General features: G+C 29.8%; 8 protein-coding genes across 12 annotated transcripts; 3 read left to right on the top strand and 5 right to left on the bottom strand.

The window, feature by feature from the left end:
* Positions 1-1,521: 1,521 nt before the first annotated feature.
* On the bottom strand, positions 1,522-4,462 carry LOC130674703 (uncharacterized). Its single transcript, XM_057480114.1, has 2 exons — positions 3,843-4,462; positions 1,522-2,319 (listed from the first exon to the last, which is right to left on the bottom strand). Exons 1-2 carry the CDS (start codon positions 4,428-4,430, stop codon positions 2,062-2,064), a joined length of 846 nt encoding a protein of 281 aa, XP_057336097.1. The 5' UTR covers positions 4,431-4,462; the 3' UTR covers positions 1,522-2,061.
* Positions 4,463-8,102: 3,640 nt separating this feature from the next.
* LOC130674813 (transmembrane protein 41 homolog) lies at positions 8,103-16,026 on the bottom strand. Its single transcript, XM_057480235.1, has 3 exons — positions 15,863-16,026; positions 15,417-15,537; positions 8,103-8,884 (listed from the first exon to the last, which is right to left on the bottom strand). Exons 1-3 carry the CDS (start codon positions 15,894-15,896, stop codon positions 8,248-8,250), a joined length of 792 nt encoding a protein of 263 aa, XP_057336218.1. The 5' UTR covers positions 15,897-16,026; the 3' UTR covers positions 8,103-8,247.
* An 8,358-nt stretch (positions 16,027-24,384) lies between these two features.
* LOC130674278 (hybrid signal transduction histidine kinase E-like) lies at positions 24,385-57,560 on the top strand. Of its 2 annotated transcripts, none has more exons than XM_057479566.1 (5): positions 24,385-24,776; positions 29,857-30,357; positions 30,469-30,658; positions 33,429-33,557; positions 57,281-57,560. In XM_057479566.1, exons 2-5 carry the CDS (start codon positions 29,860-29,862, stop codon positions 57,313-57,315), a joined length of 852 nt encoding a protein of 283 aa, XP_057335549.1. In that variant the 5' UTR covers positions 24,385-24,776; positions 29,857-29,859; the 3' UTR covers positions 57,316-57,560. The 2 variants fall into 2 exon arrangements, with proteins under 2 accessions (XP_057335549.1, XP_057335548.1); XM_057479565.1 differs by lacking the exon at positions 57,281-57,560 and adding an exon at positions 38,657-38,969 and having other exon boundaries at positions 24,386-24,776.
* On the bottom strand, positions 49,314-70,593 carry LOC130674276 (zinc finger protein ztf-16). Of its 2 annotated transcripts, none has more exons than XM_057479560.1 (6): positions 70,035-70,593; positions 69,367-69,596; positions 60,937-61,174; positions 60,607-60,875; positions 56,862-57,185; positions 49,314-54,592 (listed from the first exon to the last, which is right to left on the bottom strand). In XM_057479560.1, exons 2-6 carry the CDS (start codon positions 69,546-69,548, stop codon positions 54,016-54,018), a joined length of 1,590 nt encoding a protein of 529 aa, XP_057335543.1. In that variant the 5' UTR covers positions 69,549-69,596; positions 70,035-70,593; the 3' UTR covers positions 49,314-54,015. The 2 variants fall into 2 exon arrangements, with proteins under 2 accessions (XP_057335543.1, XP_057335544.1); XM_057479561.1 differs by having other exon boundaries at positions 49,314-54,577; positions 70,035-70,589.
* Positions 62,614-65,677, top strand: LOC130674277 (uncharacterized). 2 transcript variants are annotated; one of them, XM_057479563.1, is made up of 3 exons: positions 62,614-64,705; positions 64,788-64,998; positions 65,363-65,677. In XM_057479563.1, exons 1-2 carry the CDS (start codon positions 63,248-63,250, stop codon positions 64,791-64,793), a joined length of 1,464 nt encoding a protein of 487 aa, XP_057335546.1. In that variant the 5' UTR covers positions 62,614-63,247; the 3' UTR covers positions 64,794-64,998; positions 65,363-65,677. The 2 variants fall into 2 exon arrangements, with proteins under 2 accessions (XP_057335546.1, XP_057335545.1); XM_057479562.1 differs by having other exon boundaries at positions 64,806-64,998.
* Positions 70,594-70,640: 47 nt separating the features above from the next.
* LOC130674279 (inactive CLIP domain-containing serine protease A28-like) lies at positions 70,641-81,593 on the top strand. 2 transcript variants are annotated; one of them, XM_057479567.1, is made up of 6 exons: positions 70,641-70,776; positions 76,779-76,876; positions 76,971-77,065; positions 79,017-79,273; positions 80,875-81,298; positions 81,368-81,593. In XM_057479567.1, exons 2-6 carry the CDS (start codon positions 76,804-76,806, stop codon positions 81,530-81,532), a joined length of 1,014 nt encoding a protein of 337 aa, XP_057335550.1. In that variant the 5' UTR covers positions 70,641-70,776; positions 76,779-76,803; the 3' UTR covers positions 81,533-81,593. The 2 variants fall into 2 exon arrangements, with proteins under 2 accessions (XP_057335550.1, XP_057335551.1); XM_057479568.1 differs by lacking the exon at positions 70,641-70,776 and having other exon boundaries at positions 76,753-76,876.
* Positions 81,594-84,354: 2,761 nt separating this feature from the next.
* Positions 84,355-85,400, bottom strand: LOC130675039 (uncharacterized). The gene is made up of 2 exons (XM_057480495.1): positions 84,888-85,400; positions 84,355-84,791 (listed from the first exon to the last, which is right to left on the bottom strand). The coding sequence occupies exons 1-2, from the start codon at positions 85,105-85,107 to the stop codon at positions 84,535-84,537; spliced, it is 477 nt and encodes a 158-aa protein (XP_057336478.1). The 5' UTR covers positions 85,108-85,400; the 3' UTR covers positions 84,355-84,534.
* A 10,257-nt stretch (positions 85,401-95,657) lies between these two features.
* Positions 95,658-100,312, bottom strand: LOC130674755 (tenascin-like). The gene is made up of 6 exons (XM_057480176.1): positions 100,078-100,312; positions 99,764-100,009; positions 99,345-99,491; positions 98,259-98,489; positions 96,232-96,480; positions 95,658-96,135 (listed from the first exon to the last, which is right to left on the bottom strand). The coding sequence occupies exons 1-6, from the start codon at positions 100,223-100,225 to the stop codon at positions 95,879-95,881; spliced, it is 1,278 nt and encodes a 425-aa protein (XP_057336159.1). The 5' UTR covers positions 100,226-100,312; the 3' UTR covers positions 95,658-95,878.
* Positions 100,313-103,555: the final 3,243 nt, after the last annotated feature.

Below are 103,555 nucleotides of genomic sequence, written 5' to 3' on the forward strand. Positions count from 1 at the left end.
TTTTTTTTTTTCTTAATTCGCCAATATTTTCGAGTCTACTTGATCAAATGATCTGAAATTTTCAGGAACGTTGAGGGTCAACAAGCTCTTTTGATTGCCACCTCAACCATCCAAATCGATTCATTAGTTAAAAAGTTAGAAAGAGTTTACACACACACACACACACACACACACACACACACACACACACACACACACACACACACACACACACACACACACACACACACACACACACACACACACACACACACACACACACACACACACACACACACACACACACACACACACACACACACACACACACACACACACATACACACACACACACACACACACACACACACACACACACACACACACACACATACACACACACACACACACACACACACACACACACACACACACACATAGCTTTCTAGGACCTCAAAACGTCGAAATCTGATGAAAACTCGAGTTAGAATTATAATTATAGTAGAAGTGTTAAAAGCAAATGCAGCGGACCTTAATCGTCAGTCTTCACTCTACTGCTATCAAGTGAACTTTGCGTAGCAGAGTGGGAAGTACCTACTGGTAGTGGCGCAGCATACCCTGCACCACGTCCTATATATATATATCTGGTATAGATAATATATTATTTTTGGTATAACCAGTGGTCTTCCCCATGGACAATTCGGGATATCCATCCCAGTTCGGGCTCTCTATATTTTTCTTGAGAATAGTTCTTTATTCTTTTCGATTAATATGAAGAGAATTAAAAAGCATTAAAAATTTCAAAATATGAATTCTCCTCAATTCGATTTAATTCTCTGAAGAGAATTTAAAAGTATTAAAAATTTTAAAATATGAATTCTCCTCAATTCTATTTATTCTCTGAAGAGAATTTAAAAGTATTAAAAATTTCAAAATATGAATTCTCCTCAATTCTATTTAATTCTCTGAAGAGAATTTAAAAGTATTAAAAATTTCAAAATATGAATTCTCCTTAATTCTAGTTAATCCTCTGAAGAGAATTTAAAAATATTAAAAATTTCAAAATATGAATTCTCCTTAATTCTATTTAATTCTCTAAAGAGAATTTAAAAGTACTAAAAATTTCAAAATATGAATTCTCCTTAATTCTATTTAATCCTCTGAAGAGAATTTAAAAATATTAAAAATTTCAAAATATGAATTCTCCTTAATTCTATTTAATTCTCTGAAGAGAATGAAAAAGGATTCAATTCATTTTTAATCCTCTTTAATTCTCTTTTTTAACCAGGGTACATCGATTACTTCTAATTAAATTTCACTTATACAGCTAGGGTTAAATATTTTGATTCTTTGATTAATTGATTGTACCGGAAGAATGAAATAATTTAATATTCTAATAGATAACACACAAATAAAATATTTTTTTGAATCAGTAGTTTTATGATAATGAGACCATTATACAAAATGAATATCGTTATAAAAAAAATTATTCCATACATTCATTACATAAAAATTTAAGACTAAATCATCAAACAGGAATTATTGAAAAAAAAACATTTATTCGCTATATAATCTATTTCATTGTAAAAACGACTAATGTAATAAACTAATTTTGTAATTTTTTTTATATAAACAATTGTTTTTTCATTCGTTAACAACAATACAATTATCCAATCAAAAAACTTGATATGAGAAGGGTTCCTACCTTTGAGCATAAAATATCGAACCAGGAAAGTTCTCTTTTTTCACTCGAGTAAATATCCCTGGCGGATTCGCATTATGGTAGATTACGGTATTTTTTTGCAAATTGCGTTATTTTAGGAAAAGTACGGTATTTCACGTTCCAATACACCATTTTTGCGGTAACTTACGGTAATTCGCGGTAAATTACGGTATTTTTCGGTCGAAGTCTGGTATTTTACCGCAAATTGTTGCAGTTTTCCGTAATTTGCCGCCAATTACCGTAAAATGTGGCAATTATGCAGTGAAATACGGTATTTTGTGGTAATTCACCGTAATTCGGATCCGCTAAGAATGTATATAGAATCCTGTTAAATTTTTTTTTCCAAATATTTTCTTATGTTATTGCGGTGGCAATGCCGGAAGTGGTTCCAATTTAAGATCAATGATAGTCTCATTATGGATTTGGTTGAATATCGTCCCTTTATTTTCGGGACTTATATTGTATAATGTTTGATGTGCGTCGTTCAAATAACTGCTGATCCAGGTTTCCAGTGTTTTGTTGTTATTCTGTACGTAAACTTGACTCATGTAAACAGGACTGTCTTTGCCAGCATCGAGGGGTCTGGTCGATGACTCAGGAACTTCAAAAATCAGAAGCTGTAATAAAAATTCATATTTTAAATTCTAAAAAATCGTGAAAAATAGAGGCAAATTAAATTTATAGCTTCCTTTTTGATGTGTATATTATTTTTCACCTAATTTAGACATGGAAGTTTTAATTAATGCCTTTTTATCTAGAAGAAACGACGCATGGACTAATTTTTCATACATTCATTCTCTCGTAAGAGAAAAGGTCAGACTTCCTTCCCCTAGACTAGGTTGAAATTTAATCCTTTAGCACAGGTATGGCGATAAAATATAATCTTCCATGTTTAAATCTTGTGAAAAGTAGTATACACACCACGGACGAAAGTAGCTACAATTGTGGAGCTAATACAACCACATAGTAGGGTAAAAAAGTTGCAGGTGGCACTGTTACAAAATGAGTATCTACTGAGTCTAAAAATGTTTACCCTCGTTGAATAGTAAATAGAACTGCTACCCCGAGAAAAAAAATTTAGATCTGTTCTGATCAAATTAGGTCAGCTCAGATCAAATTTGATCATAATTTATACTGAATCCAGATCAGAGTAGATCTGATTTGATCTGTTCAAATCAAACTAGATCTGATCAGATATGACATTTTTCTTTGGGGAAAAATAGTCCAGATTTACCCTGATCAAATCTAATCCAGTCAGATCAACCTAGATCAAGTTAGATCAACCTAGATCTAATCAGATCAAAATAGATCAACATTGATTAAACGATCAATTTATGAAGCAAATATAAATAGATCTAGTTGGATCTGTACGGATCAAAGCAGATCTGAGCTGATATAACTTTTTCTCGGAAAAAAAAGTTCAGATCGGCTCTGATCAGATTAGATCTGTGCAGATTATAAAGAAATATATCTTCATATTATATTATAATTATAAGTTTAACTAGCTGAATTTTGACACATTCACCTAAATTTTGATAATTCTAAAAAGTCTATCGTTATTTGAATTGGTATCTTCTTAATTATATGTTGATTTGTATTGTTTGGAGAAGAGTGATCTTGAATATGAATCTTTACTAAGTTAAATTTGAATTGCATCGTTCAAAGGAGAAGATAAAGCAGATCTCATATGGAACATGAAACGTTTACTTTTAATTTAAATGGCTTCAATCTTATATATTTTATATTATTGTGATATATTTAATATATTTTTAATCAGACATATCAATTTTTATTAGGATAAAGATAAAAAACAGATCTATTTAGATCTAGCGAAATAGTTCAAATTTGATCTGAGCAGATTTAAGAATTTTTTTCATTTACCTTGATCTGTTTAGATCCAAGCAGATCTATTCTGATCAGAGTAGATCTAAATTGATCTTAACAGATCTGGCCAAAATGCAGATCTGTTAAGATCTGAAACATCAGATCTAATTTGATCTGAATAGATCTAAATTTTTTTTTCCCGGGACCAGCATTTTTATACGTGCACCTCAAACGTAGGAATTTCATTGTCTCTTATTCAACCTCAAGTTGTCTTATACATAATCCCCGAAACTGATCAAAATTAATAACATCTTACCTGATATAAACAGTAACCTTTCAGAATAGACGAAACGTAGTGCGTTTTCCCCTCTCTTCTCATTTTGAAAACTCCTGTTTCATTAGCTAATTGCTTGACATCTTTCGGTACATTATGTCCGTTCATCAAATTAATCGTAACCGTTTCTCTACCTTTGACACGACAAGTTTTAGTTCTCACGCAGGTATAATTTTGATTAACAGCATAACTTCCATTAATACCCAGTAAATTGTAACTTCGATCAATAATTTTCTGTCTTTCATTAATAACTTTAATTTTCGGGTCGAAATCAGATGCTTTTCTGTGAGAGTATGAGATGCAATAATAAAATACACTATCCCCGTCATCTATCCTCCATGAATTATGTAGCGTATTATTTCTTTCAACATACTTTGACATCATATTGTCATCGAATAGTTTACCGACGACTTCGCAAGTGTCGTTTTTCAAATCGATCCTATTAATAACATCACCAGCAGATAAATTGATTAAAGGAATAATATCGCAGTTTACTTCAGCAGGAATGAATAAAAATGTTATAATAATAATGAATGTTTTTAAAATATTTTTTTTATTACAACGATCCATCGTTGAATAAATTTGAACAAGAACTGGAAGAATCAGCGCCAACATTGACTTTTTATTAAAAAATTTTCGTAGTGCGCTTACGTAATAAATTTAATTTTTTTAATAATGTATGAATGGAAACATTTAAAAAGATGTAATGTCATCGAACGAGAATCATAAAATAATGCTAAGTCACATAATTATTATTATTATTCATTATAAATATATAATTATCGGTATTTTATGCATGGAAGTCAAATTTATTTTTATCCTTGGATATATATTTACCTTAGAGTTATTTTGTTTAATAGCATCCGTTTGTTTGTTTGTTGGATTTTTTCTGTGATTCAGTTCCTGGTGTCATTTGACAAAATTATGACCTCGAAAAAATGAAGGTAATAAGAAATATGACCATGAATAAAAGTTACATGGATAGTATTGTTTTGCTTGGAAAATGTCAATTGAACAGAAGTTTTTCAAAAATATGTTGGGAAAAAATGGTTAACAACAGTTTTGACAGTACTTTGAGTGGAAACAATAATATAAGTACCTCGTCAATTAATGTTTGTAACGATAATTCAAATAATGTTAGTCATTCTATAGTGGATACATTATTTACTTGTTTGTAATAAAGTGAATAATTGAATAGCTACACTGAAAAAAAAGTTTAAGTCCTATTGATATACTCTTTTTTAATGAATTGGTATTGCGGATATAATATAAAAAGTTTAAGTATTATCGCAATACTCTGTTTAAGTGAGTGACTTATATTTTCCGTACGATACTATAGCAAGTCCAGAGAGTATAGTAAGAAAAGTAAGACTCAGCGCGTATGTCGCATCTTTTTTCCCCGTGTTTATATTATACCTTTAACCTGCTTTAACCTATACATCGTTCTTAAGAGCATTCAAAAGATTAATTACATAATTGGAATTAAAAATAATCATTTATGGATTCCTTTCTGATTCTGATTCTGATAAATCATTAATAATTGTACGATCTAACCATTATTAAAATTATTATTTTATCTGTAAATATTTTAAAAACTAATTATATGAGTATTAATATACCTTGTCACATCTAGGGTTAATACTCTGTGACTTATATTACAATTATAATTATTATTAATTATTTATTAATTTTTAAATAAATTTCATTTTTAAATAAATATAGCAATATTTATTTCCATAACCTTTCTTTTCTAATTCTGTCAATTTATAAGTGTAAGGATTTGAGTGTAGTGCTTATATGAGTTTTGCGGTGGCGCTAAAACTCGGTTTAAGCGTATGACTTAAACTCGTTTAAGTCATACGCTTAAAAATATTGCGTTGAGACTTATATTTGGTATAAGTATATTCGCAATACCAAGTATTGCGATATCACTTAAATTTATAAGCGTGGGACTTATACTTTTTTTTCAGTGTATAACTATATTTCATATATTGAGATGATAAATAAAATAATAAACATTAGATATTTGGATATTACACTATGTTCCTCGAAAATCCTTTAGGCTTGGACTAGCTAATACACAAAACATTTACCCAGACGGATTTCTTCTACTGATTATCACGCCTTTTAACCTTCTCTTGATTTTCTTCTAAATATCCCTGAGGACCAGAAGAAAATCGTGACTTTACTGCACAGAAAAAACAGTTAACTTGAATCAAAGAAAATATTCTTGATTCAAGAAATTTTTTTTGATCTATTCGGAAAATAAAAATTTACTTGCCCCAAGTAAACAATTATCTTCAAATTTTTATCTTGAATCAAAATTTTTTTTCTCACGTCAACATATTTTTACGCTTAAATCAAAAAATTTTCACTTGTTTCAAGAGTTTATAGTTCTTAAAGTAAGAGATATTTTTTTTGGAGCAAGAGACATTATTTTTTTGTAGCAATATTGCATTTTTTTGGTTAAAGAAAATAAAATTTCTCGGAACAAGTACTATTTTTTTTACGCAAGTATTTTTGTATTTTCCGACCAAGAAAACAAAAGTTGTTTAAGCCGAGAGAAAAAATTTCTTGGGAGAAAAGGTCGATATGGAGAAGGGGAAAGTCACCGGTGCTAGGCAGCAGCAGCGGGAGTAGTTCGGTGCTCGCCACGAGATCGCGCCTACGACATGTAGTGCCCCTGGTAAGACATTTATTTCAGAAGTCTTATATTCCAAATTTCAATACGATTTTGTTCGAGTACTCTTCTGTCATTTGACAGAATTACAAGTACCCTTTTGAATTGTACTATTGTAAGATGAGCGAATGCTCTGTGGGATTCTGGTGTAGGTGTGGTTAATTCAATAACTAACAATTAACACAAAATACAGATAAAAGAATAGATCTTTATTAAACAATATGTACACTAAAACTATGAGAAAAATAGCGAATGCAACTACAAGATACGCGATAGCGAATGCGACTGTAAATGAATACGCGTATAAATTCGACACGTGGTCGGTAGCGGTTAATGACGCGATAATTAATTTATAATTAATAAGACGCGAGCAACGATTCAATATATACTCAATAATTAGTAGCCTTGATATACTAGCTAATTATTGAGAATATTTAAACAGAGATTTAGCGAAGCGGTTCAGACTTATTTCACACGAGAGATATATTAATTTGAGCGAAGCGGTTGGATGGATAGCTGAGTTTGTACTGATCGATGTAGATTGGAAATAGAGACGTCGTCTTCTTCCTTCTTGGCTGCTCGGTGGTGACGTGGCAGCATGGCTGCAGTAACGAATTTTCCCATTGGCTTAAAAGCGCGCCAACAAGAAATAGTTAGCCGCCAATTTCTCTGATTGGCCGGCCGGTAGCGGGTTCTCATGCCATTTTGACACGGTCATGAGCAAGAAATTGCAGGTGTCGGGCCCAGATAGCGAGTGACCCGGCACTATTCTGACATTCAAGTCAGTAGCGAGTTCGGCTGCTCCCGTACGTAGCGAAAGTACACGAAGCTTTTCAAGATGATTAAGCTCGTGACTGAACAACTATAGTATATCGAATACTACATCATGACTTTAATATTTAATATTGAAGTTTACTTGAAATCCAAGTCTTGAATAATTTTGCTCGGAAATCGTCCCAAAAACGTCATATTAGAGTTTCTATAGGAATATAAGCTGGATTTCCACGTGCATATTTTTGATAGGGAAATTAATTGTATCGTTATTTATATGTACCAATTTTTTGGATTCTAATCTTACGATGTTTTCCTTCTCTTGAATATCGGTGAAATGTAAAAATATTCTAACTGATATACTCGCAGTCACAGAGAGTTGCCACTGTTCAGTTGTTTCATCCGTGTTGTAATCAAATTAAACATGGAAAATTATCAAGTTTTTAATTGCACTCACCTAATTATCACGAAAACGACGGCAATAATTGGTGGGCAATTAGCTGATAACTCGTTATCAAATCGACTTTTTGGTTAACAGTAAGCACTTTTGCGAATGGGTTAACTTTTATAGTCTGAAGTAGAAAATATAAATTAATTTAAAAAATAAAAAAAAACTTATTCTATAGAAATAATGTCACATCACAACAAAAATCTGAAAATCGGTTAAACCTGCAGGCCAACCCCAAAAATTCCCGTTGAAGTTCTCAAGACCTATAATTTAATTTTTTTTTTTATCTATAGAGAAGAATTCTGTATTGGGAGTGAAAAAAAAAATTTTTCTCCAAATCAAATTTCATTCACAGAAATAAATTTATTACAACCAATTATACAAGTCATCATTAACAAAAAAAAGAGTTACAATCTTTGGAAGTATTGTTACAGTTATTTTAATTAATTAAATTAAGATAAATAAATTAACTATGAAAAAAATAATATCTAATTATATTTTTTCTGTAAATTATTTTTAAATAAAACAGGCAATAATGAGAGTAATGCAAAAATAAATAACATTATAATACTATTCCAAGACCAAGCGTCGCTGGAAGAGGTTAATTTGTTTAATGTCTGTCCCGCTTGTATGGCAACAAAAGAGGGCGGGGCAACACCCAAAAATGTCCCTACACAAAAGGGCATTACGGGAACACCCAAAACGGGACTTGCTAAATTGATAAACCAATTTGGTAACAAGGGTGTTATGCGTAGAAATAACATGTAACTTAATAAATTATCTTTATGTTTGCTAACAGTCTTAGACCACGTTTGTACTTTTGTCGGGCAAAAATACAATAAAATTTTTTTACCCAGTAATGATGACAATAAATAACAGAGCGACGCACCGATGGCGCTGCATGTACAGACTAAAATTAGAGCTAGAGTGAAGGGAAACAAAAAACCTGACAAAATCGACAGAAATATCGATCCAGGAATGGCGAAAGTCTGAAGAAATATGTAGGTTATAAACAAACCAGCCAATACTTCTATGTAGTAGAGCTCTTTGTATCTTTCTAATAATCCACCTAGATTTTTAGCGTCTTCTATATTTAATGGTAGTTTTAAATGTTTGCGCTCGTCTCTAGTAACAAATTACGTTAAGTGTTATTTTATTTTGTTGTCATTTTAATAGATAATCATTTATGAGGTAAAATGAACGTATTTTCCCATGTTACAATACGATAAATTTTCGACATTAATACAATAGGAAAATTGGCTTGATAATTTAGTAAAAATGCAGCATTTAGTGAATTGAATCGTTCACTTTCGTGACTGTAGTCATAAGACTGAAAAGTTACTGGAAAAATGTTGAAATTTTGGGGAAATAAAATGGTATTGTTTTCGGAAAAATTTCACAAAAATACTCTTATACCCCTAACGGACCCAAATTACGGTAAATAACGGTAAACCCACCGTAAATTACGGTAATCCACCGTGAAATACCGATTTACCGTAAATTACGGTGGTTTTACCGTAATTTACGGTGAATTTACCGTAAAATACGGAAATACGGTAATCCACCGTAAATTACGGTAATTCGGTAATCCACCCGAATTTTTTTACGGTAGATTTATCGTATTCGACGGTAAATTTACGGTATACTCGCCGTAATTTACGGTAATCGACCGGAAAGTACTGATTTACCATAAATTACGGTGGATTTACCGCAATTTACGGTGGGTTTACCGTAATTTACGGTAAATCTACTCGAATTTTACGGTATTCTACGGTAGATTTACGGTAAAAATACCGTAAATGTACGGTAACTCCGGTCTGCTAGGGACACTAACGCAAAAAATTAAAGGAACAGGAAAATTTGATAAATTTTTTAGTGATCTTTGCAAGGCTGTAACTTTGTGAAAAAAAATCGTATCGAGATTTAAAAAAAAGCATTTCATAGCTTGAAATCTCTAGTTTCGGTGCATTTTAGTTAAATTTTTTTGAGAGCTAAGGCTATTGCGCAACCATGAGAACCATCGCGAGAAAAAAATTTTCGAAACATTTTTTTCATTAAGAGAGTCCACGGGCCGTGGAAAAATTTTTGTCCGCTAAACCAATGCATAGGTCGTTTAGTAAATTTACTCAGCTTTAATTTGTTTTTTTTCAACTTTGTAGGATAATTTGTCGCAGAGAAATCAGCCTACAAACGACAAAGGAAGCTTTTTAGTTTGATTATCGATATCTTAGCTATTAAAAATCACAGGGTAAATTGGAGGGTGGCGTTAAAAACTTGAATAAATTCCCTAGAAGACCCTTTCATCATTTTTTGGAAAAAACTTTGTTTTTATTTTTAGCATCCATTAGAAGTAAGTACAAAAAAATGATTTATTTTTGGTTTTTCAGTAAATCAACCACTACTTCGTAAATATCGATGAAAGGACTAATGTTGTCAGGTAATTTTTTAGCTTCATGTATCCCCAAATACCCTGTGAATTTTTAAATCGACCTATCAAATCGTTTTTTGGGGGCGATAGATTAAAGGAATAAAATGAAAGAATAATTTATTTTTGCATTGGTTACTCAGTAAATGTGAAGGAAAGAGAAAAAAAAAACGAAAAATTTCAAAAAATGTCGAAAGAGTCGAAGAAATAAGAAAAATTGAAATGTGTCTTTAGTGTTCGAAAACTTTTTTTTTTTGTTATGTAACAAATTGTCCTACAAAGCTAAAAAAAAAAAAGCAAATTAATGTTGAATCAATTTACTAACCGACCGATGCATTGGTTTAGCTGAAAAAAATTTTCTACGGCCCGTACACTCTCTTAAAGAAAAAAAAAAATTTCGAAAATTTTTGTTTCGCGATATTTCTCATGTTTGCGCAATAGCCGTAGCTCTTAAAAAAATTCGATGAAAATGAACCGAAACTAGAGATTTCAAGCTATAAAATACTTTTTTTTAAATCTAGATTATTTTTCACGAAGTTACAGCCTTGCAAAAATCACTGAAAAATTTCTAAAATTTTCTTGTTCCTTTAGTTTTTTTGCGTTAGTGTATGACATTATCAATTTAGTAATAAATATTGGTTTAATATTGATAATTATTAACTTAAATTTTGTATAAAAAGTAACCAAAGTTACGATGGCAATGCGATAAAAAAGCTGATTTATACAGTATAAATACCGCATTTTTGTAGCACCGGTAACCGCGAAGGGACCCATGAAAAAGATATCTCTCTTTTCTAATGAATTTAGATCAGAAGTTCATTAGGAAATTTAGATCGTGCCACAAATATGACTTTCATCGTGAATTTGCTCCACCAACTTTAATCACGATAAAATTATGACAGTCGAATTTCTATCCAAGTGATCAATTATTTTTCCAATTGATACTGTCTGGCTAGGCCGAAAGAAGTTATTGACAGTTCTTGAATTTCAAAATTTGACATAAGCGGGATAGCCACTGTGAATAATAAGAAACAACTGTTTTTCATTTTTACTCAGAATTTTTTGATGATTCTAGTTCACTCGATGCTTTTAAGCTTACAAATTAAGATACAGTTTTTTTTTTTCAGTCAAGCCGATGAACCGGAATCGTGAAGGAAGAAAATGAACTATTTTTCGAGGCGGGTGTCTTTAGAGCGGTACAACTTACGTTGTAATTAAGATTTTTATTGGAAATTTGTTTTACATGTTCTTGAAATATTAATAAATAAATGATATCAAAAAACTAAAAGTTCTATCTGTTCATTGGTCGTCAAAAAAAAAATTCCCAAAAAAATCCCGCATGAAAATAACATATATTTTGATTATATATAAAAAAATATACCGTAAATATATAATTTTATAAAATGGCAAAAATGTATGTATAATAAAATATAATATTTATATAAATTCAAAGTTATACTTTGATTTATAATTTAAATTATAAAAAAATATATACATATATTCATAATATGTAATATAATTATAAAATATAATTTTTAACTTATAAAATTCATTATAAATTTACATATATTGGAATGATATATAATAGAATATATTTTTTTATATATTAAATAGTATATTGTTAAATATATTTTTTTATATAATTGACATTGGAGAATCTCAAGATATTGAATTGTATATTGTATTATATAATACATTATATATCTAAAAATATAAAATAAAATATGAAAAATAAAGACTTTCAGTTTGACGATGATTGTGAGTATCAATGAGAATATATTTTATTCGAGTAAATTAAGTATGTAGATCGAACTTGAAAGGAAGTTTGTAGAGAGAGTCGTTATGACTATAAATTTTCATTTATATGATTAATTTTTAATATAAAAAAATAATTACTCAAAATAAAATAAGTTTTAGAGGATACCGAAAGAGCATTCATGGAACTGAAAATTTTTCGAAGCACAAAAGTGTCATGTATATCTTTTAATATATACAAGCTTATATACGAGCATTATATATTATATCATACTGTTAATAATATAATTTGAATTATAAAATCATAATATATATAAACCTATAAATTGATACTATATAATGACATATATTTTTTTTATATAATCTAATATTATATGGAGTTTTTATAATGATAATATATGCCAAAATATAAAATTATATATTATATTGATATACTTTTAAAATATAAAATTTTATATTGAAAACGGCAAAAAAGTAGTTATTTTTAAATATATAATTATTTACATTCTAAATTATACTATAATATAATAAATATTATATTATCTGATATAATTTCAGAGTATAAGTTTTTTTCATGCGGGATGCTTAAAAAACAGATCCTCAGACGGGGAACCCTCCTTAATGATGATAAGTTAAATAATATACCCAAAACATGAGATGACTTGATTATAATCTGAGTATGAATCGGGTTAGGTAAAGGACCCAGTTTCTGACCTTTTTAGAGTATCAGTTGGGATTATACTATAATAATTAAGGTAAGATTTAATCTAATGAGAAAAATAATAACTCTATCGACTAATTTATGATTTGTCAAATAAAGTCATGTGCGTAAAAAAATTATTTGAATTGAATTAATAATTTAAATTGACGTTTTAAAAATTTACATTCAGAGACTTAGTTTCTGACCCTCAGAATTTTTCAGGTCGCAGTTTCTTACCCTCACAGTGGCCTAGTTTCTGACCCTCAAATTACACAAACCATGATTAGATTATGAAATAGTTAGCAAATTTCAATAAACTGAAACTATTAGTTAGATGAACAAATTAAAAATTTTTTGTAACAAAAACATAATTTTTCAATATTTAAAATATAAATGATTGAAGTTACTTTAGCTAGCGCCTGTTCTCATTATTTTTCATCGTAGCTCGTTGTCTTTTTTTTTAAACTCTTAAATAAAAAAACAACAAAAAAATTAATTTTGTCATAATGAAAATATTATTCAATTAAAAGAGTCATAACAGTTTAAACTCTATCAAAATTGACATTATTTTTACAATAATTTTATCATTCCAAGAATATGTACTTTCAAGATCTAATTATGATCCTTTATTTTTAAAAATGAATATTAATTGTTAATTTATCACTGTATCATGAGTAATAGTAGAAAATAATTTAAGAAAATTATAAATATCGCTATTTTTACATTTTACAGACATGTAATTAAACAGACAACCTCGCTCGCAGTAAGTTATAATTTTAGGGTCAACAACTCCACCATACCTTTTAAATTGAGCCTAGTTATGGACCCTCAAATTTCAACAACAAAACTTATTTTAATATGTTTTATAAATGTATTAAAATAAATTTTAATTAACTATTGATTTATCCATCTATTTTTGGTTAAATTTTTTTTACTTACATGATAATTAGTGCACAGATTCAATCGTCGTACCTCCTAACGTAAACTGTTTAGACTCTACTTAAAAAATGGCTTCCTCAGCCACTTATGGCTAAAATATTTGTTTTTATTCAGTTAATATTTTCTATGTTTTTTAAATCGCCACTAATTAGGCTCAGAATAAATTACAATAAATGAAGAAAAAATTGATTTTCTTTTCAAAGTTATAGTTTTTTAAGTAAGTCAGAAAAAAGTTGAATAGGTCAGAAACTGGACCAGGGTCTAATAACTGGGTCTTTTACCTTATAATTCTTAAAACATACCGAAACGTTATTCAATTTCTACTATACCAGAAATGAACCTAAAAGAAACTTAAATTTTCGGTATAAACAAATTCGCTAGGGAATTCATGATGATCGTCATATTTGTGGCACGACCTAAGTTTCGTGATGAAATTCAGATCTGAATTCATTATGAAAAAAAATTTTTTTTACACAGGGAATACTTACCTCATATAATAATAATGCCCCTGATTAAAAAATTTAATTGAAAAGTATGAAAAAGATGAGAATTGAATCTTTTTAAATACTTTCTATACCCCAAGGTTTTTATTTGGACATAAAATTAATACTTTTCAATCCCAAAATAATATATGAATTTCTTAACTTCCGAGGAATTGGAAAAGATTCAAATGAATTGATATTTTTAATCTTTCTGAATACTTTTCAATACCAAAAAAGTTTCAAATTTTAGAGTCACCCAAGCGGCACAAAAAAAAATTGTTGGCTATATGTTAAATTTAAAACGACGATTTGTTATCATGAATTTAAGTTAACTAATTGTTAACTTAAATTCAACAAAAACTCAACAATTTTTTTTTGTGCCACTTGGGCACGTATGGGATTGAGAAGAATTCAAATGAATTGAAATTTTTTAATCTTTCTGAATCCCTCTCAATACCAAAATAATTCCATATTGAAAGGTATTGAAATGATTAAAGATTGAATTCTTTTCAATACTTTTGAATTTCATTTTAAGAATTAGAAAGTATTCAAATGATCGAAATTTCAATTCCATTCAATTCTTTCCAAAACCTCCGTGAGATTGAAAATAATTGAAATAATGTTCAATACTTTTCAATTCACTTTTTTAATCAGGGATTATTACAAATAACCAACGACATGCCCTGATTAAAAAAGTGAATTGAAAAGTATTGAAAATTATTTCAATTCTTTTCAATCCCTCGGCGGTTTTGGAAAGTATTGAATGGAATTGAAATTTCGATCGTTTGAATACTTTCCAATTCCAAAGTGGAATTCGAAAGTATTGAAAAGAATTCAATCTTTCATCATTTCATCATCGGATTATTTAGGTATTGAGATGGATTCAGAAAGATTCAAAAATTTTAATTCATTTCAATCTTTTTCAATCCCACACTTGATCCGAAATGTCGGATTATTTAGGTATTGAGAAGGATTCAGAAAGATTAAAAATATCAATTCATTTGAATCTTTTTCAATTCCTCGGAAGTTCAGAAATTCTTTTATTATTTTGGGATTGAAAAGTATTCATTTTATGTCAAAATGAAAACCTTGGGGTATAGAAAGTATTCGAAAGGATTCATTTCTCATCTTTTTCAATACTTTTCAATTCACTTTTTTAATCAGGGTGATCATTGAAGTATATCATTATTAGTACTCATTTAACGCGTGATTTAACCAGCTGTCTAAATATCGTACTCGCGTTGTCCTAAAAAAAATCTTGCAAAAAATGATTAATTATTCAAAACATAATAATAGTTCATTTTACCTCATAAAAATTAATTTTCCATAAATGAAATAAAATAATAAAGTACTTACTCGTTCAAATCAGGAAAATTTGTGTAAACATACAATAGTGCAGTTAACGAGGTCAAAAATATCAAACCAACAGTTAAAATTGCCCGCCGAGTTGATATTTCATTCTGCGATCCAATGGAGTCTTAAAAAAAAATATAATTAATTGCTATCAAGTCACATGTCTATCGTGATTCGTCCATTCTTTGATAAACAAAAAGTTACTTTCATAAAATTCTCGTGATTGGTCCACGTGATCAGACCATTGTAATTTATTCATATTTATTACATATATATATTATACTTATCAACAAAACAATAATTTTTTTTTTAAGTTATCACTTAATTTTTTTTAATTACTATTTTTATTTGTATTATTTTATAAATAATTTGTTTTTTTTTTTGCTTTAAATGAAAATTTTAACGAATTCTAGGTTAAGATAAAAAAATAATTTTATTAATAGACTTACCTTGATCATTTTTATCTATTGTCTCAGTGCTCATTATTAATGAATATTTATTATTTTAATTTTATGTACAAATGCTGTGTTGTTTGTCAGTGAACATTAAAATATATATGCGATAAACTTTGTCACCCTTTGTGTGTAACCATCAATAATATTTCGATATCAGTTTGTTAATTTGAACGCGAGTTGTCAAATCCGCGGGTAGATGGCAGTAAAATTGTAAGTTTGTCAAAGCGCGGGAATGAAATTTAAATTTGAATTTTAAATCCATTGATATCTAGGATAGTATGGGAATTTATAGAAGAATTTGTATGAGTGTGGATTTTCGTACCCTGATAACTATTTTAGCTGCAAATTGACGTAAACTTGGATACTCAACTTGACCAAAATCTGTAGCAGAAGTTAGAGGAAAAAATTTGAATAAAAGTTTAAAAACTAGCTTTTGCGATGACACTGAGAGAAATGAAATTAAATTCAAGTAATTATTGTTCTTGTTTCCAGTAAAGTAAAAGCCCCTATACTCACTCACTTTTCATTGGAGTGAGATTATTATATCACCCAATATAAATTAATATATGAAATAAAAAATCATATTTTTTTTTTATACACGGAGAAAAAAATTAAGTAATTTTTACTAAATTTGAAAAAAAAATTACAATCCGAGAAGTAATCTTGAAATGTTAAAAACAAAATCAAAACTTCTACAAAACTTAAAGTAAAAATTACAACATATTATTAAGAATAATAATTGCTATTGATTTTAAAAATTACTACATTTAAAATAAAATTTACTAGCGACAAATAAAAATTATTATGTACCAATAATTTGTACTATTGTACTTAGTAGATATTAGTTAACGCGCTTTGTGAAAGATGTATTCCAGATACACTGATAGAAGGATTTCTTAGTATTAAACAAGATTTGTTAATATTTAACAAATGATTTCTTAACGGAGCCTTATTTAAGAAATATTTATTAATATTTAACAAATCATTTCTTAAACATCATTTTTTTGTATTTAATAAATATTTCTTAGCATCTAATAAACGATTTGTTAATATTTAATAAATGATTTCTTTCCATTTAAAAAATGATTTATTAATATTTAATAAATCACTTTTTAACATTTAATGAATCACTTTTTAATGATTAATAAATGAATATTTCATATTTAATATATTTTTTATTATTTGAACAAATTTTTTTTTATATTTAAGAAATTATCTATTAACTTATTTATTAAAATTTAATTCATAAAATCACACAGTTCAAGAATATACATATACATGTATATATGTTTTTACATGCAGCTACACACATTCATTAATATTTATATTTATAAACAAAAATAACTAAAACAACCATCGTATAAAATTTTCTATTCTCCCGGGAAAAAATGATTTTGCCTAATTATATATAATTATATATAAGACCTTATATATAATTAGATCTAAAAATTGGCCAGGTCTAATTATATATAATTTATATATAATTATATATAGGTTATATATGATTATATATAATACGTTATATATAATTAGATCTGAAAATTGGCCAGGTCTAATTATATATAAGTTTTATATACTCATATATAATTAGATATGATTATGTATAACACATATATATCATATTTTATATATAATTAGATCCGAAAATTAGGCGGGTTCAAACATATATATGATTATGTGTAATTTATATACAATTACGTATGTCCATGTACGATTAATATTGAAGTATTCAGAGGGAAGTTTTTTTTGAATTATACGTTTGCAATTATTCATAACAAATTATATTTCCCTCAAAATATAAATACAGAGTATAATTAACGACTGTGCTACTACATTTATTTATTTTTGTTATATAACATTTTATTATGTATTTATAGATAGATAATATAATCATGTCATTAGACTATTAGTACTTACAAACGAAAATTACTAGAGTCATTTTTACTAATATATTAAAGAATATATATTCGTTATTTTTAAAAGTATATTTGGTGAAACTTCTTAACGTTAATTTTATGAGATCTCACTTATTATAATAAGTATTATAATAAGTATAATAATATAATAATTATTACTTCTCAATAATATACACCTAAAACTATAATGCATTTAACGAGTATTGGTTATTAAATATCAATAAAGACCATAGAGCATCTAATATATTAAATAAGAAAAACTAAATATTAAATATATTCTATAAATAAAATATTAACTTATATATATATATATATATATATATATATATATATATATATATATATATATATATATATATAAATAATTAATTTATATTTGATTATATATATAGATCTAAAGATCTAAAATATAATAAAAATTACTATATATGGGTCTATATAGGTCAGGTCTAATCAGATCTAATCATATATAGACCCATGTATAACTATATATGGGTATATACTATTATATATACTATTATATATATTCCATATACAATCATATATAATTAGGCAAAATCATTTTGTCCCGGGATATAATTAGATCTAATTATATATAAGACTATATATACTTATATATAGGTCTATATATAACCATATATATTCTAGATATAATCATATATAATTAGGCAAAATCATTTTTTTCCCGGTATAATTAGGTCTAATTATATATAAGACTATATATACTTATATATAGGTCTATATATAACCATCTATATTCTATATATAATCATATATCATCAGGTAAAATCATTTTTTTCCCGGTATAATTAGGTCTAATTATATATAAGGCTATATATACTTATATATAGGTCTATATATAACCATATATAATTATATATAATACCATATATAATTATATATATTCCATATATAATCATATATAATTATATATAATTAGGCAAAATCATTTTTTCCCGGGCTTTCAATTTAAAAATACAATTTCATAGTAATTAACACTATAACTAGAATAAACAAATTAATATTTTTTATATTAAACTACGCTAAGAAATAACATAAAATCCGTTTGATAGTACATGTGTTTTTAATGGTTAAGTTAATACGTGTACACCACTACAGGCTCGTGTGTAGCCCTCTACCGACAAATTTTCCTCAGAAATATTTATTAAATATTAACAAATCTTGTTTGATGCTAACAAATATTTCTTTCATGTTAATTAGGCTTTGTTAGCATAAAAAATATTTCTTAATAATAAAGAAGTTACTTATTTCATTATAATAAATATTGTTAATAATTACTAAATATTTGTTAAATCCAAAAAAGTCAATTGAGAAAAATTTAATAAATCAATTTATTACTCCTAAACAAATCCTTCTATCAATGCACTAAAAGTTGTGATGTACCATTACTCGATCAACACATGGCCCTATAGTCGCTCAAAGGCAATATCAATTGAACTATGATAAGTTTATTGATTTGGAAAATAATTTATAAATTATACTACTTTATTCTTTCATAATATAAATTTTCATGAATTTTAAAAATATATTTAATAAGATATAGTTATAACAATTCTTAAAAAATTTGACGTAACCTAAATTTAATCCAACGAATGAACGTTAAAGTAAAAAATGCCCGGCTGAGCGCGATTTTGGAAGCAGTCACTTAATTCAAATTTATAATCTATTATAAAATAATTTGATACATCATATTTTGATATATTTAGATTCACAAATAATTATTTATCAATAACAATTTTTCTAGTTGAATTTTTTTTTCTAAAAATAATAAAAAACGCCTTAAACAGTTAACGTAAGCGACTAATGGTACTGAACGGGTATAGGGGCTTTTACCTTACACGGAGAGAAATTTATGGTAACAATTACATTACATTATGGGAATGGTTCCCATTACGTATGGTAACCAGTTTTTTTGAAATGTCGATTATAGGAACGGCACCCATATATATTATAGTAACCATTACCATAATATTATGGTAACTATTACCATAATATATGGTAATAATTCCCATACATTATGGGAATGATTACCAGAATATTATGCGGGAATAGTTACCATAATATTTCGGGTTTATTTCCATATGCACTGAGGAATCGTTACAATGTGATTATAAGATTCCCAGATAGCAAAATGACGTCTTGATGAGTTCTGAATGAGTTCCTATTTATGATTTGGACGTCTTAAAAACATGTTAAAGAAGTCTTTAAGAAGTTCTCAAGATGTCGAATGCGCCACCTAACGAACTCAGTAAGACGTCTTTAAAAAGAGTTCTTTTTTTTGACTCCGCAAATAAGACTTCAGAATGAACTTACTATGACGTCTTAAGGAGTTCCTAATTTTGACTTCATTTTGACTTCAAAAAAGTTAAAAAAAGAATACATTAAGACGTCACAAAACTGACGTCTTATTTATGGAGTCTTCAAGAACTCTTAATTAAGAGTTCTTAAAAATGACACCTTTAAGAAGTCATTATATGACTTCTTGAAGACTCCTTCAAAAATACGTCGTAAAGCAGTCATTCTGACTTGAATGCTGTCTGGGTTGGTTCCTATTTGCTTACACAGAAAAAACAGATATCTTGAGTCAAGAAAATATTTTTGAAGACAAACGTTTTCGGGAACCAAGTCAAGACTTTCTTGAGCCAAGAGAATTCATCTTGGTTGGAGAAGATTTCTACTTTTTCTGAGAAAATTGAGGTCTCCAAAAAATTTTTTTTGAATCAAGAATATTTACCTTCAGTCGATAATTTTTTTTTGTGTGTACGGGAACTATTCCTATGAGTATATGGTAGTCATTTTCATATGCGATATGATGGGAATTGTTTCCATACTTATGGGAACTTTTCCCAGAAAGTATGGGCCTATATCCCATAATTCCAAGTAATCATTACCATAACGGTATGGGATGATGTTTAATAAACGTACTAGGAACGCTTACCATAAATCTTTCCATGTAGTAATTATTTTACTTGATTGGAGAAAGTAATTGCTTAACACTATTTAAGTAACTAAAATACTTCAATCATTTTTTCTTGAAAATATCCATTTCTTTCTCATCGTGTAACTTTCAGTAAACTTTGACTGTATTCCATACCACACAAAAAAATTTGTTGACATTTTATAAAATTTAATGTCTCACTTTGTTCCTTCTTCACCTGACATCAAGACTTAAGTCAACAAAAAAAATTGTGAACACATTTGTTTTTTTTTTTTTGTTATATTTGCTTTATTGTAATAATCCATAGAGGAATCCAGACTACATTCCCATATGCATTTGGCATGGAGTAGATTCCCATGGGAAACCATATAAGAATCTATACAGAAGGTTATGCTGGATTCTTATAGAAAACACCATATGAGAATTCATCCGAAAACACTGTGTAGGAATAATCCACATGGCAGTCTAAGCTGTATTCCCTCATATATTTTTTTGAAAGGGCGTAGATTTAGAATATTAACGTCAAAAAAGATAAATCATGCATTTTAATCATATTAGAGTTCATATTTTAACTATTGTCACTCAAAGCTGAGATCGTTTTGAAAGAGATTTCATAAAAATTTTATTTTTAGAGATCAGTTTTTAGTAAAATCAATTCGATTAATTGATTATTGGTAAATAAACTAAAAAAATTGTATTCGTCATAAGATTTATTAAACTATTTGTAAAACTATAAACCCTTTCAGCGTTCCGGCGCTGGTAATTATACCTCATTAAGTAAAGGAAAAAGCTAATTAGTTATAATTATTATTATAAAGTAATTAGTAAGAAGACATTTTTCTTAATTTAAACGAAAAAGGGAATTCTAACTTTTTAGGTTTCGTTCAAATTGCTCTCAACGCGTAATTATTGATTTGACAAAAAAGTTACAAGGGCCTTTTTTGTAGAACATAAAATCCTATACAAAAAAGATATCATCGAATTTTTCACTAAACTCAATATTTTAAGCTCTGGAAGCTTTAGAACCTGTGGAAGCTTCATAACTATAATTTATATTAAAATGTAAATTTAAAATTAAAATATGTCGTCAAGTGTTATAGATAGAAAAAAATAATTGAAACAATTATTGTAGCTCTTGAAATTTTTTACAAAAAAGTTATTAGTAACTTTTTTCCCCAAATTGATATTCAAAGCTCCAGAGGCCTTTGAAACAGAAATTAGGATAAAAATTTATGCTTCCTAATTTTTTTTAATAGAAAACGAGCGTAAAAATAAAAAATAATTTTTTGTTTTCATTTGAACAGACATTTATCTTGAAAAAAAAATATTGCAAGTGATCTCATCCAACTTTTATTCTCATTCTCAAAATATAATTATTTTGTAAGAGGGTATACTGTAGTGTAAAAAAATGTGTTTGTATCAATTGACGTTAATATAGAAGACTTAAGACAATTTAAAATAAGAGTTTCTTGTTATTTATTACAATTAAATGCTTTCTTTTTCATTAACCTTACACCCTTTAATTAAACGTATCTCTTTTATATATATACATATATATATATAGTATAAAACTGATGATAGAAGTCTGAAAAAACATCATATAAATTTGGAAATTCAACAGCTTTAAAAATTTATGGCTCCGAAATCAGGTCAAAACCGAAGTTGAAATTTTCAGGGCTATTTGGGAATAGAATAATGTGTAATCCCTGAAATTTTTGAATGATTTTGAGTTGATAGAAAAAAGTTGTGGGTATCTAAAAACAGCGATTTTTAAGAAATCGGTCGGCTCTTTGTGACTGCATTTCGAATACAGCAGCAGTTAGCAAAAAATAGAGTGGAAATCATCAGAGCATACTTAAACGAAAAATTTGAGCTTTTGATCAACCCTCCACTCAAAAAATTGTAGATTTGAGAGCACTTTGAAAATTGGAAAAAAATTATTCAAACAGTGGCTCAGTTAGACGGCCAAAGCTTAGCCGGACTCAGGTTCAAATCAATGAGGTATTTTTTTCTTAAAAATATAATGTTGACAGAGAAAAATGCCGCCTTCGTCGAAGCTTTAAGTTATATAGGAGCTGAGGTATGAATTTTTGAAAATGACTAAAAAATAAACTTTTTTCAAATTTCAAAAAATTCTCCAGCGGCTGTCCACGCACGCACACTTTCGTTGAAAAGTAATTTATCTGCCTATATACATATATATTTAATAATTCTAATAATAAAAATAAATTGGGAGTTTAAATTTAAGCTACCATTTGAACTTACAGTAAAATTACCTTTTATTTGCATACCCACATGAAAACATTTGCTTCGAAATAAAAAAAAAATATAATTATTGCAATTGTTAAAAATAAATAGTTTTTTCAAAAAATAACTATATTGCTCTTAAAGTATGCGTCATTGCGAGTAGAATGAGTACCCACATCAATATATTTCGACAAAGTCAATTAAAACCGCGATTCCGCGATTTAAAAATTTTAAATTAACAAATTAATTGAACAATTACCATCTTATGTAAACATTATGTTGTGGGTACTCATTCCACGGGGAATTTTATCAGTAAATTGACAAGTGCATCTATTTTTTAGTGAACAAAAAATAAAAAAAAAAATATTAAATAATAATTGAATAATTATTAATTTATGAGGGTTGGCCATCTATTCTCTGTTTCACACATGTGAAGAAACGGAACGGTCCTTGTTGCACTTACACTAGCAAATGGAAATTTAAAATGAGTCGTTCTCAGATATAAACTGAAATTTCCGAACCAGATGCATTTCATTCGATAAATAATAAGATTTGGGTCTTTATCTATGAAAATGGTTCATATAAAAATCACGTATTTCATTCTCTTGAAGTCAACATATTAATTATGGCAAATAAATTTCTGATGAATAAGATTAATTAGTTGAAGACATAGATGAAATAAAAAAAATATTGACGATGAAAAACGTATGAACTAACGACAGACCAACTCCAGATGCTACGATTTATACTCTCAGTCTGAAAATACTTCAGGATTTCCTGTCTTAAAAATATATTAAGTCTTTCCTTTCATATTTATTTTTTTTTTTTTTAAATAAAAAAATAAGTTATGAAAAATTCTTAACGATTAATTCATTAAAAAAAAATTTTTTTGCAAAATTAATTTTATTTACGCGACATCTACAATAACGGCTAAACTATTAAAGATACGATAAAAATGCACTTGACTATTTTTGTAGTAAATTAAATTCTCTACAAAAAACATCCTTGTGATTTTTCACCTAAACTCATTAATTTGGCCGCAATTTGATTATAAACAAATAACTGTATAAGAATAAAAAAAAATTACTCTTAAATATTTTCGTACCTTTAAATCAAAATAATGGCTAAAGTATTCAAGATACGACAAAAATGCTTTAATACAATTGTACAGCAAATTAAATTCTCTACAAAAAAGGTTTCTGTAACTTTTTACTTAAACGCATTAGTTTTTAAGGAAACAGCGATTAAAAGTCTCAATAATTCTAGATGAATATTTTTTGAGTTTGAATGTTTTTTTATATATATTTATATATATAAAATTTCTATCTCACTCACTTACTATAGCCGTTATACAGTCGTGTAGGCGGAAATTAGTTAGAACCCGTCGAACCACTAGTACATTCACTAGTCACTTATGTGTAGTCTCACCAGCAGCTACTAAACCGCATCGCGGGATCGCGCTAACGCGAGACACTGAGTTGAGAGTACTTAAATATTTATTATTTTAAAATTGTGTATTAATATATATTACTTGTACTCTCAATATAATATCAATTATTTGGTGACTTACAAATATTTAAAATTATGATTAATTATTAAAAAAAAAAAAAAAATTTATCTTACGGTTTTTTTAATTTAAACTCCATTTTGAGTGAAAAATAAAAATTGTGATTTATTTAAAAAAAAAAAAAAATTATACTGTGATTACATTTGAAAAAGTTTTTTTTACTTTATTATTTAAAAATATTGATGGATTTATCATCATGACGCTATCACTTAAGGCATCGTAAGTTTTTTTTTCATTTTACTTTTTTTCAAATTTTTTTTTTATTTTCTAGTTAAAGAAAAAAAAAATTTTTTGTCAATGAATTTGACAGAAAAATAATAATTTATATCACCGGATGTAATTATGTACACATATTTGTAGATGTAATAGAACCGGAAGTTAAACGTCAGTAGAGTAGAAAGTGGGTAAAATGGTCTCGAAAAATTTTTTTTTTTATTTAGTTTGAAATTAATTCATTTTTCAAAATTGTATTTTTCATGGTTTTAAAATTAGGATCAAAAAAGAAAAAAAAATTTTATTCCGTGTGAGTGAAAAAAAATTTTCAAATGCATTGGATATTGTTAAGTAATTACCGGGTTGTGTAAAAAAAATTTTAAATTATTTTTTTTTATTTAAATTTAATAATTTTTGATCCAAAATTTGAGACTGAATTTATTTTCAAGTAAAAAGACGTTTTGAAGCTTCAGAAGCCTGTGGAGCATAAAATATTAATTTTAGAAAAAAAATCAATGAGATAAATTTTGTAGGAATTTTAAAGAGCTACAAAAAATGTTCTATAAGCTTTTTTCTTAAATTTAATATTTAATGGGATAATTACAGTTTGAAAGTATAAAATACTGTGGGAAATTGGAAGCCGGTGGAAAAAAATTCTAAAGCTTTGAATATTAACTTTAAAAATAAAAGTCTGTAGACATTTTTTGTAGAGAATGTAATTCTCTGTAGAAATACTCAAATTTTAATTGTTTACAATTTTATTATCAGATGTTAGTTATAGAAAAAAGTAGATTATTTTTGCGAGCCATTAGATGAAAATCATAATTGAGTTTAGGAAATGTAAAAGAAAAAGCAATTTTTCTGGGTTACAATTTTTTTTTAGTGTACTGTTATTTTACCAGATGACCATTATACCTCAAAATTTTATTATAGTTTGAAAAAAAATTATTGGAAGCTGTTACGCAAACTAATTAGTCATACAAATCAAGTACAGTAACTGTACAAAAATTTTTTAGTGAGTTTATTTTGGATTATTGCAAACTATTTATCGATAGTTAATTTACTAATTGTGCACTGCGAGTATTGTAGTTTTACAAAACAAATTGAAATTAATAAAATTAATGCACTTAGAAAAAAAGGAACTTAATAAAAAAAAAGACAGTTAACGTCGTTTTCATTTCACTCAAAATTTGGCCTCATGAAATTAGAAAATAACTATAGTATTTAATTTTTGGAATCCCAAAAGTTCAAAAAAGTTCAACTTAAGGTCTGATCTGTCTCAAATTCAAAAGTTCTACATGCCAAATTTTTTTGAATCTTTTTGGAACAAATTTTTACACGGGTGAGGTAAGAAGCCCAGTAACTGATCGGGGAACTAGTACGCGATCACTTATGTATTTGTATATTTATATTTATTTAATTTTACTAAATATAGATATATCCCTGGTGGATCTGAATTACTGTCAATTACGGTAATTGCCGCAGTTTGCCGTAACTTACCGCAAAATCCGTAATTTCTCCAGCAAATTTGCCGCAATTAATGGCATTTTACGGCAGATGGCGGTAGAATGCGGCAATTTGCAGTAAGCACTGTGTGATTTTTTAATTTTAAAGTTTTTACAGCCCTAACGGACCCAAATTACGGCTAATTACCGTAAGTTACGGTAACCCGCCGTAAAATACCGAGTTATCGCAAATTACGGTGAATTTGCCGTATCTTTACCGCAATTTACGGCGAAATTACCGTAGAAATGCGTCAATCCGCCGTAAAAATACGGTAAGTCGGTAATCCACCGTAAATTACAACAACCCCACCGTAAATTACGAAATTTACCTAAAATACGCTGGGTTTACCGTAAGTTGTCGTAAAATTACGGTAGATTATGAGGGTTCCCGCTGAATTTATACGGTAGATTTACTGTAAAACACGGTAAATTTACAGTAAATTAGGTCCGCTAGGGAGTGCAGTACTTCATTTTACAGTAAAATACCGCAGGCTTGTCGCAATTCTTCGTTAAATTACCGTTCTCTTACTGCAAATGTGAGGTAGAAATACTACAATGTTGCCGTAAAATACCGTACGTTTTCCGTAAAACACCGCAATCCTTCCAAATGCCGCAAATTACGGCAAATTACGGTAGTTACCATAATTAACCGTAATTCGGATCCGCCAGGGATACAAATACATGGAGTGATCGGGTACTAGTACCCTGATCTGGTACTGGGTTTTTTAGTAATTTTTCGGATTGAGAATTAATTTCTGTTATAAAACTTTTTTTTTATTACAGTAAAATTTAAAAATTGGGTATTGCAATTAAACATAACTTAGTCTCTGTCACCTTCTTAGCATTGTCGTAAACCAATTACTTGACAAAAGTCCTTTAACGAGTCTTTTACGGAAGATTTGAACAAGATTTGTTTCATAAGTATACTTTCTGCAGATTTCATCAAATCTTACTTGAGATTCTCTCTAAAGACTTAAAGAAATTCGTGGAAACAGCCTGCAGCAATTTTTTAACAAGATACTTACTCTGGCGATGTTAGATGAGTTGCTGCAGAATTCCTTAAGATATCAGATTGTTTTTTTTAGAATTGCTTGCCGCTCAACTTCAGTTTCTATAGAAACTCAGTGGTCTCCATTTAAATTTAAAGCGCGGAAAATGTATTTACGAGAACCGATAAGCGGCTGTTCTTCAGATGGCTGTAACTCAAAAAAACTATTCGAGACATGCACTTTAAATTGCAGTATGTCAGTTTCGAAGGTATAGACTCGAAATATGCGAAAAAAAATTGATTTTTTAAAAATTTTACACTAGTGGTCCCCCTTAAACCTTCGTAGGTAGCGTGTCTTTTCCGAACCAAGTCGGTCGCATGGTGAGCGCTCCGCCGCCGTGTTAAAACGTACGCGCTGGTGCCAAATGTAAACTAATAGTATTTCCTTGTGAGACAAAAATATTTTTTCAATGTTTTATTATTAGATATAATTTTATTTTTATATTTTATCATAAATTTAATTGAATAATAAAATTTTTTTTCTGTTATTTTTATTTTTATCACACGTGAAATTATTAAATTTAACATAATTAAATTTAACATCTAGGACCGGATTATAAAATTATAATTAAATTCAATCTTTGATTAAAATTTATCACATGTACACTGTAAAAAATCCGGAGTGAATCCGGAGTGAATTCGGATTGAAATTAAATCCGAATTCACTCCGGTCTGGAGTTTTAATACTTAAATAAATTTATATTAAACTGCTAAACAATGTGTGTGTGTGTGTGTGTGTGTGTGTGTGTGTGCGAGTGTGTGTTTGCGTGCATGCGTGTGTTTGGGTGTGTGCAGGTGTTTGTGTGCGTGTGTGCGAATGTGTGCTTGTGTGTGTTCGGATGTGTGCAAATGTTTGCGTGTGTGCAAATGTGTGCATGTGTGCAAATGTGTGCGTGCGAGTGCGCGCGTGTGTCTAAATATGTGTGTGCGTATGTATGTGCGTATCAGCTGATCAATTATGTAATATGCGAGTTTTTACCTCGATTTTATTGAGTGGAGTTATTTTTTATTAATAATATTTACAAAACTCCGCTCCGAAGTGAATTTCACTCCGGAGGGATTAAATTAATAAAAAATTATCTACTCCGCGAAAACTCTCCAGCGGAGTGAATTACACTCCGAGGGGAGTGAATAATTAAAAATTCATTCACTCCGCATTCACTCCGGATTTAATCCGCATTCACTCCGCGAATTTTTTACAGTGTAATAATTAATTCTTATTAATTAAAATTATTATTATTTTCATATAAATAATATTTAATACGAGTGTAATTATTACATTATTTTAAACAAATCACATAAGTTATAATATAAACCAATATTAACAGTAAAAACTAACCTCAACCATTACTTTATTTTTGTACCTCTCATGCGGTAAAACAGACTGAAATAGTGACGGTAACAACATTTGGCAACAGCGCAGTTAGAAAATCTCCCGGAGGCTCATTCGCACCGGGCGGCATAGCGCCGGAAAATTACTTTGTAAATATATTTGTATGCTTATTGATAACGTCACAATTTTCAGAATGCTAAAAGAATGCACTTAATTTTTATCAAAATTATCAATGAACTCAATTTCGAGAAAAAAAAACGCAAAAAAGGCGGCGCCGCGCTCATTATGCGACCTACGAAGGGTTAATGAAATGAACAGAAGTATTTTTATGGGACATATTCTTCGTCTTGTTTAAACCTTCCGTAATAGACCCACTGAAGAAATTTTGTCAAGTAATTTGCTTAAGAGACTCTTCTACTAGGGAAGTTGATTGCTCGAGCCTTCAGCTCAGTCTGAAATTGTCTTGTTTAATGCCTTGTCACATAATATACTCTTTTAAACAAATTAGTACTTGTGGTCGAGTGGATAACACTCTTGTCTTCGAACTCAAGTACTGGCCAGGCTCAGGTTCGAATCCCACAGAGAGCAAATGAATTATTTTTCACAAATTGATATAATGCATTGACCTGTGAGATTCGTTCCATATAGCCGCCAGACTGCCACCTGTCTGTAATCTTGTCCACTAAAAACACTTCGTGATTGCAAAAAAAAAATATGGAAACAGAAATGGGAATAGATAACTAATGCTGAGGTACATGGAATAGAAAAAGAAAAAAATGGCCAGGAAAAATAGTCCAAAAAAGTTTATAGAGTAGTTTGTTAGAAATATATCGAAAATATTTACTCAAAGAAAATAGGGACTTTAAATTGCTTGTAACGTAACCTAAAGACCATGTAATGTAAAATATGTAAAGAATAAAAACTGTAGAAAACGGAAGGAAGTTATAGTCGTCCCAAAGATAGCTTAGGATTCTTATCCCACTAGTTTCTTCCCCCACCACCATAATATTAGAATGTGCGCATGTGCCAAAGCTACCAAAACCAACATTTGTAGGGTGGGGGAAGAAACCGAGGTGGGAAAAAAATCCCAAGCTTTCGTCGGGACGATTATATAGAGTTAAGATTGCAATAAGTAAGATTTTAAATTAACTATTTTAAACAATGATGATAATGTTATTAAATAAGGTTATATAATTTTAGGTGATGCCAAAAGAAATAAACTCCAGGCTGCTGATAGCATGCCTGTTAAGCAGTCTATTGAATAAATCGGATTCGATAGAAAAAATTTCATCACTCTGTAAATCAGGACATGAGTTTTGGTCAATTAAGAAATCATCATGTATTGAGTGTACTAAATGTGCACCTGAATTTACAATAAGTCCTTGTGCCATTTATAAGGATGCCATTTGTGGTCCACTTTCCGCTCTTGAATTAGACTGGTCATTTCTTAATAATAATAATAATAATAATAATAATAATAATAATAATAATAATAATAATAATAATAATAATAATAATAATAATAATAATAATAATGATAATAGTAATGATAGTCAAGAAATGAATGCACCTAAAATGCTCTGGCCATTTTCGGAAACAGAAAATACTCCAGAAGCTTTAAGACTAATGGAAAATAGTCAAATTGAAAACGAAGAAAATTTAAATAATGATAATAATAAATTAATTACAAAAAAATTATTGGTAATTAACTTTACAATATATATATATAATTATTTCGCTTGGACGCATTACGGTACTTATACTTAATAAATTAAATTTAAAACTAATGAATATATTTACGTTTTGTTGTAGATATCTGATTTAAATGAAATTAATAAATTAAATAATCATAACAATGAAAGTATTAATGTGCCATGGGATTGGCAAACAAGTGCTCTAGTATTAGCTGTTTGTGCTTGTATTATTTTTTTTATCGTCGCTGGATGCTCGGCGTTAATTTATGTTCGACAATGGAGGCGTATGAAACGTAATTTTGAACCAGGTATTTATAATAATTGATAGTTACTAATTAAATTTCAAGAAATTCGTGATGGACAATTTTACTGCGTACTAATAATTGAAATTCGATTTAGTTTTACAGTCTAATGGTCGGGTTAAAAGTATAAATTCAAGAATTTTTTTTGTCGGGAATTAATTGTCATAAAAACTTATTGATAAACTTTTTTGGAATAATTAATGTTTTATAATTTTTGAGAGCTAAAAATTTTAATAATTTAAAAAAAATACAAAATTAAACTACAGAAAGTATGTAATTAAAAATTAATGGTACAGTTAAATTCATGACCAAATATTCTAAAATTTAAGTACCTACAACAATATAATCAAGTCCTAAAGAAAAAAAAATTAATCAATTAATTAACAAATTAACAAATTAATTTTTTTTACGATATAATTAATTTATCTATATTAAGAATGTAATGACAAGTAAAATGAGTACCCACATCACTACATTTATACATTTACAAAATTATCAGAGGAATAAACAATTAATTAATTAAAAAATTAATTAATTACTCATTAATCAAAACCTATCATTGTTGGTACTCATTTAACGTAGAATTCCCTCAACTTTACGAATATCATACTCATTAATCTCAAAATCAAATTTTTAAAAAAAGTTTCTTAAATTAATCAACTAATTAGTTAATTAATTAATTCTTTCTACACTATACCTAATTTATGTTTATATAGATCATAATTACAAGCTAAATAAGTACCCACATCATGATTTTCAAATCTAATAAAAAATGTCTATTTTATAAATAATTAATTAACCATAAAATTAATTAATTAATTACTCATTAGTCAAAACTTATCGTTGTTGGTACTCATTTAACGTAGAATTTCCTCGACTATATAAACATCATACTCATTAATCTCAAAATCAAATTTTTAAAAAAAGTTTCTTTAATTAATCAACTAATTAGTTAATTAATTAATTCTATCTACACTATACCTAATTTATGTTTATATATATCATAATTAAAAGTTAAAAAAGTACTCACATCATGATTTTCAAATCTAATAAAAAATGTCTATTTTATAAATAATTAATTAACCATAAAATTAATTAATTAATTACTCATTAATCAAAACTTATCGTTGTTGGTACTCATTTAACGTAGAATTCCCTCGACTATATAAATATCATACTCATTAATCTCAAAATCAAATTTTTAAAAAAAGTTTTTTTAATTAATCAACTAATTAGTTAATTAATTAATTCGTTCTACACTACACCTAATTTATGTTTATATAGATCATAATTACAAGCAAAATAAGTACCCACATCATGATTTTCAAATCTAATAAAAAATGTCTATCTTATAAATAATTAATTAACCATAAAATTAATTAATTAATTACTCATTAATCAAAACTTATCGTTGTTGGTACTCATTTAACTAGAATTTTCTCGACTATATAAATATCATACTCATTAATCTCAAAATCAAATTTTTAAAAAAAGTTTTTTTAATTAATCAACTAATTAGTTAATTAATTAATTCGTTCTACACTACACCTAATTTATGTTTATATAGATCATAATTACAAGCTAAATAAGTACCCACATCATGATTTTCAAATCTAATAAAAAATGTCTATCTTATAAATAATTAATTAACCATAAAATTAATTAATTAATTACTCATTAATCAAAACTTATCGTTGTTGGTACTCATTTCACGTAGAATTTCCTCGACTATATAAACATCATACTCATTAATCTCAAAATCAAATTTTTAAAAAAAGTTTCTTTAATTAATCAACTAATTAGTTAATTAATTAATTCTATCTACACTATACCTAATTTATGTTTATATATATCATAATTAAAAGTTAAAAAAGTACTCACATCATGATTTTCAAATCTAATAAAAAATGTCTATTTTATAAATAATTAATTAACCATAAAATTAATTAATTAATTACTCATTAATCAAAACTTATCGTTGTTGGTACTCATTTAACGTAGAATTCCCTCGACTATATAAATATCATACTCATTAATCTCAAAATCAAATTTTTAAAAAAAGTTTTTTTAATTAATCAACTAATTAGTTAATTAATTAATTCGTTCTACACTACACCTAATTTATGTTTATATAGATCATAATTACAAGCTAAATAAGTACCCACATCATGATTTTCAAATCTAATAAAAAATGTCTATCTTATAAATAATTAATTAACCATAAAATTAATTAATTACTTTTTAATCAAAACCTATTGTTGTTGGTACTCGTTTAACTCAGAATTCCCTCGACTACACGAGTATCGTACTCATTAATCTAAAAAAAAAGTTATTTTTTTTTTTACCAAAAAAAAAAAAATTATTTTTTGTCAGCCCATTAATTATTCAAACAGTACAATAAAAAAAACATCTACATCAATCGAATCACGTTGATCACACAAAAACGATAAATCGTAAAATTCGTAAATGTAAGCACGAACGAAATTTCATCGTAAATTGCGTGTATAAATGCGACGTGATACTTTTAGCTTATTATTAACACTGTTATAATACTTTACCTCATACTGCCCTCCATATCAAATAAAAAAAAATAGTTTAAATTATTAATTAAAATTTCTATCTAATTTAAATAAATAATTGCATAATATTTTTTTTTTTTTTTAATACATCCTATGAATAATTTAATTCAATATCTAATTTATTTGTATTCATTACACGTTTTTATTATTAATTTAAAATATTAAATGTTTAATGTATAACTATTATTTTTTTTAAGCGGGATTAGAAGAAATATCAGCCCGTTTAAATTTAATGGTAAAAGCGGAATTAGCTGAATTAAATTCTGGCGCACCAATGAATCCTGGCGATCCGGAAATACGCTGTCATTATCTTGAAAAATTACTAGGTAATTATTATTTATATATTTATTTATTTAATTGCTTTAATATAAATATATTTATTTACTATTGTAGAAGAATGTTATGTTGAGGATCAATAGTAATAAATATAAATATATATAAGGCCGAATAAACACTAGGTAGTATTGAATGAAACTTTTGACGTTGAGAAAGAAGAAGAATAAAAAGAATAAACGGTTACGATTGATTCGTGATTTGAATTAATTGCAAATTGCGTTTAACTCAGAGTAATACCAACTAACTTCTATAAAATTTTTCACTTCCCTCTGTATATATGTATATGTATATATGTTTATATATATTTGACAATTAAAAAAAAATGGAATTTTGAAAATATTTTTTTTTTTTTTTTTTTTTAAATAGAAAACTTTTTAGAAACTGATGAAAAAAAATTCTATCAAAGTCTAAGTTTTTGATAGGTAGTGAAAAGTTTTTTTATTGCAACTTTTTCTTCTTTATCTGAATGATACAGGAAATGTCGATTTTGAATTTCGAAATTTTATAACTCAGTAGCGAATCAGTGTACCGGAAAAAATAGAGCGTAGTTATGTTGACAATTGAAGGCTCTATAAAAAAGATCTCTTATTATTTTTGAATAAATATAATTTTTCAAAAGTTATTCAAGATCAAAGTTAATTAATACATAGAAAAAAGGATTTTTTGACGAAAAGTATTTTTACTCGCCTCAAGAAAATTTTTAATCTTCCCAAAAAATTTGTTGCATTATAAAAAGAAAGCAAAGATTTTCTCGGGTCAAGAAAAAATTGTCTTGAGTCGAGAAAAAAGTTTTTGAGTCGAGAAATTTTTTTATTGTTCTAAGAAAATTTTTGTCTTTAATTCATATTGCAAAATATTTCTTGCACGAAGAAATCCTTTTATACGATTCAAGAAACGACACTTAATATAATAATAAAGTGATCAGCGAATACTATCATTCCAAACAGTAATTTTTTAATTTATAATTAAAATGTGAATAATTAAGGTAAAAGACCCAGTTATTGAACCCGGCCCAGTTTCTGACCTATTCAACTTTTTTCTTACTTACTTAAAAAACTATAACTTTGAAAAGAGAATCAATTTTTTCTTAATTTATTGTAATTCATTCTGAGCCTAATTAATGGCGATTTAAAAAACATAGAAAATATTAACTGAATAAAAACAAATATTTTAGCCATAAGCGGCTGAGGAAGCCATTTTTTAAGTAGAGTCTAAACAGTTTACGTTAGGAGGTACGATGATTGAATCTGTGCACTAATTATCATGTAAGTAAAAAAAATTTAACCAAAAATAGATGGATAAATCAATATTTAATTAAAATTTATTTTAATACATTTATAAAACATATTAAAATGAGTTTTGTTGTTGAAATTTGAGGGTCCATAACTAGGCTCAATTTAAAAGGTATGGTGGAGTTGTTGACCCTAAAATTATAACTTACTGCGAGCGAGGTTGTCTGTTTAATTACATGTCTGTAAAATGTAAAAATAGCAATATTTATAATTTTCTTAAATTATTTTCTACTATTACTCATGATACAGTGATAAATTAACAATTAATATTCATTTTTAAAAATAAAGGATCATAACTAGATCTCGAAAGTACATATTCTTTGGACAGATAAAATTATTGTAAAAATAATGTCAATTTTGATAGAGTTTAAACTGTTATGACTCTTTTAGTTGAATAATATTTTTATTACGACAAAATTAATTTTTTTGTTGTTTTTTTATTTAAGAGTTTAAAAAAAAAGACAACGAGCTACGATGAAAAATAATGAGAACAGGCGCTAGCTAAAGTAACTTCAATCATTTATATTTTAAATATTGAAAAATTATGTTTTTGTTACAAAAAATTTTTAATTTGTTCATCTAACTAATAGTTTTAGTTTATTGAAATTTGGTAACTATTTCATAATCTAATGATGGTTTGTGTAATTTGAGGGTCAGAAACTAGGCCACTGTGAGGGTCAGAAACTGCGACCTGAAAAATTCTGAGGGTCAGAAACTAAGTCTCTGAATGTAAATTTTTAAAACGTCAATTTAAATTATTAATTCAATTGAAATAATTATTTTACGCGCATGGCTTTATTCGACAAATCATAAACTAGTCGATAGAATTATTATTTTTCTCATTAAATTAAATCTTACATTAATTATTATAGTATAATCCCAACCGGCACTCTAAAAAAGTCAAACTGGGCCCCTTACCTTATGCCTTTTCTTGTCAAGAATTCAATTTCCTACAACATTGTTTTTATGATTTTTTCCTTTAATCTGCATATTTCATGAGATATTTAAAGAAAACCGCGATTGTATCGAAAAAAGAACTATGATCGTCCTGAGGCACTTTTTCTTTTCATTAAAAAAAAAAAAAACCAAATTCCCTACGTATTTTTTTACTAAAAAATAGATTCTTATAGAGCGTCTGAGAAAATTTAATTTTTAACGACCCTCCTAGTGGTTATACTTAAGGAATTTATGGAATTTCTGTAAGTATCTTATAGGATTTCTGTGAGGATATTATAGGATACCTGTAAGAATTTTATGGGATTTCTGTATGAATAATACAATATTCCTGATGTAAGATTCTGAAAGATCCATATCCTCATACGGTTTCTCACATGATCCATGTAGGAGATTTCCTTACAAGAATTAGCAAGCGGAATCTAAATACTTTCTACAATGTTTTCGAAATTCCAAAATGCTCTTCCGTAATTTTCATTTCAACGTCACTGTGTAAATAAATTCTGTTCTGACCGTTTTCGATTAATTCTAACATGAAAATAGATGAATTTTTAACTACACTGAATAAAAGTATGTGCTCCAACTACTGTGAATTCGCTATAACAAGACATCTTGTACTTAAAATGCAGCTCTGTTGAGCCAATTAACCGCAAGTTTGTAAGAAAACTGAATCTATTTCGCAGCAAATGTAAAATGCTTATTATTAGATAATCTTTAAGTGCCATTTTCTTTAACCGAGTAACTAAAATTGTCAATTATTCGAATTGACCCGGGTCGAAAAATTAGATCTGTTTTAAAATAAATGATAAACTCAAATATTTTTTCTTGAATTTAAGTTTATAAATCGTATTTATTTTATATAAGAATTTAATCTGTTTTTGCCCGTACTATTCCTTAACCAGGCCAATATCAGACTTATTTTTGTATGATATTTAGTCTGTTTCAAGTCGCGTTTAGACTAAAAACAGACTTTTTGATTATCATTCATAGTCTGTGTTCAATTGTTTTTAAGGAAAAAACAGACTTTATTTACTATAATTTTTAGTCTGTTTATAATTGCTTTTAGAACAAAACAGGACTTTTTACAAATATAAATAATAATAATATATAGATTCATAAATTTATTTTAATTTTTTTGATATTTGAAACAAGCTAATGCGCTTCCGTAATAAGATGTCACAAGAATTTTGATGGTTTTTAATGCCAAAATATTTTCGATTTTATTCAGTAAATAAGGAAAATTTCTTGACATTTTAAGAGTTATTTTATTACTTTTATTCAATACTATAAATATTCAGTCAAGACAACTAAAACATAAAGCTGTCAAACTTTCATCAACTGCCGACATTTTTAAACAAAAGATACTAAATAAATAGTAAACAAAACATAATCACCCGCATGAAAAAACTTTATATGTGAAAACATATATGATAGAATATATGAATATTATAATGTGATATATTGTACAATATATAAAATAATATTTATATTTTTGCCGTATTAATATATGATAATATATTGAAAAAAAATATATTGCTAGAATATATTATCAATATATTTATCAATATATGACTTTTTATGTATGTTTTACATATATATTTTAATATATCTTTTTTATATTGATATATTATATTGAAAGTAGTATATTAATTAATATATAGTATTTTTTATATTTTTTATATATGTTTTCCAATATATTGCAAAATATATGGTTTCCAATATATTGTAAAATATATGGCACTTTTTTTACTTTTCTTAGGTTATTGCCAGTAAATATAAGGTCAATGAAAAGAAGGAGAAAAAATAATAAATTTGACTTTTTTTGTGGGATTGTGTAGAAATTGAAAAAGTATATTAAAAAATATAATTTTCAATATATTGCGAAAAATATAAGTTTTGATATACTGGAAAAATATAACTCCAATATACCGCGAACCATATATTTTATCATATAAATTCTTTTATATATAATTAATTATATAGAGACCATATACCACTAATTATATGAGTCAAAATATATGGATATATATATCAAGTTTATTATATTATACTTATAAATTATATGTATACTATCCATATATGATAAGAATATATTGAGCATTATATGAGATAATATATATAGAAAAATACAAAACATTATATACAAGTAAATATATTATGATAAATATATAATCCAATATATGTAAAAAACATATATTTTTCAATATAGATATTTTTGCCGCTATATATTTATCACATATTCACCATATATTTTGTTATATACTTTTAACAATATATAGCTTTTCCATGCGGGCAATTCTATAACTTCATGTATTTTTTATAAATAGTGCCCATAAATAAAAATATTACAAGTCCCTGATTTAATCTAGTTTAGTCCTTGCAAATTTTCAGAACTAAAATTTTTTAAAGTTCAAGAATTAATCTAGTTTTGTCTGCCCGTAATGCATTTGTTTTGTATAACAACAGATCAAAAACAACTTAAAATTTTTATAAAAGATCAAAAACAGATCAAATAGTCCAATTAGACTAAAATCAGATCAAATTTTTAGACCCGGGCGAGTAGAATTTCGGACAATTAAAAAAACGAAAATTTTTCTTCTACACGGCCGAGGTGATCTCTCTGTTTCCTGACAGAGAAAAAATAAAGATAGTTTATGTGCTGCAGTGATTAAAATAAGAACCAAAACTTTTAATAACTCTTTTCCTTCTCTCAAATTACCAACTGATTCCAGACTAATAACTTCCTGGATCATTATCGAAATAATCTTTATTATTAATATAAATATTATAACAACTGACATGATGGATAATTGAGGTGTTAACATGTTAAATATAATCAACAGATCGGAAACGAGACACTCGAGTGGTAATTCCAACCGGATGGCCGGAAATAGGGGGAAACCTTTACATAGAAGAGACTGCCGGAGAATCATCATCATCATTATCATTATCGCCAGCGGAATCATCAATAAATAAATCAAAACAGTTTAAACAAATTCAACGCAACATTCAAAATATTATTGCTCAGAAGTCTCAATTTGATTGTTAATTATAAATTACAATTACGTTTATTATAATAAATGTCTTGGTACTAATGTCAGAAACGGATCTAGAAAATGATATTTTTTTAATAAAGTAACTGTGGGATAGACGGTCGTTACGAAATTTTTTTTTTTACTCTCAGAAAAAAAAACCTTATATAAAACAATCATATATGATGCTTAAATGAAACGGCCAAGAATATTTATTTTTTGTCATATCAACCGCGAAAGTTGAATTTTCGAGCAAAATGCAGAGGGTGCAAACTATTGGCAGGGAGCCTAGTATATGGTGGGGACAACTGAAACGATCGCAGCGCTCGCTGTGGATACAATTTCGTTAAATCATGCTCTCTTTGAATATAAACACGTGAAAATTAAGTTTAAAAATAGTTCATAATAGTTATTGTGTCGTTAATGTTTGCCTTTGCTCATCGTTTGAGGTTAAAACAATATTTTATAATTTATTGATTCAAATCCGGTTTGGATAATGATTTTTATCATTGCCTAAAAATTATTTTTTAACCCTTCGTTACTCGCGCTATACGGTGATTCCCTGTACAACACTACTAAAGCTAATAGAGTTGGCGTGAATATGAGTGAGACACTAGAGAAAGCGCGTGTAACGGAAGGTTAAAAAAACATTATGTTTTCTTAGTTACGATTTACAAGCAAATTATCATGAATTAAAATAAAATTATTTTCTTCAATTTTGTTAAAAAACTCAATTGACTATTCTACTATTTTTTAAACCATTATCATTGTAATTGTCATTTATTATTTGTTTTGATTTTATCGGTTAACCTTATTCTATTCTAAAATAATAGTGTTTATTATGTATTAAAATTTTTTATACTTAATTTTTTTATCGAAATATATTCAATTTAATTTTCTCTATCAAAAATACAATTACACTTTTTTATTTATATCATTATAAATTTTTATATTTTGATTTTATAACGAATTTTGATTTTTTACACTGATTTTATATATCTTTTATAATTCTCGAGCATGATTTTTTGTAGCCATCAGATGTCGTTTTCGTCGCGCTCCCTGCCAATAGATGAGTCGAATTGTCTTTTAATTCGACAAACGTCCGCTAGGTAGCCCTGATTAAAAAAGTGAATTGAAAAGTATTGAAAATTATCTCAATTCTTTTCAATCCCTCGGCGGTTTTGGAAAGTATTGAATGGAATTGAAATTTCGATCGTTTGAATACTTTCCAATTCCAAAGTGGAATTCGAAAGTATTGAAAAGAATTCAATCTTTCATCATTTCAATTTAGGTATTGAGAAGGATTCGGAAAGATTCAAAAATTTCAATTCATTTCAATCTTTTTCAATCCCACTCATGACCCGAAATGTGAAATTATTTAGGTATTGAGAAGGATTTGGAAAGATTCGAAAATTTCAATTCATTTCAATCTTTTTCAATCCCACGCTTGATCCGAAATATCGGACTATTTAGGTATTGAGAAGGATTCAGAAAGATTCAAAAATTCCAATTCATTTCAATCTTTTTCAATCCCACACTTGATCGAAATATCGGATTATTTAGGTATTGAGAAGGATTCGGAAAGATTCAAAAATTTCAATTCATTTCAATCTTTTTCAATTCCACACATGACCCGAAATGTGATATTATTTAGGTATTGAGAAGGATTCAGAAAGATTCAAAAATTTCAATTCATTTCAATCTTTTTCAATCCCACACTTGATCCGAAATGTCGGATTATTTAGGTATTGAGAAGGATTCAGAAAGATTAAAAATATCAATTCATTTGAATCTTTTTCAATTCCTCGGAAGTTCAGAAATTCTTTTATTATTTTGGGATTGAAAAGTATTCATTTTATGTCAAAATGAATACCTTGGGGTATAGAAAGTATTCGAAAGGATTCATTTCTCATCATTTTCAATACTTTTCAATTCACTTTTTTAATCAGGGAGACTAAAAATCTTAGCAACAGTCGAATCTTGTAAACGACTTCAATATATACGTACATTTAATTCATCTCCATTTAATCTCCTGTGACAAGCTTTGTGTTTAACTCAGAAAGTTTTCAATTCTTGTGCTTTTAAATTGAATAAACAGTAATTAAACATTTTTAACTGTTTCTCTCTCAAATCCAACTTCCGCCGTTGATATGACAAAAAATTATGTTCGATACTTTATGCTCAAAGGTAGGAAACCTGACAGACTTGTAGTGAAGGCACGCGTTTGAGGCTAGGGATACATTCTCATCAAGACTTCGTACTATATCCGGTCTTGATAAGAATGTGCCCATAGCCTCAAACTCGTGACGTCACTTCGAGCCGTCAGAATCCCTACCATTGCGCATATGTATCAAAAATAACTATTTTCATATATTTTTATATATGAATTCATATGATCATATATCAGTACATATACTGATATCAGGATCATATATGATGATTAGATAAATTAAACAAGAATATTTATGCTTCATATGTTTTCATATATGATTTCATATGATCATATGTGATTCATATATATTAACATATGAATAATATCAGTTCATATATCATCACTTACATTGATATATGGATTATATATGACGATTAGATAAATCAAACTAGAACATTGATGCCTTATATATTTTCATATAGATAATTTCATGTGATCATATATTTTAATACACTTATCCAAAAAATTAAAGGAACAAGAAAATTTTATAAATTTTTTAGAGATTTTTGGAAGGCTGTATTTTCGTGAAAAATGATCGTATCGAAAAAATTAAAAAAGCAAATTAAAGCTTGAAATCTCTAGTTTTAAGATCTTCCAGCAAAATATTTTTTTGAGATACGGTTTTTGCGGAATCATAAGAAAAAGGTCGAGACAAAATTTTTCAAAATTTTTTGGTTTTGTTTTTTAGATCTACGGGGCCGGGAAAAATTTTTTCAAAAAAACGAATTCATGATTCGTTTAGGACATTTATTCAGCTACAATTTGCTTTTTTATGTTTCTCTGTACGACAATTTGCTGCTGAGATATCAGCCTTCAAATGAAAAAGGATCTTTTTGTCTTTGATTATTGATATCTCAGCAAGTAATGGTCACACAGTAATTTAAAGGGCAGTTTAATAAACTTGAATAAATTCCTTACAAGCTCCATTTTCGATTTTTTCAAAAAAAAATTTTTTTCATCCTTAATATCCATTTGGAAAACCCACAAAAAATGGTAATTTTCTGGTTTTTTAGTCAACTCATCGCTACTCTGCAAATATTGATAAAAAAAATAATGTTGCCAGGTAATTTTACAGCTTAATGTACCCCCAAAAACCCTGGAAATTTTCAGATTGATCCATTGAACCGTTTGTCCAGACCGATTGCTCAAAGTTTTACGAAACAATTAAAGGAACAAGTTTTGTTCCGTAATTTGTGTAATCATTACCAAAATGAAAAAATTAATTTTTTTTGGATTTTCTTTCATTTTTGCGTTAGTTATTCAGTACATGTAAGGTAAAGAGGAAAAAAAAAAATTTTCCAAAAAACGAGACCAAACAAGAATTTTTTTAGATTTTTTTTTTTTACGTTTTATTCGGGGGGTTATTTTTTTTTTCGTTTTTCGGAAAAAAATTTTTTTACAATTTGACATGGATCATATATGTTTGTGTACCATGTTTATATGAATCTGAATAGAAAATTTATTCTCTATATATGATGTCATCCTTGTAAACACCAGCTCTAGGGCTTGGATGATAATATCTAATTTATATACGATCATATATGAGCATATATGTCCATATAGGAGCAGATGTGGGCATACACAAGCACATATGGGTATATATGAGCATGTATCGACATATAAGCTCATATATGATTTTTTCGGATCAACAAAAAGAAATATAATTTAATAATTTTTTCAAGCAATCGAATTTTTATTTTCATGCTCGCCGCAGCCGAGGGCTGAAATCACCCTCAGTCTGAAACCGTATTTTATCCTGAGTCACACACTATATTTTTCATGATTACCTGCATCGGAACTTCAAGATTCAGAGTCAACAGCCAGTAAAGAACAAGTTTATTTCAAGACGATGATGCGCAGTACTGTTAGAGTATGAGAAATCTGTGATTTACAGTCATTTATTGAATAGTAAATAAGACAAAAATATTATTGTCACTCATTTTTTAGAAATTTTATTTGGTTAATTAAAACTGTCACTTGAAAAATGAAATGAGTAAACTGAAGTGACAAGCAAACAAATGAGAGTAATAAAGCTGCAGATGAATATTAAATATAACTCACACCAGGCAGAAACAATTGTGTTTCTTTCCAAGAGAAGAAACACGCATGTTTCTGTCCTCTGTATGAAGGTATTTTTGAATTACGAATTCACCAGCAGTTGTTTGTAGCATCGGCTTGAAATTCGCTTATTTCGACTGGCTGTAGAGACTCTGAAACTTTAAGTTTCGACAATGGTGTGATAATAGTACATTGCATAGCGAGTGGGTTAGGTGAGTCTTTATCCGGGAAGCACAATGTTTTTAACACGAGTCGTAGGTACACACGCACGAGCGCCAGTGAGTGCTTAGTGTGCACCAGAGACGAGTGCTAAGAACATTGTGTTTGACGGATAAAGACTTAACCCATGTGCTATGCACTATTCCTGGCGGTTTTGAATCACCCTGGAAACACGGTGGGCTTTTTTTCATTTTATCACCGTGGAATCAGGGTGGGTACATCATGTAACCACCCTGGATCCACCGTGATTCCACCGTATTTCCACTCCCAGGGTGTTTCCAGGGTGATTCAAAACTGCCAGGGATACTTTATTCAACAATTGTCTGATTTTTGCAAATTATTATGTCAGCAAAGTAAACCCTAAATCAGGTGGGGTATCTCTATGATACTGGTTCTTGACTTCTCTTACCACTCATTTCTTATTTACTTTAATTAATAAAAAATAATCAACGTATTCATACGTCGACTCTGACATCAAAGTTGTTAGATTGATTGTACTACTCATTCTGAATATATTTATTGTCGAGATTATTTGCTTTAGTGATAATAGTAGAGTTTGTTTTTGAGAACGGTCGATAATGACTCTTGAGGAATGTGTTTATGGATTCGAATGCGATTGTTTATGACCCCATAAACACACGCTGTTGAGGAACATGGGGCGCCATTTGCTTTGTGACGAATTATTAACCACCAATCGGTAAATGGTCATTTAGGGTTTGCTTTGCAGATATGATAAGTCATGATAATCAGGCATGCGTTGAATAAAAATAACTTTATTGCTCAAAAAATTTTAATTAAAATTTTTCTAGCAATCAAGAAATTAATCGAAATTTTGAGAGTGGCCATTTTACCTTTTTTTCTACTAATTATCAGAAGAAGAAAAATTTTCAGACTGACATTAGTAACGCGATATCAATAATGATAATAAGACTAATGAAAAATATTTTTATATAAATAAATAAATAATAATGCATTTGTTTAAATAAATTAAGTCGTTTTTATTTAATTATTTATTATTAATTTTTTTTTTATGTATTTGTACCCATTACACCATAATAACATCAACAATATATAGATTATTTATAATATAATTATTTATAATTAAATATTTAATATTTTATGTTTACAATAATCATATATATATATTAATATATAGAATATTTGTTTAAATTTTTTTTTTAATTTGGGTGGTATCGATAAAGTGGGCAGGATATCTAAGGCTTCTTTTTATTATCTAGAATTTTGTCGGGATCCGCAAGTTGAATTTTAATTTTTGGCGCGAATTTTAAATTTTTCAAACAAATTTAATCGAACAAATTTTCTAGGAACATTTAGTTTGGCGCAGATATTAGAAAATGGCCTTAATGATTCAATTGTTTGGTCATATAATCTTTTTTTTTTATTTTTAAGGCGAAGAAGAAGGTCGTAAGCGGCCATTTTGTTTCGTTGATGCCATTTTGTTTTGAATGAAAGTTTTCAATCATAAGATAGAAGTCTTATATTTCACAGTGAAATTTGTTGTTATAATCATTAATTATAAAAAAAAATACCGGATAATTATGAAGTAATTTTAATGAACACAATTCTGAAGACTGGCATTAAAAATTTTTAAAGGTTAAGAAAAAATTTATGCTGCGTAGAATTATAATTTTTACAAAAATATATAATAAACAAATTATGGTTTTAATTTCAGACTAGCGGATCCCGTAGATTAACTTTATGTGTATTCATCATATTTTTTGTGTGATAATTAGTATCTATTTATATTTTTTAAATTATTTTTAGTACGATTGTCGAATAAGCTTTTTAAAATATATTTATCATTTAATTATTGTGGGATAAATTCATCTCTAGATAAATAATTGTGCATCAACACGTGAGGTGATTAATAAATTCGTAATACTTATATACATTTACAATCTTATTAATTTGAATAAAATAAGTAATTTCTGCAGTGACTATATGATACCCAGGATTGTACATTTACTTAGTGACAATTATTAATATTTTAGCTAAGTTGCTAATCAGGCACTTTAGTATTTATTAATTAATAGACAATCCCATTCAATTTTTTTTCTTTATCGCAATAACATCGAAAAATAAACAAAAATATGATGAATACGGTATTTATATATAATTAGAGGTTGTAAGGCAATTGTTTAGTTATTTAATCATCTAGTTAAAGGAGGATTTTTTTAAAAATAATAAAAGTGTACAGATAATAATTTAATAAAATTAGTCTAGATCTAGGATCGGTCGAAGAGCCGATAACTCACAAACAATAGCTCGTAAATACATCAAACATGTCCGTTATTCTCTACAACTTTATTTTTGAAAAAATGTTCTATTACTAATAATACGTAGGCTGTAATTTATTGTAAAATCTTAGACTATCTTAGATAACTAGCGTCATTTAGAACAATACTCGAGTTCGGGGCTTAGAAACATGGGCGCCAACGAGAGTTACCAACCGAACGAGAGTATTATACGCGATGTTACCAGTTGTCTACGATACTTTATATAATTAATGCTCAAATTAAAAACGTCGTTAAATTCTCAAAGACTTCATGAGTCGCAATTATTACAATAATTTGTCTTTATAAAAATCAATGTGTTATTTATTTTGTTCAGTTTATTTATTCGATTATTTATTTAACTATAAAAAGTTGAATTAAATATTTGTTTATTAAGGTAGTTTACTCGCGACCTATAGTGTGTGCTATTGCGTACTCTTCCACTTGTTATAGCTTCCTCTTTTATTTGATGTCGCTTACTCTCTTTTTCTCATTTGAAATTGTGTGACAGATTTCTTTAAATATTCACAACTTTTTCACTAATCGGTAGTATGATTATTTAAAAATTTTTTTAAATTCGAAATTTTGTTTTTCACAATCTGTTAGTTTTTGGAAAGGTTCTTAAGCAAAATAATTTGAAATATACGTAAAAAACTGACTTTTTTTAGGTTAGCCCGAGCTACTACATGTTAATTGTGTGCACTTTAATTATCAACATCTTGCCTCACAAACGATCAAAAATTCTGATTTTTTAAAAATACATGCAGGACCTCTACCTTGATATCATATTTCAATTACATAAAGTTCTTATGAAATTGCGTTTCGGTTTTTTACCCCCACCATCAAGGCGCATGCCTTAGATATTAAAATTAGATGGTGAGAGTAAAAATCCGAAAACATCCAAAACGCAAAGTCTCGTTAATTAAACTATCTAATTTATTGTTTTATTAATCAGTAAACATTAATGCTAACCTAATAAAAAGTCTAATACATATTTTATTTTATTTAAAAATAAGGTTATAAGCTTAACCCTTTAGAGTCAGAGGATCTCGAAGCGTCTCCGTGTGAGATTAGTGGGGAGAGCGCGAATCGTGGAGTTCCGTGAGCATGTATGAATGACATGTGAGGGTAGTAGTGTGCCTGTACCCTTCCACTCGTTTGAATCTCGCGCTGTGTTCATCGATAGTGCCGTAGTTAGTATTGTTGACGTGAGAAAATAGTCTCCGAAAGTAAAGTTCGAAAAATTTAAAAATTTTTACACATTCCTCTGTAATTGCAGTATTACTTAACTATATTTATAATGAAACCAAATGTTGTTTTCATTTTGAATTTAAGTCCTTTGATATTTATTATTTATTAAATTAAAAATAAAAAATAAAATAATTTTTTCTTTCTCGCTTAGGTGAAATTTTTTCTCTTATAATACGGCCCTGTCACATTTGCTTCGCGCTCTTTCTAATTCTATCGGGCTTTGCCAGACCGAAGAATGGGGTTTCAAGGTCAGACTCTAAAGGGTTAAGGTCGCAATATCATGATCTAAAATCGTTTGCCGATAAATTTAAGGCGCACGTGTGATTTAGATAATTTTTTTTGTTCATGATGTACAGCTTTGAGTAGAGGCGAGTTCACTTCAGTAACCTATCTTGTACATTTTGATAACTACAGAGTGGACTACCGAGTGGGGATATGTCACGTCTATTTTTGTAATATTTCGGGTAGAGGGGGTGCACTAGTGCTTTTAGAAAAATTAATTACTGCAACCGACCAATCAAAAATGATCAGTGTTTAATGAAAAAATTTACAGGTCTAAGCTAGGCATTTAATGGCGTTTATTTTGAGCATATATTATACAAAAAAATTGATTATGATAAAAGAAGGAAAAAAAAGACTTTTTGCATAGAAAGTAACTATAACATAGAGACCCTGATTAGCAGAACGATTCAAAACGATTTGCAATGTTAAATGTCCATAAGAAGGGTGATTCAAAAGTATTCAAAAGCATTAAAAAGTATTCAAAATTTTTTTTCTAATCGTAAATTTCAATTTAAATAAAACAAAAATATTATGCACTTTCTCAGTTACGACGTAATTATAATTTATTTGAATATTTCGCTTGTTTTTATTTTAAAATTTTCTATAATGTACTTGTTTCTTACTTTTTAATTTTGTAAATAATAACAGTTATAACGGCTGAAAAAAATGGCGGTGATTGCCGAAAAGATTCGGAACTGTTCGAACTGAGCCGAACCGTATTAATTTTTACGCTTTACTTTACTCGCGTGATGAGAAAAAGTTTCATGGCTTTTTAAAATAAGTCTTTTAAAAATATTTTTTATGTTCAAAATAAATTTGAAAATTTCAAAATCATAAAAAGCATCAAATTTTATTAAGACAAAAAAAATTTCACTAGGTCATTACATTTGAAATAACTTAAAAAAAAATATTTGAAGTCAAGTGTGAGAAAAAAACTCATGGCGCGGGTTGAAGGGTTAATAAGAGTAATTTATAATATTTTTCACTAGATTTTGTGGCAAATCGGTGACGAATAAATGTACTAAGACACAAAATCGATGGTGAGATTTAACGTACCTAACTATATTTCTATTAATAAATAAATTGAGAAATTTTCCATAAAAAATTTCGAGGTTATCAGAAAAAAAAATGAGATTTTTTCAAATATCTCTGTAAATATCGAGTTATCAAATAAAATGCAAGAAAATTTTTTTGTAGCGCTTTCAATTCTCTGTAAAAAAGGTATTTCATACTTTTTCAAAAGTTCAATAGCTATCGAGATATTTAAGATTCAAAATTTTATGCGTCTTTGAGATCCGTTGGGGATTAACTCGAAACAAAGTTGTAGAGAAGAAAAATTTTTATCTAACTTGTTTATCAAAGCATTCATCTAGTATTATTACGTATATATGTGCAATAAAAATCACAAGTAGGAAATTAAAATTTCGAAGCCTTCTATCTATTAATTATAATGACCTATTACACATTTGATGTATTTATTTTTTATATTTTCATATCAGCAATATAACTAACGGATATTTTTTAAAACTTCTCTTTACAAAAATAATAAAAAATAATAATAATAATAATAATAATAACAATCATTTATATTAAACACTTAACAATAATAATAATTACAATAAACTAAATAATTATTTATAAACAAAAAAAAATCTCATTTAATTTATCTCTTATATATTTTCCGGAATGTCTTCTTTTTAACATTAAATAAATTAATATATTCATATAATATATTTTATTTATATTATATATAATTAATTTAATAAAACAAAATTAATTATTTAATAATAAATTAATTAAACATAAAAACATTTAACAAAAAAACTTTTTTTTATAATTCTCTTATTTTATCTCTTCCTCATAATTTATTTAATTAATTAATTATTAATTAATCAATTATTAATAAAACAATACTCTTATCAATTTCTTTGTATTAATTTTTCTTTGTTTGTACAAATATATTTTTATATAAAATATTTAATTAATAATTAATAAAATATTTATTATTATTAATTATTAATTATATTCTTATAATTTATTATTTATAAAATTACTATTAACAATAATAATTTTTCTTTGTTTATCTAACAGGCAATTGTGAATTTTTAGTTAAAAAAACAAAAAAAATTATAAATTCGTTTTTTTCGAAATTTTTTTAATAACTTTTTTTTATATCTCTGTTTTTTTTTTTTATTAACCACGAATATTAATATTAACAATTAATAATTAATTAAATTAATATTTTTATTAATTGTTAATAATTTTAACTATTAAAAAAAATTTTTTTTATTAATTATACAGAAGTTTTAAACCGATTTTTAATTAAAAAAAATAATTTACTTAAGTGAATTAAGATGTTATACATCTTGTTAATATTAGTACTATGCTGAGTGATAATCGACGCATTAGCCGAAGGCTAGTGCTGCCAACACGCGAGAATTTCATTATTGGTACTATATATATTCATAATTATAGGCAACGTCAGCGACACCTGGTGTTAAAATTTCAAAATCTCTAAATGAGGTTATTTGAAAAAATATGGCTGCTTTAGTTATCCAATCTGAGATATTATAACCTCAAATAATAATTTTTTTTAACATCTGTATTAAAACTTGAATTTTCAATGCTTGTGTAGTCACCCCGCGGAAAACAGGATAGTAGAAAAATCACAGTTTCATATATCAGCAGAGTCCCTCTACTTAAAAATTGTAAAAATTACATTTTTTCTGAGACGATCATTACATATAAATTTTTTTTAGTTCATACCCAAACAGATCCGAACTCTGGATTTACTGTAATTTACGGTGTTCGGAATTATGGTAAATTACAGTCTTTTTACCAAGAAGTGTGGTAAAGTATTTTACCGCTAGTTTGCGGTAACGTTGTGATATTTCACCACAAACGTACAGATCTACTGCAAAATTATGTCATTTTACCGTAAAGTAAAGTACTTAATTGTATTACAGTAGAAGTACCACAAATTGCGGTGAATTGCAGTAATTCCACTGGTAATAACCGCCTGTTAACGTAATTTGTCGTAATTTCTAGAAGATGCAGTAAATTTGAAAAAAATACGGTATTTTGCGGTTAAATACGATAATTTACTCTAATTCGGATCCGCTATTATGATAGTAAACAAGTTTTCACCCTACCCTAGCGGATCCGAATTACGGCAAATACAGTGATTTACCGTAATTTACGGTGCCTAGCAGAATTACCGTAAATTAAGGTAATTTACCGTAGATTACGGTAAATTACCGTAAATTACGGTAAATTACCGCAATTTTACGGCGCCTAGCAGAATTACCGTAAATTACGGCAATTTACCGTAATTTGCCGTAGATTACCGTAATTTACGGTAATTCGGCTAGGCACCGTAAATTACGGTAAATCACTGTATTTACCGTAATTCGGATCCGCTAGGGTAGCATATCCGAATTACAATGAATTACGGTAATTTCCGTAATTTACGGTATCCGGCAGAATTACGGGAAAATACAGAAATTTACCGCAGTTTACGGTATTTTGCCGTAGTTTACCTAATTCGCCGCAAATTATAGTAAAATGCCGTAAACTTGGGTAAATTACTGTAAATTATCATAAATTACGACAATTCCGCTGGATACAGTAAATTACGGTAATTTACCGTAATTCGGATCCGCTAGGGCAGCCTTCAAATTTTGTGGTAGAAACTGTAGAATGTTGTATTCCTAGCGGATCCAAATTGCGGTAAATTTCCACAATTTACGGTATCTAGCAGAATTACCGCAATTTACGGCAAAATACGGCAATTTACCGTAATTTACGGTAAATTGCGGTGGTGTACTGCACCTTGCCGCATTTTACGACAGAGTGCAGTAAGTTGCGGTAAAAATACGGCAAGCGCCGAAAACTATGGTAAATTACCGTTTTTTACCTAAATTGCGGTAATTCTGCTGGGCATCGTAAATTGCGGTAATTACCGTAATTTGGATCCGCTAGGGATCTATTATTCTCATTACTTTATTACAACTAGTCTCAATTATTACGGTGCAAACTATAATACTTAAAGTTTTTGGTACGAGGGCCATGTTTTTACACTAAAAACTGTAATTTTTCCACTGTTATTTTTTCCGAGCCGAAATAAGATAATTTCAGAGTAATGCCGCGACTATGACATATGTCTAACTTTTTTACGGCCTGCGTATGCGCACTACTTTGATTTAAAAAATTACTAAGTTGCGAACTAATTTGAGGTTAGCAAAAATTTTGTTTATACTCCGGCGTAAATAGAGACAATGTACGGAAGTAAACGAGTCAAGTCGAATAAACCCGATCCTGAAAATTTCCCTTCACTTCGGGAGTGAGAAAAGTTTCCAGTAGCAGAAAAAATATTAACCAAAAAATGTAATTTATTATTATCTGTAAGAGAAGTAAATTTTGCAATAGAAAAAAAATAGGCGGCCATTTAATTTAAAATTTTACTTATAATTCAATTCAGAAGTGGAGAAAAAAATTCATAGGAAAATTATTGCAGAGTGAAATCGCAAATCCAATAAATTAACGGGATCAGTTTCAAACATTGAAATTTAAAGTTCCATGCAAATGTATTAAAAAACATAATGAGTGACGCAAAATGGAACGTGAATGCAGGCTCGGTTGATGGCAGCACTCGCCTTTGGCTCCGGCAGACAACTTTAACCTGACCTACATTCAAACTGTTTCATTCTTGGCCACTTAATTTTGCTATTTTCTGCATAGATAATGAAAAATAATTTTTTTTTGTTTTTTAAATCAACTATCTAACAATAAAAATATTAAGTAGTACCTAATATCGTAACTTTTATCTCTCAGTAACTCATTATTACATAAAATAAAAAAAAATTGATAAGTAATTATTACTATTTTTCTAGATGAACTAATAACAAATATATTAAATATATCATTAAATAAAACTATAAAAAGCTCTATGGACGGATAATAATTAGCTTAGTGACATCACAACAACTGGACAAAATGTGAATGATTTAATTGGCAATATTTCCATTTCTAATAATCAATATATTTATATATATTTATCTCCCAATTTATTTATAATAAATTTCTTTAAATAAATTCATTTTTTTAGTTAATTCTTAAAAGTCATCATTGATAACAAATAATTTTAAAATAAATGTAACAGTACCAGAATGCGTTCAATTCTTAATTTTTTATTTAATTCATAGACTGTATTACTACCGGGAGAATCTCGTAGTTGAAACTTGGTTGATATTTTTCTGGGACATTAAAAAAATAAATTCAAGTATTTTCGATATGAAAAATTATGCTCTTAACCTCGCAGTTTGTTCGATGGGGTAAAATTCCAACATTAATGCAAATGCAGAAAATTAACCACAATAATTCAGTAAGAATGCAGCATTAATTGAACCGAACTTCCACGTTTTCCTTATAAAAAAGTCATTAATAAAAATATTTATCATGGATGCCTATTGTCCCTATTAGGCGTTAACATGACCAACCATCTCCATAACAACCGTTGACATGACAACATTCTCCGTAGCCACCGTTGCCATGACAGCAGTTTCCTTAGCAACTGTTACTATAGTAACAGTTTTCTTAGCAACCGTTGCTATGGCAACAGTCTCCAAAGCCACCGTTGCCATGACAGCAGTCTCCAGAACAACCATTGCTATGCCAATCGTCTCCATAGCAACCGTTGGCATGATGGATATAAGCGGTGACACAATACTAACTTTTTCAGGTTAGATTTCTTAATGACAAATAAACATATTTGGTACAATTAAATATGACATTTACGTCAAATAATTTTATAATTTTACCGAAATAGATCATTCATTTGTGGTGAAGAAATGATATATTTGTGGTAAAGATACTGAATTTATAACGAATAACAGGAAATTTGATGATAACATAGATTTGAAGCACATGGCCCAACTAACATTTATTTGCAGCGATTGGATTACTTCTTTACGATATCTTTGGCTCAAATAAATCTTAGTCAGCTCAAATAAACCTTTTTTTCAGCGAACTAATTTCTTCCATAGGGGATCCGAAGTACGGTAAATTACCGTATTTTACTGTAACATACCGTATTCTACTGTAACTTTGCTGCATTTTACGGTAATTTGCGACACAATCCGGTGAAATGCGGTAACTTTCGGAAAAATGCCGCAATTTACGGTAAATTACTGCATTTTACGGCAATTTCGGGCATTTTTACCGTAGCAAGGTGAAATCCTTCTCTCTACGATAGAATGCCGTAATTTTGCAGTAAATTTACACATTTACCGTAAAATGCATCAAATTTCTGTAAAATACCGAAATTTACCGCAATGTTTCCGAACACCGTAAATTACGGCAATGGTTATAATTTACCGTGATTTGAATGCACTACGGATTTAATGTCTTTACTTTTTACTTGCCGTAATTTACGGTAATTGCGGTATTTTACGGTAATGTACGATATCTTCGATAAGTTGCAGTAAAAGTGGGATACTCTACCGTAAAGTGAAAGTATTTCACTGCGGTACGGTAATGATGCCACAGACTGTGGTAAATTGCCGTAACTTACCGTAAATTCGCAGTAAAATGCGGTAATTTACCGTAATTCAGATCCGTTAGGGATGCCATGACGTGATAAATTTAGTAATAAATGAGTCAGTTTACGAGCTTTATTTCGGCTTAATATTGATAATTAATTACGACAACAATGTGATAAAATTGCTGCATTTATACAATACAATATTGCATTTCTGCAGCACTGTGGTAACCGCGAGGTTCATAAGAAATTCCAGTACTGTTATATTTATCTTATAATTATTAATCATAAGGTTATGGTTAAGAAGGCACAATTTTTATTGATGACTTTTACTCAGTAAATGCGAATTAAATTGATAAAGATTGCAGCATTGTTCGCCGCATATATTACATTTCCACGGATTGCTGTCGCTGTGGCAGCCTTTGTGTAAAAAATATAAGGTCTGATCGGGAAAAGTAATACGACAATAAGTGCATTGGAGTCCACTGGTCCGAGGATCCGGCCTCGTTGAACTCGGTGGCTCTCTTAGATGCGATAGATTATTTATGTTACTTATATTTAATATATTTTCCCCTGTGTTTAAACTACTGCCGCTATTATTACTACTTGTGTTATTATTGTTATTACTATTATTATTGTTATTACTATTGTTGTTGTTATTGTTGACGCTGGCATTGGTTATAAGACTGCTAGAAGTGTTGGATAACTTACGTCGCAAATCGTCCCGGAGTAATGACTTTAATGGAGATACTTTTATTAACGAGGGAAGTGGAAGATTGCTCGAGGTCGCTCCACTTTCATCCATTCCATTGCTATTTGGTTCTTGTTTTATTGGTATCAATGAGATTGAAGGGGTTATTGAATCCTCAACCATACTCCTATAATTATATATCCTTTTGTATAGATATATATTAGTAAATATACATAATTTTTCAAGTTCGTTTTCGGGAATTAATTAATAGTTTAACCCTTAAATGGTACACGTATGTGCATTGACGTATTCGGTGACATTTTGGCATCAGCGTAAAAAAATTAGCAATGGAAGAGATCAAAATTTATGCTTTTATAAATTATGGATGCATAGGGGAGAGGTGCTGCATTTTGAACAGGGGACACTTGAAACAACAAATAACTAACAACGAGATAAAAATTCATTATTTTTTATCTTGTAAATTGTTCAAAACAATAGGGGAGAGTGGGGTCAATTGAACCAAAGATACTTTAACATTTTTTTTTTAGATGAATAGAAGCAAAATGATAACTTTTTTTTTTACGAAAGTAGACTTTATTATATAGATTATCATTTCTCATAAGCATATAACTTACCCTAGTAGCAATTTGGTAAAAGCCTTGTGCCAGCATGGATCAAGATACTTTAGAAAGATTTTAGATCAAGAACTGTACAAGAATTGGTCCAGATTCTTGACCAAGATTATTGGTCAATACTTAAGCCAGACTGTGGTCAGAATTTGTCAAGAATTTGACCAGAAATCTGGAGCCATCTATTGCTAAACTTTGGGACTATCTTATAGAGTAGAGGTTCTCATTCTACATTAGTTTCATTTACAATACTGTAGTCGAGAAGTGAGTTCTCTGTAGAAAATGAATCTAGTTTTTTTTAAAATATGAGTGTCAGCTTATTGAATTCGTCATTAAATTTGACAAGACATTTTTTTTTACAAATAAATATAGCAATTTTTATAAGTCAAAATCAAATAGAAAAAACGAGAGACTCTGATTACTAGCAATAACTCAAAAATTAATAGAGGAAGCGTAAAATTAAAAAACGATTATTAAAGAAGAAGCAATTTTCTATAAAATTACTTCCGAAATTTTCTAAGTGCTAGAAAATTCTGGAAATCAATTTTTCTAGGCATTACTACAAACTCAATGAAAACCACTGCAATACTATACTTTTCTCATTCAAGTAGAAAGGAGGGAAATAGGTGCGCGCTCGTCGTCTTTTGCGTGTCTCGCACAAATCTATGTCAAGACTCTGGGCCAAGAATCTGGTCACAGACTGGCCCAAGTTTGCCGCCAGTCTTGGTAGAGAATCTTGATCAAGTGTCTTGGTCGAGAATTGTCCAATTCTTTACAAAGTGCTTCTCTAAGTATCTTGCCAAATAATCTTGCCCAATACCATTGCTACTAGGGTAACAAATGATGAAAATTTTTAATAAATACGAAATTGTAAAACTGCATCAAATTGTTCCCTTTGCGGGGGCAATTGAACCACTAGTAGGAGACAATTGAACCAAGAGTATTAGAACCACAAACGAATGACTTTAATGAATAATTTACTATTCACTACAGCTGAAAACTGAAATTACAATACTTCTAATAATATTGATTATTTTATATAACATTATATGTTATAACAATCACTTTTACAACTTCTGTCAATATAATAATTTTTTTTTTTTTTGGTTAGTTTAGCTTTTTTCACATTCAGTCAAGATGCGCGCGCATGTCTGATGCTCACAGTGTGGTTCGTGTGGTTTAACCGTCCCCGAGAGTACTGGTTCAATTGACCCCATATGATTTTATTGAAATAATTAGTTTAAAAAAAATATTCAAGAACTATTTTACTAGATGTAAAGTTAGAAATTTATGACTTATATATGAAAGAAGGTCTTACAAAAAAAATTTTAAGATTACATTTGAAAATTAAAAACTTATTAAACAATTAGTCAAGAGCTGAAAAAAAAGTTCAGATGCCTAAAAACACAAAAACTTGAATTATTTAAAATTAAATTATCATATTGGTTCCAAATTTTGGTCAGACTAAGGTTTAGTGTACTAAAATATAATTCTAAGAGGACAACTCATTTTTATATATTTTAAGATTACTATTTCAATTGCCCCTTGGTTCAATTGACCCCACTCTCCCCTAATTTAATGAGATGGACAAAAATTTCAGCTTTTAATATTCTATTACCAGCGGGAAAATTTAAAAAAAATCACTTAAAAATGGCCTGAGGTCAAAATGTCACCTAGTATCATTCAAGGGTTAACTAAAAAATTGGCGATAGGTCACAGAGGTTAATAATAAATACGGAAAAAAAAGAATGCAATCAAGTATGACAACACTAGATGAAATAATCTTTTTATGTAAATAAATAAATGGGGTATTTGATGTATTAATTATTGATAAATATTTACCGGTGAAGTGGTAACTGATGATGACTACTACTTGGTGCATTGCTGTTACTATCAGCACTCTGTGGACTATTAGGACAGTCACCATTTAAAGGCGCGGGACTTGAATTCCGTTGTCCAGACATCGTTAGTTCCGGATAAGGAATTGAAATCTCAACATGTGGTGTTAAAAAATGCATTGGTGGGGTTGCATTATCAACAGAACGATTACCAGTACTGTCACCACTGTCGGACAGTGGTGCTGATGGCATCGCTTCGTTTGGTGAACCACTATTTAATATTGAACTTGAACTATTTGGTCCTGGATTATCTAAATCTATTCCATGTCTGCAAAAAGTTTTATGACATTAATTGATTCATAAATATCAATAATTACTTTTCTACAGAAGTATGTAATAATAATATTTTTCTTATCATTTCAGACCAGCGGGCCCGTACATCTGACCGTTGTTACTAATCGTCATTTGTAATCAATTCAGTATCATTAGTAAGTCAGCTCGAGATGACGTATCGAATACTTGTCTGTATGAATCGAACGGCAGACCATGAGCATATAAGATCAAATTTACTGAATTGATCACCAATTGAAGGGAAAGTATATAAGTTAACAACTGATAGATGATTAGAATAATGTAATATCTTTAAATTACAATTTTCAATGTAAAATTAAAAAAATTTGGAAAATCCAAAAGTGCACACCTCAATTACTCATTTTATTTTTAATCATTACTTTTATTATACAATATTAATGTATTTTTTTTATTATGAACTTTTATTCAACTTACAAATTATCAATTCGATTTTTTATTTCTTATTTTCAGTTTAATATTTTTTTAATAACATTTTTTTTAAATATTCCGCCTTTTGTCTTAGATGTTACTTTTTTTTCAAACATATTAATACGCTAGTGCTGCCACCAGTAGTTGATAGAGAGAAACAATGAAAAAAATAATAACAACAGTAAAAATAGCAGCTAAATTTTTCACGAATCATCACTTTTACGTCGTTAATTAATTACAATTAAACTAAAAGGATTCAGATAGTAATTTTCATAAGGGTTCTTGTGATAAAAAATACAAAGACAATAAAAAAAAATTTAGGCCGATTAATGGTGTCTATCGAGAGTTATCGTGCTTACGAAGATTTATACGTAACAATTGACAGCACTAGTTTCTTGGATTAAAATAATTAATTTAAAATCAATGAATTAACAAATCGACTCAACGTTGGGTATAAATTATTCCTTAATAAATTATCTGCATGCGAGTACACAATTTAATAATTTTTTGTGCTATGAAAAGGGTGTGGAAATGTTTTTGTATGAGAGAAATTGTCAAGAAGGAAGAACCGTCAGCAAAGCACCCCTAGCGCTTTCGCGCTTGAGGTGTGCAATAATAAAAAAATGGCGGGAAGCCCGAATAAATTTAAAATATATTTGATATCTTGGAATAAACTTCATTGAATTGTTTTTGAAGTAATACCTACATAAAAACCGCAGTAATGCTTACACTTACCCTACATGCAATTTAAATGGCAAAATGAATGAGGTGAATGTCTCAATACTAGAACAAGACCCAACATCGGAACGATTTGATAATCATTATATTATATTTTAACTCGTACGCGATGAAATTAAATAAAACTTTCTTTATTTAAAACCTCAATCTTTTAGTTACAAAATAGAATATAAAATAGATTTTAGAATATATCCGAAACATAAAAAAAAAAATGTTAATTATAGCAATAGTCTCGGATTCATGACTTTTTCATGGCTCTTAATGGTTTTGTTAAGAAATCAATCAATGGTCTTAAGCTTATAGAAAATGTATAGAATTACTTTTCATTAATTTTTTTTTTTTTGTATATGCATCTTGAATGACATAAAATTCAAGAAAACATTTTAACAATATGAAAAAAATAGTATTATTATATTAATTTTACTGTTCGTCTATTGGTACACGAAAATGAACCCGTGCCCAGTACCGGAACAGCCAGTCATATTAATGTTATTAATGTTATCGATAGACATTAACGGTGAGTTTTATTGACTGGCTAAATCAAGTACAATATTAATTATTACTGGAGCCCTAATATTTAATGCAGTATGTATGATTGTTATAAAAAATGCACTAAATATAGATAAACTCTAATTTAAATCATAAAAAATAAATTTTTGTGTTTAGTTTTTTTTTTTAATTATTTTTATAGTATAACCTCAAATGATTTATTTTGTTTCTATTCTTCAGTTCAAAATATTTATTTTCATTGAATATTTAATCATTTAAAAATTTTAAATACATTTTACATTATGAGTGTGACATAGCAGACATCAGAAAAATTTAAAATTATTAATAAATCGAGTAAATAATTAATGGAATAAAATTTCAAAAAATGCGCATTCGAAAAATTTTGAAATTAATAGACCTTTTTTTATAAAAATTATTTTTTTAATTATTTATCTTATTTATTTATAATTTTAAAGTTGTCTGATGTCTGCTACATTCACACTCGTTTTACATTAAAATTATTTAATAATTGTTAATATTTTCACTATGAATGAATACAAAAAATAATTCATTTTATTAACTGCTCCGGTATTAGGACAACCGAATTCCCTGCTCCTGTATTGGGACACGGCTATTTCAGCGTTCCGGTATTGGGTCTTTTAGGTTTCATAGAAAAACATTTTTTTTTTATATTAATTTTAAGAAAAATGACCTAATTTGATTATTTTTGCATAAGTAAATGTCTATTCTACATGAGGTAATAAATTATTTTGGTTTATAATCTATTTGAATATTTTTAAAACGATAAAAATCAGTCGTATACCCTTCGTCGTTCCGGTATTGGGACATTTACCTTAGTCGTTGAGCTCTTAGTAGGATTGAGATTTCGAGCTACTTTTTTGGGAAGATTTTTTTTTTTTGCCTAAAACCAGCTTTTGAGACCATAAGAAAAAAAAAATTTGGAAAATCCAAAAGTGCACGCCTCGAACGCTCATATTAAAATAAAATTAATTATTAATGTTTTTTCTTTATTACAAAATTTTTTAATAAACATCTAGACATTCCTTATTTTTTTTTTTTTTAATTTAGTTAATTGGATAACAGTTGGCAAGTCGATTTGTAACACGGTATAATAAAAAAAAAAAAAAAAAATTATCTGATGGTAAAGTGGAGCCTTCCAATATCAGCAAAGTTTCATGATAATCATGCCTACTTATATTTGTGGGGGAAAAATGGCGGATTAAGCATTAGTAAACATAATCAGTTTTCAGTTTTTAATTGATAATAAATGAACGAGAAGGACTACAGTAGTAATATTTAAAAGGCTTCTATTCTACTAAAATCTGAAGCTATTGAAAAAAAAATTGGACTGATTAATTGAGTTTTTCGAGAGATATCTTGCTCACACACGGACATCCCAATTGACGTCCAACTAGTCTCATGTTAAATAATTTTTTTTCTTATTATAGTGTAGCTTAATGAAATTTTTAATTAAATCTAAATTATTCTTTAGAATTTTCTCTAGACATTGGTGTACTTTTTTTTCCACAGAGGTGATTTATGAAATTAGCAGAAATGATTTAAGGTAGGAAAATCCCGTTTTCACGACAAGTCGATTATAGAGCACAACTTCTCCCGCTATCGCGTCCGAGGCGTGCAAAAAAATTTTTTTTTTTTCAAACACTACTGTAATGTAAGTGTTAATAATCTAGAAGTTACCAGTTATTTCAATATATATTTACCTATTAAAAAAATGTAACCTCAAGCACTTCATGGTAGCAGCACGATAGTTGCATAGTGGACATGACTTGACCATATCATGTTGGCCTACATGTTCATTTTGAAAATGTGCACGCATAGCAATTTGTCGTTGAAATCCGCGGTTACATATTGGACAATGGTAAGGCAATGTTTTAGAATGTGTTGTAAAATGTTCAGCTAAATGGTCTTTACGAAAAAAACGCTTCTGACAAACTCGACACTCGTATGGTTTAACTCCAGTGTGACGCATCTGTTTGATTTGAAATATTTATTAATAAATAATATGATTAATTAAATAATAAATTAATTACCTTATGACGGCGCATATTAGCGCCATTTGAAAATTTCATATTGCATACATCGCATTCAAACATTTTTCTATGAGATCTGTGTCCACTTGAGTGTCCACTCTCATCATTATCAGCATCTTGCTCATTAACTTCAATACTTTCGACGCTTTCTACACCTTCTCCTCCGGCTAAACATTGTTCTTGATGTACAGAAAATGCAGCTTTGTTTAATGTCTCGTAGTTATCACATCTATCACATCTTTAAATAATTCAATTCAATTAATTATTAATAACTATAAACATTTATGATTAATAATAGTATTGGGTTTTTAATTTCTTATATTTTGTAAATAGTTATGGTAGAAATGAAAAGTAAATAAATGTTTTTAGTTTTTTTTCTGTGGTTGTTAGAAAATTATTTCCCTATAAAAAAAAAATCATGTGAGTTTGCATATACTCTAGCGGCAATATTGATCAATTCTGGAGCAAATCTTGAGCAAGTCAAGCAGAATACAGCGAAATATTACCGTACGATGGACGGTGTGGCTCAATAAGTTATAGATCAAATTGAACGGAATAAAGTATAGTGGCAGATAGCTCAATTGGTAGAGCACTCGGCGCGATACTGATATGGTCTGGGTTCAATTCCCAGTTCGGGCTATCTATATTTTTCTCAATTTATCTATAAATTGTCTTATTGAGAAGGTTAATTGTAAGTTTAGATTTCACTATATTTAAAAAATATTATATCCCGATTGAAAATACTCATTGAAAAGTATTGAAAAAGCTGAGAATTGAATACTTTTGAATAAATCCTATTCCACAAGGTTTCCATCTGGACATAAAATTGATACTTTTCAATTATATTGAATCTAAAAATAATATAAGAATTTCTAAACTTCCAAAGAATTGAAAATGATTCGAATAAATTGATATTTTTCATCTTTCTAAATACTTCTCAATAACAAAATAATTTCACATTTTGGGTCACTCGTGGGATTGAAAAAAATTCAAATGAATAGACAATTTTTAATCTTTCTGAATTTCCTTCAATACCGACATAGTTCCATATTTCCAATTATGACTTGAATTGAAATAAATTAAAATGAATTCACATTTTCCAATCTTTCTGAATCTTTTACAATAGCAAAATAGTTTGGAATTGGAAGGTATTGAAATTATGAAAGATTGAATTCTTTTCAATACTTTTGAATTCCATTATAAGAATTGGTAAGTATCCAAATGATCGAAATTTCAATTCCATTTGATATTTTTCACAATCTCCGTATGGGTTGAAAAGAATTAAAATAACTTTCAATACTTTTCAATGAGTATTTTTAATCAGGGTATATACATACACTGTAATTTCAAGATCTTAACTAAGATAGCTAATAGGGTATAGGAACCATAGGAATTAATTAATATAGGAGCATGGTGGTCACATTTAAGGGGTTAGGGGTAGTCAGAATTTTCAAAAAATCGATTTTTTTTTTTTTGCATTTTCTTAAAGTATAATATTTTAAAAATATTGTGTGAAAATTTGAAGTGAATCCGACAAATTCTTTTCGAGTTATTTAACAATGACCAAAGGACGCTCGGGTGCTACGTGGCATTCGAGAGCAGGTAGCTAGAAACAGCTGCAAGCAACCGACTTTTCGGGTTTCATTGTCATGAATATCTCCCCATTTTAATGTATTTATAATTATATATATATATATATATATATATGAATGAATGAATAATTGTTCCAGTGTATAGCCGCATGTACGACCTTTTACACTTTTTGCCTTTACATCGCAACTGCTTCCTTTCTTTATCTGCTTTTCATTGTGCGGCTGTGGCCCGACTTGTGCTTATACTGTACTGTACCATTACGGTGATACCCTATCCTCCACCTTGGCTGTGGGGGTCTAGGGGCAAGGAAAACCACAGAGAAAACCATTGCCAGTACAGTTCGGTTTGGGTGAAGCTCCATTGGTCGATAAAATTCCCATTTTACCGATCACTGGATCTTCATCCCGCGCCTAACGGTCAGAGACCTTCGTTCGAACCCAACGCGTGGCTAAACGGTCACCCAGCCAAGTAGTGGCCATGCTCAATGCTACTTAACTTCGGTGATCGCCCGAGCCACGCGTGTGCCGAACGGCTGCCTCAGCCGCTGTATATATATATATATATATATATATATATATCCTTCTACATATATTCACAATTTGTAGGTAGTACAAGAACTGAAAAATAATTTTTGGTTGCCAGTATACCTGTAGTCGTTGCACTGATCAGTCGATAGTTTTGTGATAAATTATTTCTCAAGTGAATTAAATTATTAACCATGGGACGTGATTCTAGAAAGGTTTCAAGAGAACTTCGGAGTTCTGAAAAAATTAATAAGTCGCGTTCAGTCAAAAGAAAGAATGTTTTTAATCCGAAAACAGCCGAACGTGATGAAAGTATTCAGAGTACATCTTCTAAAAAATTAAAACAAAACACTGAAGATGATGTACCTGAAGACAGCAGTACTGAATTTCGAATAATAAATTTTATTCAGGTATTCACTGCAATTTCTGCTCTTATAAAATGTAAAAAATGTGATGGAAATGTAGTGTTTCAAACAGCAAGTACACGTGGGCTGGGATTCAAAATTGTAGTTGCATGTAATAACTGTGGAAATGAATATATTCCTTCCTGTTCTTTCGTTGGGCATTCTTATGAAATAAACAGACGTTTCATTTTTGTAATGAGAATACTAGGAATAGGATACGAAGGATTGTGCAAGTTTTGCGGCCTGATGGACATGCCGTCTTTTTTAGATAAATCTACGCATACAATTTTACTGAAACAGATTTTGAATTGTAGTAAAGCCGTCGCAGAAACCTTCATGACGAAAGCTGTGAATGAAGAAAAGCAAGCAATGCCAACAACTGAAAATGAAGATATAAATCATCTAACTGTATCGGGAGATGGAACCTGGCAAAAACGGGGATATACATCGTCATTTGGAGTTTCTTCTATAATTGGCTATTTTACTGGAAAGATTCTTGACATAAACATTAAAAGTGCATATTGTAAGCTATGTGAGTATTGGAAAAAAAAAACAAATACTGTTGAGTTCGAGGAATGGTATCAATCGCATGAAGATGTGTGTTCTGCTAATCATCAAGGGTCTTCTGGGAAAATGGAGGTGGATGCGATGGTCGAAATGTTTTCGTATTCTGAAACTAAATATGGAGTTAAGTATGCCAACTATATTGGTGATGGTGACTCCAAGACCTATTCAGGAATTATAAAATCAGATCCTTACGAAAATACAACTGTAAATAAAAAGGAATGTATAGGGCATGTCCAAAAGCGGATGGGGAGTCGATTACGTACGCTGAAGAGTAAACAAAAAGGTCTTGGTGGTCGAGGTAAGCTCACAGGAAAATTAATAGACAAACTAACTGTGTACTATGGTTTAGCAATACGCCGGCATTGTGATTCTATTGAAAATATGAAATCTGCTATAATGGCAACCTTTTATCACTACGGCTCGAGTGATGAAAAACCGAATCATGATATGTGTCCAAAAGGCGAAGAATCTTGGTGCTCTTACCAGCGCGCTGAAGCAAGAGGAGAGCTTGATACCTTTTCTCACGATTATTCTCCTTTACCTTCTGATGTTTTAAAAGCTATCAAGCCTATATACGAAGATCTTAGTAATGAAAATTTACTTTCAAGATGTGTAGGTGGATTCAATCAGAATAATAATGAAAGCTTTAACCAACTAGTATGGAAAATATGCCCAAAAACGGTAAATACTAGTTTTACTATCGTACAAATAGCTGCATACGTTGCTATGTGTATATTTAATGAGGGTATAAATTCATTATTAGTCTTGATGAATACACTAGGACTTAATTGTGGGCCTAATTCTCATCGGTATGCAGAAAGAATGGATGCTGCACGTATCAAAGTAGCAGATAAGCGCGCTAATGATAACACCCGAGAAGGTCGATTGCAACGTAGGCACCAGCAAATCGATATTTTGGAAGCTGCTATGTCGGCTGAAGAGCTATTATATGGTCCAGGAATAGATGACTCAGTGTAAGTTATTAAATAATTCTTATAATTCGACATAAATCCATAGCAAAACTTTAAATGCGTTTTTCTCAAAACTATGTTTTCTGAACTGGTGATCACTGTAACTTAAAAACTGCTCGGTAGATTTCAATAAAATTTATTGTACTTTTGAAATACATTAAAAACTCGTGCCTGATCGAAGGATTTTTTTTTTTTTTCAAAATTTCGATTTTTTTTTAACAATAAACTGTCGGTTTTTTTCTCGAAAATTTGAAAAAAATTTCCTGAGGCCGCCATTTTGTTAATTTCGAAAAAAAAAAAAAAAGCTTCGATCAGGCACAAGATTATCTATTAATAAAACTAATTTTTCTTGTCCGATTGATTTTAGATGAATCTCCAAGGACTTATGATGATCACCGCAAAGGACTTCGGGAGGAACGGGCTCTACAAAAACAGCGATAACTTTTTGAATTATTAATTTTTTTTTTTGAAATTTTCGTGAAGTCAAATCGAAACGTGTTCTAATAAAGCTATGTTTTTATTTTTGTCAAATAAAGTAATTAACTACAAAAAAAAAATTATTGAAAATCATCATTTTTTCATACCCCTGAGTACCCCTAACCCCTTAAGGAAAACCTGGAAATGTCACGGAATTATAAATATACTGGAAAAATCAGGAAAAAGTCAAGGAATTTCGTCACAGAGCGGGAAAAATTTTTATTTTTTTTTGTGTCTGGAATACCTGGAAAACTCAGACAGTTTCAGTTTCAAAAATCTGTGATCCTCATAACGAGCGTATGGATTTATATAGGAATCCATGGGTACCTAGATTCCCATACAGAATCTTGAATATATGGATTTCTGTGTGGGATATTAATATAGGAATATAGGTTTCTGTATAAGTAATTTCTATAGGATCTTGATTACTATATCTATTGTCTATAGATACGAAAATTTGAATAAAAGAACAGATTAATATTTCTATAGGAATCCATCAGACGCCATGTAAGAATCCAGATAGGAATCTAGGCTACATTCCCATATGGATTTTTTTTTAAGGGAAGTTATTGATTAATTGATTAGCTCAAGAAGTATTACAACTTCATAGAAATCAGAAATGATTTTAATGAAACACTAAATTAGGATTCGTACGAAAGAGTTGTACTTCAGGAAAGTTTATTAAAACACATAAGCTTTTATGGTATTTGTGTCAATAACGTGATGTTTTTTTGTTAATTTTCATAATTCCTAATCCACACACGACTCCTATGGGAAAAAGATGTAAAAATTCACATGGGAATTCATAGTAGACTCCCATATAAATTGGGCATGATACCAAAAAGGCATATAATTTTTTTTTAATTCATCTATCGCTTCAGAGTGACGAAATTGATCAAAAAACAAAAATTAAAATATGAATGCGAAAATGGCCTATAACAGCAAGCATGCTTTTTTGGCATTAATTTTATTTTTAATTTTTTAGCTAATGCCAAAAAGGCGTATAAATAAAAAATCAATAAAATCAACGAATTGGTTCAATTAAATATTTATTAACAAAAAATTGAAGAATTTAATATTTTAATGGTTTTTTATTTATGCGCCTTTTTAGCATTAACTAAAAAATGAAAAATAAAATTAATGCCAAAAAGGCATATGCTTGCTGTTATAGGCCATTTTGGCATTAATATTTTTTTTTTGATCAATTTCGTGATTCTAAAGCGATAAGTGGCTCCTAAAAAGTTTTCACCGAAAAATCAGAAAATTAGAATCGTCGAGCTTTAAGATTTTTTTTTTAAATTTACGATACGACCATTATTCACAGAAATACAGCTACTCAAAACTCACTGAAGAATTTTGAATTTTTTTTTTGACTTTAATTTTTTCCCTTAGTATATTTAAATTTGAATTCACGGGTTTAACTTCATGGTAATATACTTTTTTTTTATATGCCTTTTTGGCATTAATGATCATTGTGCCTAAAAGCAAAAAGGCTTATGTATATTTATAGGCCTTTTTGGTTTTAATTTTTTTATTATAAAAATATTCATTTCAAATCATTACTAAGTGATTGAGCAAAAAAACAAAATTTATGTGCCTTTTTAGCTTTATGGTAAATCTATATACAGCATATACCTTTTTGGCATTAGGGACGCGATATATTTTTTAAGAAAATTAAAAATGTCCATCCTCAAAAACAGTCAAAATTTGAATTAAAATATAAGAAAAAACGGTAAACAAGAAAAAAATTTTCTTTTTTAATTTTTTTTTCGAAAACTACATTTAAATGTGAAGAAAATAGCCACTGCCGAAATGAAACTACAATAATTTAATCAGCAGTTATCAATTTCTGAAAGTTACCTCATCGTTATTTTTTCGAGATTCTCAAAAATTCCCCATGTAAAAAAAATTCGTTCCAAAAAGATTCTAAAAATGTTCTGCATGTGGAACTTCTAAAAATGAGACAGATTAGAACTTCGAATGGAACTTTTTGGAACGTTAGTAATTCTGATGGTAAAAAAAGTTTTCACGAGCAGATTCAGAGTCAAAAGAGGACATTCTTGGAACTTTTTTGGAATTGTTTATGGACGTTTTTTTTGTTCTTTAAAAAATTCCAAACGTACACAGAAAAAAACGAAATCTTGAAACAAGAAATAAAATGTCTTCGAAATTTTTTTCTTGAACCAAGCAAAATTTCTTACTTTATTGAAGTAAAAAAATTATTTGGATCAAGAAATTATTTCCTTCGCGGAAGACATAATTTTCTTAGTCTAAAACATAAATTCTTTAAACCAAGAAAAAAATTTCTTGGTCCCAAAAATTTTTTTTTTGTTTCGAGAAGATTTTTTTTTCAATTCAACAAATTTTTTTTTTTGCTGAAAATTGTTACGTTTTTAAGTCAAGAAAAAATTTCTTGAGCTGAAACGAAAAAGTTTTTGAACCATGAAAAATAATGATTTAAACCAAGAACAAACTTTCTTGGCCCAAGAAAGTTTGTTCTTGGTTTAAAGCATTATTTTCTCGGGCCAAGAAAGTTTGTTTTTAACTCGAGAAATTTGTTTCTTGTCTAAAGACTGTTACCTTATTGAGTCAAGAAACAATGTCTTGAGCTAAAAAAAAAAGATTTTGTACTAAGAAAAAAAATTTTTTAAACCAAGAAAAAACTTTCTTGGGCCAAGAATTTTTTTATTTGTTGCAAGCAAAAAAAAAATTTTCAGCCAAGAAATTAATTTCTTTAATTAAGCAAATAAATCTATCGAGCTAAAAAAATTTATTTTTTTTTGTTTCATTTTTTTAATGAACAATTTTTTTTTTGTTTAAATATTACAAACAATGCTGTGAAGCAAATAAATACTGTATCAGAAGCATTTATAAGGGATGGGCAAGTTTCGCAATAAGCCACATATTCAAACAAATTGAGAAAAAACAATTATCGCTTAACCGAGGAATCGAACCCAGATCGATTCGGCGTCACGCGAGAGCTTTCCCAACTAAGCCATCCCAGCCTTTGCTAGGCTACGTTTACTTTGCCCACATATACTGAACCACACTGGCTTATGGTTAGTCACATTTTTAAATCCTAAACCCAGAATTAATATTACAAATGTTATCGCCAATAATTTAGAAAAATGTTAGTTTTGACATTTTACCAAAATGCTGAATGGATTGTATGAATCGTTCATAAATGAATTTCGACATAAATATAAAAAAGTTAAAAAAAAAAAAACAAATTCAATTACAAAAAAAAATTGAGAAATTATTCCTAGCATTTTAATGCCTAGCTCTTAAAATATCGATCAGAACACTATTTTTCTAGGAGCTTGGCATTAAAATGGAAATAATTAGAAAACAATGTAGAATTTGACAAACATTTATCAGAGATCATTTGTAGGAAATAAGATTGTCTACAAAAAAGATTCTGTGACATTTTGTGATAAGTCCAATAGTTTCGCCGAAAAAGTAAAAAGATCTCGAAATTTACTTTAACTTGACTTCGAGGTCCAATAACTTTTGAACAGATGGATTTATCAAAAAATGATAAGAGACTTTTTTTGTAGAACGTTAAATTTCCTACAAAAATGTATGTTGGGCTCATTCGTACAATAAGCCATTGCCGAGGTAAAAAATTCCAAACTAAAAAAAAATTTTTTTCCCATGTTATTTAAATGGGAAATCGAATTGTTCGATGCGCTAAGCCCCTAATTGACTTTGAATTTTTATTCAAGCGGGAATTTTTTTTTTGTACTATAAATTGTTAGTTTTTCAGGTAGGACAGTAAAAAAAAAAAATATCGACTAAATATGAAACACCCTAATACTTATTAATAATTTTTCCTTTAAAAAATAAATTTATTTCTGTGTAGCTTAAGAATAAAAATAAAAAAAATGATTTTACCTAAAAACAGGTACAGCTCCATCACTGCTGTCATAATTTGTATTTAACTGGGCTTCATTATCTCCGTCTAATTGTTCATCATCACGATTAGATCCAACCTCACCATTATCAACATTCATAACCGAGGATGAATGAGAGTCAACCTCATTTTCCCCATTGTTACCATCAATACCATCTGACATTATTTACCATTAAAATACTCATAAAAAATTTCTTCATCTAATCGCTCCCTAAAAGACATAAAATTACGCCATTAATTTATCAAAATTCATGATCCTGAAGTTAGCAGACCATTAAAAATTTTCGGATTTTTTTTTCAACAAATCAATTACGAAAAAATTAAAAACTAAAAAAATGCACATGTAGAAAATTTAAAAAACTACAGGTGCAATTTTTTCAAATTTTTTTTTTTTTTATAATTTACCGTCTAAAAGAAAATCCAAAAATTATTAGACGTCAGCGTGTGAAATCATTTTTAATCATTTTGTTTAATCAGGGATTCTACATATCAATTAATTATTTTACAAAACCAACATAACCTCACTCATACTTAAATTTTTATCTTTTAATATCTAAAATTAAATTTGAATTCTGCTAAAAAAAATTTTTCTCAACTCGGAAAAAAATTCCCCATAAAAAAAATAATTTATTTTTAAAAATTAACTCACCGTTTTTTTTATTATTGTCAATCCATGTGACTAGATTTAAAATGTCCGATTTATTTTATATTTTGTTAATTTTATAGTTAACAATATTATATATTTGTATATTTACATATATTTATTTATTTATATATATTTAACAAATAAAAGAAAAACTAAGAAAATAAATTTATAAGAATTTAGAATGGCGATAGTATGGGATTTTTTTTTTATGATTTATTAGAGCAAGGTGCAATTGTTAAATTATTACCCAATACTATATATATATAGATATATATTTAGGTATATATATATATATATATGATTACAGCATAGAAACACCTGGTTAGTAAAACGCAATGCCAGAGTGCACTGCACTTTGTCCCAGTTTTCAAATTAATCCGTCAGTTGTGACGTATATTTAAACAATTATCATTATTTTTATTAATTATTATTATTTTTACAAATATTTTGTTAACAATTATCACATATTTATTTTAATACAGTAAATTTCAATTATTTTCCAGGTATTTTTTGTTACTTTTAGTTTTCGTAGAGCGAAACAGTTGTTTTTTGTATTTTTGTTTAATTAGATCATGGGGTTATGGTTTTTTTATGAAAATTTTTAGGAGGTTTTTTTTTTAATATATTTTTGCAAAAACCACAGACTATTGTTTATTTTTTGATCCAAGATTTAGAAGTAAGGTGGAGCTGGAGTGCAAAGATGTGGCGGGAAAATTTGAATTTTTAGATTTGAAAAATTTTGTAGGTAAGCAAGGAAATTATCTTCAGTTGGAATAAGGGAACTTTTTTCTTGGACTGCCCTTGCCTTACCCTGATAGCCGAGTTGGCGATAAACTTGGCGTCAAACTAACAGCTGCAAATAGACGCCAAGTTGGCCGCAAAAGTTGGCATTCCATAAGTTGACGGCAAGTTTCCGAGAAACTTGTCGACAACTTTCAGCTCGTGTAACTGCTGCTGACAAGTTGACTACAAGTTGCTCAGAAACTTGGTGACAGGTTGCGACAGTAGGTTGTCGACAAGTTTCTGAGCAACTTGTAGCCAACTTGTCGGCAACAGTTACACGAGCTGAAAGTTGTCGTCAAGTTGGTCGCAACTCATGTACACCAACTTTCTGATCAGAAACTCTGGCTATCAGGGTAAGCAATTATATTTAGAGTATGGCTATCAGAGCAGTTTGCTTACAAAAGTTTCCTTTAATTTTTTGTCAAATGTCCGTCAACATCGGACTTTTCCGTTTTTTACGACAATTTATATACAACTTGCTGTATAATTTGACGTAAATTTACTACCCGAATCAGAATGCGAATGCACTTCAAAAGTTGGCTAGAAAAAAGTTGTCAATTTTCAGGCAAATTTTTACATCAATTTATTGTTAATTTGACTTGAAAAATTATTAAGTATTTTTTTTACCGTCAAATTGTAGACATTTTTATGTATAAATTCTATTACCTTTTGTAAAGGTAAGAATAAATATTACCGACTTTTTTTTCTGGTAAAAAGTTACCTCTAAATTGAGCAAAAATTAACCACAATTTTTTTTCTCCAACTTTTGCTGTCAAATCGCTGATAACTCAGGCAGAAAATTTCAATGTCAAATTATTGTTAATTTCAAGCTAAAGTGGCTATTAGGATTGGTATAAAAAAAAACTAATTGCTATTTGTCAACAAAACGTCGCAAAGTGATGTCAAAAAGTTACCAAAATGTTGTCAAAAAATTTTTAACAAGTTAAAGAAAAAAAAAATTGATCTCTTTAATGAGTTTGAAATTTTTTTTTCTGACATTTATCGGAAATTTTTTTTTTCTTTTTTCCTCATATTTACTGAGTAAACAACGCGAAAATGGAAGAGAAGAAAAAAAAACCGTGTGGTGTCGTGGGACACCAGATAGGAACGAAGTTCCTTATTATAAAAATATTAATTTCAAGTTCTATTCGAGGTATAAAGGAAATAATCAATCGGCTATACATTTTTTATTCCAAAATCACATAAACAATTAAGGTTAAAAATATAAACAAAGTATATTTGAATAGTTTAATAATCGGGTAACAAAAAAGTCCAGAAGCATATTTGTCATAACATTATTTGTTTATGAGATATAAGCATTGTAAGAAATAGAAAATATGCTAATTCTTATAAACAAATGCGTGTAGCTAGAGAACTATAATAGATAAACGTTAGGCTAAAAATTTATAAGAAAGCTTCAGTCATACTGTATAAAAACGACTTGAAGGTCAAAAACTGTATCTGCAATAGTTGCAAAGTTACAGCAATTTGTTTGTTGACAAATCGAGTCAGTGCTTGGACTTTGTCGTGATCCAAAATCAGAACGGTTCTTAATAAATTGAAAAAATATTTTTTTGCTATTTTGTTGCAAGTTGCTGTTTTTGTAGTTTTTTATATTCTAGAAAAAAATTAAAATAAAGGAAAAAAAATTGTTTATAACAAATTGTTAAATAAATAATTTAATTAATTTTTGAATGAAAAAAAATTTTTTTTTTGCCATTATATTTAGAAATGCAAATAATGATTTAAATAATAAAACGATTCCTTAATTATTTCTCGATGAAAAAAGATTTTATACAATTATATATAGACTATAGGGGAAAGGGGGGGGGGCAAAACGGGGTACCCTCAAAATTTTATGAAAAAAAAAATTTTTTTTTTTCGTCTAATTAGTATAAATCTGATATATTTGCTCACTTTTAGCCCTACGCATGACACCTGGGGCAAAATGGACCAGCCGAAAATTCTGAAAAAATGATTCTTTCAAATTTTTATCGTTAAATTAAAAAAAATTTGATATAATTCCGCATTTTTAGCCTTACCCATAACACCTAGGGCAAAATGGACCAGCCGAAAACTTTGAAAAAATGATTCTTTTATATTTTTATCGTCAAATTAAATAAAATATAATACATTAATCCATTTTTCGGCTCATTTATTATAGCTGGGGCAAATTTGGCCACTAAAAATATTCGAAAATAATATTTTATTGTTTTATTGATAAAATATTTTAAATAATGCAAAATAATCTGCAATCTAAAAAATCAAAAAACACGTTTTTTGGGTTCAAAATAATGACAAATAAGAAATACAGAATTGTTTTTTTTATTAAATAGCAATTAGTAATTAAGCTAATCGAGGGGAAACGATTTATTACACTTAAAAAAATTTTTCTTGAGTATTATAAAACCAAAAATAGTTGTCAAGAGAAAGAAATACATTCTTAATAATGAAAACAATTTAAAAAAAAAAAAAAAAAAAAAATATCATTTTTTGGAGGGAGGCCTCTCTGCCCCACAAAAAATTTTTTTTTTGCCTTCGTGTCCACCAATGATGTGAAATGTAATTTTTCTTTATATATATTACATATAAAAGATTCAAGTAATAAAATTTGATCAATTTTCAGAAATTTTTTTTTTTCAACTTTTTTTAAAGGTACCCCGTTTTGCCCGCCAAAAATAAAAATTTTATTTTTTAGCGGCAGCTAAAAATTTTGTCTATTTACCTCGAATATCACTAAAAACAAAAAGATTTAGCGTATTTTAGTGCTCGAAAACTTAGTATTTCCTTAGGTACCCCCTTTTGCCCCCCCTACCCTATATAATTATATATAGACTATACGTAAATTGGATAGAAAAAATGGCCCGATCCAATTGTATACAATTTGTATAGAAATTGTATACAATTCTATACAAATTGTATACAATTCTATATAATTATATCCCAGTGAACACATGACCTTATTTTGACGTCATACGTAGGTCATAGCAATGTCACGACATCTGATGTAAATTTGATGTCAATCTGACGTTCTACATGACTTTAATATGATGTAAAGCTTGTGACATCATATTGATGTAAGTATGACTCTTGTACTATGTCACAGTTATGACTTATGTATTACGTACGTTTGACATAGAATCTACATCACATTGTTATGTAATAATAAAGTCATTATCCGTATATCATAATGACGTAATTTTAAAATCATACATTTATGTCAGTAGCAAAGTCACAGTTATACGTAATGTGGATGTCACTCTTAAATAATATCTTTACATCAGTGACAAGTCAGTATTTTACGCAATGCTGATGTAATGTCCGAGTCATAGTTTTTTATCATCTATTCATTGAAATAAAACAATCATAGAATGAATTTTCAAACATGTGTAAATGTGTAAAAATAACAACTAAACGTCGAACATTTTTGGGGTCAAAGTAATCGATAAACTCGATAATAGATCATTCAGACGTTTTAGATTAAAACATTAGCGTGAGCATAAAAAAATTAACTTTATTTTTTTAAATGATATATCGAAAATATCATTTAGGATGACAAAGAAAATGTAACGACAGTTTGAACTCTTTTGCTATTATGATTTTAAAGTTTAGTATCACAATTTTTCAATCGATTGAATTTCATACGATTTTGTGAAATTATTTAATGTTTCGCAAAATTTTATTTAAGATTTTTTAAATTTCACATCACAACAAAAAATTAAAAAATTTGATAAAACTTAATGAAATTTTATACAATTATCATCGAGGTCGACAAATATTGCTTCTATAAAATTTCATATAAATTCATGGAGTTTTTTAAATTTTGTAAAAATCCATCACGAAAACTTATTAACTATGTCTTTTCCGGCATTTCACTCTAAATACATCAATTAAGCACGAGATTTGAACTCTCGTGATGTGGACCAGTGAGCAACGTTCAGGACTACCAGCCAAGAGGAGCCGTGTTCGAACCCAGCAGACGCCCAGGATTTTTTCATCATTTAACGTTATCTAATCTTGTTTCAGAATTCACAATGCGTTCGCGCGGTAATAATCAAATCAAAAATTCGGTATTTCATTTTATTTTTTTATTTTTTAAAATATTTTTTCCGAATTGATAATTTTGACATCACCCGTATGTCATATTGATGTCATAAAAGGTCACTCAGACATCACATTTACATCATGCATACGTCATTAGTTTTACATCATAATCTTACGTAAAAAAGTGGGAAATAATGAGTCACACCTGACTCATTCGTGACTTATATCTTACGTAAATGATGACATAGCGTAACGTCACTCTGACGTCAAATTTACGTCAATGTGTTTACTGGGATAGACTTGTATACATTTTGTATAGAATTGTAGACAATTTTTATACAGTTGTATACAATTGGATCGCAAAATATGAAGAAAACAATTATAAACAATAAAATATTGTTTTTAAGAAATTTTTTTTTATTTTTAATCATTATCATCTTACGCTAACAATATGATAAAAAAAAATTTTTCAAAAATCTTTAATAAATCCATTTGTTTATAAAAAATTTACATGCATTAAAAAATTTTAAAAGTAATCATGTAATGCCTAACAAGTACATGAAATCAGTAATAGCTTAAAATTAAAAAAAAAATTATTTAACATACATTATTTAGAATTTTAATTTTTTTGTTACTTCAAAAATTAATAATTAATGGAATAAAAGTATTTTATAAACTTTCATGACGTCATCTTGATGAGTATGTTTATAACAAGGGCTCTAAGAACCAAAAAATTTATAGATTAATTATTTAAACTTTTATACCACCCGTTATGACAACACACACCCGTAAAAAAATGTTAATTAACAATTGAATAACTTTAGAAAATTTATTAATAATTTTAAAGGAATAAAAAAAAGTTTTTAATTTATGTTTAATATACTTTTCAACATATTTGTTAATGACAAATAGAATTTGCCAATATATTGGGATATTGCGCCTCAAGTTGTTAATATTTATTTCATTAATAAACTTCTTGGTTTATGGTGCAATAGTTACTGTTGCGTATTAAGCGTTATTTATGATTTTATTTACTGTCACTGGTGCCAATCATAGATTTTATTACCTTGTTTTTGTTAATAATTATCAGTTTGTTTTATAGTTCATTTAAAATCTTAAATGAATTTCGATGTTATTTGGGCTGGTTGATACTAAAAGGGAATGCGGAGAGACCAAGTGAATTGATAGTTAAATGTAAAGTCAATAATGCCTAGATGTAAAGGTTATCGGGGTGGTGACACTTGACTTCATAAAGAAAAACGGAAGAACATTGCGCGGCATAATTTGAAGGTGGTACTGTTTAGGTTGTAAGCATTAGGGAGCTTATCATGGCTTAATTGATGGCTCGATTTATTAACTAGTTTATTATTTCTTCATAAGTAATAAAGAAGGAAATTTATGGTGTTTTCTTTCTACATCAACAAATTGTGACCACTCATCTGACCTTAGATATGATTAGTTTTTAATTTATAATTTTTCTTTTATTTATTTAATTATACGTCATTTCTGTATTTTGGCATGTTACGCCGTAACTTCTAAAATGAAGCATTATTTATTATTATTATTATTATTATTATTATTATTATTATTATTATTATTATTATTATTATTATTATTATTATTATTATTATAATTATCGAACTAGTTTCATCTAGATATTCGCTTGGCAACCAAAAAAAAAATGTACAAAACAATTAATTGCGTTAATAACTTCACTATATTTTTAAATATTTCAAGGTCTTTCTTTGTTCCCAATTAAAAAAGTAGGTGGCCGGAATTTATTTTTCATCACAAGTCACGTATTAATGCCCAGAAGGCTTTCGTTTAATTAGATCATCTTTTATTATAACTTTGTTTTCGTCGATGACCACTGTTTCCACGAGCTTTATAAAAAGAATATATTTTCTCCATTACTTACAGTAAGAAACTAACCGGTGAATTAACAATGTCTTCAGCAGTTTGGCTTGTTATCTTTAAAATATTATTTGTTATTAAATTAACAACTTCTAATCCTTGTGGTAAATTATTACATTTTTTTTTCTTTTTGTTATGCAGTCATTATTAATAATTATTATTACTAATATTATTTTTTCATTTTTTTTTAATTTCTAGATACTAAAATCAGTCATCGAGAATGTTATTGCGATTATCTTGAAAACCTGTGTCCTCTGAAACAACGAATTAGTTTAAGACTATTGAATGATCCGGTAAGTAAATTATAAGTTGAATATTTATTAAGAATTAGTTAATGCTGCTGATTTAACAAATTGATATTTTATTTAACTTTTCGCTATTTAGATTTATGTTCCGAGTTAATAGAATTATAAGCTTTATTATAATTGTTACAAAATCATTTATTTCTAAATTATTAGTAGATTGCGTAACAAGTCACCTAAGGTAGCCATTAATCGTGATGCGCAATAGTTTTAGCACACGTCAAAGGTGCGCGCGCATGAACTGGTGACGGCTGAAAAGGACAATAGTTTAGCGCACTTGTTGCGCAACTAGAGTACTTTATTTAACGTATGCCGAGTTATCCTGATGTATTAAAACTCTAAAACAAAGTCTCAATAGTTTAGAATATGATGTAATTATGTACTTGTTATTCTGAGTTAAAAAAATTATGTATAATTATATGTGATTCTATATGATTTGTAACGGTTTTTTCATCACCGGGAATTTACCGGAGTGAAGTCCGAATACGCGTACTATTTGGCAACCTTGTTCAAAATATTTAAAATTGGGCGCCAAGGGATTTAATACTTACCAAATAGCAAGTATCAAAAATCAACTCAGGGTGGCGGATTGGGGAAAGGTCAGGCACTTAAGATTACAATTAAATAATTGATCGGAATTTAAAAAAATTAACTTGTCGTATAGTGAACACAGAAACTAAATTGATCGGTATCACAAAAATTATCAGTTACAAACAAAATATAAATTGCCGTTGTCGGCTTGACTCGATATAAACAAAAATAAATTGTTCGGAAAAGTCGTACTTGATCGAAACACAAAGTCAATTCGTTACTCGAAAAAAAAAAAAACATTTGGTTGACGAAATAAAAATCAGTTATTTCATTGTCCCGATACACACATACAGCGTTAGTATTAACAAAATACTTGACGAGTGACGTCAGAGTATGCTTACACGGCGAGGTGGCAAGACTGCTGTTACGAATGAGATACAAATAATCCGTAATTCTCAGAATTGCTCGAATGAAATAAAATAAAATAAAAATAATATTTTATTTCAGCAACGTGTTGAATCCCACTATTATTCAATTATTGCGTGTAATTAATTAATTAATTTTTAATTATTACCCGAACGCGGTTCACTTGTTCATCAGAAATTCAATCGTACACTTTGTTCAGTTTCGCGCCGATGCTTCAGCTTGTTCACTTGTTTACAAAACTCGGATATTTGTTCACAAAAATAAACAGATTATTATTCACGTGATAATTATTACTCGCGATTTAATTGTTTTTTCCATAAATCGAAATTGTTCTTTTTAGTCGCGAATCGAATTGATCAAAAATTGGCCGTTCAGTTCGAAATCTCAACCGGATCTCTCCTTTCAATCGAAGTGTTAAATCGATACTCGGTCATTATTTTTCAAATAATATTGAACCACGGGACGATGTCGAATTTCCTCATATTACAATTTATAAGTAGAAATGGTCAAAATAATGACATATAATTTTATATAATTACTTATTATTATATCTAATTATATATGGATTACATATAATTAGATATGAATTGCATATGATCATAACTATTTATAATTATTATCATATATAATTACACTCCTATAATAATTCCTATGGGTTCTTACATAAACTTATACTTTCCTATGCGGACTCTTATGGGTTCCCATGCAATCTCACATGGATTATTTTGGTAGGGTATAATTTATCAAATAAATAACCTATTAAAATATCCATACGGAAATTTAGCCTAGATTCCTATGTGAATTCAAAACATCTGATAAAAATTGCTCTGTACATCAAAAGCTATCGATAACCACACAAAATGACTACTGTCATTTCGATAATATTTTAGCGTTTGATTATAAATATAATATTTTTGATTCATAATTACATGATAAGCTTACTGACCGTTTTTCTTTTGTCTCATAAAAATTTGATTTGTTGAAGATCTCTGCGACTGACTGTGCAGTCAATCAAGTAAAATATTGTGATATACCAGATGGATTGATGAGCGAAACATGTGGGAAGAAAAAGCTAACAGTGATGAGAAGTAAGAAGAACGGTGAAGCTCAAACTGGTGAACATCCATGGCAAGCTGTTATTTTGAGGCGTAAAGATGATGGTAACTTTGAGTATATTGGAGGTGGCGTGCTGATTAATAAGAAACATGTCCTTACTACTGCGCATAAAGTTGATTCTGCCATGTAAGTTGATAAAAAATTTACTTTATTAATTGAAAATGAAATTAGTCAAGTGAAACTTGGAAGTAGATATAAGAAATGACATAACGCAATGTACGAGCAACCACGTATTTATTAGTACAAGCATCAATCCGATACTATGAAATGATAAAGGCATTAGGTACAGAATGTATATCCCACATAGCGGTTTTTTCAAGGCTTTCACAAGCCTGCTCTCAAGTTCGATAGTTATTCGCGTCACCATTCACCTATCGGTCTTGCTCTAGATGTTTGGGGCAGATGTAAATTGCAAGTCTTGTGCTAGCCTTACATAAGAATTTTGGTGAAGTTATGATTCAACTCCAGAAGAATCGCTTGCGCATCGCTTCCCTGGCGGTTTAAATCACCCTGGAATCACGGTCGATCCACGGTGGTTACGCGGTATACCCACCCTGATTCCACGATAGTTTCACGGTGTACCCACCCTGATTCTACGGTGGTTACACGGTGTACCCACTGTAATTCCACGTACACCGCGTAATCACCGTGGATTCACCGTGGAATCATGGTGGATACACCGTGTAACCATCGTGGATCCACCGTGATTCCACCGTGCTTCCACTCCCAGGGTGTTTCCAGGGTGATTCAAAACCGCCAGGGTTGCTCAAAATCTGCCCAAGTTAAAACTGGTGGCAGAAAGAATAGTATTCCTGGTGGAAATTTTTTGGACTTTTCTCTGAATAACTCTGAAAAAGTCTCTAGAACTTTAGAACAGTTTTTCAGAGAAAATTCCGAAAAATTTCCACCAGGGATTGGAAGTATCGCGCGTCGTAAGCAGATCTTGAGCAACCCATGCGTAAGTTTCTTGGGCAAGAAACTTTTGGCTGCACCATGTTAGAAATATCATCAATATTCTTGCCTACAATACCACGAGCAAATCATGCACACTTTTTAAGTCAGTTCCTTGCCACACAATCTTGCGCAAGATACATACGTAGAAGGAGACACTAGTAACTATGGGTCTTGCACAAGGCTCTTATACAAGAGCACTTGCTTAAGGAGGTGTTATTTGGGATAGAGCTAAGGACAGGTGCGATCTGTCTTAGGCCAACCTCCTTAGTTGGGTCTAAAATTTCCTTGACTTGTAGGGTTAAGTCTGTTGTCACCTGGTGGGGATACGGTTGATGTCACAGTCATGTGCTCCAACATTCGGTTGCCTGGGGTAAAATGGCCGCTTCTTTAATGGAGTCTTGGTAAGTAACTGAACCTCGGAAATCACCCACACTACCGAACAGTTATAAACTGTACATGCGTAAAGAAATGTGGAAGAATATTTAGTGCATAGAACATCCAGAGTGGGAGTAAAAACCGACGATACCCGGTCCAATCTCTTTCTAGAACCGTTCTAGTAGAACGACAATATATATACTTTTGATACATAAACGCAAAGGGAGGTATTGTTGTAGGTTTGAACTGAGATTGAGGTTATGATGCATTTTAAAGTATATTCTCTTGAGCCAATGATTTAAATCTAGCATTTGAAAGCTTCAAAATATATCTTCGCTTATCCTCTTACGGTAATTAATAACGCCAGATAATATTTGGAATCGAAATTCTGTTTTCAGACTCTCCAAATTAAAAATTCGTCTTGGAGAGTGGGATTTGTCATCTAACGAAGAAGTATGCGAGCAACAAGACTATCGAGCATCAAGAATAATTAAGCATCCAAGATTTAACTCTGACACACTTGAAAGCAACATTGCGTTAATAATATTGGACCATGAAGTTCCTTTGGCAACGACTGCGCACATCAGTACCGCCTGTTTGTCCACAGGAGTTCCAGTGACTGGAACAAGATGTTGGGTTGCTGGTTGGGGTCGTAATCCTGCGGAATTCGCAACAGGAAGTTCGAATTTATTGAAAGATTTGAATGTACCCATTGTCGATCGATCTGATTGTCAGAGACAAGTTCAAAGAACCCTTGGTGACAGTTATACTTTACCCGAAAATGCTTTTTGTGCCGGTGAAGGAAAATTGGAGTCTTGCATGGTAATTTTATGATTTACTATTATTATTTATGGGTTAGCTGAATTTCTTCATTTATAAATATGATTCTAGATTGAAGGTGGCGCTCCACTGGTTTGTGAATCGACACCTGGACAATGGGAAGTCGTGGGTCTAGTTTCAGCCGCTATCAGTTGTCATCAAAACGTTCCGAGTATTTACACTGATGTCCATAAATTTGTTTCATGGATTAATCAACAAGTTTTTGATAATTATTAAGAGACAATGCTTGAATAATGTGTTTTACGATAAAAATTATTTGAATTGATAATAAAAAATATTCACGACAACAAATTGTTCGTTACAACTTTCTCAAGTTTCTAACTAAAGATTGTTCATTAATATTTTTTAAGGTCTACTGCTCGAAAATGGATTGTCGTACTCGGTCTGTTGAGAATGCGTCACAATATCAGAGTCGTGACGTCACTCCTAGCCTGTCGGAACCACTACCTTTGTACATGTGTATCGAAAATAACTATTTTAATTAAATCCAAATTATTCTTTAAAATTTTTTTTAGATATTTGTGTACTTTTTGCCGTAGAGCTGATTTATAAAATTCGTAGAAATGATTAAAGGTAAGAGAATTCGGATTTCACGACGAGTTGATTAAGCAGTACAACCTCTTCCGCTATCGCGTCCGAGGCGTGAAATAAATAATCATGTTCATTTCCAATAGATTTAAATGAATTAAAGGAAATTCGGCATAAGGTTGGATAGCTTAAGTGGTAACCTAATTCCAATATAATAATCTTATAGCAATCTTGCCCAAGCTTGGTCACCAGTACACTAGTTGTCTACATCTTTATGTAACTATGGATCCTGCTGCAGACACTGGCACATAATTATTAATTGCAAGGCTTGTCCAAGACTTGAAAAAAATCTTTGTGTTATGTTGTACTTCAAAAATCGTACAAGAATGTAGATGTTCTGCTTTTTCTGCTTTTTGCAGTAGAAAATAATTAATACCCCAGCAGATCCGAATTACGGTAAATTACCGTAGTTTACCGTAAATTACCATAATTTATGGTATTCGGACGAATTACCGTAATTTACCGCAAATAGGGCAAATTACCGTAATCGGCGGCAAGAGTGCGATATTTTACCGCAAACTTGCCGTAAAATTGTAAGTTTTTACCACAATTTACGGTATTCAGAAGATTTACCGCCATATGCGGTAACTTACGGTAATTTACCTAAATTGCAGTAACTTACCGTAAATTAGCGGTATTCGCGGCAAATTTGCGGTAAATTACGGTCATCTGGGTAATTTACCATAAAATGCGGTAATTTACCGTGATTTAGATCCACTAGGGTAATTTACAAAAAATTAATAAACATATTCACTAAGATTATTTTTCTATCAAATTTGTCCTAAGGATATCCTATAATTTCGCACTAAAAAGAAAATTATTAATATAATACTTTTTAAAAAGTTAATTTCAATTTATGCGGTAAATTATAGTGTACTCTTATTGGCTTATAAAAAATTAGTCTAAGAGCCAGTGAATGGCGGACTACACATATTTCATGAAAGCCTAAAATTTTCTCAGCTGGTCTGTTGTACCTACTGACCATGAGATGGGAAGTATCTAAACTCTGCTGTGGTGGCTTAATCGACACTCAGGTGTGGCAGGTGTGATAATTTGACGAATAAAAGACATATTTTATGAAAGCTGGCGTTTTGATATGTCAAAGTATACTATTATAGCTACTCGAAAATTAAATGGCAGACGACTATCACGGTTCTAACGTCGTGGCAGACCCTTTGAAAATTTCAATTTAATTCTTTACATTGATATAACTCTCAAACCGTTGATTTGATAGGGAAGTTTACCCGAGTCAAAATATTAGATGTATATTGAACGTTCTTAAAGTTTTAAACTTAAATTGAACTTTTTCAATGTTTCTAACGTTTTGAACGTAAATTGAACTTTTTCAACGTTTCTAACGTTTTGAACGTAAATTGAACGTTTTAAATAAAAAATTCGTATTTAAAAAAAAAATTTTTTTCAGTTTCATACTTCTATCTTTAACACTATTAAATTTTTTTACATATTATGATATCAAGGTTATAAAAATTGCGATTACAAATATTGAAATAAATTAATTAATGTTATCATTAAACTAAAATCATAACTCGTTAAATTACCAATTTTTTACGAACCAAAATACAAAAAAATCGTTAAATTTACTTTAAAACCGTTAAAAACGTTCAAATCACGTTTAGAACGTTAAGAACGTTCAACTAACGTCTAATATTTCGACTCGAGTATGGAAGCAAAAATGTTGAGAATAAAAAAATACACAAAAAAGACAACCTAGTAGTTTTTTCTATCTTAAATATTTCCGAGGTATAGCAATAAAAAACAAGCCGGGCGCTCATACCTTTCTCTCTCGGACAATCTCTTTCCGTCAAACACACATTCGGCGGTCAATAGTTCCAAATATCTTCAAGTTTTTCGTATTAAAGTAGTTGTTGCGTGGATTAATTTAAAGTAGGATTTCTATAAAATTTCACCTGATTGTTCTTTGATTGACTGCAAATCATATGAGACTAAGCTGAGTAATATTGGCCACCCCAATTTTATGAAAAACGATTTCACAATTTTGAAATTTTAACACGGGTTCTTATGGAAAATAGAGATTTCCGGGCGATTTTATTTTAATAAAATCAAAACGCAATGTAGGATCTTTCTAAAAATTTTTTATGTTATCAAAACTGAAATTATAAAGCACATAAAAAAAAAAAAAATCAAAAGTATTGAGCACGTCATTTCTAAAATATAATTTATCAAAGTTTGAAACTTTTTAATAACGAAGTATATATTCGCACCCCTGTGAGGACGTAAGTGGATACATGCGGATGAACAAAAGGATATAAGGAAATTAGTTCATAATTATACTATCTATCTATTACATTTATGTACGTACTGCTAGCATCCCCTATTTAAAAAACTTGAACCAGCTGTAAATTTATTTACTTTTTTTTATTTTTTATTTAATCAAATAGTTTAAAAAATGACAAGAACGGAGGCCGGAAAAAAATATCCCACATTTTCATTACAACATAGGCATTTGAAGAGTGCAATTTTCGACTTTCTCAACATTTTATTTTAGTTTTATTTAAAAATGGTTCTTTAATAGAATTGTAGCATGGCGCTATTTTATCGAAGAAAGTTTTCGGTTGGCCACTCGGATCCACCTTTATTGACATTTCCTTCTAGATAATTGGTTCACATAGATTATTAGCGATAGCAATAAAGTCTTGCTCGCATTTACACCGAAAATCAATGCAAACAGAGTTCTCAACCTGGCATTGATTATCTTTCCAACAATATCCGTTTAAAATTGGGAGACACGTTGATAAACTGACTGCTATGTTAGTTAATGCACAAATGCATTTTCCTTCTTTTGAACAGGATGAATGCCATGAATCACTACATTCCGTAACATCATTACAGGAACTCAGTAAGTGTGCTGTAAAAAACAATTAATAAGTAGATCAATTTGATTATCTAATTCCTTGAACAATTATATAATTTCTAAAATTGATATTGATAGAATACTACTTACTTTGAACACATTGGGTAACAGATATTGCCGTGTGATTACTTTCACATAGACATTGATTATTAGAACAATGTAATGAGTCATCATAACAGTCTACGTCATGTGAACAGAACCCATTCAATGTTGGTATACAACAAAATTTATCGGGTGCAAAATAATTCATCTTACAAGCACATACATTATCTGTTGAACATTTCGAATTTTCAATGTGCTTACAATCCATGTCTGTAGTACATGATTTGCCCAACGTTTGTGAATTGTCTGTATTGATAATAGAAATTTTCTTCAATATACATCTATATGATAAAACTAGTTAATATGACCAAATACAATATCTTTGGAAAAGTCATGACCCAAATTCATGCCTATTTATGATTTTCCTATCAAAAAAATCAATATGGGAATCCAGCTTAGATTCCTATGTGGATTCTCACATGGCCTTTTCAGATGGAATCCCATTTGGTTTCTCATAGGAATATTAATCTGTGCTTTTATTCTTATACGCGTATCAAGAGACGATAGATATAGAACTCAAAATTTCCGAATTCTATAGAAATCACTTATATAGAAACCCAGATTCCTGTATGAATTTTCCACAAAGAAATTCATATATCCAAGTTTCCATATGGAAATCCAGATACCGATGGTTTCCTACTCGGATTTTTATATGCATTCATACACTTCTATATTAACTCCCATGCACTCTTACATGATTCCATAGGTTTCTATATGAATTCCTATGGGTTCTCATGCAATCTTACATGGATTTTTCTGATAGGGTACTAATGTTTCCATGTGACAATAAGCTTGATATTTTAACTTCCATGAACATATTTAATATAAACGCTGCCAACATGGAGAGAATAGTGATGATTACTATTTTTTTGCTGGTACTCACCCTGTTTCATAGTAACCACGCTAAGGTTGTAACGTGTTGTTTTGCTGGACTTTTCCCTGCTGGTTTAGCTTCCTGGAGTCCAAGGATCGTTTGGGAAAAGCGCGGTTAAATTTAATAGTAATAAATAATAAATAGTAAATAATAGAAATAATATTCAAACGGAAATTTAAATTTAAATTTGCCTTCCCGTATTTTTTTTTATTTTAATTGTTTTTCTAGTATATAGCCGTAGTAACGTCTTTTTACACTTTTTGCCTTTATATCGCAACTGCTTTATTTCTCTTTCTGCCTTCATTGTGCGGCTGTGGCCCGACTTGTGCTTATACTGTACTGCATCATTACGGTGATGCCCTACAACCTCCCTTGTGCAATGGAGGTGTAGTGGCGTAGGAAAACCACAGAGAAAACCTAGCCAGTCCAGTTTCGGTTTGGGTGAAGCTCCAGTGATCGATAAAATTCCCATTTTACCGATCACTGGATCTTCATCCCGCGCCTAACGGTCAGAGACCTTCGTTCGAACCCAACGCGTGGCTAAACGGTCACCCAGCCAAGTAGTGGCCATGCTCAATGCTACTTAACTTCGGTGATCGCCCGAGCCATGCGCGTGCCGAACGGCTGCCTTAGCCGCATTATTTGCCTTCCTTTATTTAACAATGTTTATAAGTGGTAAACAGGATTACGAAATAATAACAAAAATATCGTTAATAATTGAACAATAATATAAATTATGAATATTAATTTATACCGTGGAAAATGTAAAGAAAAGGGTTACTAGTACCGAATTTACTCGTTCGCAGCGTTATATTCACGGTTCCCAATGTCGGGGTACCAACTGGCTACGGCGCCGGGTCTGTTGGCTACGCGAGATACTCCTCTCCCAGCAAATCGCGGACTACACCCAACAAGGCTAGTTTCCCCTCCCACCGGTGGCTCAACGTATTCCGGTGGCCCTAAAAGCTACACCCAAGGACCAGCGGATCAAATCCTGCGAGCCCCGCCTACTCTGTCTGTGATCACCTACAGTCCTTTGACAGAAGGCCAAAATACTGGGATATCTGGTCAGCTTACTTCAATTTTTCAACGGAAGTATTGTGGTAGGATAAAGACAAATATTCAGTTGAATCAAAATTCTGCTGAATATTTATCGTCCAGACTGGTTCATCTAATACGGATTTTACATCGGTACTTAAAGGTTCAAGCAACCTTTGTACCCATGGAAACAAAATAATTTATTTGTCCCTCTATCAGCGGCTCGGGTACTAGTAATAATGTAAGAAAAAATATTAGTATATTATCGACAACTCACAGTGTTTTTATTTGAAGACTTGATTTGAAGACGCAAGTTCGTTGAAAAAATTAACGATAGTCAAAAAGCAGCTTAAGTAAGTTTTAAAAATGTTTTAACAAACTTCTAACAAAATTGAGAATTACAAGACTTTTGTTGAAGAATTGCTGGAAAATTACTAAAATTTAAATTGCTTAGTGAATCTCAAATTGCAATTTCTACATTCCTACCTCGACCATCAGAAAATCTTGAAGACTACAGTGAAGAACAAGGAGAACAATTTCATCAAGACATAAGTGAAATAGAAAGTTGGTATCAAGAAAATTGGAATGTCAACATTTTTTTGCTATTTTCACTGTTTTTTCGAAATTTGGACGATCGAAAATTGGAGGTAGAACAAGCCAAACGAACTGCGGATTTGGACTCTGCGCATCAAAATGCATAATGAAAATACTTGATCTGGATTAAGAAATATTTGTTTGTTTGCATAACTGCATTTTTGCGATTTTCAGCGGTTTTTTAGAATAAACTTTACTTTCGGAGGCATGACGAGCATAATGATCTTCATATTCGAATTCAGTACATCGAAATACATGAGAAACATTCTTGATTTCGGTCAGAAAAAATTTTTTTGCTTGCATAACTGCATTTTTAGCGGTTTTCAGCCATTTTTGGCGTTTCTCGGCCATTTACTATAATTTTGGACGCTTGACGAGCTAGATGACCTCCATATTTGGATTAAGCGCATTGAAATATATAAAGGACATACTTGTTTGAGGTCGGAAAAAATCTCTCCGCTTGCAAATGGCATTTTATTGCGATTTTTAGCTATTTCTAACGGTTTTTTACAATTTACTCGAAATGTTGGGGGAGTACGGATTAAACCGACCACCATCAAAATACATAACCCTAGGTTGGTCTAGTTGAATGTACAAACCACTTTTTTTTTGGGTGCTAGTGTAATTTTTCACTATACCTGCGCCGAAAGTTGACGTTCCTGCCCTGTTTAAAGGGAGGAAAGTCGTTCTTTTCTTTTTTGAGAAATCACATGATGAAAATTATCGCACGCGCTATTCTTCCTTCAAGCAGAGGCCGAAATGTAAACTTCCAGGTGCAGATGTGGTGAAAAATTGTATACACACCACGGAGGAAGGTAGGACGTTCTAATCCGCGTGATTGTCACCCTCTTTTTCACCTGAGGTAGGCAATTATACACGCGGTTTGGAATGTCCTACTTTCCTCCCTTGGTGTGTTATATACTATTACTCACCGAGTACACATCCATGATAAGACTGCGGCAAGTATTTATGCTTACACAGACATCTATTCGTTACACAAATTGAATTTTCGACCAAACAATCTTCATTCTTTGAACAATGACCATCCAAAAGTGGTCCACACATTGTTTCATTGAATGTAATATAATTGTCTTCACAAACACATTCTCGATCATAACACTTTTGTCCTATGTTGGTGCAGTCAGAATCTTCGGAACAATATCCTATTTTTTTACACAGTAGAAAAAATAAATAGTCCATTATAATTATAATAGCATCTTATTATTAGTTAAATATACGGAAATGCAAAGGAAGCCGTTCATTTTTAGTAGATATAGACGATTAAACGAGATCATTTCACCGAGAGCTATACTGGCAAGATATTGTAGTATGTTACCATACAGTCCGAATAAGCCATCAGTTCTCGATTTGAGATTTTTATGAAATTATCGAAGAGGCTTATCAGGTTAATACGAAATAATATCATTAGATTAATAATATGAGGTCAGGGAAATTGGAATGAGGTTTTGAACTGATCATGGTCATTGAAATTAAGCTTTACCGGGTATGGGAGTTCAGTTACTAGCTGCGTTACCAGCTGAGCTATCAGTGCCTAGGTGGAATTACGTTTAATTATCTCTATCCTTAACCCTTTCCCGGTTTGGAGTTTCGGTGTGAGCTGGGTGGGGATGAAACCAATCACAGTTTTTAGTACGGCTGCGTGAGTATCGGTTCAATCGTATTAGTGCATGCATGCTTCCCCTTCTACTATTTTTTCTGCCCTTTTTCTACTAAATAGGCTAGCGCTCTCTCACTTGAAAACGAAAGCGAAAAATCCGAATTAAGAGTAGGGATTCAAGGCCAACCGGGAGAGGGTTAATAAATATCACTAAGTCTGCATTGACTGCTGAAATGAGAATAAACACTTTTTTCTGACCAGTATGGTCCATTATTACCTTCAAAAAGTATTGGTGCACATGTCTTATTATTTGTTTGATAATGATCGTCTACACATACACATTTCTTATCTTGAGAGCATTTTGAATTGCTAATGAATTCCGCACAGTCTGAAGTACGTTTACAAGGCATGCCTAAGTATCCTGTATTGTAAAAAATGAATATAAATTATTCATAAATGTGATTAAAGCTTCATTTAAGTGCCAACATTTACTGTTTATGATTATTTATTTAGCGCAAATAGTAAAATTTGACATCAAGAATATATCATTAGATGCCTGGAATCGAATCTGAAAAACTTAGTTATAAAGATTACTTATTTCTGCTTAGTTTCAATGATGTATTCAAATATTTAATGAAATTTATGCACAAAGAACGTGCTGCTAAATGCGTACTATCTTGTTTCGGAAAATTTCAAAAAGACAATTGCTACTTAAGACTATTAGATAACGATACCCGCACTGTAAATTGTCAATGTGTCTAAGGTCGCTGATGAAAAGTCAAATAAAAAATTGTGGACTGAACCTGCACATCTATTTTGCTTTCGTGCAAACATAAGTAGGCTCACGCACTAGACTTTTTTTGAAAAAACTATACACGGTCAAAAATGCATGGCGTTCAACACCATGCTGGTATGGTCTCAAGACAGATACCTAAAGAATATGTGAACTATTCCAAGACAGTATTGTAACGAGTCCCGGAAGTATGGTGCTATTTACTATACTGTACAGCACTGGAGCTGTTGTATTGCTCGTACGTATGCATAGTAGGCACGGCGAAACAGCTGTACTACCACGGTAATGCGCAAGCGCTTCTGGTGGGATAAATGTACGTGTAATGTATAGATATATCACTATTCATGTTAATTTTACATAGATATATATATATATATATATATATATATATATATATATATATATGTATATATATATATATATATATATATATATATATATATATATATATATATATATATATATATATATATATATATATATATATATATATATATATATATATATATATATATATATAGTTATACAACCTTTTTTTTATTTTATTAATTGTAATTAAACGACACTGAGTTACCTAGCCATTTGCAGTAGGGGACCTACAAATCTATCAAAGAATTAAAAAAAAAAAAATTTGATTCAATTACTGGATTTTTTCGCAAGTTATCATCTATACGGGTTCCATACTTGACGGACAAGAAATTTTCTTAAACTATTTTTATGTTTTTTCCGTTTTTATTGAACTAAATGTAAGCTACTCCTTTCTGAATACCGAGCCTTTAGCTCGGTATACATCTTGAGACCCGTAGTCTCTGACGTCAGGAGCTACCCCCAGCCTGTGACAAGGCTCACCCCCACTAGAGACGGGCGAGAGGGACATTGAGGCTGACGAAGAAGAGGCATTTCGACGGGGCCCTCCGAGAGGACCCAACGTGACGTCATCTAACTACTCTCTCCCTTTCCCTTATTATATTACTTATTATCAACTGTCCATATTATACGATTAGTTGTCGGGTTTAATAATGTTTAACTGTTAAATAAATATTTGGTTCTATCTACTAGCAAGTGAAATATATTAAAGTGTCCTTCTTACATAAATAAATGTTTGAAAAGTATGGAACTAATCTCCATTAAATTATCTTCGAAATAGTATGCAAAATATCTTGATTCCGTGAACTAACAAGAGTATAATAATTGCAATAGTTGCCGTAGTGAGGCGAAAAAAATTTTTCGATCGTAAAACACACTCTGATGCTTCGCATCATGAGTCGTGCAATTATATAAAATATTACTGGATCTTATACAATTTTCTAAAACTTGATGGAATTATATGAAAATATTTTTTCATGGATATAAAAATTGAACAGCTATAATTTCGAATTGTGGGTAAAGTAAATTAAGACTTACGTTCTCTACATTCAACATTCCAAATGTTTTCGTATTGTGATTTGCATTTACACTCGTTATCAATACATATCGTGTGTTCAACTTTACACGCATCATCTGTGTCGCAATGATGATTCAATTGTGGTAAGCATGATGTTTGATCATTATTGGGCACTGTAGGCTGTAAGCAACTACAAATTTTGTCTTCCGAACAAACAGAAAATTTTATTGTGTCACAATCAGAATCGGTTTCACAAGATGAACCTATTACTGAAATATTAGTAATGAATAGTTGATACTGATATTATTTTTAGATTGGATACTCATTGAATTACATAGTGAGCAATGATCATTGGAATCTTGGAAATATTGTTCGTTGCATCGACATTCATTATCAATACAAGACGAATGATTGGCTGCACATTTTTCATCCTTCCAACAAAATGATCCCAATGATGGTTGGCAAGATGTTTCATTTACCATAATATTATTTAATCTACAGACACAATTGTTATCTTCTGAACACTTTCCATGCATTATGTCACTGCAATCTTCATCACTTAAACAGGAATTTCCTAATTTATCTGCATTTTAAAAAAAAAGTAGTTCAGATCTTTCAAGAGTAATTGTCGTTATTGATTAACAAATTATTAAAACTAAATAGTAGTAACTTTTTTGTTAATTTTAATAAATTTATCTGTCATTCAAAATTGAAATATTTTAATAAATCATTGTTATCTATATCATACTTAAGTTAGGGTTGAATAAAATTTCAAACTCAGATTTCGTACACGAAAACAAATTTATGGTAACAATTACCATCTATTATAGAAATTCTCTTATGGAAAAATACTAATGAACACAATTGGAAAACAATAATGAAAAAATAATGGTCTAGTATCTTCGCGCACTAATGCTTTGTGTCATTAGTGTGTTAAGTGTAATTAATTAGTTTTCTCGGTATTTTTTGGTGTCATAAGTGTATCGTACTTATCCCATTTCTCGGATAGTGTAAACGATGTAACCTTGTAAAAGAAAATTGTATCTCATCATATATACTTATGATTACTATTTGTACTGATTAATTGATGTTCATTTTTTATATTGATGAAATAGTATATTACACACCCAGGGAAGTAAAGTAAGAAATGTCTCAGATCACATGTAATTGTTGGCCGAGGCGAAGCCGAGGTCAACAAACATGTGATCTGAGGCTTTCTTATTTACTTCCCGAGGAGTGTATACTATTTTTCTCCTCGACGGAGGCGGAAAGCGGCAACTTCGTTTTGCACAGCGGGACGAAAGTTGACGCTTTCCGCCCGGAGGTGAGAAAATTTATTTGTCATTAATGAGACTCTAGCCTAGATCTCTCTGCATGACAGCTGAAGCCTGTACCGCTCTGCCCACACCATGGACTCAACGGTTAGGATCATTTTAAAGTTCGTCACGGTTGAGCAATTCATCAATTTCATTGTATTTATATAGAGATTAAACATAAAATTTTAAGGTTAGAATTTTTAACTTCCCGCTAAGAAAATCGACCATTTTCGAAAAATTGGGAAGTTATTGTTTTCACCCCGATTTTCGAAAGTCGAGTTTTCATCAGATGTCGACGTTTTGAGGCCCTAGGAAGCTATTCTGACTATTTTCAGAATGATGTCCGAGTGTGTGTTTGTGTGTGTGTGTAAACTCTTTGTAACTTTTTTACTAATGAATCGATTTGGATGGTTGAGGTGGCAATCGAAAGAGCTTGTTAGCCCTCAACTGTCTTGAAAATTTCAGATCATTTGATCAAGCAGACTCGAAATTATTGGCGAATTACGAAAAAAAAAAATTTTTTTTTAGTTTTTTAGTGATTTCTCAGAAACGACTTAAACGATCGACTTCAAAATCTAATCAGCTCTAGAACTTTATATGCCGCGTCGAATGCTACCTCAACCATCTCAATCGGTTAATTTGTTCGAGAGATATCGTTGGCGAAAGAAATGATAAAAAAACGTTTTTTTTTCGATTATCTTTGAAGTGACTCATCCGATCAATTTCAAAATTTAATCAGCTCTAGAATTCAAGAAAACGCGTCGATTCTCACCTTAATCCTCTCAATCAGTCAATTCGTTAAAGAGATATCGTTGGAAAAAAAATGATAAAAAACGTTTTTTTTCGAAAACAACAGCATACAACAGTATTTCCGAGCTCGAAAATGTATTTACAACAATGTTTTCGAGCTCAAGGAGCTCGAAAATAGCGGAAAGTGTTAGGGCTGGCCCGCAGGGTCAACCGATAGACCGGTTTTTTCGGTAGATACATTTAATATTTGAAAAAAAAAAATTTTTAACTTACAGACACAGTAATTTCTTTAAGAAAAAAAAAAAAGTTAATATTTAAAATTCAAATTATACAATTAACGAAATTTATATTTTTTATACATTTGACTAAAATGAGAGTTTGCGGGATGCTAGTATTGATGGCACAAGTCGTAGGTCATGCAGAACTGTTAACGAAGCTGAGTTTAAACTGATTTTTTCTCTCGAATAAAAAAGTACTTTGAAAATTAAAAAAATAGTAACTCATTTTGCCTACGGCTACTTATATAATATTATTTAATAAGTATCAATTACGTCTTCGACCAGGTGATAGCTGAGTAACATCATGCAGCTTAGATCCATTTGTATGTTTTATAATAATAAACAATAAAATGAATATGAATGAATTTATGTTAAAAATTTTTTTCATTTTATTTTTTTAATAAAAAATCAAACTGTTTAATATTAGATCAGAAATATTTCACGATGTTGATTTAACACTAACTCAGATTATAAAAGAAGAGAAAATTTTTTTTCTGTGTCTATAAACACTATACTGTTGATTTGCTTAATCGCTTCAAATTAAAAAAAAAAGAGAAGCTAATAGGCTTGGAAATCTAAAGTAGGGAACAAAATTTGTGAAAGGGGCTTATATTTGTGAACAAAGACTTACACATGCCTGGCAAACTAGTATGGAAAGAGTTTCGTAAGAGGAGTTACGAAGCAGTCATAGTTAAAAATATAATAGAATACATACTTGCAATGATAGTGTTGATAACAAATACTATAGTAAATACAATAGTGGGTGCACACTAAATCAATTCCATATTCTACAACCACTTGTCATGCCCCAAGTGGTAAGCTTCATATACTTGTTATCATTATCGAACTAGTTTAACCCAAACATTCATTTCTACAAAAAAAAAAATCTATCAAAACATAATTTCGTCGATAATATTAATATATTTTTGGATTTCTCAAGGTCTTTTTTATTCCCAATCGATAAAAATGAGTTGCCAGAATTACTTCGTTATCATTGATGTTATTAATGAGTGCCCAGAAGGCTCTTGTTTGATGATGCCATATTCTACTTCAGTTCGTTTTTTATCGATGATCGTTAATTCTCAATGATTTTTTAAAAAAACGTGTGAGCCTCAGCCACATAAACCTACGGAAGATTTGAAACATTTTAGCAATTAGTGTTAATCATTTGATTTTCAAATTTATGATTCTTCAGGCATGTTGTGACATATACTAAGAGTTTTTGATAACTAAGACACAAGATTCTGCAAAATAGGTACCTCATCCAAAAATTCCTATAGAATCGACTCAAATGCGACAAAAACTGCATAAAAACCCATACAGCCTATAGGATTCTATGCAGTTTTTGTCACATTTGATTAAATTCTATAGGAATTTTTGGATTGGGTAGACGTCTGTAAGAAATTCATTAGGGATCATAAGATGAAAGTATACTATAGACTCAACGTCATTCAATAAAAAAATTTATCCAAATCATATAATAATTGTTAAAATTTATAACAAAAGAATAGGCAATCGGCCATTCTACAATAGGTTATAAATAAACAAGCATAAAATTCTAAAATATAATAAATTTTAGGATTATATAATAATATTTATGAATTTAAACTATTGTTATAAATTTATTAAGTATAATTAAACTATTCTAGTTTGTTTAACCCGTAGGTCTTATTACCCTACCGTAGTAAAATAAGGCCTATTTGTATGGTTTTTGTAAAAGTTTAATTTTTTGTTTGTTTGTGGTATAAGTTACCATTACTTCATTATATTTTATGGCCAATGTATTAAAATATAGATTAATGATAGATTTCGATAATTAAATGCAATATTTTCGATTCTATTCAAAATCTCCCTCTGCTAGGCCTTAATTACCCGCCGGTACCTTATATCACGGTGCCAGCCACCTTGGACATAACAAACTGGATTAAATTGATGAACGAAATAATTCAAATACATCTTGCGTACAACCACAAAAAATTTTTTTTGAATACTGATAACTATAATAGATTGTACGATTGCAGATTGCAACAATGGAATAAAGGAAAGAAAACGGAATTTGAAATCAACTTTTTCAATTCAAGTTAAATTTTTATCAAAAAATTTTATTGCCATACTCGGAAATATAGATGTTTCTCAACACAATTACGATAAAAAATTTGAATATTCATTGGCTCGAAAAAGTGCAGCATAGAAGATATTAAAAGCTAATTTCTACTTGGCGGTAATTATTATCATTGAATATGCTAAGGTCCCCTAATAAAGTTGAAGGCCTGCTACCCCATCGATGAAAGTTCTCTGACGGGGACATAGGGTCCACGTTTATTGATACTTCCTTTAGTTAATGGATACACATAAATTATTAGCGATTCCAATAAAATTTTCTTTGCATTTACACCGAAAATCAATGCAAACAGAGTTCAGAGCCATACATTGATCATCTTTCCAACAAGGTCCGTCTAAAATCGGCAGACATGTTGATGAACTGACTTGTATATTATTTAAAGCACATACACATTTTCCTTTTTTTGAACAAAATGAATGCCATGAATCACTGCATTCCGTATTATCATTACAAGAACTCAACGAGTGGGCTGTAACAAACGATTATTAGTTGAATAAATTTGATTATCCAATTTCATGATGAATTTTACAATTTCCAACCTTAACATTGATAAAGTTGTACTTACTTTCAACACATCGGTTTACAGATACAGCTGTATAATTACTCTTACATTGACATTGATTATCAACACAACGGAATGAATCAGAATAACAGTCTCGATCTTTTGAACAAAATCCATCGATAGTTGGTACACAATGTAGCTTATCCAACGCAAAATGGTTTATCTCACAAATACATTCATTATCCGCTGAGCATCTTGAATTCCTGATATGCCTACAATCCTTGTCTGTTGTACATGGTTCACCCAGCATAGCTAAATAAGGTATCAATTGAAATTTCGAACGTTAAATACTAGAAATAATTTATTGCACAAAATCAAGAGTCAATATGACATCAATTTTAACGCTGAATCCACTAAACTCCAAGATATGGTCTTTGAAAAAAATTTTAATTTACGTACTCTATAAAGACCAGGATGTTATTGGCGGAAACCCACCACTCCTATGCTAGCAGTTCACCAGAGCTGAAGTCTGGTACCATGGGGGATCCTTTCCAAGCCCCACTTCGACCAGAGATGGGAGAAGTGTATGGGTCCAAAATGCGGTCGGTCTCGTGGTGGCCGTTGGTGAGACACCCACATGCAATGCATGCCTAATGGGTAAGTTAATGTGAGCTTATGCTCACATTTCGCTTTCATAATATATGGTAGTGTTAAAGATAGGGACCACACGCAATGCGAGTATGCCCAAAAGGGCGAGGTATCGGCTTCCGGTCGGCGGAGGCGGACTTAGGTCCCGTTACATTAATTAATTGTTGTATTACCGACGGCGAGTGGGTAACCCCCGCCATTTTGTGCCTCAAAACATCATGGCGGCCACAAAAAGCTCGCAGATTAGAGATCACTAAGTGATGGATGAGGGCAAGTGTTAATAATGGCGTGTTCTGAGATCTTGGTGATTATATTCCTAAGTGGAGGAAGCCCGTATGGGTTGGGGAAGAACTTGCTCCCCACCACTCCTATGCAAGCGGTTCACCAGAGCTGAAGTCTGGTACCATGGGGGCCCCATTTCCAAGCCCCATTTCGGTCAGAGTCTCTTTATTTCCTAGGATGGCAGGAATGGGGGGCCGAGTGAGGTAGGACTTGTGGTGGCTGTTGGTGAGACACCCACATGCAATGCATGCCAAATGGGTAAGTTAATATGAGCGTATGCTCATATTTCGCTATTATAATATATGGTGGATTCAGTATATACAATAGGGATTAAGCAGCGCGAGTATGCCCAAAAGGGCGAGGTATCGGCCTCCCGTCAAACGGAGGCGGGCTTAACGGCCCCGTTACATTAATTAATTGTTGTATTACCGATCAACCTTATTGTTATAGATGTTTGGTTACTTGGCTTTAAGATTACGCTAGAAGAATTAGCTTCCTGCAAGCTGTTACACGCCTCATTTGCAGCATTAGCGTACATTTCTATAAGCTGTTGCATACTTAGTTCAGTCATGTTCGGTCTTTCAGAATCGTGTGAACGTGGTTCAGACAAATGTTATTCTTACTCGGGTAATGAGAAGTTATTATTTTTAGGTATTTATCAGTGTATACTTAGTGCTCTGATAAATTTAACAGTATATATTTATATTTAATATTAATAAACATGTGTACGCGAAAAAAATGAACTGTTGCTGCAACAGGATATGGCCTAGATTAGTAGAGTTGAGAATCAACACCAATAAAAAATTTTTTTCACTAAATGATCGTAGTAAATATACAGATATATATGTATGTGTGGGTGTGTGTGCACGCCTGTGTGTGTATGTGCAGCAAAAAAATATTTCTCATCGGTATTCATTCTCAACTCCAATATTTCACATTATTTTTCTCATTACAAATTCAAGTCTACTCCAGTGACTGCTACAGGAATGGACCTGTGGCTGTAATATAACTGATCTTGTAGCTGTAACAAGATGGGACCCGTTGCAGCTACAGGTCATTCCTGGTGCAGTAACAAACTCATGCTACAAAACCTATTCCTGTTGCAGCGACATTTGTTTTTTCCTGTGAAGCTATGTATGAAAATAAATAATTATACTCACTTGGTTCACATGTATGAGGAGAGTTCTGCCAATATGAAGAGTCACAAGCACATCTATTGTAAACACATATTGAATTCTTAACGAAGCATTCTTCATTATTCGAACAATAACCATATAAACGTGCTACACACTTTGTGCTATTTAGTGGAAAAAAATTGATTTTACAAACACATTTTTCATTATAACACTCCTGTCCCACATTAATACAGTCAGAATCTTTGTTACAGCTTTCTAAATGCACAGTCAAAAAAAATATAAAAGTATAAATGAACATGATTATTGTCAAGAGATATAGGTAAATTAAAGGGCATATAAATAAATCAATTCGGCAGAAGCTCGGATGGCTTAAGATAGTTCTGTTGCGTGAAACGATTTTTCGAAAAATTTCAACGAAATCTCTTTTCGTTTGGATTTCAACAGGAATGGACCTGTTGCAGCTACAGAGCCAGTCCTGACGCTGTAACAGATCTAAGTCCTATAGCTGCTACAGGGCCATGTCCTGTTGCAGTAACAGTTAATTTTTTTCCGTGCACTTGCTATAGAAATATCTATAAACATTGCAATATCTATAACGCATTAGAACGTGCATTAGAATAATTATCGTTGTAAGCAAGTAGCGTAGGGACAAAGGGAATGAGCAACTTTATATAAGAGTCCTGAACGGAGAAAACGATTTTAGGGGCCGTTGACTGTATTTTTATTGATAAATTTTCTTCCGTCTCTTTCCATCCCAATTTTCCAGAAAAGTATAGGTACGCTTTACGTATTGATTCCCGTGAATTTGTTGACATCTACATAAGCTTCCTGCTTCAAAATACTTATTATTAGATTCAGGTATACCTATAGGTGGGGAAAGAACCTTTTTGATGAATAGTTTATGAGTAAATTGAGAAATATAATCGGATAGTCAGAAATGCAAATCGAACCAGGCCAATCTGCTACATTCAGAGTGCTCTAGAAAAAACTAGCAGAGCCTATGCCTAATTCCGTTCAGTCATCTGAACTCCCGAAAGACATGATCAAGTCTACATTGACACCCATATTCGGAACAAACAGAATTTTCCGGTACACATAATTCATTATTACCTGCTTTGATGGATAGTGGTGCACATGTTGAATTGTCTATAATATAACGATGATAAGCACATGTACATTGTTTATCTTCAGAACATTTTGAATATCTTATAAATTTGTCGCAGTAGAAAGTATGTTCGCAAGCCATGCCTAAGTATGCTGCACAATTAAAAATAAATAAAAATAATTTAAAAATGTGATAAACGATTAATTTAAATACCAATATTAATTATATCTAATCTATCATTGAGTATGAATGATGAATAAAGAGATGATAAACAAGTTTTGTTGTAATAGGTATTACTTGTTTCTAAATAGTTTCAATGATGCATTTAAATATCTTCATTTTAAAATAAGTGCATTTTAACACTGGTTATTCAACAGATAACAAATAGCATAAAGTTCGGATTATGGATATATTTAATTCTTACGTTTTCTACATTCAACATTCGAAATGGCTTCGAATAGTGGTTTGCATTTACACTCGTTATCAATACATAGTGAGTGTTCAATTTTACATTCGTCATCTGTCTGACAATATAAATTTAATAATGGTAAGCATGATTGATCATCAGTTACCAGTGTATTCAATGAGCATGTACAAGTTTTGTTTGCTGAACAATAAGAAAATTTTATTGTGCCACAATCGAAATCAGTTTCACAGGGTGACCCTATTGCTGAAATGTCGATAATGGATATTAGTTAAAAATTATGATACATTTAGTTTAAGCACTTATTTAATTACTTCGTATGCATTGATTATCTGATTGTTGCAAATAATGTTCATTGCATTGACACTCAAAACTAATACAAGAAGAATGATCAGTTGCACATGTTTCGTTTTTCCAACAAAATGATCCCAATTCTGGTTGACAATATGTGTTATTGACCATAATATAATTTGGCCTACAGACACAAATTATATCTTTCGAACACTTTGCATGCAAAATTTTACTGCAATGTTCATCTCTTCTACAGGAATCTCCTAATATACCTGCATTTTAAATAAAATCAGTTTAGGTCTTCAAAGTTGAATTTTAGTTAGTAATTATTAAATTACATTTATTATAATGACTAAAAATTTGTATTTTTTTGTTAATTTTAATTAACGTATCAGTCCAAAGAAGGATTAATTAAAATTTTGTAGAATTTATAAATATTAATGTTTTAAAAGTTTGATTACAAAAATCTTGAATATATAAAAAAAAAGTACAGGATTTTTTAAAAAAAAATTTTCAATGAGCTAAATTTTCCGAAACTGACTTAATTTCTCCACTTCTTTCTACAGATATGGTAACTCAAAATTTTATCAACAAAAATCCATATTTTATGTATTGAAAATGATGTCTTATTTTCGCTACGGTTTCCTTGGAAAGTGAGAAAATATGTGCTGCGAACTACACGGGAAAAAATTGTAGTTTCTAAAAAGCTGCTGTAGTTGAGGTCTCTACACAAGTTGGAGTAAAGAAATGCCAACTTCAACTTGGAATAACCTCGACCACACGTGTAGTAACGTCAATTACAATCACCAATGTTCACTACTGTATTTAGTTGTTCGTACTATTTATGTAGTATCCTCTACTACATATTGGATTACCCGCTACCACAATAGTTTACTACAATATTGAAGTTTAAAGAACCACATTTTTTTTTTCCGTGTACCGTGAATTCATTCAGATAAGACATTTTTTACTCGAAATCGAGTGTTGTTTAGCAATTTAATCGCAACTTTGATAAGAGAACTGAATCAGCACATCTTTTTTTTTTCAGTGTGATCTTCATTAATAAATATTAATTACCTCTGCGGTCACGTGATAACTCCGTGTTATTATGTAGCGAAAATCCACGTGTTTGTTTTATGAATATAAACAATAAAATTAATATCAAAACATTCATTTCCAAAATTTTCCCAGGCATATTTTTTTTTTTATTAATAACTTAGTAAATTTTTTCATATAATTAACCGTTGTGATTGCCACTAACTCAAATTATAAATGAAGATAACGTAGATACATAAATACACACACAGTAGAACTCCATGATGTCGGATAAAATTAAATCGAAACTTCCCCTCAATCTTGACCCCCACGACGAGCTACGCTATCTCCCACTCAACGCAATATATTTTCATGTGTCTGAGTATTTTATACTTGCATTTATACATCAACATCAAAATAATTACGATTTTTATAATTTTAAAATTTAATTAACTTTTAATAAGTTTTTAATTTATTGCTTCACAAAATATATAATTGATTTTTAAAAAATATCTTCTTTGGAATTAAAACTAACTTAAATCTTAGACTTTGAAGTTAACAATGAATATTACTGCTTCACAATTGATTATTACTGCCAATTTGAATCTGACCCTCAAGGAAATGCTCAATGCTACTCATGGATGAATGGCTATTCGGTTCAGGCTTAATCTAGTATCTAAAGGGAGCAAAGTTAATAGAGAAGTTTTTTAAATAACTAAAACTGGCCAGAAAAAACTTTGTCTTATGGAAGTCAAAAGGGTACAGGATTTTGTTTAGTGTGATGTTATGCAGACATTTATACCAGCAGAACCTAAGTGGTCCCCAAAAATGCACTTTAATTTCCGATTAATTCACTAATTTATCAAGCAAAGGAGCTGCTACAGAATGCCAACATGAACCGGGACAATTTATTTCAAACATTTTCCTTTTAGGCATTATACCGTCGATATTGTTCTGGTCTTGTAATATTTTGAAAAAATATTGCAAGACCGGAATTGGCGTCGGAATTGGTAGTAGTGATTTATAGGTGTATACGATGCGTGTATTTATACACTAAGACTTACACACTGCCGGACACATAAGTATAAAAAGTGTTTTATAAGAGAAGCTACAAAGCAGATATAGTTAACAATAAAATAGAAAAAGCGTCGAAGTGATAAAAATCAAGGGTATATATTGTACGTGTAGTCGTGTGAGTTATCATAATTTTCACCATTCGGAATCGACAAGGAGGGCGTGGATGAAAAAAATAGATGACTAGTGTGTGTACATCTGATATATGTACATACACGCAATGATAGTGTTGATAACAAACACTACAGTAAACACAATTAAATTTGCGCATTAAAAACAATTCGAGGTTTTACCATCAGATGTCATGTCCCATTTGGTCTGCGTCCAAAACTTATAATCATCAGAAAACTATTAGTTTAGTCCAATTATTTACTAATTGAAACAGAAAAAATCTACAAAAACATCATTTCAGTGATAATATCAATATATTTTTTATTTTTCAAGGTCTTTCTTTGTTCCCAATCAACAAAAGTGAATACCCGAAATTTATTCTTTATCACTAAATCGTTAAAAAATGCCCGAAGGACTTTTTGTTAGTTCGATAATGTACTATTTCAACGTTATTTTAATCGATAATCGTTAATTCTCAATAATTTTATATAAAAAAATATGTGAGACTCACCAACATATACTCACGGAAGATGTAGAAAATTCCATTGGTTAGTGTGAGGAGGGCAAAACGAGGCTTGCAAAAATATCCGTCAGAGGTAGTACTGGTGCCCTAGTAAAAAAGAGAACGAGGCGCTAGCTAGCATATAAACGAGGCACTGGCTAGCGCCTGGCCAGTTTCGCTGGAGATTATTTAAATCTAAAATGGCGGCCTTTTAAATGTCATTGGCGGTTTCAATGTTTTAGGTTATATATTTGAATATCCAAAATAATTATCATAACTATAAAATCAAATAAATAATTGATAATGATAAATTTATTAATGCTTAAGATTAATATAAATAAATTAAACCAATCAACACTAATAACTTGGCGGAATTAACATAAATTTATATAATAAAAATACTATTTAATAAATTAATAAATTCAAACTGCAAAGTAAAACTTCAATAAACTATTTTTTATTATAAAATTTATAATTTTTAACAAGCATAGTAAAATACCTTAAATAAAGTAAACATTTAAAAAATTTTTAAATATTTTAATTAAATTAAACTTCACCAGCACCCGGAATTTTTTCCACTACAAAAGACACATGAATTTATTTTAAAAAGTTGTTGCTGATATACATAACTCTGGGAGTACTCCAGACTGTAAATATTTTAATAACTCTGTTAAGTGACAATCCACAATATTTGTTTTACTTGCCCACAGTCGGAGTTTTACAATAGTGTCAAGTCTTTTCTCCATTTTCAAATATTAATTTTCAAACTATCTTATTTA

This window comes from Microplitis mediator, chromosome 9, assembly GCF_029852145.1.
Source record: "Microplitis mediator isolate UGA2020A chromosome 9, iyMicMedi2.1, whole genome shotgun sequence".
Taxonomy (NCBI): domain Eukaryota; kingdom Metazoa; phylum Arthropoda; class Insecta; order Hymenoptera; family Braconidae; genus Microplitis; species Microplitis mediator.

What these genes read in the sequence shown, in the direction of transcription:
- LOC130674278 (XM_057479565.1), top strand. Translation starts at nt 29,860, where the DNA reads ATGCCAAAAGAAATAAACTCCAGGCTGCTGATAGCATGCCTGTTAAGC. An exon ending in GAAACGTAATTTTGAACCAG is followed by an intron (nt 30,659 to 33,428) that starts GTATTTATAATA and finishes ATTTTTTTTAAG; the next exon opens with CGGGATTAGAAGAAATATCA. An exon ending in TTATCTTGAAAAATTACTAG is followed by an intron (nt 33,558 to 38,656) that starts GTAATTATTATT and finishes TATAATCAACAG; the next exon opens with ATCGGAAACGAGACACTCGA.
- LOC130674813 (XM_057480235.1), bottom strand. Translation starts at nt 15,896, where the DNA reads ATGAGCACTGAGACAATAGATAAAAATGATCAAG. An exon ending in AATAGATAAAAATGATCAAG is followed by an intron (nt 15,538 to 15,862) that starts GTAAGTCTATTA and finishes TTTTTTTTTAAG; the next exon opens with ACTCCATTGGATCGCAGAAT. An exon ending in AATTTTCCTGATTTGAACGA is followed by an intron (nt 8,885 to 15,416) that starts GTAAGTACTTTA and finishes ATTTGTTACTAG; the next exon opens with AGACGAGCGCAAACATTTAA.
- LOC130674279 (XM_057479567.1), top strand. Translation starts at nt 76,804, where the DNA reads ATGTCTTCAGCAGTTTGGCTTGTTATCTTTAAAATATTATTTGTTATT. An exon ending in TAAGACTATTGAATGATCCG is followed by an intron (nt 77,066 to 79,016) that starts GTAAGTAAATTA and finishes GATTTGTTGAAG; the next exon opens with ATCTCTGCGACTGACTGTGC. An exon ending in GAAAATTGGAGTCTTGCATG is followed by an intron (nt 81,299 to 81,367) that starts GTAATTTTATGA and finishes ATATGATTCTAG; the next exon opens with ATTGAAGGTGGCGCTCCACT.
- LOC130674276 (XM_057479560.1), bottom strand. Translation starts at nt 69,548, where the DNA reads ATGTCAGATGGTATTGATGGTAACAATGGGGAAAATGAGGTTGACTCT. An exon ending in CTAATATGCGCCGTCATAAG is followed by an intron (nt 60,876 to 60,936) that starts GTAATTAATTTA and finishes CAAATCAAACAG; the next exon opens with ATGCGTCACACTGGAGTTAA. An exon ending in AGGTTACATTTTTTTAATAG is followed by an intron (nt 57,186 to 60,606) that starts GTAAATATATAT and finishes AACTTTTTGCAG; the next exon opens with ACATGGAATAGATTTAGATA.
- LOC130674755 (XM_057480176.1), bottom strand. Translation starts at nt 100,225, where the DNA reads ATGGTCAATAACACATATTGTCAACCAGAATTGGGATCATTTTGTTGG. An exon ending in GAATGTTGAATGTAGAAAAC is followed by an intron (nt 99,492 to 99,763) that starts GTAAGAATTAAA and finishes TTAATTGTGCAG; the next exon opens with CATACTTAGGCATGGCTTGC. An exon ending in TGTAAACCGATGTGTTGAAA is followed by an intron (nt 96,136 to 96,231) that starts GTAAGTACAACT and finishes CGTTTGTTACAG; the next exon opens with CCCACTCGTTGAGTTCTTGT.
- LOC130674277 (XM_057479562.1), top strand. Translation starts at nt 63,248, where the DNA reads ATGGGACGTGATTCTAGAAAGGTTTCAAGAGAACTTCGGAGTTCTGAA. An exon ending in GGAAAATATGCCCAAAAACG is followed by an intron (nt 64,706 to 64,805) that starts GTAAATACTAGT and finishes TGAATACACTAG; the next exon opens with GACTTAATTGTGGGCCTAAT.
- LOC130674703 (XM_057480114.1), bottom strand. Translation starts at nt 4,430, where the DNA reads ATGGATCGTTGTAATAAAAAAAATATTTTAAAAACATTCATTATTATT. An exon ending in AAGGTTACTGTTTATATCAG is followed by an intron (nt 2,320 to 3,842) that starts GTAAGATGTTAT and finishes TTTTTATTACAG; the next exon opens with CTTCTGATTTTTGAAGTTCC.
- LOC130675039 (XM_057480495.1), bottom strand. Translation starts at nt 85,107, where the DNA reads ATGGATTGTAAGCACATTGAAAATTCGAAATGTTCAACAGATAATGTA. An exon ending in TGTTACCCAATGTGTTCAAA is followed by an intron (nt 84,792 to 84,887) that starts GTAAGTAGTATT and finishes TGTTTTTTACAG; the next exon opens with CACACTTACTGAGTTCCTGT.